This window comes from Paroedura picta, chromosome 8 (assembly GCF_049243985.1).
Source record: "Paroedura picta isolate Pp20150507F chromosome 8, Ppicta_v3.0, whole genome shotgun sequence".
Taxonomy (NCBI): Eukaryota; Metazoa; Chordata; class Lepidosauria; order Squamata; family Gekkonidae; genus Paroedura; species Paroedura picta.
The window spans coordinates 21,565,425-21,709,603 of NC_135376.1; the positions used below are offsets into that span (position 1 = coordinate 21,565,425).

General features: G+C 44.1%; 1 protein-coding gene across 2 annotated transcripts; it reads right to left on the reverse strand.

Annotated features, from left to right (window-relative positions):
- Positions 1 to 442: 442 nt before the first annotated feature.
- On the reverse strand, positions 443 to 80,063 carry MME (membrane metalloendopeptidase). 2 transcript variants are annotated; one of them, XM_077348635.1, is made up of 23 exons: positions 79,934 to 80,063; positions 62,518 to 62,687; positions 57,187 to 57,222; positions 46,845 to 47,006; positions 43,305 to 43,385; positions 41,343 to 41,438; positions 41,115 to 41,233; positions 39,310 to 39,375; positions 35,939 to 36,073; positions 34,578 to 34,679; positions 30,112 to 30,248; positions 29,911 to 30,004; positions 26,192 to 26,320; positions 24,090 to 24,188; positions 22,137 to 22,217; positions 21,037 to 21,140; positions 17,856 to 17,914; positions 12,425 to 12,544; positions 11,300 to 11,433; positions 9,067 to 9,132; positions 4,564 to 4,659; positions 4,059 to 4,135; positions 443 to 2,750 (listed from the first exon to the last, which is right to left on the reverse strand). In XM_077348635.1, exons 2-23 carry the CDS (start codon positions 62,675 to 62,677, stop codon positions 2,651 to 2,653), a joined length of 2,253 nt encoding a protein of 750 aa, XP_077204750.1. In that variant the 5' UTR covers positions 62,678 to 62,687; positions 79,934 to 80,063; the 3' UTR covers positions 443 to 2,650. The 2 variants fall into 2 exon arrangements, with proteins under 2 accessions (XP_077204750.1, XP_077204749.1); XM_077348634.1 differs by lacking the exon at positions 79,934 to 80,063 and adding an exon at positions 62,852 to 63,007.
- Between the last annotated feature and the right edge of the window lie 64,116 nt (positions 80,064 to 144,179).

Sequence of the window (144,179 nt, forward strand, 5' to 3'; positions counted from 1 at the left end):
CTGTCCAGGGACAACTGGTTGGCTGCCACATGAAACAGAATGGACTAAAGAGTGCATTGGTCTGATCCAGCAGGGCTCTTCTTATGTTCTTACTCAAGTTGAGGAGTTTGGGGAGAGGCATGAAGAAGCTCAACTTCTGATAAAGGGAAGAGATTGCATGGCCTGTTCCCAACAAAGAACCAGATGTCACAGGTTCCAAAAACACACAAATGGCTACTGGAAGCCAACAATTCCATATGCAGGCAGCATTGAACAGGCTCAAGGAGTCATCTACATCCCATTTCAGTAAATAGTCATGAATCATATGTGCACCCCTGAAAGGCAAAGACTCATTGCAAGAGTTGTAGTCAGTACAGTGCCTGTGGTGCAAACTTAAATATGAAAACCTCCTACCAGATGACACATGCATAGAAATGCATAGAAACAAAACCACTCAGTCATCTGAGGTATCGGGTATTTATTTTAGACATCTCAGCATTTTGCAATACTAGAAACAATATGTACCTGACCACCTGAGGAAAGGCATTTTGGATCTGTTGTAGCAGATTAAAAAATATTTTATTAGTAACATAAGTTACTGAAATTTTGAAGTTCATGGTTGTTTTAGAGGAATTGTGAACCCTTCTCGTGTTTGGTATCTACATCCCTTTGTAGAGCTGACCTCTAATTTTCATATCTAAAGTAAGTAAAGAAAGTCTGTTCACCCTATTAGAGGTCTCTGTTTTGAGCATAATTGTGTTGAATAGTTTGTACGCTGATACCCCACTGATATGACCCAAACCATGTCCCTTGAAGTTCAGAATTAAATATAAAAAGTGTCATCTTGTATATTATTACAAATCTGCCCAGCTCCCCAAAAGAGCAAGTTTTGAAAGAAAGCAGGAAAATCTTAGGGGAAAAAAATGTGAAGGGGTCTTTCATTAAAACCATTGTGATTACAAGAAATGCTAAAAACAATTATGTACAGTATCATTTGGACTGAAAAGCAGCAAATAGCAAATTTGGTCACCAGATAATCACGGACGTAAATTACAATTTGTCTTTGGATTGCTCTCATGTTAACAATTGCACATAAAATGAAAAGAAACAGAAGAGGCCTTAGAGTGAGTCTGCAGAGTGTGTGCATCTGGTCCAGGCAGAGGTTCCTTATTTCGTGGATCATGAAGACGGAAGAGAGGGATGTTTTGCTCCACTGCCCGTCCCCCATTAAGACAAAAGCCATAGAAGCGACAAGGAAGAAAGGTTACTTCATGTTTTTTCTCTGTTTCAGCAACATGGCAGTGCAAGGAAGGGTAAGTATATAAGGAAAATGAAAGGGGGGGGGGGAGAAGAGAGATCCAGACCCATATATATGCCCCAACCCCATGTAAGCCACAAGCTTGTGTTGCTGTTGTATCTCTAGTGCAAAACACCATCTGCATTGCAATACTACCTTGATCTTGAGGCCAAGGCTAGCCTGATCTCATCAGATATTGGAAGCTAAGCAGGGTCAGCCCTGGTTAGTACTGGGATGGGAGACCACCAAGGAAATCTAAGCTTGCTGTGCAGAGGAAGGCAATGGCAAACCACCTCTGCTAGTCCCTTGCCTAGAAAACTTTACAGGATTACCATTTATCAGCCCTTGGCTTGACAGCACTTTACATACACACATTACAATACTAGTCTGAACTTTGTTGCTGCCTGTATGCATGTTGTGAAGTGAATGGAAATGGACATCAAGGGACACCAGTTGCTATACATGGCTACTTATCTCACAACTGGACTGGGACCATAGGTTGGAAGGGCCACTGGTAGAGCATCTGGCTGCAGGTTCAATCCCCGGCATCTCCAGTTACAAGGGTCAGATCGTAAGTGGTGTGAATGACCTCTGCCTGAGACCCAGCATGAGCCACTGCCGGCCAGAGTACACTGACCTTGATGGACCAAGGGTCTGCTTCAGCATAAGGCAGCTTCATGGATGTGGCACGATGTGCAGATGTCAAGAAGGTTTTGCGTGCACTGAATTAGGAATGCTCGTAAGTGTTGAATGCTTAGGCCCCAATGGATTACTCTTGGTTCATTCAGTTTCTAAGGCCACCTCTGGAAAAAAAGCATTTGGTAAAGCACATGAACCGTGAGAAGAGATGCTAGAGACCCCAACACTCGGATGTAAACTCTTGACTCGTTCTTATGTTTCCACGTCGAAGGTAACGTCTTCCTTGGCGTTCCTTTCTGTCGGATTAGAAATCCCAGGGCACATTCTCAGGGCCGCAGGTGGTTAAGGCTGTGATGTTCGGGACGCTTCCAGGGAAGCAAGTCCCGTGGAGACCTGTGAGACTTGCTTTCAAGCAGCTGTGGTCGAAGAACGGGGTAAGAACAGAAAACAAAGCCTGCAGGCAACATGATTTTCAGAATTAAACTATAACACCGTTAAGTGCAGGAATGTTAGGTATGCAGTGATTTATAGTTTCCCGAGTTTAGTCAAAAGAATAGTTGGCACTGGCTGTCTCAGTAGTCTTTCCTTCCTTCCTTCCCTCTGGAGGCTGTGGTGCTTTGGTGCTCTCAATCTGCCTCTGTTGTCCCTTCCATGGCATAGCCACGCCCACCACTCACAGAATGTTCCAGATTCCTGGGAAGTTTTGTCCTTTGGGTTGCGCTGTTTGTAGTTCTGTCACCAAACACGGCACTTTTTCTTAGGATCCATGTAGTCTGTGTTGGTGCACTGGAAGGCCTCTGAAAACTCTGGAGTGTTCTGCAACGTTCCCAGGACCCTTTAAAAGAAGACAAGCACGCTTGGGTACCACTCGTTGGCTTTCAAATCCGCACTCGATAGAGGAACAACAGTTGGGTTTTATAGCTTGCTTTTCACTGCCTGAAGGAGTCTCAAGGCAACTGACAATCACCTTCCCTTCCTCTCCCCACCGCAGACACCCTGTGACGTAGGTGGGGCTGAGAGAGTTCTTAAGAGAACTGAAATCTGCAGGGGGTTGGCCTAGATGACCCTGAAGGTCCCTCACGACTCTTATGATTCTATGCTTGGTGAGAACAGCCCTAGGAGAACTGCAACTAGCCCAAGGCTAGCTGCATGTGGAGGAGTGAGAGATCAAATCTGGCTCTCCAGATTAGAAGCTGTCGCTCTTAACCACTACACCATGCTGGCTTGCTTGCATGCATTCATTCCCTCCTGCAGCATTCTTTTATAATCTAGAAAAGCAAAGGAGCCCTTTTGTACACTCTTATGTGTACCCTTATGTGATTGATTTATCTCTTTTTATCTCAACGTTTCACCAGGTCCTGGGTGGTGTACACGAGTTTCCTTCCTCCATTTTATCCTCATGTGGAAGCGATCTCTCCCAAAGCTGGTTTAGTGACAATAATAAAGGTGTGTGTAGCATAGGGGAATGCACTGTGGACTTCTCATGCTGAATGGATGCCAGATTGCTTCAAGGAGAAGCAATGTCCATCACCCTGCCTACCCTATTAAGACTCACTTTACGGCTTTGTGAGAGATGTAGGACTTAAGAGTTGCCAACAAGCTGGGGGGGTGGGGGAAATGTTGAACCCCTTTAATAGAGGCTTAATGTGCGGAAATGAGCAGGTGAATCTTTTCATGGCTGGAAGGGAGACCACATCACTTGGTAAACAGCATCCTATTAAACCTCCCATTAAGACGGTAGAATGTTTCCCCCCAGGTTGTTGTAATAGTACTATGAGAATGAGTCTAAAACACACAAGGAAGCATTTTCGGCTCTGTCTTACGTTCTTATTATAGCAGGGTGGTGTGTATACCACTTGTACTACACTAGAACCAAGCCATGTGGGAGAAGCCTATGGCACATGTCCTTTCCACATCAACGTCAGAAACAAAGGAGCACCCGGAAGCCTTTCTACATTAGCCTAGAATGCCCAGTACTACTGAAGGAGTGCTGGATTTGGGGGATTATCAAAATGGGGCATGTTCAGCACTAGTCCCCCGCCCCCCTACAGCTCAGGATATGTCAGACACAGCACGAACTTTTGTAAGTGTTTTCAGTTTCTCTTTAAATTGGCATGACACTCTTTTCCTTTAAAACACTGACCTGAAATTGCCCGGGCTGTGAGAATCTGTTTTGATCGCATTGACAGCGTATTCCGGCCTGAATGTTCCACACCATACCTTAAAACGAAACCCAAAACGATTACTGTACAAAAGGGGTCATTTCAGAGAAGCGCCTGCTCTCCTGTACTGAAGCCTATGCAAAAACTGCAACACAACCCCACTCCCCAAAACTAGGGAAGAGAAAACACATTTCAGTTCCTGTAAGTTATGAAGTCATTTGTTGGGGGTGGGGGGAAATGCACGTGGCCACATGCAGCTCTGCTTCTCAGACTCCCCCCCCAACCGATGCATTCATGCGCTTAGCTGTGATTAACTTCATGTGACAAGCCACTCTCCTCCTCTCGGCTCTGCCACAAAGGCTGCTTGACTTAGCAATTCTGCCAGTTCATATTAAAAGGAGAAAAACCAGCCTGCTGTTTCCAACTTACTGTGAAATTGTAACTCAAAATAATTTCCAAAGCTTTCAATCAACTGGAGCATAATACCTGGGCAAAGTTCAGGAAAAACAGCTGCTTGTGGCTGAAGTCAAGGCCGGGAAGCAGTTTCTCATTCCCATTCTTCTTCACAAAGTTCTCGTAGGCCTGCCAAAGAAGAAGGAGAAGGGTTAGGGCTTCCCAATGTCCACATCGTCAACCTTGACTCTGCGTGAGAATTGCAGGCATGATGGTGTCTAGCTGGTCTGGCATAGGAAAAACGCAGTAGGAGGCGACAGAGCTAGGCTGCACCAAGGAGACTCAAGTTCAAATCCTCCATCTTGACAAAACTCACTTGGGGACCCTGGGAAAGTCAATATCTCACTTTACAGGATTTTTGTGAGGGAGGGATGAAATTCTGGCAGACTGACCGAAATTCCTTGTGTTATGATACAAAACCTTGTAAATAAACTGCAGGAAACTGATAACCCCCTTGAAATCAACCAACAAAGAAACTCTGGGCACGCACACACAGCAGTTGTGGGGAATCATGCGTCAGATGCAGATTGTGCTCCAGGGATAGAATGTAGCACTCTTCCCCTCCTCCAGATGTCACTTCTCTACATCCCAGCTGACTCTACAGCAGCGGTCCCCAACCTTTTTATCACCGTGGACCGGTCAATGCTTGACAATTTTACTGAGGCCCGGGGGGGGGGGGTTGTCTTTTGCTGAGGGACGTCACCGCCGCCGCATGAGCCCGTGCTCCGCTTGCTTTCCCACCTGACTTCCTGCCGCCCACTGGGGGGCGCTGCCAGAAGCAGCTGCGCAGTGCCACGCCGAGGGGGAGCCCCAGCCATGGCAGCCGCTGGAGAGCACCAAAGGTGAGCCGGCGGCAGAGTGGCAGAGCAGCCCCCAAGGCAGCAGCCGGGGAGGAGGGCGAGGAGGAGCTGTGGCCCGGTATTGACTGATTGACAGACCCGTACCAGTCTCCGGACTGGGGGTTGGGGACAGCTGCTGTACAGTGGCTGCACTGGAAGAACATACAGGCATCCATTGGGCACCTGGCAAGTTCTCCCCAACTGTGCAATTAGCAGCTTGGCTTGAGGCTGAGAAAGCAGTTTGGGAGAGAGTCAACACCCTGCCCTCAGTCTAGATTTGGACTGAGGCTCCCCACGATAGCTATTCACTGATTTTAAAAATACATGCTGGAGATCTGATCACAGACACTCCAGTGTCTTTCATGGTTTGATCCTTGGTCTGTGTGAGCACTAATTGTGAGCCCAGAGTTGCAGGACTACCAAGACCTTGGTATGCCCATGTGGTGCTCCAACAATGGGGTTCAAAAGATGCCCTTGGTGAGCCTAAGACCCATCATGCACGGGGGTTTTAGCGCACATTCGGGGTGGAATGGCGGCGACTAAAATCACCGATAACGCATGGTGAAGGCTGCAACCAGCCGCAGCTTCGGTGCATGTCGCGGAAAAAGCCACGTTCGCGAAACGTGGAAGAAAGCGCAGCTTCCGGGTGACCAGGGCGCAACCAGAAGTGGCGCCGGGATCCCCGCGTGCATAATCGGTTACTATAGGTTTTGCTGCCGTCACGCTCCGCCCCGTGCATAACTGGTGTGCGTCGCATCTTCCCCCTCCGCGTTTTCCATGTGACCCGAATTCGCAGTTTCGGCGGCCGTGCATAATGGGCCTAAGAGATCACAGATGCATAGCGGCATCACAACAGATCCAAGTTACACACTAACGTTGCTAGTGGGTGGGTAAACCCACTGTCATAGGAAAATAACCATTGGGCCTGTTTCATTGTAGGTTGTATCTACCATGTAGAGCAGTGGTCCCCAACCTTTCCGAGGCTGGGGACCGGCAGGGCATCGGGCCGCGCCCCCGCGGGCCGCGCCCGTGCGGGCCACGCCCGCGGATCGGGCCGCGCCCGCTGGCCGCGCCCACGGATCGGGCCACGCCCACGCCGCGCCCGTGGGCCGCGCCCACACCGCGCCCTCGGATCGGGCCGCACCCGAGCCGCGCCCGGGCCGCGCCCACGGGCCGCGCCCGCGGATCGGGCCGAGCGGGCGTGGCCCGCACAGGCGCGGCCCGGCCCTGATTCCCTCTCCCCGCCTCCCGCAGTAAGTTTTTTACTGCGGGGGCGGGGCGGGGAGAGGGAGCCGCGGCCCGGTGCCATGGCCTTTGCGGCCCGGGTAAGGGTAAGCTTTGAAGGGTAAGAAGTGGGATTGACCAGCCCCAGCAATGATGAAATAATAGAAAAATGGCTTTGACTTCCTTTGTCTGCCCGCAGGTTGGGGACCACTGATGTAGAGTCTCTAGGAGAATGTCAGGGGATATTTCTACTCAACCCAGTATGGAGGAAAAGCTGCCCTAGTTCAATATCCATTTGGATCCATTGATAAAAAACTGTTTCCTTTACCCATTAGAATCACCTTATGATGATAAGAGAAATCAAAACAGGGTACAAGGGAAAAGGCAATGTGTCGGATATCTCATGCAGTTATAGTTCATCTCAGTTTACTGGACTTTATGCTGGTGGGAAAACTCTTTAAGAAATTTCAGTGGGAGATAAAAGGGCTCTAATCTCTGTATGGGCTGCAAAAACATCATGACCTTCGCTGGAACACACTTTGTCCTGGACCTTCAGCTAACTTGCCTAAGCGTTCTGTACTTTTTAATTAAGATAAAGTGACTATAGCGGGGAAACACCCAGCTTTTTCCATTACCATATCTGAGAAAGATGCCGAGTACTCACGGTTTCATCAAAACTGTATTTAAATGTCAGAACTTCTCTGCCACATTTTTTTGCAGAGCTAAATGCCCCAAGGAAAATTAGGGAAACAAGCTTGCTGTAAAAACTCCCCATAATTCTTCAATCATATCACAAAACCCCACTAGTTTCCTCACAACACCCCCACCCCCAAATGCTAAGCAGTACAGCATTTTGCCTCTCTTGCAGTCTTTGAGTCATGAACTGGGGAACATTTCAAAAGGAACATTAATATATGGGCTGGGTGGGAAGTGGGTGACGAGACTGAGCCCTTATTGTGACATGACCAAGACTGCGTTGTCCTTTTGTACTGTTCAGGATCCTGCAAATACATTCCAAGCTTTGAAGGGTAAGAAGTGGGATTGACCAGCCCCAGCAATGATGAAATAATAGAAAAATGGCTTTGACTTCCTTTGTCTGCCCCACATTTTCCTAAACAAATAAGGTTCTAGAGCAGGGGTAGTCAACCTGTGGTCCTCCAGATGTCCATGGACTACAATTTCCATGAGCCCTTGCCAGTGTTTGCTGGCAGGGGCTCATGGGAACTGTAGTCCATGAACATCTGGAGGACCACAGGTTGACTACCCCTGTTCTAGAGCATCCCAAGATTTTGCATTCCAGGGGTCAATGAATGGTACACAGGTGTTTACAAAAAGGATTACAATTATTCTTTTGCTGCCTCTTCTAATAAGACAATTGATTCCATGTTCACCTATAGCATTCCATCTACGTTGGGAATAACCACCAACAATTTCCACTTTGCAGCGATATCTGTTGTGACACATATTAAAATTTACCATAGGAAGCATGATGTTGTGAAATGTAATTTTTAAATAAACAGACCCAGCTGGGATCGTCAGGATAGTAAAGAGGCTCAAAGTCATAGGACATTAATCCATGGTCATGTGCAACCAATGAGTCATCTTTGTGTACTACCTGTAACTCACTTTTTCCTGACACGGTGGGGGGGGGGCATCAAATTCTGTCTCAGCAGCACTACAGACTTGCCTGAGCTCAATTCATAACTGGTAGTCCTACTCAAATTGTGTGTGTGTGTTATAAAGCATCAGCTAGCCAAAGCTGACAACTCCATGGGGTTTTCAAGGCAAGAGATACACAGGGATGGACTGCCACTGGTCTCCACACAGTGATCCCGGCTTTTCTTGATGGTCTTCCATCTAAGCCCTAACCAGGCCATTCCGGCTTAGCTCAATGAGATCAAGCTAGCTTGGACCACTGGACAATGCACTCTCCGTGTGCTTTTGCAGCTGGATTTTCCACAAGCCTACAGGGGGTGGTGGGAAGTAAATCTAATAATAATACTACTAATAATAATACTACTAATAATACTATTAATAATACTACTACTAATAATACTACTAATAATAATAATTCCCAGTAACACGAACCAATTTACATTCTGTGGTAAAGGAATGTAAATAATACCCCCTTTTCCAAGATGTATATGCTTGTAGGCTTTCTCCTAGATATTATGTATTTACCAGTAACTTAAGCCCTCTCTTGAATTATGAAACAAAAATTGAGAGGTGAATGGTGCTATCCTGAACAAACTGATACTCTTATTTAATTAATTGAAGGGAATGAGCATAGAAGGGTATAATTCTTCTTAGGAGGCCTGCTCTGCTAAGAAACAGATCCTGTGCAAAAACAGGCTTGTAGTCTTTTGTTTGCCTACAAACTATGACCTTTCAAAACAGCATTTTAATGGATACGTTTCAACAACACCAACACCCATCTGAACTGTGAAGACAGAGAAAAATGGACATTTCTCACCTTGTATGCTTGTCTAATGCCACCATTATCTGCAATGTTCTCTCCAAGGGTATTGATTCCATTCAGCTGCAAAAAAAAAAAAAAAAAAAAAACCTCCAAGAAATAAATGACAATGTCGACTAATTTCCCTGGAGAACAGAACTGTTGCTTCTGAGATGCTCCAATTGTATGGTGTTAAAGTCAAACTGGTCTATGGAGATCATTGTGATATGAAGCTTGTGAAACACTTATTGGTGGACCATGACTTCATTCCTTGTGAGGGGGTTAATGGTACCGTGCTAAGCAGAATCATACCCATCTAAACCCAGAAATGGGTTCTAAAACCACAAACGGGTTTTGAAGGGTCAATTTGTGCTTAGAATTGCAAACATTGCAACTGGTACAAAAGAGGGAAGTCATAAGTCTGCTCAGGTGGTGGGGGTGAGTGGGCGCATGTGGTGAGGTATGTGTGGTCGAAGCTGTCAAGGAATAGAAAGGAAATGGCTAGGAGGCGGGGATAAGAGGCTGAGGTAAAATAGCGTGGAGGGAATGGCACCGGAGGCCGAGAACGAGGTGGTGTAGTGGGGGCGGAGCTGAGTGGCCAGCCCTGACACCATCACACTAACTGGCCTTGCCTTTGCCCACGTGGTGATTGTGAGGGGTCTTAGTGAGATCTGGCATGTGGAGTGGTGGTTTGCTGAGAAAGGGCCAGGGCCAGCAGGGGAAGAGAAAGCCTCTGAGAGGAAAAACTTCTGCTGCTCTGAGAGGAAAGACTTCTCAGCCTCATGAGCAAGTGGAGGAGTGAAGGTAAAACGGGGCACCACAGTTGCATGTCTGGACAGCTGCAGAGCCAGGAGGCAGAGTGAGTGTCAGGACAGGTGGGGCAAGTGCCTTCCCTTCTCCTCAGGCTTGTTCACAGCCTGTGAGGAAAAAGGGGTCACAGGAGCCAGGTTCAGACCCACCCACTTGAGCCAGAACCGTGTCATCTAGGTCACCTGGGGCCAGTTGTTCAATATGGGCCATCTCATAGGGTTGCTATTGCTGTTGCAAATGGGATAGAGGTGAGTGTGCCTCCTCAAGACACTCAGAAGTAGGAATCGGGAAGACAAGAAACAAAGAGACAGAGATGGACCGTAGCCTGCTTCTGCGGCCGTGTGTATGGGGGGAGGGCTGCTGAAAACCTACTTTATTTACTTGCAAGGAAGATGACTCATCTCTTAAAAGGGCTATAGATACGAAAGTTAACTAATTTTTATGGAAGGATAAGATGCCCCCTCCTTTTTTTTGGTATCTCTTGAGGGGGAAAAACTAGTTTTGCTTGTGATTAAATAGATTTACTGGGACTTTTGTGGGTTCCCCAGTAAATAAATGGCTTTTGTTTGCATTTCGACTTAAAATAATATTGGGTTTGCCTGTGTCCTTTATAAAGTTTATATTTCCGGGACCTGGCATTACAATTTATGGCACACATGGCATGACCCCACCAAGTGACATTTATGTCAGAGCTGGCCCTCGGAGCGAATGTTTGGCACCTCTGCTGTAGGGTCTAGGGGCTAGGAAGGAAGTTATAGGACAAAACAAATGTCTAGGGAAGGGGAGAACTCACATGAAACTGCCTTGGACTGGATTAGTCCACCAATCCCTCAGAGTCAGTACTGCCTACTCAGACTAGCTGTGGCTCTTCAGGGTCGCAGACTGAGGTCTTTCACATTGTCTTGCTGGGGGTTGAACCTGGGACATCCTGCATGCAAAGCAGAGGCTCTTCCCCTGAGCCAGAATCCCTTCCAGCCACAGCCCCTCCCTTAGGGGATACAGGAACTAAGAAGTGTGGCAAACCACAAATGGAGGGTTCTGTAAAAACTTGGAAGGAAACACAGAACAATGGGGGATTTTAATGCCTTGGTTGCCCTTCAGAAACGAGACCAAGTGACATGGGATTGAAAAATCTGAGGAGAAATTTTGGTAATGGAGATTCTCTGAAGCTTCTCTGTTTATTTCTTCTGTTCTTGCTGTGGATTCTGACACAGGTATGCCTAGATATGAAAAACATCTAAATGGGAGCTTTGGGGTGGGGGGACATATGTCTTAGGCTCTATGTAAGGAAGCATTCTGGAAGACATCTGTGCACATGTTTAGTGTTAACAGTGTTAGGCTTAATCCAACCATCTCACCTTCCACAAAAAGTGTGGAATGAAATAAAAGCATGGATCTATTAAAATAAAAAAACTACTTATGAAGAGAGAAGGGGACATACATGTTGTCCTCCAGCTAGATCCCATGTGAAGTTTCCATACTGGTACACCATGCACTCAGACTGCTCCTTGAACCTTTTCGCTGAGTCTTCTGTCCACCAGTCCACGAGGTCCCCTTTCGCATTAAAATTTCGACCTGAAATAACACATGTGCTTAAGGTTCATGCGTTGATAGTTAAGAATACATGGCAAATATGAAGGCATTTCATACTGACTTAGGCTACTTTCTATCAGGGTTGCTAAGATGAATTTGCTCCTAGCGTGCTTGTGCAACTTAAGTGTCATTTCAACATTGGACATTTCCAATTTTGAATAAACACATTAGTTTAGAGTAACGATACTTCAGCGAATATCCCAGGTGGGTAAAGTAAGTCTTAGCCATTCTCAGCTCCACATTCTGCTATATCACAATAGACCGTGACGTCAGATTACAGGAACCTTTTAAAACAAAAAATAAACTTTATCCCCATCTAGCTGTTTGATGGTTTCAGGGAAAGACACCTTCGGGCCATTCACAGTGAAGTTGCAAGGAGACTTATATCCTTCCAACTTCACTGGAATTTAGAAGGACATGACTCTGCTTAGGATTGTACTGCTAACACACTCCAGGCACTCTCTTCAAGCTTAGAAGTAGGAAGTACGGGCATCTAGTGACTCTCCCCCATCTCTTGATCCAAGCACATAAGTTGGCCAGAACTAAAGTGTGTTGGCATCTTTACCCTCCTTGAAGGATGCAGGAGGAGAGAAAGGTATCTGGCACCACTGATGCTTCAGTCAGCTCCTGCCAGACCAGGAAGCTAGAGCTGGTTTTGCAAGGATATTTTATCTGGCTGATGAAACCACTTCCTGGGTCGTCTCACAGTACCATGACTTCAATTTAACGAGTATTTCCAAAGAGGCAGAGGAGTGGTGACTCACCCTGCATTGGCACTTCCAAGGGAAATGCACCCACTTCCTGTGGTTCCTCAGTCTATAGGGAATTTATTACATCATCATTTCCCCACGGCTTTTATGCACGTACAAAATCGACGCTGAATACAAATGTTAAAAGCAAGAGTCTCTGCGCATGCATGCCCACTCATCGCAGCTACAATAATACCAAGGGTGAAACCTTAGCTCTGCCTTACCGTTGTCATCGAAGCCGTGGGTGATTTCGTGGCCGATGACCATGCCGATGCCGCCGAAATTCAAGGATTTAGACTGTGATGCACTAAAGAAAGGCGGCTGCAAAATACCTGCAGGGAAGACTGCAAAAGAGAGAGGATGGCACGGGAAGTACTTCAGTATTTGGTACGCTTGCCATGCCATAAAACAAATGGTCACAGTAAACATCTTATTTGTTTATTTAACTTCAATACTGCCCTCCCAGTGAGCCGGGTGAGGGCAGTGTGCATCGTTTTGTATATACAACTAAGTAAAGGTAAAGGTATCCCCTGTGCAAGCACTGAGTCATGTCTGACCCTTGGGGTGACGCCCTCTGGTGTTTTCATGGCAGACTCAATACGGGGTGGTTTGCCAGTGCCTTCCCCAGTCATTACCGTTTACCCCCCAGCAAGCTGGGTACTCATTTTACCAACCTCGGAAGGATGGAAGGCTGAGTCGACCTTGAGCCGGCTGCTGGGATTGAACTCCCAACCTCATGGGCAAAGCTTTCAGGCGGCTGCCTTACCACTCTGCGCCACAAGAGGCTCTTAAATACAACTATCAATAGTTAAAATGATTAATTAAAAACTAAGTTTGACATCAGTTTGTCAGCAGTTTAAAATAATATCGACATCAAGAGTCCTGGTTTTGTATGCCTCCAGTTCACCCGGAACTAGATTGCAGTCAGAGGGGGTTTTTTGTAGGAAGGGCCCAATAGATGTTATTTGTCTCACTGGCCCCAACCAAAAGCCTGGCGGAAGAGCTCCCCCTTGCAGGCCCTGTGGAACTGCGTGCACAGCTCAGTTCAGCACGTGAAACCTATGCCTCCATCCTAACCCACTGTCCCAATTTCTCAGGCCTTGTCCAGATACACAGAGCAGTACTGGATGTACTTCAGTGTGGTACAATGGCAAGGTATGGCTGGGTTTGTTGGCCTTGTCTAGATTGCCAGTTTTGTGGGCAAGGCTCATGCAATCAGCCTGGTCCAGATGGTCACAGCATGCGCGCTCACTCCTGCAGCATGGCATGATGCCACACTGTAGCATTCCTATGTTACTCTGTATGTTCGGTCAAGTCAGTTTCCAAAGGTCATTCTCCTGACTTTTCACCTGCACACAGCAACTCCTCATGTCTGTATTTCCTGGGTGAGGCTCTCTTTTTCCTCTTTGGCCATTCTCCTCCACAGTTCCAGGTTTCCTCCATCCTTCTCCTTTGCTTCTGTGTCTTCTACTCATCTGCCCCTCCTCCTCCTGCCTTTCAGCCCTGCTCCTTTCTGGAGCTCCTGTTGCCCTTCAGTTCCCATGAGTCTCTATTAAAGCTTCAGCCTCAAACATCCATGTTTCGGAAAACTGGACCACTGGCACTTCTCCACTTTCAGAGGAGCAGATCTAAATGTTACAATGCTTAGCCAGCCTGACCTATGCTTAAAGTCATGCTGACCATAAGTAGTATTGTGGCCTACCAGAAATTTGGCTATATTCCAATTGGCTGCATATGTTTGTGTTGTGTGTGGGTGTTGTGTAACGCAGCAAACAAAGGCATCCATCTATTAAAATTTCATCTCGTATTAACACTTTCCTTGCACATTTCGCAAACAGTCTGCTGCAATGGGCAAGCCCAGAACAAGCCAGGAAAAGAACAAGACAAGAGAGTTCTGTTCAGGAGTCAAGCTATGGGGGGTTGAGTTTGGTCGCTGACTCCCTCTACTGCACACGGGGTTGGGAAGCACACACAAATAAACCCATGACACCCCAGGCTGAGCCTGCTTTTCAATCTGATGAATTGCTTCACTTGGTTTCAAAGTCCTCACAATGGCAAAACATGGAGATGATAACCACTTTAAATAAATGTGACTCTACAGACTATGGTATTTATTTAAAGCTCTCTCTCTCACACACACACACAAACACACGCATGCACATACACACACAAATGCACATGCACACACTCTGCAATACTTATTTCATTTACCAAAAACTGAGCAATCTCTGGCAATGTGAGACTTCAGAACTATTCCTAAGGGGGAGATCCTTCCTGATCAGCAAAAACATTTGCCTGTATCAATGAAGAAATACAGTTATGGCCAGGGGAATTGTAAGTCTTTTCCTGTCTGCCCATTTAAAGCTTGCCAGGAAAAGAATCCAAATGTCCTAAATTCTTACCATTCAAGCATGACCACAGTAAGCACATGCAATCTTCCTAGCTAGTTTCTTCGTTTAGCCTTGGCTGTGCATCATCCTGTTATTGTTATTGTTATTATAGAATCTGTTGGCTCTGGAAGCGACTTGATGACCCTTGCATACTGTTGGGGACCCCCGTCCACCCAATTTCCTTTCTTTTCATCCTGGTTCTGGTTATTTCAGCAAAGGATCTCTTTCAGCTCATACAGGCAGAGTTGATCCACGGTAGAATGAATAAATGAGTCTGTATGAAGAAGCTAACCTCTGATGGACCATGTCTGTACTACGCTATAGACTTATATTGCTGTAATAATTCCTCCTCTTCCCTGGGGATATTGGGGAAGAAGTTAAGTTCTCTTAGCACCATCTTACCCAACTGTATTTCCTAGGATCTTTCAGGAGAAGCTGTAACAGTTTGAAGCCAGCACAGGTTTGTGCTATTGATACCGCCTTTGCTTCCCCTGCTGCCGCAAAGACAACCATGTCTAATGCTTTGCATTGCTGTTTGGTGGCGTGTCTCCAAACGTTAATACCTTAGGAGGAGAACCACAACAGCAGCCACAACACTATGGAGCAGGGGCAGTCAAACTGCGGCCCTCCAGATGTCCATGGACTACAATTCCCAGGAGCCCCCTGCCAGCGAATGCTGGAAGGGGCTCATGGGAATTGTAGTCCATGAAAATCCGGAGGACCACAGGTTGACTACCCCTGCTCTAGAGAATGGCAGGCAAACTTGCTTTATCTATGAGCGAATGCTGGCAGGGGGCTCCTGGGAATTGTAGTCCATGGACATCTGGAGGGCCGCAGTTTGACTACCCCTGCTATGGAGCAATAGCATCCATCTCAGCCAGAAGAGAGGTGCTTGTTCAGGGTGAACTCTATTTTCAGCGATGTTAATAAATGGCGAAACACCACCCCAGAATACAGTTTCAAGCTGCCACTTTTCTGAAGAGGCCGCTGAAGAGATTACTCATGTAGAAAAGTGACATCATTTTTACGGCAGCATAAATGGGAGTTAAGCAGATGCTACCGCAAACTGGTTCTTACCCAGGTTGACTGAGGGCTTAGCTTAATATCAGAGACAACAATGCAAAAACCAAAATAGTTGAATGCTGAAAAAAAATTGAAAGGGCAATAAGACATTTAATTTTATCACATCACGTTTCAGAGCATAAAATGAAGACTTTTTTTTTTTTTTTGCCAGGGACATAGACTGTAGTTTTGTTTTGTTATGCCCTGCGTTTGGAAATTACTTCTAAGAACGTGGGCGGCTTCTACTTAGCTGGCACTAGTTCTACTACTCATTATTCCTGAGATTGTAAACAAAGATATGCTACCAAGTCTAAACTCCTGGAGAGGATGATAGCAGTGAGATTTGCAACTTTCTGCTTTCAAAGGTTGCCAACGGCTTGTGAGATCTCCTTCTTCTCTTGAGTTTTAGAAGACTGCTTCCAGAAAGAAGTTCTGCTATACATCAGAAAATCTATGCATGTGAACAAACTGGCTCATGGGCTTGTGGCTTATTGCATCTGTAGGCAGTGTTACATTTTCAAATGAAAAATAACAGGTCTACCCAGAAGTCACATGAATGGTTTTCATTCTCTGATGAATGTCTGTCTCTGTGCAGGAGATATAGTTAGTCCAAAGAAAAGAATAACTTTCTGCATGTATTCCTCTATATTTGTTACAACACCTGTTACGACACCTATGTGAAGCTCAAATCACTTGTTGGGTTGGATGCAGCCAGAATTTTCAGTCAATCTCACCTACAGTCTCTGTATCAGAAAGTTTTTTTTCCTTCATGCAAGTCCCATTATTCTTAGCATAGCCTTTCTGTGGGCAAAGGGGACCACTCCTTCTCTTTTGCAGCAGTGGAAAACATGGTAGGATCCAACCAGTTAGACGGAGTTCTGTGATTTTAATTATTATTATTTCTCTATTACAATATTTTATCCTGTCTTCACATGGCTCATGGTGGCTCTTTCTCCCATGCCTTTACTTAACTGGGAGAAGACTGGGGGGAGACTGCAAGGGAGTGAGGGACTTTACTCAAAGAGACTTTTCACTGGCAGTCTTCAAGCAAAGGTTGGATACACACCTTTGTTGGATGCTTTAGGATGCTTTGGGCTGATCCTGCGTTGAGCAGGGGGTTGGACTAGATTATTATTATATTATTATTATATTTATATTTATACCCCGCCTCCCCCCGAAGGCTCGATGGCCTGTATGGCCCCTTCCAACTCTAGGATTCTATGATTCTATGATTCTACTCAGCTTGGGCTGGCTGGGGGTGGAAATTGGAGGTGAAAATGCTCAGCAGACACTTTCTCCTCTGGTCAGATGCTGCTCTTTCAGGATTGCTTTGGGTTAAAAATGAACCTGATTGGAAAGAACCACAGACATTTTCGATAACATGCAGTCTGAACCTGAGCCCCAGCTCAGTCTCTTTTGATTAAGTGAAGAAACGTTCAATGACTGTTCATTGCTAAGCTCACAAGTAATGATACTGCTATGATTCCTCATGCAAAGGATTATTTAAGCTATCATTTTCCCTAAGGAGAGATTAACCGGGACTTTTCTACTCCTCTAGAAAGGCTTCAAAGGATGCACTCCTACAGTTCTTCGATTGCAGTGATTGTGAGAATCCAAACCTGAGATGGTATCTCCTCTAGGTTAGTTAGCCTGACATCAAAGAGCACAAATTGCTTCTAAGTTCCTTTCCCGAATCTCTTTTACACCTTGCCGAATCTGTCAAGTTGAGAGGTTCACAGTATTCAGTGGAAGCCAGAATGATCGGATGTTTACTCTTCACAAGGGGATCAGCATTACACTCTTGTCACAGGAGCAAACACCAAAGAAGCCATATACCAGAAAACTAGTTTGAAGCCTCATACAAGGGCTGCATCATGTTGCAGGCTAAGAGCATGATTCGGCAAAATGAACCGGTCTGGCAGTGCCATGCCAGGGACAGTAGCAAATTGTTAATATGCAGAGCAAGAGCAAAAAGGTAGATAAATCCCTGGAAATTAGGAGGTGGAACTTGAGGAAAGTGGGATTTGGGGAGAGGACCACCCTTGGGAGAGTGCCCTAGAACCCACCCTCCAGCCATTTTCTCCAGAATTGCCTCTGTCATCTGATGGTCAATTGTAGTTCTGAGAGATCACCAGACCCCCACTTTCAAGTTGGTAATCTTACCCTGCTATTTGCCAGTGTTTCTTAAAGGAGCATAGCTTACCAATCTGATTCCTGTTTGCTGAATAAAAGGCATTGACTACAGCTGCTCCGCTTATCCACCTATGGAAAATTCAAGAGACAGGCATTAAGGGTAGTCCGTGGGAGGGGAAAACTCTGATCGGACATATTGTTACTTTTGTGCTCAAGTCCCACTGTAGCAAAGAGGCTCTGGCGGGCGAGCACTCTATGCTCTTTGACAGCTAGATGTCAACTTGATTTAATTGGTGATTTTTCCCTTAAGAAAAAACAACAACAGATAGACAAGGATGGGTAAAAAAAAAATGGAGGAAGGGCAAAGTTAAATTATTGCAAGGGATTCTACAGTCATCTGGACACAATAGTTGCTTGAGCTGCTTGCTTGATTCAACTTAAGCTTCACTGGCCTCTTTCTTCAGTGTGCCTTGTGTAGACTGTGACCTGGATCTCATGTATTGATCTGGGAGGGATTGGCAGGATAGCCCTTTCATGAATGGTTGAATAAGATGGCCTCTGGTCCTTTCCATGTGTTGCTTATTGTGTCATGTCCTAATGTGGTAGGTGAACCTCTGATGAGAACCTTGTTTATTGCGCTGCATGTTCCTACTGGTTTTGCCATTGATTTCTTTAGGGAGTGTAGTGGAATACATGTGAACCAAAGTGGTAGACGTGGGTTATAAAGTTTAGTGGTCAAGCATGTCCTTTGCGTGTATCAGGTGCCAGGTTCAATCTGCACTCCCCCTAATGAACATGGGCTCAGGCTGCACATGCATGAAAGGTCCTCAAGAAGCTACAAAGGTCCTCAAGAAGCTACAGGAAGCTACAAAGACTAGCCAGCCTCAAACTTTAACTCAAAATAAGGATGCTCCTTCCATCAAAGTGTGTAAGGGGGTCCAAGGACATCTAATGACTTTAATATGGAACTGCAGATCTAACCGATAAAAACATGACACACATAAACATATTACGTTGCCTGTCAGATCCATCATGAAGACTCATTTGTTCATTGGTGCCATGTTTTTATATTCCTGTTCCCTTCTTCCTTTGCTGTTTCTGCTGATGGGGAAAGAGACAGTGAGGAAGAGGAAAGTTGCTAAAGACACTCAGCAGAAAAGCATGGTATCACATGGAAGGCTCTCACTGGACCTCCCAGTTAAGGGATGGCTGCTTTGCATGAGGGGTGAAAGAGAAGGCTCTCTACAGATCAGTTTCAATGATCATGAAATTCGCAATTAGTTGCTCTGAGTACAAATCTCTCTAGCTCATGATGTTCACCTGCCTTGTGCCATTAATGTCATTTGCTTGAAAAGTTTTAAATACCGCACTTGCCTAACTTAAGTTGTTAGATAACATCTGTTTTTTGTCTTCCTCTTCAATTCTGGTTGTTCCTCCAGCGGGGCTAAACAAACACTCCAAAGGGTGATATCTGAAGCTCTAGAGCAGGGGTAGTCAACCTGTGGTCCTCCAGATGTCAATGAACTACAGTTCCCATGAGCCTCTGCCAGCAAATGCTGGCAGGGGCTCATGGAAATTGTAGTCCATGAAAATCCGGAGGACCATAGGTTGACTACCCCTGCTCTAGAGAATGGCAGGCAAGCTTGCTTTATCTATGAGCCAATTTCAAAATCTTTATTTTAGAATAAGGGGGTTTTGTAGCATTTGGTGATAGAGCTTGGTTATGATGAGGCATTTAGACAGATTCATGGGAGATAGTTTTATCAGTGGCTACAAGCCATGGCGACTAAAGGGAACTTCTACAGTCAGAGGCAATCGAGCTCTGAATCCCAGGGCCAGGAGGCAACTTCAGGGGAAGGCTTCAGCCTCTAAACGCCTCTTGTTGGCTACAGAGGAATTGGTTGGCCACAGTGTGAGAAAGGATGCTGCACTAGATGGACCAGATGACCCAGCAGGGCTCTTCATATGTTCTTATGGTATGGGGTCTTCCCCCCATTATTGCCCTGGTATCATCTCTTGCAGGCACAGAATCTGCATATTTTTGTGATTCCCGTAAGTTTGCTGTTGTTTCACATTTAGAATACATGCAAAGAGGCGTTGGATGCATTTTATGATGCTGCAATTTATTTCACCAATTATTATTGATAATAATGGTGCTTAGGCTGATAATTCCTATCGCTGAAACTGTAAACATATCTGTTTGTTGGGCATACAATGTGACTCTGACCTGGGTCAGTGCTCTTCCGATCTTTGCACAGACAGCGGCTCAATGGCTAAATTGCTGTTGGCCAAATGATTGCCTAACCCTAGCTCAGTTATCACCTGACCCAGCTTTATATGATAAAAATGTTTCCCTGGTAGTAAGAACAGGCACTCTGAACAGAAGTCATTCTGTTCATGATTATTTGAAGTCAGCCTATGGCACCTAACTCAGTATTCTATCTCCAGTTCAGATTTGTCGGTAAACAGCGTTCACAGATTAGCAGCTGGCCGTCACTTGGTTACCTGGGAATCATGATCAGCATTGACAACAATTAACACTGGCGCCGAAAACATGCTGTCCCTATGTGCTTGTAAGCACGCAATGCTGTACTTAATTGCCAGATGGAGGACCACGGCGGCCAGTTGGAGGAAAGCAGGTATAGAAAGGAAGCAGAAAGGCAGTGCGGAATGACGATACTGTGAAAAACTTCTGGTCATTTAAACCAGGGGTAGTCAACCTGTGGTCCTCCAGATGTCCATGGACTACAATTCCCATGAGCCCCTGCCAGCTGGCAGGGGCTCATGGGAATTGTAGTCCATGGACATCTGGAGGACCACAGGTTGACTACCCCTGGTTTAAACCACTGCAAAGTGTTCATCTTTCTTGGCCCTGATCAACTGGTTCCACTTTTTTTTTAGTGAGAATAGTGGAGAAACACAAGAACATAATGAGGTGTTTCACTTCCTGATCCCTGATTTAGCAAGAAAAGAAGCCAAGACTCCCAAGCCTTCCCCAACACTGTTTTAAAATCAGCAGGCCGGGTGGAGAGCGAAAATTGCTCTTACAGCATGAAGGTGCTGTTGCTATGGGCCAGCAAGCAAGCAACACAGTTCCTAACTGCAAGATGGAAAGGTGTGGCACTCTCCTGTATCCTTACACCACTGAGCACGGCAGGAAAGCTTAATTTGTGGCAGGATGGAAAATATCCAATGGGAGGCATTATAAAAAAGGGAACGAGAGTCACAAATTATGCAGTTGAAGTACATACTCTTCCTTGTCCACCTTCTCTCTGAGCTTCTTCAGCCTTTGCTTCTGGTCAAACACTAAATTTTGAATTATGTTCTCGAAATATTCATTTTCTTTGTAGTTCAGCTTAAAGGGGAAAAAACAGGAAGACGTGTCAATTGGTATAGAAATATAGCATGGCACACTGGACTTAACCTGCAAAGTATCCACTAGAGATCCCCATTAAGCCATGACTATGTTGGGTGATGAGCCTCTTGTGGTGCAGAGTGGTAAGGCAGAAGACATGCAGTCTGAAAGCTCTGCCCATGAGGCTGGGAGTTCAATCCCAGCAGCCGGCTCAAGGTTGACTCAGCCTTCCATCCTTCCGAGGTCGGTAAAATGAGTACCCAGCTTGCTGGGGGGTAAACGGTCATGACTGGGGAAGGCACTGGCAAACCACCCCGTATTGAGTCTGCCATGAAAACGCTAGAGGGCGTCACCCTAAGGGTCAGACATGACTCGGTGCTTGCACAGGGGATACCTTTACCTATACTGGGTGATCCTGGGGAGACTTTTATTTCTTTTATTACATTTACATCCCATCTTTCTTATATAAGATGTAAGGTAGCATCCATCATGTCCCCAGATCTCCCACCCAGCAATGACCAGACCACTACCTACTTAGTTTGGGCAAGAGAGCTGTGCCATGTACCTTTCAACCATATTCTTGGACTTTTTCTAATCCATGTCCTACATTGCTGGGTCACTGCTAGATTTAAATGGGGAAACGCCCTATGCACTGGTATGAGCTCATGGATAAAGTGAAGGTGAAACAGAAAGCCCCGATTTGAACTTGGGAGGAGAGGAGAATGATGAAAGTGGCTTTGGGTCCGCATGATGGAAAAAGTAAAGATATAAATAAATGAAATACACAAATAATAATATAGCTAAAGAGGATGGGCTGCTAAAAAGGTAGCTAGCTGGGTGCCTGCAAAGGAGGGAAGGAAGCAGGGAAAGGTGAAAGTGCTGGGCATAACTTTCCATGCGCATGCACATTTCTTTGTGGATTGTTCCCTGTTTTTTGCTGTCACTTAGGCAAGCTCTTTCCATAAATGGTTTAGAAGACGTCCCATGTGTACTTACATCTTTGTATTCATTATTCAGCTTATTATTGTCTGTCATGATCTCATCGGGGTAGCCAATCCTTTCTGTAATGGCTACAGCCTAAAAATAAATTGTGCAATTGAGCAGAAAGTCAAGACACCCAGTTGGCCATAATTTGCCCTAAACACATGCATTTTCAAACTGCTTGTCCAGATTTCCTAGAATAGATCTTTTCAAAGTGAATACTTCTGTGAAACCGACACTTGGTCCTGGATGCCAATTTCAACAGTTTATTATAGGCAGTGTGACACTGAAGACTCCCCTGACAATGCTGCTTGATACTTCCAATGTAAAAGTGCCACGGCCAATTTATCAGGCATCAGGGCAAGCAGGCCACAGCAGGAGGGCCCTGAGGTTGGTTTGATTGGATGGGGGATGAGGTTTGGAGAGCAGGAGGCAACCAGGGGAGCTCAGACGGCAAGGGGAAATTTGGCACAGCAGTGCAAGCACCGCGGGGAATGAAGAAAGCAACATTTCCCCCCACCCCCATGTCCTTCTCACATGTATTTAATTCTAGCATCTATAGCTGGCAGTCAATCAGGAAAGCTAAGCCCCTTCCCCCTTAAGCAACAGGGCTCTCTGTGTGGCCTTAATAAGGAAAAGGCAAGCTACCTGATAGAAAGTGAAACTGTAGAGTGAGAGAGGGGCAATATTGCAATAACAAGAGAAATACACACAAGCAAAAGGAAATTATTTAGGAGATTCACTATAGGCTCTTTAGATGCAAAATGTGTTTAAGGTTTATATTAATTATGATAATTCCCATAATTATTGTCATTAAAAATAAAAGGAATGCCAAGTTTACTTTCTACAATCTCTAGGACTATTCCTGCAAGCAATGCCTTTGGTTGCTACTTCTACGCACAGATATAAGAAAGCTCTGAGAACCTGATACTTCCCATCTTTGTTCATATGTTTGACCCTGAAGCCATATAAAGTCCCTTCATTTTTTTCATCCTGGAAACGCCAGAAATATCACCTTCAGCTCTGTGAATGGCTTTCATCGTAAGGAACAAGCTGATGCCAGCTGGAATGAGCAGTGCTGGGGCTAGGTGGGCCTGTGGCTGTAAATGCCTCATACAGAACTGGACCATTAATCTGTCTCACTTAGTCATTGTTGTACTGATTGTCAGCAGCTTTCCAAGAGCCCAAAGATTCTCAGCCATCTGAGATATATTTTAAATTAAAACATCGAGGCTTGAATCGGAGGGCTTGTACCTGCAAAATATGGTCCTTCCTCCCAAAACCTTTTAAAGCTACACAACCCAAGACATCATCAAGGAGAAAAATGATGGACTGTCTCCATCCTTTTAAGTCAGAAAATCCTTCCTAGACAACCTACAGCATTTTACAACCCTCCTAGAGGAAAGCAGCCATGCATCAACAAATGTACGCTCAAAACTACTTGTGGTCCTCACTACTTCAGCCAATGAAAAGTCTAAAAAGCTGAACACCACGAACAGTATTGGGTGGATGCTGTACAGGTTTTCTTTACAAAATAACTGTTATGTTAAGATCTGCCATTCTTGGTGGGTTTGGGAGATAGTGTCAGACTTTAATTAAGTCCCTTTTTCAGCTCCATTCAATTGTATTTCTGTTATTAGCCACAAGTTAATACATCGTATTACCTTACAAATAATTTAAAAAGAGATGCCCATCCCCTAGATCAGGGGTAGTCAACCTGTGGTCCTCCAGATGTTCATGGACTACAATTCCCATGAGCCCCTGCCAGCATTTGCTGGCAGGGGCTCATGGGAATTGTAGTCCATGGACATCTGGAGGACCACAGGTTGACTACCCTGCCCTAGATTACAGTGGACAAGAAGCAAGCCCTCCAAATTTACTTGCCATGGCAGCCATTATGACAACAGTTCAGCCTTCATAAAGACTGCCTTCAAAGGCCAAATCCATTCTTAAGGCATTTCTGCTTACCTTCTCTTCTGCTCTCTTTTTGGTTTCCGCATCCATCCAGCTCAAGTCATCCAGTGTTTTTATGAAAACCTCACGGATTTGTGTAATCATATCTTGCACCTGGGCATAGACAGTACAATGTGACTCAGTCATTCGGTTTGGGTCACAGGTCTCATTTTGGTACCTTAGCTTCCAGGTGCCACGGAATGAGATATTTTCATGTAAACGGGAGACTAAAGATGCTGACAAAACTGTTCAGCCATGGCAAAATCATAGTTACCTACCTGAAAGGTTATGAAAATAATTACCATTATTTAAAACATTTCTATACCTTGAAAAAAACTATGCTAAAGCGACAGGTTATCTATGTAAGACCAACAAAGATTTATTCAAGGTGTGAACTTGAAAGTTCACGCCTTGAATAAATCTTTGTGGGTCTTAAAGGTGCTACTGGACTCTGATTTTATTGTGCTAATTCAGACCAACATGGCTACTCATTTGAGGATATCTATGTGACAGAGTTACAATGATTTTACTACCAGTCTCATGGTTTCTACCAAAGAATCCTGGAAAGTGAAGACTGGTGAAGATTCTGAGAACTGGAGGCTTGTGGCTTCACAGAATTAGTTTGCAGGGTTCATTGGCGAAAGGGACTGTGTTCATGTATGCAGCCTTTGCAGCTGGTGTCCTCTTACGCGTATGTGTAAAGGTAAAGATATCCCCTGTGCAAGCACCAAGTCATGTCTGACCCTTGGGGTGATGCCCTCCAGCGTTTTCATGGCAGACTCAATACGGGGTGGTTTGCCAGTGCCTTCCCCAGTCATTACCGTTTACCCCCCAGCAAGCTGGGTACTCATTTTACCGACCTCGGAAGGATGGAAGGCTGAGTCAACCTTGAGCTGGCTGCTGGGATTGAACTCCCAGCCTCATGGGCAAAGCTTTCAGACTGCATGTCTGCTGCCCTACCACTCTGCGCCACAAGAGGCTCTTAAGCGTATGTGTATCCACATACAAATATGAGGCTCTGTCTGCTTTCTGATTAGCTACAGAAATGAGAAAAGATGGCACACCTAAGTCTATGTTGAGATCATTTCAACTATGGGACAGGAATCACACAGAAGATTGTAAACGATTAGGGTTTCCCTCAAAAAACAATAGAACCACCCAGCTAGTGAGTAGATTTCATGCTGCATTTCCAAAAAAACTATCTCCAAGCAATGAGAAGGAATTATTTTGTTAAATTTTATTTCAGCACAGCCAATCCTCTTGAGCTTCCTTCTCCGTAATCTCCCATTCTTTAACACATTTTTCTCCTACAAGAAGCAAAATCTGCTTCTTCTAATCACCATCTCTAGCTATTAGCTTGGTTTACTGTCCTGGAACAGCTATATAATCCCATGATTAATCTAACCACCCCAAAACATGGCATTCTTCTGGCATCCTGAAGCAGAATTATGTCTAGAATCCTGGTACAGATACAAACATTTCAATAGACCATTTGGGGGCATATTTCATTGTACACCTGTTATTATTGTCCACATTCAGCCTTTTCTCCCTGCTCTTTTATGCACTGCAAAGGGCAACAGTAATGCTAGTCTGGGATTGCTTTATGTTATATCTTCCCTGTTTTTAAAAAAATCCATTACCTGCTCCCCTATTTTATAAATGTTAGAGGATGAACCAGGAATTTCTAAACAGACAACAAGCATGTCTATTATGGTCCTAAGTAAAAAGTCATAGAGCCTCTTGTGGCGCAGAGTGGTAAGGCAGCGACATGCTGTCTGAATCTGTCTGCCCATGAGGTTGGGAGTTCAATCCCAGCAGCCGGCTCAAGGTTGACTCAGCCTTCCATCCTTCCGAGGTCGGTAAAATGAGTACCCAGCTTGCTGGGGGGTAAACGGTAATGACTGGGGAAGGCACTGGCAAACCACCCCGTATTGAGTCTGCCATGAAAACGCTAGAGGGCGTCACCCCAAGGGTCAGACATGACTCGGTGCTTGCACAGGGGATACCTTTACCTTTACCTAAAAAGTCATTGGATTATTCTCATCAACAATCTGGAGCTAATCCATAACTATTTAAATATCTGGCAAAGATGACATTTAATGATCTGGCAATGTTACCATGTGTTTACTCTCTCCAGCAAATGCTGCGGCTACGTACAGCCTTCCCACGGCATTCTCCATATTGCCATTGACGTAGTTGGCACAGCGGCGCCACGCAGCCGTGTCTGAGGTTGTGCCATAGAGCACCTGCGAAGGCAAACATTAGAGAAGTTCATCACCCTAGCGTCAAGGACTTCAGCACTTTGGAAGAATTTCAGATTATTAGTATTGGGGTTCCTTCTTTAGTTGCTACGAATTGCAATGGTCAAGACACAGAGTCCAAAGAAGTACACTGGTTAAAATAGGAAATTCTCTCCTCTGTTCCACTTTGCAACCGGAATACTCATTGCTGTAATAACCTGCAAAGAATATCATATCACTCTCTGTGGGGGACAGATTGATTCATTCATTCATTCATTCATTCATTCATTCATTCATTCATTCATTCATTCATTCATTCATTCATTCATTCATTCATTCATTCATATACTGCTGTTCCCAGCAAGCTAGCTTGCGGTGGTTCACAATGAAATATTTCATAAAAACACAGTGTAAACATAAAACATCGTAAAATATAATTCCCCCCATATCCACAAAAACCACAAGCTCCATGGCGATAATAACAATTTCTTAATGATTCCAGTCCTCCATCCAGTATAGGTTCCCATCAAGATTGGGGATGGAATAAACGTTTGTACCCCTCTATTCCAAACACAGCCTCTGGGGGACCTAGAAGCATGTGATCGTCATTTCCTGCCTGATATGGGCAGCAGCCTGTTTTTTCTAAGCCAGGAAGTAATTCAGTACAGATGGAGGGGCTGTGACTCAGTGGCAGAGCATTGGCTTTGCATGAAAAAGGTCCCAAGTTTACTACCCAGCAGCTTGGACTGTTCAAACTACTGGTGCATAGGTGAGCCTGCTTGGTGTCGTGGTTAAGAGCAGTGGCCTCTAATCTGGCAAGCTGGGCTTGATTCCCTGCGAACCCACATGTGGCCAGCTGGGTGACCTTGGGCCAGTCACAGTCCCAATAATGCAGTAATATCAGAGCTCTCTCAGCCTCGCCTACCTCACAGGGGGTTTGTTGTGGGGAGAGGAAGGGAAGGTACACCACTTTGAGACTCTTTTGGGTAGTGAAAAGTGAGGTATAAAAACAAACTCTTCTTCTGTGGGCAGGGAAGTATAACTTGAGCCTTCAGCCTTAGTAAGTATCAGGTTGCTCCTTTAGTAAGCCACCCATTTCAAGATATGCCAACAAGATATGCCAACAAACAAAGCAAAACAAAAAGTCCTACTTTCCTGCTTTTTTGCTTTGTGTTTTGAAAATTATGTTGCTATGGTCAAATATGGGCCCTATGGTGAGAGCAATAGAACAATCTTCCTGTTTGAACTGTTCACTAAAAAAAACATGAATTACAGCTGTCTTGCATGAATGAATTGTGAGACCCAGAGTGAAGATAATAAACAGAGTATTTTGGAAGAAACGGCTCTGGAAGGTAGTGAAAAGTGCTGTTAAGTCATAGCTTGCCAAAAAAAAGCATTCGGTCAGTTTGGGGGTCAGGCCAAATCAACCCAAACCTGATCCAACATTTCCCGAATCACCCAAATTCCAGATTTGGTACTTTAAATGCCTCAGTCCAGAGTCACCAAACAGCTGATCTGCATACTGGCTTCTCTCCATGGATCACCTGTTTGTTGGGCTGTGTGCGTGGATGAACAGACCACCCACAGGCTGACAAACAGCTGATCTGCAGAGAGAAGCCTCTCTCCATGGATACGCTGGGGCATTTAAACACTGTCAACGCACAATGTAGAACCCAACAAACAGCTGAGGATCAGCTGTTTGGCAGGCTCTATGCTGGGAAGTGAGGGCATACTGAGGGGGGAGGCATTTAAACAATCAGGGCACAGGAGGACATTCTTTGAAAAATACTAGGAAGTTGGAGAAGCTCTGGGCTAGGTCAAAACAATGAAGCAAACTGAGATCCAATGGACAGCCTTCCCTCTGGATGGCTATACTGGATTCCCAATGGCCTTTTATCAATTAATACCTTTCTCATGGTTCTTTCCTGGCTTTCTGAGACTTACCGGCTTAACAATCATCTATTAGTAACCTGTACTATCCATGAACAGTGAAGCTCAGTTGATACCAAGCTTTCATTATGCTTCTTTAATTAAGCCTGTGCTGGGAATCCTTGCCTTTGGCTACCTAGGCTGTCCTGTGCAAATAAGCTGGTGATTTAGGATGTCAAAGATCTGGAAGTAATGTAATCCTTTCCCTTAAGTGCCTTCATTTCTGAAGTTGCCGCCCCCCCCCTTTTCCCAAACTTAAACTTCACCTCTAAAGTTCTACAATATTGCTTCTGAATGCCATCCTTCACAAAGAATTAGTGCCCTTGAAGAGAAGCAGGGTTATTTTCAAGCCCTAATGAGCCACATGGAAAATAAGGCAGTGGGGGAAGGACTTTTGGGAATCGTTATCAGCATATGACAGTGTACGACAGCCGGCTGCCAGGCTCACTCTCTTAAAGACGGCATTGTTTTCAGCTCCTTTTATTATGTATCTGTGATTTGGGGCTGTAAAGGAGCAGCCAACAAGAGCAGCACATCTTTCTCCTTCTAATTGGTTTCTGCTTCAATACAAATACAGGCATGTCATGTTCTGAATCAAAAACATCTCACCAAGGCCATACTCTTTTGGTCCTGCTTATTTCAATGGGAGAATTACAGAGTAAACTTAATCAGAGTTTTGCCCGCCGAAGCCCATTGACTTCTGATGAACTTCAATGGGAGCAACTCTATTCAGAATGGCACGAACAATAACCTTTTCTGCTCTCTTCTGTTGAAATCAATGGGACTTAGAAGTACTGGTTTGTATTCTACCACAAGACCATAAGCCAGCGGTGGCCAAACTGTGGCTCTCCAGATGTCCATGGACTACAATTACCATGAGCCCCTGCCAGCACGAGACTAAGTACTAACCAGGCCCGGCCCTGCTTAGCTTCCGAGATAGGGTGTGTTTAGGGTGGTATGGCCGTAGGCCCAGCCAGCATGGTAGTGAACAGCATGATACTGTTCTGCAAGAACACTTTCTCTGTGAGAAAGACTCATCTGAATGATTGTGAGCTGCTAGATTAACTACACTTTAATATGTTTATAGAATTTATTTTATAGAAGTGCGTTTATTTATTTTATGGTTTTATCAGGTGGGCTATAAATATAAATTTAAAAAAATAAATATGGATGGGGACATGCATTTGAATGCTTATCCAATTAGCAGTGTGGGCAATCAGATGTACCTTCTAATGCACATCTGATATACACCCTTAATTCTTGTCTCAGCAACTGATACACTTGTAAACCTGCTTATGGATTTCCTTGGATTTTAGCATTACACATCAGTAGAAGGTTTGGCAAATATCTAGAACTTCTTGCATTACTCAGAAGCAGAAGAAGAGTTGGTTTTTATACCCCATGTTTCCCTCCCCACAACAGGCCCCTTGTGAAGTAGGTGGAGCTGACAGAATTCTGAGAGGATTGTGACTGGCCCAATGTCATCCAGCAGGCTTCATGAGGAAGAGGACTGGAGAATCAAACCTGGTTCTCCAGATTACCATCCGCTGATCTTAATCACTACACCACACGAGCTCTGTCATTTGCTACATATCACTGAGATGGTGCATGGACTCTGTATTACAAATCTCAACTGTTAAATACAAAAAGAAAATTCATGTATGCACCTTACGGTAAGTATTCCTTGTATCCTTGTAGTTTTGGCTTAGTGTGTTTACCAGATCCATTATGTATCGCCAGCTCATGTAGTTTTGAAGCTCTCTGAAAAAATAAAATGATAGAAATAAGGTGGCTTTTTCCCTAGGATTGTGGGAGATACTAGCAATTTAGAAACAAAAACTGTTTAAAAATATAATTGGCATAGTTACCTGGGAGTGTATTTAGTAAGAATAGGCTTTAGTTTGATTAGATATTCTGGAGCATAAACAATCACATCTTCTGTATCTTGAATACGAATGTCCACAGTGGCCATGATATAATTTACGAATGTTAACCAGTCAAATTGCTAGGAAGAAAAAAAAAGAGAGGTTAAAATATTTAGAGGTACCTAGAAGGTCTAGAGGTACCTAGAGAAGACCAAGATCAGTTCCTCTGGGGAAAAGGACTGTTTTGGAGAGTGGCATTGTACTTTCCCTTCCCAACTTCTGACCTTCTCAGATTCCAGGTATTTGTCAACCTGGCAGCCTTAGTTAATGATACATTAACTGTGTATTTTAGTAGTTCTGAAGATAGCTCTAATGATGAGCTTCCTATTCTGATGCCCTTTTTGAGAGGACAGAATGAATACAGGAAGAGCTCTGCAATATTTTCCTCTTTGAACATTGTCACCTGCCCATTAGGAAACAATGTTTCCCAAACAGAGTTCTCTTTCTATTATGACAAGTGCACGGGGTACAAAGCAAGCCCAGAGAGATACTGATTGGGTCTTGTGCTTGTTTGTTTACAGAAAGTGCTGGTCCAAAGAAGCATATTTATATGACCCCTGCTGACAATCTGATGACCACTCCTGATAACCTGAAAAAAAATATTTTCCTCAGTACAAAAATATGTTCTTCGGAAGAAAAATATCCCAAGTTAGGCATTATTGGCATTGGAGGTCTTATTTCATACCTCCTGAAAATGTACATTAGGGAAAATTGGTATAAGATGTTTTATAGGTGGTACATTACCCCAAAGGTCATTGCAAAAATCTCAGATAGGTTTGATAATACTCTACTGGAAATGTAATAAAGCATTTTATCATATGTGGTGGAATTGTGAGAAGGCAAAAAAGTATTGGGCCAAAATACATATGGTGTTACAGGAAATATTTAAAATGCGATACCCAATGAAGCCTGAATCTATGTTGCTAAGTTTTCATCCAAATGCTTTACCGAGTTCTTCTAGAATCCTCTTATTCCATGCAACTACGGCAGCACGGTTGGTGTGGGCGAAGCACTGGAAGGTGACTGAGACCCCAACTATTACTACATGGCTAGACAAATTAGCGGACTTAGCAAAAATGGTAAGATTCACTAACATGGCTAATAAGAAACCACCGGAAGAATATGATGAACAGTGGAGCAATTACCTGGACTTTCTTAAGAAAGACAGCAGTAACTGTTAGGTTAGGGTTAATATGCAATGGGAACTGACTACATATTTCCTGAGATAATTTTAGACTATACTATAATATGTATTAATAATTTAAAAAAAATGCACATTAGTTTTCTAATAGTTTCAAAACATAGGTTTAGTTATTTCAAACTGGAAAAAATGCTTTATAAAAGAACAGTACTGGTGTGAATTATTCCATGTGTAACATGCTTAAACTCTATCATTATTCACATCTGGAAATTCAATGCTGCCTTAAAGTTCACTACCTTGATTCTGTACATACACTGTAGAGATAAGCATATGCTCACCATTCCGCCATGTATATGGTGTGATGGGTGATATGAACAGAAACCACACATACATGTACACAGGATCCTTTACTTTTAAATTAGGGCAGAAAGACTGGGCACGTCACTACATTGTATACTGCATGAAGCACACACCAGTCTTCCAATGGCTGCATACAACTCCCAGGTCTTGTCAGATCTCAGAAGTTAAGCCGGGTCAGCCCTGGTGAGCACTTGGAGGGGAGACCTCCAAGGAAATCCATGGTGTCTATGCAGAGGCAGGCAATGGCAAACCACCTCTGAACATCTCTTGCCTTGAAAACCCTAGGAGGCTGCCATGTCAGGTGCAACTTAAGGACAAAAAAAATCTACTAATGTGAATGCAAACCAGGGTTGGGCGCTTCAGCCGCTTCCTTGATTGCCGAAGTGGCCGAAGCACGCCGAAGCGCCCAACCCTAATACAAATTACTTCAGTGAAACGTTTCGGTAAATTTGAGTAACACAACAATATCTTCACAGTCACTGCCATGCTTCATAATAACAAATGCTTCAGGGAGGGGGAGGAACTCACATACACATATACACATAGATGCATACAGCCAACCTATCAGTGCAATCCTGAATAGAGCTATTCCCTTCTAAGTCCATGGATATCACTGGATTCAAAAGCATGTAACTACTTAAGAGTGCAATGTATGGAAGCAATCTCAAGTAGACTGACATAAAAATAAGTCCCATTTAACCCAATCGGACCTCATTTCATGCAAGTGTTTTTAGGACTGCATTTTGTTTTATTTGGGTTGCCAGCTGTGGGTTGGGAAATACCTGGAGACTTTGGGAGTGGAGCTGGGAGTAGGCAGAATTTGGGGTGGGGAGAGACCCCAGTGGAGTAGAATGCTATGGAGTGCACCCTCCAAAGCCTCCAATTTCTCCAGGGGGACTGATCTCTTTAGTCTGCTCTAGTTCCAGGGGATCCCCAGGTCCTACCTGAGGGCTGACATCTCTATGTAATTGCATGTAAAAGTGCCATGCAGTTTTGCATTCTTGCTTTTGGCATTCCACAGCCAGACTGCTACTGTAAACAAATTCCTCATAAGCAACAAAGAAAATATTGCTCAGTTCATAAACAATAAACCTCTGTTCACAAATTTTCCATGAGCGTGGGAAATATCTGGCCAGTAAGCAATAATATAAGCTGAATTTGATCAATTTTTAGCCTTGTAAGTTGTAAAACAATTTAAAACTGATAAAAAAACAACACTTCTGGGTTCCTTAATTAAAGACATTTTTGAAAATTCATATTTTATCATTTTGCTACTGAAATTACATATCAAATATGGTCAATTTAAGAATCAAAACCTGGCATAAAAATTTGAAATGTGACTGTTTGGATTTAAAAAAAACAACAACAACAGCAACAATAGAATGGAATGTTTCCCAAATTCCAGGAGATAAATTTTCATTACTCCCCAAATCTGAAATTCTTTTGGGTCATTTCAGGTATCCTGGGGCCAACTTGAAAGAGTTAATTTCTGGCTTATTTTTATTTTGGGTGCATACATCTAGAGGTTCTTGGTCTTCTTTGGCCAGCATTGTGAAAGTATCTATATATAGCAAGAACAAAGGGGAAGCAAGATTGAATCGAGCTGTGTGAGAATGCACAGATCTAAAAAACACACTGCTCCGTGCTGCATGGGAAGAAAGGAAGACAGTGAAGCAACCTGCTAAAAAGCCAAGAATGCACAGATAAACATTTGAACCAATCATCAGAAAATCAGCTCCCTGCTTGTGACCAATGAACAGGAAGTGAACCAAATAGGCTAGTGTTTGAGCATCCCTAATTAAATTGTGAATTATGAAACCCTTGTTCCAGTATCTCAGGGATGCTTTTATATTGAGGTCTTAGTCATAAGTAAATAGATTGAATTGCAAACAATCAATTAAATGGCTAGAATCTAGGCTTTGTGTGTAATGTCCTGTCAAGTTGCAACCAACGTATGGGGATTTCCCCTGAAGGGGATTTCAAAGCAAGTGAGAAGGAGAGGTGGTTTGTCATTGCCTTCATCTGCAGAGCTTTTCTGGTGGTCTCCCATCCAAATATTGACCCTAAATTAAGCCACGTTAAACAAAACTGGGTAAGATACTGAGTGGGATTGGTTAGGCTGTTTCCTGAATCACTTGAAAAAGCTGTAAGTAGACTGTGTGTGCCAAAGAACTCAGCCTTTGCACCATAAGTCTTTAAATGTGAGACATTAACTTTTCCCCTGAATATGCATGAGATAAATGTTTGTGATAAAAAATACACCGTTGCTATTTATGATGAAGAAACTGCTTATGTATTTACAATCATGAACAATAAGTGGATCAATATCTTTGACATGATGGAATGGAGAGATAGTTTACATGCAGAAAAAAGTGACTTTAGTGCACATGTGGTTATAAGGAATAAGGAACTGCATGGGCAAGCAATGTTCTATGCATGGTTTTTCTCTGATTTAGCTACTGAACACGTCTGCACAAATAAAACAAATAAAAACTGGTGAGCAGCTATTTGGGAGGAAAAAAAAACAAGGACAGGGGTTAAGACTTCCTACAATCTCCTCTTCCAGTCATCTCATTTTCCTGCCATAGTTTCGGCAAATAACACCCCCCAAAAATATCACACACACACATAATCCAAAATGTTCCACTCATGTTCAGGAATAAGGTTGGATTCTCTTCCACCAAGTGTTACTCTAACAGACAGAGACTTCCTTCAGCAAATCAAGGGACTTTCTCTCTTGAAGGAAAACGGATGAGACTCTCAAGATCCAACCTTAAGTTGTTTAAAACATTGTACGATTCCATAGATGCTGGTCAACGACCATAAGTAAATGAAATGAATGAATGGAAATGTGCTATTCCATTGATCAGTGTTGGTAGAAGCTGAAAATAATGTATTGATTTTTTACCTGGTGATTGTTCTCCAAAGTGAAGTTCTTTTGGACATCAGCAAATGTCATTTTGTGGTATAGCAGAAGCGGGTCAACTCTGTCATCAGATTTGGTTGTAGCCTTAACACAAAAGAGATTTAAAAATAAATAAAACAAAAACACACAGACGTCTCCATAAAAAGAAGCTCAATTTCTGAAATCATACGAGCTGCTGATGTTTATGAGTTAGTAGACAGGATAATATTATCTAAGAATATCTGAGCCAGTTGCTACAAAGCAGGAAAATTTATTGGACACCAGCATTTAAATTTACCGTTAATATTACAAACAGGACAATGTTCAAATCTGATCACTCTATAATTGTTATATTGTACTCATTAACTCACCTTGAATGTGCCGTTTTGTAAAACAAATTAAACTTACTGATAATTACAGTATTGCAAAATACATTTGAAAGGTTTATAACACTGCACATTAATGTTTTTAAACGAAGGTCTTTCACATACCTGGAGAAAACATAAATGTTATTCCTGGTCTATTTTCCTACCACTTAGGGAGAGAAAGGGAAGGCCAACGTAAGCCAGAGTGAGGCTCTTTGGGTAGTGAAAAGCAGAGTTTAAAACTCAACTCTTCCTCTGCTACTACTTTACCAAACCAAGAACACAAGAAGATTTTTTTTACCAGGCCCTGAGAGAAGATGTGAGACAACCTCAACAAGACAGGGATTTCCTTCCCTTCACTTGCATATGTGGCAATCTGTTCCATATTTTAAAAAATCAGCCACCCCGGGTTGGCTCTCAGGGCCAATATGTGCACAGGGATAGATCCTTCCCATTTTCTCCTTCGGAAACTCCTTGTGACCCCCTTCCCCCACAGAAGGGCCTTCCTAAACAAAAAGCACAACAGCTGTGATTCAGAGAAGGGACAGCCAAAACCACCCTCACAACATCTCCTACTTCCTGACGAGAATTAGCAGAGTTGTGATTTCACAGGAGTCCTCCTCATTTATGGTAGCCCTACAGCTTTGTCTAGGAGGCTACAGATGCATAGTTCTGCCATTTTGGGGCTCACAAAGGAATTCTGGGAGAAATGGAAGGCAGTGAGGACCCACCTCTGTAAGCTACTATTTTACTATTTTATGGCACCTTAAGTAAGAGCACATAATTGGCATGAATATTAGTATATAGCAACTCCTGAATCCAGAGGTGATAGATAGAACACATCAGATGGGTCCCACCAGATGCACAAGTTATCCCGTGAATTGTTTTACATCTTTTTTTGCCTGGGGTTTCATTGACCCCTCAAGAAGAGAGTCAAACATCATTCAGAATACGGATAGGAATCAAACTACTCTATACATAGAGGACAGAGTGACTTACATTTGCAATCTCTTTTTCCAAATCCATTACTCTTCTCATTTCCACAGAAATTTCGGTCTCATTGATGGTGAGATTTCTTTCACTACGGATCAGTTTTGCTACAGAAATCATGAAATCAACATAGGCTGAACATGCCTGCGAGGAGGAAAAACAGCAACAGATTATTTGCCCAAATGCATTCTGGATGTTATGCAGAACAGTCAAGGGAATGCATGCACTACTTTTTCTCCCACTTCCTCACCCATAAGAGTGGCCACCACTGCTTTGGAATAGGGAAGTGGGCACTTGGGGAAATGTGGAATATGACGATGTCACAGCACAAGGTAAAATCTTCCAACATGTGACATCAGAGTGAGCAGGAACTTGAACCAGAACTTGGCACATGAATGCAGCTTTCAGTGGGAGCCCCAAGCTGAGCATGGTGTTATTCTGCCCTTAGTTATGGATCTATGTATTACTTAAAAACTTTGCCGGATTATTGTGGTTGAAGGAGAACATGAATGGTTAGCTATATATGGCTAGGAAAAAAAATACAGACCATCTGGAAATCATTTGAACAACAATAAACAACAACAAAAATGCTTTTTATGTATTCCCTTGTGGCAAATTGCTACATGCCTAATACAACCAACCACAACATTCCATCAGGCCTTTATTATGTGTAATTAGATGTTTACTGGTCTGTATTTAAAACCTACCACTTAAATGGCACATTTCCTGACCAAATTGCCTAATTAGAGTTTCCGTAACCTAGTCTGCACCCAGACTATGGCATTAAACAGATGATTTGGAACCGGATTAGATTCATGTTCCTGGAACAATGGTCCCAGCAGTGAAGTCCAGTAATCTCTGTATATGTTTGGAATGTCTGCAACAGCTTTGGTGATGAGTTTGCTTCCTATCCGAAATTTCATTTCATTTAAGGTCAGATGTATTATAAATGTATATGTGTGTGTGTGTGTGCATGCATGCGTGTGCGCGCATAAGGCCAGATCCTGAAGATGAAACTCAAATACTTTGGCTACCTCATGAGAAGGAAGGACTCCCTGGAGAAGAGCCTAATGCTGGGAGCGATCGAGGGCAAAAGAAGAAGGGGACGACAGAGAATGAGGTGGCTGGATGGAGTCACTGAAGCAGTTGGTGCAAACTTAAATGGACTCTGGGGAATGGTAGAGGACAGGAAGACTTGGAGGATCATTGTCCATGGGGTCACGATGGGTTGGACATGACTTCGCACCTAACAACAACAATGCATGCATACACGCACACATATACACTATTAATATACATACATACATACATACATACATACATACATACATACATACATACATACATACATACATACATACATACATAATTTTTGAAAGAGCCCTGAACAATTTTATAGAGAATACAGAAGTATGATTGATCTGGGGTCTGGGGACCACGCCTTATGAGGAAAGGCTGAGGGACTTGGGAATGTTCAGTCTGGAGAACAGGAGGTTGAGAGGGGAGCAGCTGCTCAGTGCCACGCTGAGGGGGAGCCCCAGCCATGGCGGCCACTGGAGAGCACCAAAGGTGAGCCGGCGGCAGAGTGGCAGGGCAGCCCCCGAGGCAGCGGTTGGGGAAGACAAGGAGGAGCTGAGGCCTGGTACTGACTGATCTACGGACTGGTACCGGTCCCTGGACCGGGGGTTGGGGACCACTGGTTTAAACTACATATAGAACAATATCAGCTAGATATCAGGACAAAAATTTCACAGTCAGAATAGTTCAGCACTGGAATCAGGTGCCTAAGGAGGTGGTGAGCTCCCCCTCACTGGCAGTCTTCAAGCAGCAGCTGGACAGATACTTATCCTAGAATCATAGAATCATAGAGTTGGAAGGGGCCATACAGGCCATCTAGTCCAACCCCCTGCTCAACGCAGGATCAGCCCTAAGCATCCTAAAGCATCCAAGAAAAGTGTGTATCCAACCTTTGCTTGAAGACTGCCAGTGAGGGGGAGATCACCACCTCCTTAGGCAGCCTATTCCACTGCTGAACTACTCTGACTGTGAAATTTTTTTTCCTGATATCTAGCCTATATTGTTGTACTTGAAGTTTAAACCCATTACTGCGTGTCCTCTCCTGTGCAGCCAACAGAAACAGCATCCTGCCCTCCTCCAAGTGACAACCTTTCAAATACTTAAAGAGGGCTATCATGTCCCCTCTCAACCTCCTTTTCTCCAGGCTGAACATTCCCAAGTCCTTCAACCTATCTTCATAGGTCTTGGTCCCTTGGATGCTTTAGGCCAGTGGTCCCCAACCTTTTTATCACCGGGGACCAGTCAATGCTTGGCAATTTTACTGAGGCTCGGGGGGGGGTAGTCTTTTGCCGAGGGACGTTGCTGCCACCGCCTGAGCCCCTGCTCCACTTGCTTTCCTGCTGGCGCCCTTGATTTTCCGCCGCCCACTGGGGGATGCTGCCAGCAGCAGAGCATGAAAGGTGAGCCAGCATCAGAGTGGCAGGGCAACCGGGGAGGAGGATGAGGAGGAGCTGCGGCCTGGTACTGACTGATCTACGGACCGGTCCCGGTCCCCAGACTGGGGGTTGGAGACCAATGCTTTAGGCTGATCCCACATTGAGAAGGGGATTGGACTAGATGGCCTGTATGGCCCCTCCCTACTCTATGCTTCTGTGATTTCTCAGCCTCCTGCCATGTTCATTTGGTATTGTTCCTTGTAAGGTATCAACCTTGGTGTCAACTGTCAATGTTTGTAATGAGCAGGTGGCTGGGTAGTAGGAAGCTGGTCTGAGAAAGTGTAACTGCTTGTAACCCTTTTTAATGTTTTGCTTCCTGTGATGTAGTCTAATTTGTAAGTTCTTTCCCAGAGGATGGACTCCTGGGAGAGGGGGAGTTGGAATGTTATCAAGGAGCCTGACCTTGGGCCTGGCACGAATAAAGTAATGTGCAAGATGAATTCATGAGCTTTCCATGAGAGCAGAGGAAATCCAGTCTTCCTTAATTGAGCTGTGTTTACGTCTGTTGGTGGTGGGAATCTTGGGATTATAATAATCAATTATAATAATCAATTTCAGCAACAATTATCATTAGTTCAATAAACTAATATGCCTAGTGCATTAATTGCAGAAGTTGCCGGCGATCTGACACAAGGTGACATGCATAAAAACACAATACAAAACTTTTTAAAGCATTTGAACAGTGTAAAAATATTTGGGTGGGGGTACCACTCCTTCTTGAGTATCTTCCTGATACCCAAATGCATGCCTACTCTCCTCAGTGAGGTTTCTGAACAGGTCAGGCAGCCGGCAACTTGGCCACAGGAGTTACGTTTATTAAAAAGACATGTGGGAAGTTTCTTTTTTGACCTGTCGGGTAATACTTACTTCCTTATATAATCCAGTGCATTCATAGTAGTCACGGGAAGGGAGTCCAAGTCCAGGCTGATCAATCTATAAAACCAATTTCAAAAGACAATTGTCAAAATTCTTTTGAACGCAGAGTTGACAAAACATAATCGTACTGTTTTCTAGTGCATCCCTAAGGAGAGTTGGGGTCTACTTCAATGTAACTTTAAATGAGCATGGAGTTATGGCCATTTCCTGCCTTTACTGAATTCACTTCTACAGAGAGAAAAGGACCTTGGGAGGGCGGGTGGTTTGTGTCCGCGGACATTCTGAAGCCTTCAGCATGGAACAGACTTGGATCCTGAACTCTTGGTTAGAGTTTTGCCAATTCTCAGGGCTAACCAATCAGCAGACAGCCTTATGAACCTATCATGGGCCTCCATTAAGGGCCAATTGCATGTCTTGGCAGGAGTCTCAAACATGTATATACGTTCCCCAGTTTTGCTTGTTGGTGTTCAGTGTTTCTGGGTGTTTGGAATTGAAGTGTCCATGTCTTCACTGAACCCACAGATTTGATAGGGGGGACGGGCTATTGATCTTACAGCCCCATGTCTGCCCAGAAGATATGTGGAATTGACAATAAGGCAAACAGCCCACCCTCCATGACCCTTTTCTGTCTGCAAATGTGTGCTGAGCAGAAGGCAGGGAATGAAGAAGCCTAATTGCAAGCTGGGTTAGATATCTCCCCAATCCAGCTCCCATTTAACATCTCCTTTTATCAGAACCTTATACCCATTTAAGATCACTGAAGTCCACAGGCTTAAAAGGGGCACTGCATGGTAAATAGTGTCTAGGGTTCAATAACTGGAAGACAGAATGTAAAAGATGAACACTTCCAGACCAGCCCAAATAAGAAGAGAGGGAATCAACCTGAATTCATGATAAAAGGAAAGAATAATGTCATTTATTACAAATTCTGCTACGTCCAAAGAAAACAGCTGGCCACTGAGGGCACAAAGATCTTGCTGCCACTGAATGTGACAGAGGAGAAAGAGAGCATATGATCTCTTGAGGGGTGGCTGTGAAGGACATCAGAAGCATAATGGGTGACTCAGAACTGCTCAGATCTCTAATTGTTAACAGGCTAGCAGCACACTGCATGGACTATCCTCACAGGAATCTCTTGGCCAGTATGCAACCACAAATTTACACATCATGGTCCCTCACTGACTGCCAGTGGTAGTGCAGAAGAACAAAACAAGGGGGAAATGGAACACAACCACAGGGTAGGGGACATGGATTCAAGGCATTACCTATAGCAGGGGTAGTCAATCTGTGGTCCTCCAGATGTTCATGGACTACAATTCCCATGAGCCCCTGCCAGCAAACGCTTGACTACCCCTGACGTACAGTATCTATATACCCCAAGCACCCTCCGTAGCCAATCAACCCCGAGCTTCCCGTTATTCCTGAACATTGGTCATAAAAGACAGCCTGTGAAGTCACAGTGTAATTATTGGTCTGTTACATAAATGCAACTTCAGGGAGGGAGTTTCTACCATAGAAGCTTTCCTACAACCTTGGCTTAGGCTGACCAGAACAATGGGATCGAAGATATGGGTATCCAAGAAAATTCACAGACTGGAATACGAAATAAGGTGGGATACATAGGCAGTGGCTACCACATAGTTGCCTGTGGGTATATGCCAAGCTACGATCATCCTCACTGTTCAGTCTGCATGGCTGGGGAGTATAGCTTGCGTGAACCAGCATCTTTGCATGAATCAAGGATCCAAGGCAGTTTTGAAAAAGTTTGAGGACTTTTCTAAGAGTGGTAAACTTACGTGAAGTATGTGTTGTGTGGAGTTCTTGTCATCTGTGCCAACAAACAGGTTAATGATGACCTTTTTCCCATACTGGGAGTTTAGTTGTGCAATAGACTTCTCAACTGTCCAATTGTTACCTAAGGACGATCAAAAACATACGCTCAGCATGATGGCTCTTTTCACAGTTCTATGGGGGAGGGGGAAGGGAAACAATGGATTGTGGGGAAATCAGCACAGCTTCCCTACCGTATGTTTGGTCCCAGTTGTCGGTTGCTACAGGCCAGTCATTAATAGTTCTCAGTATGTTAATGAGAGGTGCCCCTCCTCTGAGATCAATAGCAGCTTGTGAAAACAAAGAAAGATGAATCTTATAACACTGACAGATGAAAACGGTCCTTTTACATATCACACGAACAATTCTTCCCTGCAAAAATTTGCTCCAGGGTCCAAGCATCCTTGGGAAAATGTATGCAATCTGAAGAGAAACCAGAGAATGAGCATCCTTGGGATAGAACACACTTTCCCCCTAAGAAAAACTAAAACGTTGGCTTGGATACCTAGGATCCTTTCTCCTGCTGGCAAGCAGCCTTCCCAAGGATGCAGGAGAACATTCTTCCAGCCACAGGAAAGTGTCCCCAGAAGCAAAATGTTGGCTGAAAGTGGCCTCAAGTTGCAGCTGACGTATGGTGACCCCATAGGGTTTTCAAGGTGAGAGAGGTGGCTTGTCACTGCCTAGCTCCGCATCACAACCCTGGTCTTCCTTGAGGGTCCCCCATCCAAATGCTACCCAGGGCTGCCCCTGCTTAGCTCCTGAGTTTGTGCTAGCTGGACCTATCAAGGTCAGGGCAACATTAGCTTTTGTTCATAAATAACTGCTCCGTAAGCCAAAGTCAATGAAGGAGAAGCTATTTACGCAGGGAGATTGACACTACTGGAAAGCTTTGTGTTTCTAATTGCCTGGCTGACCAGAAGAGGGAAGTGTGGATAAGTGGCAAGCCAGCCAGCCTGAGCAATGTATTCTGAGGACAAGCATGGAAGCAACTTTTAGAAGAGCTGAAGAAGAAGAGCTTTTCATACCCCGTTTTTCACTACCCAAATGAATCCCAAACATCTTTCCATCCCTCTCCCCACATCAGACACCCTGTAAGGTAGGTGGGACTGAGAGACCTCAAAGAGAACTGTGACTGGCTATAGGTGGAGGAGGAGGGAATCAAGATTAGAGTCCACTGCTCTTAATACCTATGCCACCATTAGTAGAATAATGAAAGATAGCACCCATCACCCTATCTGACTAGTTTTGGGGTGCCACCTTGGTGTCCTTTGCAGTGGCCTTTTCTCTTGTATGCTTACAGTTGCATCTTCTAAAAATGGATCCATGTGAAAGATCTGAAATCCCTCCTCCCAAGTTTTATTGATTGGTGGGGGGGGGCAATAAAATATATATAACACTGTCATTAGCATCCTGAGTCCACTTTAAGTTGATATAGCCAGATCTTCTGTGATGATTTCCATATCAGGTAAACCACTGTTTGTCTGCTCCTGTTTTATTTGTATTTGTTTACATTCAACCCAGAAAGCCATTTTGGACAAGGACGCCATCTGCCCCTCTCTCTTCTCTGCTGGGATCTGCCAGTGCGGAGGATAATTTAGACTGGATTCCAGCACGAATAGCTTGCCGGAGTGCACAAGTCAGTACTAAAAGCTTCTGCTTTTCGGTCCAGGGAACACTTACTAATTTGCTAACAAGTGACCTGAGAGAGACCCTCTTAGTGAGTAATAATAGGCATAGACGGGACATGAAGAGATTCTTGGGCAGGTGAAACCACCTTTGGGGTAAACATTCAGAAACATGTAACCCCGAGGGGGGTGCATGACCACTTCATGTGTGCCTCCCCACAACCCACCAGCTTTCCACCTATTTTCTTTACTGATGTCCTAATGGAAAACTACTCTTTAGACATCTGGATGTCTTTCCTGTGATCATCTAAATATGCAGACTTGCTGCTAAATAAGCTCTGCCAGCACACAGAAAAAATATTACAAATAAACCAAAAAGACAATAATATATATGCTGATCTCAATATGGGCATTACAATAATGTAGGGTTTGCTGTGTTTTGCTAGAGTGGGGTATATTTGTGCACCTCCACAACATAGAAAAGATTAACATTCAATACGTTTACATGCATCAATTTTCAAAAAAGCTTACTTTCATTTACACAGGATCTGTAGAGAGTTTTTGCTTTTTGAATAGCTGGTATGTCGCTGCTGTTTTCCTTACTGAGGACATCTGGAAACAAGAGGAATATGATCAGATATATGGAAATTACAACATCAATGAAATGAAAGAATTAAGGACAACAAGTAAAACCAATCAGTTTCACACCTGCATTGCTGGGAACTTACGGAAATAAGTTTGCTCCGATATTAAGTCCTACTGAGTTCCATGAGATTGTGGCACAGTTGGTTTGGGTTTTTGTTTTGCCACCAAGTCACAGCTGACTTAGGGTGACCCCATAAGATTTTCAGAAAGAGATGTTCACAGGTGGCTTTCCATTCCCTGCCTTTGTGTCATGACCCTGGTCTTCCTTTGAGGTCTCTCTTCCAAGTGCTGTCCAGGGACAACGCTGCTTAGCTTCCAAAGTCTGATGAGATCAGGCTGACCTGGGTTTTCATTTCAAAGCTAGGCTCAGGTACATACATGGAATATGTTCAGACTGGGATGCAGGAATGGCTCTATGGTTACAGGGTGAGGTATGTGAGTAGAATGGACTACATTTAGTGGGAGACATGACTCACTCTTGCACCTCACCACGTGTACAGAAGCTACACTTTACTAGGCGCCATCAAGTTTGCTAGTTTTTAAAAGGCTCCCTGTAGTAGCCCCTTTTATATCAGTTTGATCTTCAGCAAATGTCAGATCACATTATTCACCTGCCTGCCATGAAAAACTTCCACTGCTTCTTTCTACACATTCCATCCATCCATAAGTACGATCAAGTTGCAATCAACTTAAGGAGATCCCAGCAAGGGGCTTTCAAGGCATGTGAGAAGCAGAGGCAGCTTGCCACTGCCTTCCTCCGCAGTCTTCCCTGGTGTTCTCCAAGTCCTGACTGTAACTTCTATCATCTAGACTGAGGTTTACCATGTCACCTTCCCTCCGTCCTTCTCTCCCTCCATCGCAGCCTCTGTTACAAGGACAAGATTTTTTTCTGGGCCAGTTGGCAACCCTAGATGCTGCTAACGGCAAGACCTTGATGCAGACTTTTTTTTTTTGGGGGGGTCCTATCTCCAGGAGCTCAGCAGACAGCCATCAGATGACAACAAACCCCCATGTGACAACTAACTAGTACTGGCAAAGTATAGCCAGCTGTAGCCCCTTATCAGAGCCTCTAGCCAGCAGGTGGAGCCACAGTGTCTGGCCAGGTCTTTCAGGCACATGAAATATACTCCTTGTTTCTCACGCTGTTTCCTCTAAAGCAGTGGTCCCCAACCTTTTTATCACCAGGGACCGGTCAACACTTGACAATTTTACTGAGGCCTGAGGGGGGGTAGTCTTTTGCTGAGGGACGTCACCGCTGCTGCCTAAGCCCCTGCACCACTTGCTTTCCCACCGGTGCCCCTAATTTCCTGCCACCCACTGGGGGGTGCTGCCAGCAGCCACTGCGCAGTGCCATGCTGAGGGGGAGCCCCAGCCATTGCGGCTGCCGGAGAGCACCAAAGGTGAGCCAGCTGCAGAGTGGAAGGACATTCCCCAAGGCAGCAGCCAAGGAGGAGGACGAGGAGGAGCCGCGGCCCGGTACTGACTGATCCACGGACCGGTACTGGTCCCTGGCCCGGGGGGTTGGGGACCACTGCTCTAAAGTATCAGCATAGTAGGGCTTGCTTCCTCCATGCTGTTGCTGTCATTGCTCCCCAGTTCTATCTGCTCCCCTGTCAGGAGCAGGACAAACTGACTGGACAAAAAGTGACCATAGGGAATCTTTCATGAACAGATTTCATGTTGGTCTGAAGCAGCAGAAGAAGTTTGAGTCCAGTGGTGCCTTTAAGACCAACAAAGTTTACCTCGAGTAAAACTTTATTGGTCTTTAAAGTGCCACTGGACTCATATTTATTTTTGGGGAGTCACAAGCAGGTAGGTTCTCAGGCATCGTCCTAGAAGTTAGTTTCAGAGGGCAGCTGAAGTGGCTTGTAGTAGAACAGCAAGATTCAAGTCCACTAGCGCCTTCAAGAGCAATGAGATTTGGGGGGAAATAGGTTTTGGAGAATCAAAGCTCTCTTTGTCAGAAAGTATCTGCCAACGGGAGCTTTGACTCTCAAAAGCTTGTATCCCCCAAATCATGTTGCTCTCTAAGAAGTTACTGGACTCAAACCAAGGTATTGTCATGACCCTGGGATCACACGCTTCTAGAGACACCAAAGCAGACCCATCACAGAGATGAGTAAAAGGAGCTTTAATGGAAATCTTGAAGGAGCACCTACAGTAAGTTGCCATCACAGGATGTACATTGTTGAAGGCATCTCCTGGGGTTTTCCAGTACCACTCACAGGAGATAACAGGAACAGCTTCAGATCACAAGGGGGGCAAAGACTGGGGGAAGGGAGGCTGTAAGAGCCACCGGGAGAGGAAGGCATGTAATCCAGTGATGGATACATGACAAGTGGCCTATGAGAAAGTTGCTGTGGTCTAAGTTGGGAATGTTTAGTTCAATGGGAACTAAATTTTGAAATGCTGATTTTATGAACTTATGCGGATTGTGAGTGGGTGGGCAGGAAGGGATGTGCCAGGGTTTGTCCCTTGTGGCCGTTCCTTGCATACCCAGGGAATTGCTGATTGCCACTGTGGGATGGTAGGTGAATTTACTCCAGGCCAGGCTGCATTCTGGAGATTTTTGGTGGGAAGATCATTTGGGCATTAAATTGGGATCACTGTGGGTAAACAGGTAGTTGTGAGTTCCTGCATTGTGCAGGGGGTTGAACTAGATGACACTGGAGGTCCCTTCAGATCCTATGATCTTGTAGGCGTTGCGGGATATTTTGCATAAATAATGTTTCCTTCTGCTCTCAGGGAGGCCACTGCCAAGCAAACGGGCACCTAAAGAAAAGGCCATGAGTGAATTAAAGCTATCTTGATGCATGAGAGAATGGAGAGGGCACTGCTGTAAAGCACGAGGGCTCACAGAACTGTGACAGGCCTGTGTTTAGAAAGTGATTACAGACTGAATCTAAATACAAGATAGAAAGTTGGCCACTATTGGCTGTTCCTAAGCTGAGTTGGCCTGAAGGGGAAAGGCCTCTTTTTTATCACCTAGGACAGGGGTAGTCAGCCTGTGGTCCTCCGGATGTCTATGGACTGCAATTCCCATGAGCCCCTGCCAGCATTTGCTGGCAGGGGCTCATGAGAATTGTAGTCCATGGACATCTGGAGGACCACAGGTTGACTACCCCTGACTTAGGACACCTGCCCACCCTGGTTTCAGCTGTTATGATTGCCAGGAGTTCATTCCTCGGAGTGGGTTGAGATGCTTCCAAGCTTTTGCTTTTCGTCAGGTGCAACAGACTCATCCCCATATGTGCATTCAAATAACTAAGGAAATACTTCCTGCTGATTTGGGGCAGAGTAGAAGACAGAAGCACATATACACACATAGACAACCATTGTTTGCCCTCTCAACACAAAATGTGGGTGAACAGAAGAGAAGACTGAAAGGCCCTAAATATTTAGTCCATAAATTTTGTACTTACTGACCTTTCAAAACAACCTCTAGTTCGTCTCTTAAAATGTCAAAGTTACTGTAACGGGAACTTGTCTCTGGGATGATGTTCTTCTTTAACCATCCTCCACAAGCATACTGGTAAAAATCTTTGCAAGGTTCTGATGTAAGATCCATGTTTTCTAGGATTCGGGCAGCTGTTATGGGAGGCAAACGAAGAAATGTTTAGGAAATGTATATATTTGGGGAAGCTCATCAATCGGAATTACTGGTTCAAAGTGAAAGGCAAAATGTGGTCCATAGCACTGCATAATGACCGACCAGGAGCGCATAATGCACATTTTGCAAGACTCTTAAAGCAGCAGTCTTATCTACATTACCTGAGAGTAGGACAACTGAAATCAATGGAACTTACTGCCAAGTGGGTAGGAGTCAATGCACTTTTTGTAGTTGGCATTTAGTACAAGTAGGAGCTGTGCCAATAGACAGCTACAGAATTTCTTCCACCATTAAATTGCTCCCCTAAGGACAAGACGTCCATGTACAAAGACTCACTCAGCATGTAGATTACAATAGTCCTGTGAACCACCCACACAGGAGATGTGATAGAATACATGAAACAAATACCGCTCTGAGCCTTGGGGGGGGGGGCATAAAAATCAAACAAACAAACAAACAAATAAAAGAGTTGGTTCTTATATGCTGCTTTTTTGTCCCCGGAGTAGTCTCAAAATGGCTTACAATTCCCTTCCCTTTCCTCTCCCCACAACACACACCCTGTGAGGGAGGTGAGGCTGAGAGAGCGCTGATATCACTGCCCGGTCAGAACAGGCGAGCCCAAGGTCACCCAGCTGGCTGCATGTGGGGGAGCGCAAAATCAAACCTGACTCGCCAGATTAGAAGTCCACACTCGGAACCACTATACCAAACTGGTGTAAATAAATGGGAAGGATCACTTGTGCTTGCTACCTGCATGTTTGAGTGGTTTTTACCAAGTGGGGCATATGCATCAACTGATGCATGAATGCAGATGAGTTTTCAATATCCTCTGAAACTAGGCACCGCTGGAAGATCATACATGTTTTTATACTCCAGTTAAAGGTAATAAATATCCATGCTGCAAGTTAATATCAGTCCTCCCCCAACCCCCAAACTCAGTTGGATTTATGCTTCTGCCATGCAGAAAAGAGGACTCGTCTCAGACTTTCAGGACAAAATCCACCCCCTCCCCAATGCCGTCATTATGAACACAGAACAGTTGTGGGAAGATAAGAGCACTGCCCTGCAGAAATGCAAACAGGCAACATTAGCATACGAAAGAGCACGAGTGAGCGGCAGTTCCACTTAAATGGAAGAAAGAGGAAATTCTCTATGGAAGACAGACACCTGAGTTACACATACAGAGATAAATCATACAGCTCCCCATGTGGGAGGTGTGGATGAGCAAGTTCCCCTTCTGCTCATAGCAATGAAGCACACTTCCTTTTTTGCCTCTTGAGTTGACTATGCCAAAGATTCGTAAATCTCTGTTAATAGGAGGCACATGAAAGATGGCTCGTTTCTCTTTGAAAATGAATAGTGACAATTCCCGTCTGGTGGAATGAGCTCCCAGGGGAAGTCAGGGCTCCGTCGGGGCTCGCTGAGTTCTGCAGGACCTCCACAATGGAGCTCTTCCCCCATGGGATTTGATTGAGGCCAGTTTACATATAATCTGCCCGCTCCACTTCCCTCCCCCTCCTAAACTATGTATTCGTGGGAGGGGTCCTGAAGCTGACAATATGTGACTGCTGGCTGCAGAGATTTGTGGTTCTCGAAGGGTCCTGTTGTTTGAACTGTGGATGTTATTGTTAGTTGATGAATTTCACTGTGCTGATTGCTGGTCATGTTGCCCACAGTCCCAAGATGGCAACCTCTGAGAGGGGCAGTATCAAATCAATCAATCAATCAATCAGGATAAGGGTTCAGGCCCTGACCTGGATGCCCAATCGTGCCAGATCTCAGGTTGGCTTTGCTTTGTGCTTGGGTGGGAGACCACCAAGGGAAACCGCCTCTGTTCATCTTTTGCACTGAAAACCCTGTAGGAACTCCATAAGTCAGCTGTGACTTGACAGCACTGTTCACCACCACAAGACCTTTCTAACTTCAATTAAGGCTGATAAGAACCTGAAGAAACAATCCAGAATAGCTTTAAGGTAGATTAGGCGAAGAGAGACTGCAGATCATCTGGCATGCTTTGTGGGTGAGTGGGAGTTTGAACCTTGATCTTCCTGGTCCCAGTCGAACATCCTTATAGCTACACTGTTTTTCCTGAAAGGCATATCCATAGAAAATAATCACATACCATTCAAAACAAGAATGAGTGTTCAAAATGGGGGATTTAATTTTTTAAATCAGTTTTTATTTATTTAAAGCTTTCATTGAAAGCAAACACAAGTAAAACAATTTGCACCATAATCAAATATTACCAATGAGCAATATAAAGCAAACGCCCTGACAGAGTATCTTATGGAGATGAATCATTGCCAAGCAACTGGGACAGTTTTTCTTCTGCATTTAGATGTTTGACTAATAGACAGGGCCACTTCTCTCTTATTAAGACCTTATATAGTGTTCTGCACAAAATATCTTCTATTTCATCCAATTCACTATAACATTTCCTATCTTAAAAAGAAACTCCAAGATGAAGTTAAAGAATAGACTGCTCTAGACAAACAGATGGCTTATGAGGATAATGGCCAAAGCTGCCAAGACTTATTGTTCTGCAAAACCACCACAGACATGTTGTGGCTGGCATTTCAAGGCAAACTTGAGATATTTTTAGCTTCCGTGACAAACATGGAGACTCCCCAAATATATTATTTTCCAACCAACAGGGAGTAAGTCAAAGAGGACAGTACAATTTAGCAGTGCCAAAGGTGACCGACAGGTCAAAAAGGAAGAAGCCTGAGAAATGGGCTTCAGGTTTAATGAGGGAACTGGAGTTTTAGAAGACTGTGCCATTATGGAGGGTCAAGACAGAAGGCTGGATCCAGACAGCTTTTCTGCTGATAATAAAGGAATGACGGGTTCTCTTTGACTACCAAAAAGGGCTATGGCTGGGGATCGTGGGGCCAGTATGTAAAAAAGCCATGTGGCTTTTAATAGGGAGAGGAATTGTGTGAGATTCAGTGAAAAAGCTGGGTGGGGTTATCACAATAGCTGAAGTTCAGCAAGAGAACCTACATGTACAGATTTTTGTTTTCATGAATGGGAAAGTAAAGGAAGTGAGGTATGTCGGGTGATAATATTGCTGAAGTTTTTTGCAAGGGCTTTGCACCGTGGTCTTGTTTTTCCATAATCATAACGAAGATAATCAGATGCTCTTCCATAAAAAATTATATTCCACCATAAAAATATTACACTTCCATAAATTACACTTTTGTTTCCTTAATTGTTTCTCCTGTTTGCTCCTCCACCCTGCACAAAACTGTCAGATCTACTACAGCCCAATCAGGGGCATTTCTGGCCTCAGTACTCATCTCTTTGGAATACTACGGCTATCACAGCAGCGGACTAAGCACTGCAAAAGCAATGTCCTTAAGAAAAATCTTTGAGGACTCTCCTGGCAGAACTGTATGACACTATGGTTATTTCTAAGGCTCGGTGACTGTGGCTGTTCAGTGGTCCCAGTCTAGCAGTTAGCAATTGTGGTTATTCTGGTTGCTGAGATATTATTGCTCAGTTTTTGGTTTGTTTGTTTGGCTTAGAAAATCCGTGGAGGTTTGGGGGGCAAAGCCTGGGGAGGGCAGACTTTGGGGAGGTTAGGAAGCTCAACAGGGATATGAAGCTATAAGACCACTCTGGTTCAACATTGATTGGGTTCCCTCTACATAGCTCCACCACTCCAAACTGAGAACGGAATGCTCTTACATGAACTAATTGGCCAAGCAGCTGGCACCATTATTTTCGAACATTTTATGGTTTTAAAGTTTTAATAAGTTACATTAGTGATGGATTATATTTATTCTGCATGTTTTATAGACTTGAACATTGAAGCTTGCCCTGAGCCTGCATGCTGGGAGGGGTGGGCTATAAATAATAATTAAAAATGAAGTCTATTCTGGGAAACTGCTGTTTCTTTGGGTGTCTCAGCAGCCTAGGGATCAACTGTAGTTCCAAGAGAACTCCTGGCCCCACCTGGATGTTGGCAACCCTCCTCTTCCCAGATATGACCTCTCCCCACTGGAATGGGGCATTCCATACCTTTGGTTTGGAGTAGTGGCAAAAATCGGCATGGGCCAACAGCGTGACGTCGCTTCTGGAGAAAACCTGAAAATGATGTCATCCCTATCTCCAATTCCTATTTGTACATCTCTGGCCTCATTGTGAATGTCCCTGAAGAAGATTTTCCTTCCTCAGATAGTATAATGGGGAAATGTGCTGGGAAATAATATCCTATCTGCCATTGTTCCCTGCTGGCTGCCATTGCAGTAAAAAAAAAAGAAAGGAAAATGATTATAAAACTATGCAAATGGAGATTGTGAACTGAGATAATTTTCTTACTGCCAGAGCCTATGAATCCAGGGTCCCTGGTCTTATTGCGCATGGAACGCTCCCCATTCTCTTTTTATCAAAGCCCCCCATTTTACTTACCATCACATAAGAGCTTCCTTTTGGGGGGTGAATCAAACCGCAAAATGCCTCCCACGGGGCCATTTACAAAATGCTGGATGTTTACCTCTGATGGAGGCAACTGTTGCTGACTGGGGTGTGTGTGGGTTTACAAAGGCGCATAAAGGCAATGCCTCCTCAATTCTTTTGGGGCAATTTCTGTTCCAATGAAGTGGCAGAAAGCTAGCTCAAGTTATTTCCTTTGGGGGATGAGCATCAAGAAACCCATTTCTGAGGGCTGTGGGGCCCACGGGTACCACACTGTAGATTACTGCTATGAATTTTCCTTCAGATGTAAATCCCCCCTCCAAGTACAATAGGCTTTTCCTCAAAGTAAATGAACACACAATTCTGGCCTCAGTAGAACAACAGTGCCATTTGAAGCAGGTTTCCTCAAAATCTTACACTTGTCTATTCAATAGAGCAGGTTTTCTCAACCAGGGTTTCATGAAACTCTGGGGTTTTCCCCAATGGCTGAGAGTTAAAATTTTTTAAATAAATTTGTTAAATTTGTTAAATATTTATCAGGGGACATGACCATATATGGGCATGTTGACTTTTCCTCCCCTCCAAAAATGGCCAATGATGGCCTGGAGGTGGGTGGGAAGGGAGGGGCTTGTGATGGGTGTGTACCCAGCTATGCTTCCCAGCCGTATTCCACACAATTGTGTCACATCTGGGGTTTCTTGAAGCCTGAAGAATATTCCATGGGTTTCTCAATGGTAAAAAAGTTGAGAAAAGCTGAAATAGAGTTTGCTCCAAGGAAAGTGTTAAAAGAATTGTACTGTAAATTGCCTCTATTTGTGCTACAGCCTCCATTTTAATGACACCTTTTGGGTGAGGAAAGTGGCCAAGTTGGGTAACTGTCAAGCTACATGAAAGTTGACAAGAGTTGGCAGATATAATTCAGCAGGGAGGGGAGAAAAATAAGTGCCAAAATCCCCATTGATAACTAGAGAAGAGGCAGCTGAAATGTTTGCATAACAGGGAACATTTAATCTGGCTAGATTTGCTCTCTGAATTGGGCTCCTTCATTTGGTTTTATAGCCAACATTGTTCAGACTTTATATGCTAGGGAAAAAAATAACGTAATAATCCATTTCAGAAATGCTTCTAAAAGCCTGGAATTAACCTATTTTTACTCCTCCCCTACCCACTAGTTGGGCAATACTATCATACAGGGCTGTTTTCTACCACTGCTCTGGAGCAGGAGCAAAATTAACAAAAAACTATTGGACCAATGGTGTGATATCACTTCTGCAGAAAATGGTGGTCCTTTCTAGGAATTGCCTGAAACTCTATGCTTTTGACAGGTCCGGTTCCTAGAAGACAACTGACATCAGTTCTGTTTTTCCGCCAGACGTGATGTCATGACATCACTAACAGTGACCACCCCCCCCGTCCTTACTCATCTGCTGTTTGCAAGACCATGTTTGTCAACCCCTGTAACTACAGCTTTTTAGAATAAAACTGTGCTGAACTATTACGTAATGTGGTTGGACCCATAGTCTGAAAAAAATTAATCTGTCAGCCAATGTATTTAAGGTTTATGTGGGATGTTTATGCCTGTCATCACAATATCTTAAAGGGATTAGCTTGTGCTGGGCTAGGGGATGAAGATGGCATATGTGGCTTTAGTCAATCCTTGTTTGAATGAGGACAAGAGCCATGCCACTGTGTCACTATTACTTGGTCTATCAGCCATGCTTGGTGCTGTGGACCTTGGCATCCTTTTGAGGAATCTGGAGGAAGAAGAATGGATTAAGGGTTCTGCTTAAATCACTCCTTATGGACAAGTCTCAGAAGGTTGACGTTGGAGACCATCTGCCATCAGTGTGAGACTTGTCTTTTACGGTTCAGGACAATTATGTCGCACTATGTAAAGCCTTTTGGAGAAATCATTCATGGATCTGGAGTAGGGCACTTCATATACTTTATCCTGGGGTAACAATTATTCCAAAATAACTTCCACTCCCCCACCCCCAAGATTACTGATTATGACAATGACTGTATTGTGTCATCCATGTATTGCAAATAAAGAATGATGAGAGACTCAAAATGATTTGCCACTCAAAGTAATCTTTTCCTGTTCCATCTGCTGCCCTGTCCAACTCTTGGAGCCACTGTGGTGGGAATGGAAGGGGCATACACCAAGTCTTCAGGTCTTGGAGACAAGCGAGGCTACTGGCTGTTCATGCTCAAGAACCCATGTCAGAATCCGTAGCTACAAACCATCTTGTAATATGTAGCTGCTTGCCTAAGGCTCCCCATTAAGCTCATGGCAGACGGGAACTAGACAGAAGAAGAAATGAGCACGCGTCCGGTAGTCTGAGTCCAGGGCATGAGCTTTTGTGAGTCTCTCCTTAAGTTACTTTATCTGAAGAAGTGAGTAGAGCAGGGGTAGTCAAACTGCGGCCCTCCAGATGTCCATGGACTACAATTCCCAGGAGCCCCTGCCAGCATTTGCTGGCAGGGGTTCCTGGGAATTGTAGTCCATGGACATCTGGAGGGCCGCAGTTTGACTACCCCTGGAGTAGAGGGTGAAGAAAGCTCTTACCCTGCCACAAATGCTGCGCTAATGGTCTCTTTTCTACAGCTACAGACAAATATGGCTGCCGATCTTGAACAAGAGACTCCACAATGCATCATTCTCAATGCAGCGCTAAACAGAATTCTTTCCTTCTGATGTCAGTGGGTTTAGAAGGGTGTAACTCAGTTTAGGACTACACTGCTAAATCTCTTAGCCACTATGCTACACCAGTTTCAGTACTAAAATGCTTACCCCCCCTCCCCGAAAGCCAATTTAAATCCACACAGCTGCAGAAGAATGATCATGATCCAAACACCTGCTGTTATTGCTGCAGTAAAAAAATTAAATTAATTACTCAATGAATGCTGTTGTTCTTTGCAATATTTGTTTTAAACCAATTCACTGGAAATGTTCTCAGTTCTGCAGCAGAACAAAACATATCAAAGATGCCCTTTACATTGGATCTTTTCTATATAATTGAGTTTACTGTAAATTGATGTGGTGTGGATGTTTTTCGTTAAGTTTTCACAGTGATACAAATGGTAGCCTTTGTTGAAATTCACAATAAATAACATTTCCCTTTCCTTCTGGGATTAAATTAAGGCATTCCTTTTCTTGCAGCCTCCGAAAGGGGTAGTGTATGTGTTGGTAATATATATATTTATGTGGTATTAATCAGCTAGAAGAAGAAGAAGAAGAAGAAGAAGAAGAAGAAGAGTTGGTTCTCATATGCCACTTTTTTCTACCTGAAGGAGGCTCAAAATGCCTTACAGTCACCTTCCCTTTCCTCTCCCCACCCCTGTGAGTTGGGTGAGGCTGAGAGAGCCCTGATATCACTGCTCAGTCAGAACAGCTTTATCAGGGCCTGTGGCGAGCCCAAGGTCACCCAGCTGGCTGCATGTGGGGGAGTGCAGAATTGAACCTGGCATGCCAGATTAGAAGTCCACACTTCTAACCACTACAGCAAACTGGCTCTCATTTGGTCAGCTAATCATTTGGTCAGGCAAAGCTTGGTATCTGTTAGGTTTGCTCATCAGGGAGCAGCTTAAAGTGGGCTACTGTTCTATATACATAGAGATGTGGACCTTAGACCAAATGATTAGCTAATTAATACCACATAAATAGATATGGTCTATCGAAGAGTAGCTCACTTTATCAACTGAAGCCGTTCTCTGATAAGAAAAGCTGACAGACAACCAAACTTTACATGAACAGCACCAACTGTTTCCCATGAACTTATTGCAACTAGCTAAGTAACCTTTGGACCTTCAAGGCTGAGGACCGCTGCCTTAGTTGGCTCAGACTGGATGCACTATTACTGGTGTTTCTCCTTTGCTCCAGTGGGCCAATTATGGCTTGCAAATTGTTATTCAGGGTAAGTGTGGTAAAAAAGCTGGTCTTCTCCTCAGGAGAGATCCAAAAGTTCTACAAATCTTGCTCCTCCAGGTAGTCGGTATTCGGCCATGCATTTTAACAGTTTGGTATCATTTAATTTTAAACATCGCAGGGAATTGTGCACCGCCCAGGTATACATTTCTACTGCCTGTGTCAATCACTGTCAGTATATGAGTGGAAAGGAAACAAACTGACTGTATATATCACTGCCATGTTGCAGAACGCAATCCAAAGCGTTCTTGCAAATTCAAAAAAGCTCACTGCCGAACGCAGAGAGAGTGACACAGAGCCTGCCTCCTACTGGGGCTGCACTGAATGCTACAAGTTGAAAGAAAGCTCATGTGGGGGAAAGCAAAACTTCCTTGAAAGTTCCATGCCTGAGGATTTATATTTGTGCACCTCTTTGCAGTGGAGATCCAAGCCTTCAGGCAACAGCCAAAGATCCCCTGCTATTACAACCAGAGACCAGTTCCCCTCGAGAAAATGGCTGCTGGGGAAGGTGGACCCTATGGAGTTATACCCATTAAAGCCCATCCCATTCCCAAACCCAGACTGAGGCTCCATTACCAAAATCTCAAGGCCTGGAGTGGGCAAACCTAGTTTGCACCTTCTGCTGCTTCTGTGCAGATCCCAGCCAGTCATATAGGGAATGCAATGACATCATGGTACCACTTGGGTGCATGTGGCTACTTGACGATGTCACTGAGGCAAACAAGATTCCCTCGATTATAACTATCTCAAGACCACGGCCTTCAGGTTCATGTTGTCCGTGTGTGCTGTCAAGTCACAATCAACTTATGACAAACACATCAAGAGGCTTTCAAGACAAGTGAGAAGCAGAGGTGTGTTGCTGTTGCTTTCCTCGGCAGAGTCTTCTTTGGCAGTCTCCCGTCGAAGTACCAACCCTGCTTGGCTTCTGAGATCTGGCAAGATTGGGTTACGCCATGCTCCCCTTCCCTTTGCAGCTTCATTTTTGTTTGTGCAAAATGCCTTCAAGTTGCAGCCAACTTATGAAGACCCCAGCAAGGAACTTTCATGGCAAGTGAGAAGCGGAGGTAGCTTGCCATTGCCTTCCTCTGCAGAGCCTCCCTTGGAGGTCTCCCTTCCAAGTACTGATCCTGGCCAGCTTTAGAGATCTCACAAGACTGGGCTATACTATGCCACATTCCCTCCACAGTTTCATTGTTCATCCTTAAATGTCTTTGCCACTGCATAGCAGAGCAAGCCAGGGACTGTTAGCTTAATTCCTATGTGAACGGACTCATTTTATGCCCTGAATAATCACTACAGAAGCAGGCAGTTTTTACAGCTTGCAAAAACTCTGAGGCTTCCGGGCAGGGAACTCATGTTGCAGCATCTGCAAGAGAGCAACTGCTAGCCCTGCTTAGTGAGTGAAACCATTAATACCTCCAAACAAGGCTCTGTATGTGCAGAAGTCTACCGAGACTGTGAATCATCCAAACACGTGACTGAGAGTTATCCCATCGGACTGCCATCATAAAGCCATAGGTTCCATTTTTAAAAACTCTACATAATTAATTTTTTTGGAAAATCTTTCATTGGATGGTCAAAGCATTTCAGACATCTGTAAGCTGCAATACATTTTCTCCAGTACCCGCAGATGAGTGTGGGTGTACTAATATACTGATATACTCCTCAGTTTAAAAGAAGTTTGTTTTATGGAGTGAGACGGAGAGAGAAAGCTGCTGTTCTAGAAATTCAAGCCCCCTCCGGGCTTCCTTATGTCATTCAGAGAACAATCTTATTTATTGCAATTAGCGGAAAAGCTTAATAAGGCTTACCTGATTGTACACAGTCCGAAGATACACAAACAGAATCTGGAAAGAGATTATAAGAGCATTAGCCACAGCTATAGCATTTGTCATTTCAGTCCATGGCTTGCTACTCCTGGTTTTGTTCCTCACTGTTTGTAGTGAAAAATCACTGAAATCAATGCAACTGAAATGCATAATTACTAAGCCCTCATAAAAGCTGCATTCTGATTATCAGCATGTATAAAACAGGACTCTTGCAAAAGTGGATAAAACGCCAAGAAATATTTAGCCTTTCATCTTAATCAACGAGAACCAAGGAACATCAGTCAATCGGTTTGAGACGCTAAGGGTGAAATCTATGGTACACCAAGGAATGTTCCTGTACGATGCAAAATATTAGCAGTGGTGAGATAATATCTGTGATCTGCTCTTGGAAGATTCTCTAATGCTCGCTTACCCACTCAATAGAACTGAAAATGCATAGCAATGTGCAAACAAGATGTCTTCTGCCAAGAGCCAAGACATTTATTTACAGCCATTTGGACCAGTATAACAATTTGTATCACAGTTCAAAAATGTAAGACAACATCAATTCAACAATATCAAATATATAACACATATACATTTGGAAACTAAAAACGTATTAACAGTTATTTAAAAGATTTAAAATCAATATGTCTTGCAAAAGAATGGGCTTTCAAACTCTTATGTGCTCTTTGTGATTGAACCCCCACCCTATCCAGGGCCTCCTGCTGACCATCCCTTAACCCCGCCACTGCTCAGTAGGTCAGTGGGAGATAACGAAGGAAAAAATGATGCATTGTTAATGGTGTGACATCATTGCCAGGATGAACTTGGAAGTGATGTCACACTGCTTTTGGATCCAGCAGTAAAACCATAAAACCATAGAGTTCACCCCCAGTAGAGTTATTTATTATGCTGTTAATATAATGGTACCCCCCATCTCCACTCTCCCAGACTCCTTCCAGGTGCCAACCATCAGCCAGCAACTGCTCTCTCCGTTCCACCAGCAAATCTCTGAGTTTTACAATGTGGAGATGGACACAACTAATGCAGGTTCTTTCATCAAAGTAATGATGTGACATATATCCAGACTCTTAACAATGTCTTGCTACCACATTTTGGATCCATAGAAGCTTCTGGAGTATTTTCAAAGACAGCCCTGTATATGGCACATTCTAAATCATTATGACCAGCTCATGCTTTTCAAGGAACAGGCATAACTGATGCATTAGCTGAAGTTAAGAAACGATGCTTCATATCAGAGTGGATATCTCAGCCTAGAGTTGCCAGTTGCTCTCCACCACCCATACAGTGGCCAGGAAATGATGATCTTCCAACAGGGCTGTGTCACTTCTGAATAAGTTATTGGAAGCCACATGGGTATGCTGGGGATGCTCTAGGACTAATCCAATTTACCACAGAGCTTCCAATAAATACCGGAACATCCCATGACATGGAAGATTGCTGTTCACTCTCTTGCCCTACTCTAGCCAGAGGCCAGGTCCCAATAGAATAAGGAGAAGGAGGAGGGAAGTTGGTTTTTACTACAAAAAGTAAGGTGACCAGATTTTAACATTGGTAAAGCAGGACACCATTGACCGGGGGGGGGGGGTTCTTGATTAAAAATTTGGTCTATATGGAGCAACAAAAAGTTACATAGAATGCATAGAACGCAAAAAAGTATTGTAATATATATATATTTAATTTCAACAATTTGGCAGGTACCCCCAGATGTCCCTCCAAAACTGGGACAATCTGGTCACCTTAACCAAAAGGAGTCTCAAAGTGCCTTTCAATCTTGAACTCAGTATTCAGGATTTGGTGGGCCAGAGGATGATCTATTTAGCCACTAGTGCTGTTCGTCCATCCAGGCCACCTGTGACTTGTTTAAAGCCTGAATTACTGGAATGTAGCCAGCAATTAAGCGGACAAACAGAAACACAGTTGGTAGTAGTCAGCTGAAGTGCTGCTTGGCTTGAGTCCAGATGTGATGCACAACTTGGGCACTGCCAATTTATTTAGGTGAGAGCAGCATACTCTGTCTCCAACAATCATATTATTAACATAATTATTCCACTGGTCTTGGATGCCAGTATGCGTTTAATAATAGTTTTTGTTTCATTTTAAATCATGGGTTGAAAGTACTATCGAATTAAGGGCCTATTTCCACTAGCTTGATGACTAATTCTGGTTCATTCACTATTTCATACCAAATGTTATTTTTAATTGAGTAGGCCAAACACTTGGCAAACAACTGTGTGCAAGATGATTTTTAATTCTATCCATCTAGGTAGTTTTTTTTCTTGGTATTTCTCTCCGAGAGGCTGTAGAGAATAAAATGCCAAGTTTTCTCTCTTTCTATTAGAAACAGCAAATAGCTGAATTATTTGTATGACAGTAGCTTGGTGAAGGTAAAAGGAAGGAAGCTCTATGAAACATACAATGTGAAGTAATACATTTAATTTAAATTTATCTTCATTGTATATTCAGTATAAAGCAGTGGTCCCCAACCTGTGGACCGCGGCCCGCTGCCGGGCCGCGAAGGCCATGGCGCTGGGCCGCGGCTCCCTCTCCCCGCCCCCCCCGCAGTAAAAAGCTTCTTACTGCGGGAGGGCGGGGAGAAGGAATCGGGGCCGGGCCGCGCCCATGTGGGCGCGGCCCGATGTGCGGGCGTGGCTCGCGGCCGCGCCCCAATGTCCTGCCGGTCCCCAACCTCAGAAAGGTTGGGGACCACTGGTATAAAGGATGTATGCCAATAGTTGATAGAGCCTCTTGTGGTGCAGGGTAGTAAGGCAGCCAACATGCTGTCTGAAGCTCTGACCATGAGACTGGGAGTTCGATCCCAGCAGCCGACTCAAGTATTTGATTATCTATCCGTCCGTCCGTCCGTCCGTCCGTCCGTCCGTCCGTCCATCCATCCATCCATCCATCCATCCATCTATCTATCTATTATCTGATTTTCTAGTATTCCTGTCTCTATGCAGACTCCTTGTGTTCTGCATCCAAAACTAGCCCCGAAGCTCCAAGCTGTTTATTATTGTTAGGAGGCAAGTGACTACGTAGAGACCAAGATCTTCTTCTAAGGGATTAACTGTTCCATGTTGTAATGTGCAGTCGCCTGTTAGGCCTAACCTGCTGATTGAGAAGGAGCCATTTCTTCTAGAGTGCACCCACATGTACAAGGAGCAGCATTAGCAGTGCCATCTCTATACGCATCCTTGGGGTTTAATTTGTTCCCCCTGATTGGCAGAAGGTCCATTCGCCATGGTGCTGATCCACAAGCACACTGACATGCACCCAACGACACATCCTTCCAACAGAATGGCATTCCGGTTTGCGCAAAGAGGAGGTTGCAATTTCCGCCAATGCCCCTTCCCACTGCATCCCAGCACTTGACCCCTAGGAATGAAATGTTGGGGAATTCAGCAGGCTGCAACATAAAGGACACGTGGGAAGGTCCTGTTTCAAAAAGTCCATGGATGGTTCATTAAATGCCAGTCCCTAGTCTCCTGTCAGGGCTTCAAGAGTATTAATTTAATAGTTCTATTTATATGCATCTGTCTTCCAACAAGCTGGAACAAATAGCTTAGCTTCACTTCAGTCCGGTAGGGATTTACTTTGTGGATGAGATTTCCTGTGCTCAAGCCAAACCTCCAAACCCTGACAACGTGCTAGTTCTCAAGCTTCATTAGGAGATGTATTTCATTCTCATGCAACTTGTGACTGCATATCTGGTTGTCTTTGACACTCCTTGGCTACGGTAAGCGCTGAGCCTAATACTTCCTAGAGCAGGGGTAGTCAAACTGCGGCCCTCCAGATGTCCATGGACTACAATTCCCAGGAGCCCCCTGCCAGCATTTGCTGGCAGGGGGCTCCTGGGAATTGTAGTCCATGGACATCTGGAGGGCCGCAGTTTGACTACCCCTGTCCTAGAGGCTGGGAGCCTTACGTCTTCAGCTCCTAACTGCTCAGATCTCAAAAGGGTTGCCACTAGAATTCTGTAAGAAGAGGGTGTCAGGGGAGCACTTGGAAGGGTAAAAATCACATCTGCCTTCCATACACTCGCCAAAGGCCCAGCTTCCCTCTCACACAATGGAACTGGCAATTTGAATGCTCACATTCTGAGAAAGTATATTATTTTGATTTGTTGCCTTCCCAATTACCTCTTGCACACAGATTTGTTGCAGTGAGCAACAACGGTAGATGCCTGAATTTTGAATATGCGGGGAGATTTGGGAGCTAGTCATAACACTGGAGATGAGGAACAACTGTTTAAAATGTTTGCATAGAAGCAATTTAAGAAAAAAAAAATCTCTGGACATAGTCCAGTCAAAGCTAAATAGTTTAAAGTCCTGTTGAGTTTAGTGACACTTTGTCCTTCATTCTGGCTGGGTTGTACTTTAGTAACAGAGCTTAACTGATTTTAGGTTGCCAAATTATTTTGATAGCCTGGTGGAACGCTAATAAGAGCAGTTATTGCCCACCCACCCCCAAATCCACCGCGATGCACAATCTATACATATTAATTGCTGTCTTTGACTGTTTTAACTAAGGTACTGAATTTGAATTACTGCCATTACATAGAGATACGATGCAGCTTTGCTAGTTCAGTGGTTCTCAACTTTCCCAATGCCACGAGCCTTTAATACAGTTCCTCATGTTATGGTGACCCCCAGCCATAACATTATGCAAGTGTTCTTTCACAGAAATTAAACCAAAACTGACCAATGGTATGAAGATCCATTGTTCATGATTGTATATAAATTGTTTTTTCCCCCAGGGTTTCTCAGTTCAGTTCTGCCTCTTGTCCCACCATGCTGATCTCGCTCTTTTCCGCTGCTCCAGACAGACAAATGCTCTCTCTCGATCTACCCCACAAGGCTGTTGTGTAGATGGTGCCCCCCCCCACCGGCCAAACTGCTGGGCCTGCTGTGACCTCTGTGAAAGGTTTGTTTGACCCCCTAAAGGGGCCCCGACCCCCAGGTTGAGAACCACTGGGCTAGTTCAACATCCAAAGACTTGGCAATGGACCTATAAACAAATTCACAGTTCTAAAAAGTTTTACCCCATGATTCTAGTAATCACCCTTCTGTGTAATAATACTTTGCCTGAGCCTCCTCCCTGTTCCCTTCAACAGGTTCTAAAACAGGGGTAGTCAAACTGCGGCCCTCCAGATGTCCATGGACTACAATTCCCAGAACCCCCTGTCAGCATTCGCTGGCAGGGGCTTCTGGGAATTGTAGTCCATGGACATCTGGAGGGCCGCAGTTTGACTACCCCTGTTCTAAAAGAACGTTTGCCGCTGAAATGACCATTCAGTCCTCTTCTACTTACCAGTCCGGGTGGCGTAGAGAATGATCATGGTGATGCCCACAATAGCAAGAAGGATCACAACAACCACAAGTCCAATTTCTGTCGCGCTCCATCGCGTTTTCTTCTTCTGTTTGGGAGAATTCATTTCCGTTATATCCATCTGGCTTTCTGACTTGCCCATAACCCAGAGTCTTGAAAAGAGAGGTAGACAAAAAAAGCAGTTATTCATAGGCCATAAGGATGGAAACTCTCAGTTCCTCCTACCTAGCTGGGATCTTTTTTTTTTTTTTCCTTTTGAGGGAGAGGAAACAGTGATTGTTTCAAAACCAGAAACCAGTCATGACAGTTAACTCACGGTTTTGCTGCTTATGATTTGCAGGACAGGGATGTTATTAGACACATGCAGAGCGGATTTAAGAAAAGGGAACAAAAACAAACCAACACTTCGATTTATAGCTAACGTATCTAATTTAATTGCCCTCCCTGGTACAAGAGTTCACGAGCAAGGAAAAGACTGCCCTTAATGTTTGAATAAAAATTAACTTAACCTTTCAATCTCTGATGTTTTGCCAGTGCTGAAAATATCCTATTTTGCCTGTCTGGCATTTTTCAAACCCTTCCAGCAATTAATAATGACTAAAGTCTGGGGTTTAGGGCTTCGAGCACTTAAAGAGAAAATGTTCCAGGCTGAACCCACAGGGCCAATATTAGAGGAACCTGGATGAGAATTTTTAAACCCAGCCGGTGCCAAAGACTGCTAAAGGACAGCAGTGCTATTCTAGAATGGTCTGTTTAGTTGGACTCACTGCAAGAATGACTGCTGAGATGCATACGTTATCTTGGTGTTACCAAGCTCCAGGAGGAACCTGGAGTTCTTCTGGAATTCTAACTGATCTCCAGACTTCAGAGATCAGTTCCTCTGGCAGAAATGACCGCTTGAAAAGGTAGATTCTCTAATGTAATTAGATTGATTTGTATATGGCCATAGGCCTTTACAAGATTCACTAATGTGCCATGAAGATACCATACCTGCTAAACTCCCTACCCTCTTCGAACCCCATGCTCTCTAGGCACTGACCCCAAATTTCTAGGAATGTCCTAATCCAGAGATGGCAGCCCTATAATTTTTGAAAGGAAAAAGCAGTGCAACAAACTGTATTAAAACAAGAGAACAAAATAAAAGAGCAAAAGTAAACCAGTAAAACGGCATCACAAATGGCTATTTTAAATCAGTATGAACTGAAATGCAAACCTACTGATGGAACTGAATCATAGAATCATACAATCCTAGAGTTGGAAGGGACCTCATGGGTCATCTAGTCCAACCCCCTACACTATGCAGGGTACTCACAAACCTATCGCTCATCCAGTGCAACCTACCACCCCTGTGAGCCTTCACAGAATCAGCCTCTCCGACAGATGGCTATCTAGCTTCTGTTTAAAAATTTCCAAAGATGGAGAACCCAACACCTCCCGAGGAAGCCTGTTCCACTGAGAAACCGCTGTCAGGAACTCTAACTGTCAGAATCGGAAGCAAAACAACAGTCAGCTTCTCCCTGAAAAGTTTTTAATCCCCCCACCCCCTAATACTTGGGTGAAAGGGCTAGGAGAATAAAGCATTCCATACCCATCATTAGGAATACATGAGGGACCAAGCACCACCTGGCTCTTGTGGGCATGCCTATTTGGGGAGATTTCCCCATTTGCCCATCTCCAGGTGCTGGTTCTTCTCCAGGCTACAGCGATTGGTCCCCCCTGGAGAAAATGACTGCTTTGGAGGGCATATCCCACTAAAGTCCTTCCCCCCCCCCATCCTCCCCAAGCTCAACCCCCAAAATCTCCAGGTATTTCACAACCAAGAGCTGGCAACCTTAACTGGGAGCAATATTCAGGGGTAGACTTCCTTTACCTGGTTACAAAATTGTGGGGGAGGAATAAATAATACACTGTTAGGGCGAGACAAGCTGCAGCAGTACCATGCCCCCCAAGGATGTTAAGTTACTGAGAGTGATTTGCAAGAAGTTGAACTTTTGTTTTAAAAGGTGACCAACTATTTTGACAACTTAAGAGTGGGAAAGCAGCAAATAAATCCTCGTGGGAGAGCCCGTTTCTTGGTGGCAGAGTATATGCTTTGCATTTATGATCCTCATCATCATCATCAACAACAACAATAATTTATTTACAAATAATAGTAATAATAATCTTTATGCTGCTATCCCATCCTTCCTGTGAGGCTCAAGGCGGGTAACATCAAGTGATAAAACACCATGGTGATAACATTAAAACACATGCTAAACGAAGACAAACATTTTACAGCTGTCCCCATACATCAGCCAGTTGAGGTTGCCACACAACATTTGTATGCCAACCTCTCTGTCCGTTCAAGGGCCATCAAGGCAGCTAACCATTTAAACTTACACAATAAACCCACATTATAACAGCACTAGAATCAACACCCCCCAAGGTACATCAAAACCATTTTAGAATGAATTTAAAACACATACAAAACATCAAAAACAGCAATTAAATGATCAGTTAGGAAGAAGAAGAGGGATCATTGAAAGCCCAAGTTGATCTCTGGCACCTTCCAGATAAAGAAGCAGGTAACAGATGAGGGGAAAGGTCTTCTGTCTGAGGACTAGAGATAGCTGCTGCAGGTCAGAGTAGGCAATCTTGATCTAAATATACGAATGACAGCCCAGCGTGGGGCAGCGGTTTGGCTTTCAGCCTGGGCTCTGCAAGACTCCTGTTCAAACTGTCATTTTACCAGGAAGCTTACTGTGTGACCTTGGCCAGTCACTCTCCCTCTGACTAACCTACCACAGGAAAGTTGTGAGGATAAAATTGGGGGGCGAGGACTGCCCTGAGCCCCTTAAAGGAGGGGTGGGCTAAAATATTATACTGAGCCTTTCACAGTATAATGACATTTCATGTGTTCATAAATCTAATAAATAAAGCATAAAGCTCAGAGCAGACATAACCATCCTCTATAAATTTCTTTTAAAAGCAGCTAGTGGAGGCAGAAGAAGAGCTGGGTTTCTTTTTTTCATACCCTGATTTTTACTACCCGAAGGAGTCTCAAAGTGGCTTACAATCATCGCCTTGATTTCCTCTCCCCCCAACAGACACTCTGTGAGATAGGTGAGGCTGAGAGAGCTCTGAAAGAACTGTCCCTGGCCCACTGGACTCATTCAGCAGGGCATTTCTTATATTTTTAACATAGCAATGTGGAGAAGAAGAGCTGGGCTTTTTTGTATCCCAATTTTTGCTACCCGAGAGTCTCAAAGCGGCTTACAATTGCCTTCCCTTCTTCTCCTCACAACAGACACCATGTGAGATAGGTGAGGCCGAGGGAGCTCTGAGAGAACTGAGACTGGCCCAAGGTCACCCAGCTGGCTGCTTGTGGAGGAGGAGTGGAGAATCAAACCCGGTTCTCCAGATTAGAGGCCACTGCGCTTAACCACTACACCCAGCTCTCAACTTAGTGCGCTACAAAACTGATGGTGGGAGGGGGGACCTTACTGAAGATATCACATGGAGAAATCTCATTGGAGGAGGGGAACATTCTCTCAACAATTGGATTCTAAGAATGGGAGGCAGAGAAACAGCTGAGGAGAAGCTGAAAGTGGCCGACTACAGATATTTGAGTTATCTCAGAAAGACACCTGGAACGGTTTGAAGTGAGATACCACCAGACCAGGACATTAACAATGTAATTTGATTTTGGGTGTGCTGCATCCTTTGGGTGCAACTCCCTTATTTTAAATCCAAGTGCCGTACTTATAAAGTAGCTCTGAGACTGAATTTCAAAATGTGGCTGGTACAGTCTGAATATTATTGTTTTGATCCGGGCAGTTGTCCCTTCTGAGAAACGAAATGCCAGGTCTTCATTTTATTATCAGTTCTTTTGCTTCCAGGCAAAGATGACTAAATGTTAAATGTGATTCTTGCATCAAATGTATATAAGCGGTTTATAAATAGTACATAACATATATCTGGTGTTAAAATGTGGTAGGAACGCTGAGTATGTAAAAGCAGAATTAAAAAGAGGAAAGAGCCATCTGTGGCAGGGACAGAAATAAGGAGGTTGAAAACCGATGACAATAACGTGTAATATCAAAAAAGTAAGAAGCTACTTATTCCTATTATAAAGTTTTTACTGGCTTGACCCTATAATACCTTGAAAGTGGCTTATTGGTGGGTCTGTCGAAAACACGCCTGCTTAGATACAGCTACCAGATTTAAGTCTGGTCTGGTTTAGGTATACTGAAGAATGAGGTGGCAGGGTGCTGAGGTGATAAAATGGCCACACCACTAAATACTGCAGGTAGAATCATCCCAGTTTCAGATGACCACAGGTAGGGGAATCAGAGGTTATCCTAAGTTAAAAACTCACTGCAAGCAGAAAACCAGTTCCAAAGGGTTCTATCCCAGTTCTTTGCCTTTCCCCCTTGTGGGCAACTTTTCTATTTCTGTTCGATGGAAGAGCATTCCAAACCCCAATCCACCACAATTTCCAGCCTGAAGTGGCACAGCCTATATGACCACTTCAGTATTCTACTACCTCACTCCCTCTTCACTCACAGGAATAGGCAGTCTGGGTCTCAGCTCTCATTTAAACCAGATGTTAGTACTGTTGCCAACCTCCAGGTGGCACCTGGAGATTTCCCACTATTACAGCTGATCTCCGGGTGACCAAGTTCAGTTCCCTTGGAGAAAAAGGCGGCTTTAGCCTCTATGGCATCAGCTGACATGCCTCCTCGTCTGAATTCCACTTTTCCCAGTCTCCTTCCCCTAATTCTCCTGGTATTTCCCAAACCAGAGTTGGCAACCCTAAACATTAGTGAGCTGGAAGAGCACTGCACTTCACCCATGCCAGTTGCATATGCAATACACCAGAGATCCACTGCGCAGGCAGACATTCTGCTAAGATTTCACACAGAGCAAGTACGTAGGCTACTTTGCAGGGACTTAAGTCAGGTTGTGATCAGAGGAGCAAGCCGAAGAAGAGCTCAAGTGTTCTTGGCTCTTGGATTGCAGCCTGTGGCTCACAGCCTGAAGACTGTGGCTGGCAGCTCAGTGGACCAAGGCCAGCCCAAATAAGCCTGTGTTTTCTTTCTGTGCCTTTGTTTTGTTAAATGGTTTTATTTGAAATTGTCTGCAAGCCGCATTGGCTTCCTTTGGGGAGGAGAGCCACACAGAAAGGATTGAATAAATAAATAGCATTGCCTGTGATTTAGTAAGCCGGTGTGAAAGGTAGTTTAGACCTGCCTACCAAATGTCACTTTCAAACTGGGTTTAAGTGACGGCCACTGAAGCGATAAGTCCCTGTCTTTGTATCATTTTGTTTTAGGTATGCTAGTATAAATGTAGCCTAGGAAGATATAAGGAAGCCCCACTGGAGGCAAGCAAGCTGAGCAAGGTGGTGGCAACATGGCAGCATACACACATAATGTATCAAGTGGGAATGGCCGTATGCCTTCATGCTCCCTGTGCCATTTTTCTGGTGCCCGCCCAGAACACGTCTGTTAAAAGGCCGAAGGGAGATGAGCAAACTGGCCCTACTCGCTGTTCAAATCTAGGTGACCTCTGAACAAAGAGCGCCCTCTACATGTCGAATGGAAGCGATGCCAGTCGTGATTCTTTGGAACATTTGCAGATAGATCCATAAGCAAATATTTTGATCATATGCAACGGTCACTCCATACTTCAAGAGAGGACTCCCATATTTACAGAAGCGTATTGTGATTTATTTTTCCACCTATCAAATTTAGGAAAAGAGATGGGGTAACTAATGTGGGGTAAACTTGTTCAAGTCAATTTACAGACTCCTTAGAAGTATTGTGTAGAAGTGATAGTAAGGTCATCTTGCCTTATCGTAGATAATTCTGCTGGATCTCCCATACAGTATTTCAGAGAATGCTTTCTTCCTTGTATGCCCAGGCCTAAGCTCCCTCAATTGCACTTTGTTCTCTGTTTATAGTTTATATACATACACTGATGGTTTAGTTTTAAAGTTGCATTACAATAGTTAAGAGTAGTGGCTTTGTTTTCCTGTCCTGTGAATTAGGTACACATTCTTCAGTAGTGTAAGATCTTTTGGCCTTATCTTATAAGACATAAAAGTGCATCTCTTGGGTACACTTGTTATGATAGGTTACATGCTACTTTATTTAGAAAAGGTTTATGCCACCTGTCCAGAGGCTTGTTTGAGACGGCATGTCATTGATGGATTGACTGTCTGATCGACTGATTGATAGGCTGAAGAGTATCCTATCAGACGACAGCATTTCTGTGTAGAGAAGCAGTCCTGTTTAAACGTCAGTTTCTGCTTGGTTTATTATATCCTCTTAAAAGATGCCTCTCGATTGCTGCCTCATTGGTAAGGGAGAAATCATGCTTCCATGGGGGTCGTGTTTGAACAGAATGCCCATACAGGAAGCAAGCTGTGCATAGAATCATAGGGCTAGAAGGTACCTCCTGGGTCCTCTAGTTCAGGGGTAGTCAACCTGTGGTCCTCCAGATGTTCATGGACTACAATCCCCATGAGCCCCTGCCAGCAAATGCTGGCAGGGGCTCATGGGGATTGTAGTCCATGAACGTCTGGAGGACCACAGGCTGACTACCCCTGCTCTAGTCCAACCCCTTGCACTATGCAGGACACTCACATCCCTATCACTCATCTACTGTAACCTGCCACCCCCTTGAATCTTCACAGAATCGGCCTCTCAGTCAGATGGCTATCCAGTCTCTGTTTATATCTGCACCAGTCTTTCTCAACCTTTTAGCGTTGAGAATGCCCTGAAACATTCTTCAGGCTTTGAGAAACCCCAGAAGTGGCATAATTGTTCAGAATATGGTTGGGATGCATAGCTGTGTACATGCCTACCTGGAGCCCCTCCCCTTCCTACTCCCTCCAGGCCCATCATTGGCCATTTTGGCAGCGGGGTCAACATGACCATCATAACACCTGAAAAATGTTTAACAAATTTAAAAATATATTAAAAATAACTAACTCCTACCCATTCGGGAAACCCTTCAGGGCCATCAAGAAGGGCTGATCTGAACAGCACAAACCACATCTCAGATACCGTTCAGCCTATTCTGAATTTGAGCCTATGCATTTGATTTTATGTATCTGTACCCCGTTCAAACATTACACCGATACGTAGCCACTTGTAAATGCTGGCAGTTGGGTAGGCGTGCCCTAAGAGCAGGTTAATGTTGTTTGACCCATCACATTCCATGCATTGGTAGAAAATTCTGTTGACGGTGTTCAGATCTCTTTTCATTTAAGTAGTCAGGCTATGAACTAGTTTGAGATAGTTCTGGCAACCACCAATCATTCCATTTCATGGCCTGCCGGTCATTTGACAATGGCCGGCTATTTATTTCTGACAGATTCTGTGAAACATCGTCACAACTTGAGCTGTGGTGGTCCTGAGCTGGATCTGACCGGACAGCATCACCATCACCCAGCTCTTGTCACTGGTGAATTCCAGGCCAAGTAACCAGTTCGCCCCCAGAGTCTTCTGCTGGACTGCTTGCACCCTATGCAAACTTCTTGGCCAGTCATACTCACTAGTTTCAACAACAAAGGAATGCAGCTGTTCCTTTGCTTCTAACTTTCTTCCTTTTTCAGAATGGTATAGTGGTTAAAATGTCAGACTAGGATTTGGGAAATCCAGGTTCAAATCCCCTCTTGTGCCATGAGGGCGTCCTGGTTAACCTCGGGTCAGTCATGCATTTTCAGCCTAGCCTATCTTAGAGGAGTGTTGTGAGGATAAAGTGGGAGAGAGAAGAATGATGTAAGCCACTTTGAACCCCCACTGTAGTATAAAGTAGGATATAAGTGACAAATAAAATGGCTCTTCTGCAATCTGTCTTCAACTTTCTGCTCCCTGAACATGATAGGATTGAAGTTGACTCCAAGAACTCTCCTTCAATCAGTTTGTTCATGACTAGCCTACTGCGTTTTACAGAATGCTTTACCCTTATTGCGGGCAGCACTTCCTGAAATCTGATGTTAAATCTCCATTTACAGGCGGTCATGCCCTCAAGAAAGGTTTTGACTATTTTCTCACTACCTGAAGAGAAAACTTAAAAATGGGGGAGAGGGGAAAATACTTCAAAAGCATCAGGGCACTCTCCAGATAAGCCAAGCATAAAAATGTGTGTTTGTGTGTTGTTGCATGGGGAACTTTGGAAACACAAAGACCCCAAGGCATAATTTTGTTACAAATTCCATATAACCAGAATTCTCTATCATGTCCCATATGGGTATGAGTCACCTTCTGTCCACTTATTCCTGAACAATTTTGCAGGCTCTGGGTGGTGGTGGTGGTGGTGCTTGGGAGCTGAGCTTAGGGGAACAAGCTGATGGGTTTGTGAAACATGTAACATTCTACTTAACAGAGAGTCAAGAGACCCCCTTCATTGTTTTTCCCCCGCTACAAAACCCATATTGTGGCTTATCAGAGCCCCTGGTTGTCAGCAGCCATCCCAGGGATCTCTAGCCTCCTCAGACTTATTTGCAGGCCTGGCAGCCAGGACATCTATGATACGGTTACAAAGACTGTTCTGCTGAAATGAAGGTAAGTTCATCACAGGCTACTGGGATATTAGTTCTAGGAGGCAACATCAGAGGAATATGCCAGCTTGTTGGCCCTCCAGTGTAACTGGTTGGCCACAAGGTTGCCAAATTCCAGGTGGGACCTGGAGACCGCCTGGAATTACAGCAGATCTCCAGACAAGAAACAACAGGAAATGCCTGTTTTGGAACTTGGACTCTGTCTGTAGGGTGTAATACCCTGCTGAGGTCCCCCTCCCCATGCTCCACCCCCAAATCTTCGGGAATTTCCCAACCTGGAGTTGGCAACCCTAGATGGTTACTGTATGGACCAGAACACTGAACTATTTTTAACATAACAGTGTAGAGAAGAGCTGGGGGGTTTTGCATCCCACTTTTTATCACCCAAGAGTTGCAAAATGGCTTATGATCGCCTACCCTTCCTCTCCCCACAACAGATATCCTGTGAGGTAGACCTCTGAGATCTGTGTCTGGTTGTCCAGCTGGCTGTTTGTAGAGGAGTAGGGAAGCAAAGCCAGTTCTCCAGATGAGAGGTCACTACTCTTAACCACTACACAAGGCTGGCAGTGTGACATAGCAATGCAGAGTTGAATCTTCTGTTTAACTGGTCCTTGTAATGTTACAGCTATTTCATCATAGAATCAGCGCCACTATAGCCTATTTCTAATTTCCACCCCCTATAAATCAGCTATAAAGCCCTAATTTGGTATGGCTTATTCCCAGCCACTTAGACAACTTTCCCCAACTGAAAAAAAGTCTTGAACTTCTGCAGGCTGATGAAGGTATGGCAAATTCCCATGAAAGGGAGCTTCATTGCAATGGGACAGCTACCAAAAGCCAATTACTGTTTCAATGTTTTATTGTGTTTTTAAAAAAAATGTTATCACTTTATCCTGGATATATTGTGACTGAATACATGGGAGTTTCAGGCTCACCCACATGAATTCTTTGGAGGCACCAAGTGCCTTCTCCATTTACAAGGAGGGAATTCTGCACAATTAGAACAATTACGTCCTTTATTCTTCTAACGCTCTTCTAGAAACAACCGATGGGGTTCTACCTCTCTGCTAGCATTAAAAACTTAACTAAATCCATGAGTTGCTCATGTGCAGGAACCTACATCCAAGTGAAAAGTGTATACTTTGTGTGGAGAGTGGTCGGTCTATATTTTCGGCTGGATTCATACAGAAGGTGATCTGGCAATGCCATATTGGGAATGTGAACGAGTCAGGCTTCCTTCCGAGTTCTGAGCTTGAATTGTGTTAATGGCATTCATTTTATGATAAGGTTACAGCATCCATTTCCCTCCCTGAGGGTAGAGGGGGTGGCAACCCAAGAAACGGCTTTCTTGGTCACGGCACCAAAACTTTGGGACTCCCTTCCAGGGAGACTCACTGGGATTCGTCAGTCATTCTGCCAGCAGAGAAAGACCTTTTCGTTTCATTTGATAATGCTTCCTGGCCCTTCTCCCTGATTCTGGTGTAGTTTGTTTATGTCAGAAGTGTCAAACGCATTTGTTAGGAGGGCTGGATCTGACATAAATCACTTTGTCAGGTTGGGCCATGTGTGCCATAAAGTGCAGTGCCAGGTACCTGTAACGAACTCAGCCAAATCCATTTAAATCTGTAAACTACACTGAATTCAGAGGATTGATTGGCTGTTTTGACAAAGGATTGTCATTGGCTGTATTTGTAACAGAATTGATTTTTGCTATATATTCCCTGTCATGTAAGGAGATCATAGTCTGACGAAGAGTGCTTGCACTCGAAAGCTCACACCCTGAATAAATCTCTGTTGGTCTTAAAGGTGCTACTGGACTCTGATTATACAGGCAAATCCAGTTAGCAATATTATTTTCCACTCAAAATACAAAGTTTTAGTCCAGTGGCGCCAGAGTTCAGATGCATAAGTCGATGGGCCATTATAGCTGAGATAGGATAGGATTATATCTTAAGAAGTTTTCTTGCACCCAAAAGCATATATATCTTGAATAAAACTTGAATAAAAAAGATGCCACTGAACTCACTTAGTTCTGCTGCTTCAAACCAACACAGCTACCCATGTGAATCCTTAAAACATTAACACTCTTGCAGTATCTCCCGCCACCCACTGTGCATTAGCACTGGGACAGTATACTGGCACATAATGCTCAGCCTGTGTAATTTGGCAATAAAGGTAATTTGCTTGCAGGCTGGATAAGAGCCCTGGGTGGGTCAGTTCTGGCTAAAGTGACCAGAGTTGGAGGGAGATAAGGCGGGATGCTGCAGTGGCGGACGCCACGGGGCATTCTGCCAATGTTTCGGGACGTGGGACATTTGACGAAAAGTTGGGACCGTCCCGCTGTTTTCGTGACACATGGGCACTGTAGTTCTGGCCCACAGGCCATATATTTGACACCCCTGGTTTATATGTTTTATCATTTATTTTATCACCTGAGGACTGGCATCCCCTTATCAATAATAATAAATAATAATTTGTATACTACCCTCCCAGGAATGGTTGCAGCCTTATTGGTCAGGATATGCCTTGCCCTCTTGCATTTCCCCTTCTGTGATTAAGCAGTTGAAAACTGGAGTTGATTAAGCTACCAGTTCAAGCAAGCATCATGGGAGTGGGGGTGCGGGGAGGGAAGACAGTTGTGCAAAGCCGTTCGAGGAAATCTAAATTACTAGATGGAAAATAATCATGCCTGTCCCAATCACACACCTGGCAAGCTAAAAGGTGGCTCTTTTTATATGCAGCTAAAAAGAACCAATCTTCAAGCCTGATGAAAACCTCAAGTGAAAAAACAACAACAGAAAATGGTTCCATTTCTAAACTTGGATGGTGCTTTACAGCCTCTGAATTGCAATTTATTCACATAACAAGACTTACCCTCTTTGGCATGCAAATGTGTTTTGTGCAGTCAGCATAACTTTGTCCCCCCCCAAGGGAATTAATCTTTGTTTGGGGAGAGATTTGCTGCCAGAGAGTTCCTATTATGTAAAGTTATCCCACTGATTCGTTCTTACCTATAGCTTTTAAGAAAACCAGTGGAGCCTTGCATTACAGACCACCTAGCTAAGGTTTCTTTATTTGTTAATTGCAGACACACAAAAACCTGGGAATAACAAAAGCAGGTGTGAATTCAGCTATTACACCTTCAGTCTAGTTTTTGCAGTGACCCCCTGGGACCCTCTAAAAGTAGGGTTGTCAGCTCACGGTTGGGAAAGACTTAGGGGATGGAGTTGGGAGTGGGTGGGATTTGGGACGGGAAAGAATCTCAGTGGAGTATAATGCTACAGACACCAAAAGAAATGCCTATGCAAAAAATGGTATAATTTCAGCCAACGCTGTTGTCCAAAGCTTGACAGTCGCAGACGCCTGAGGCTGAGGGCGAATGAAACTTTTCATGTACTTTGGAAAGCTCTTTTTGGAGTGTATGAAAAAACTCTGATTGATATGAATTATCAATTGAGAAAAGCCATGTTGACAGAAACGATCGTCTTGATTTTCCTTCAAGCAATACATTGAAATAAAAGACTTTGGATGACAGCATTTGTAGAAATTATTATACCTCAAGCCACGATTTGCGTAGGCATTTCTTTTGGTGTCCTTACATCTCTAGGCAAACCCTTATTCTACTTGTATAATGCTATGGAGTCCATGCTCCAAAGCAGCCGTTGTCTCTGGGGAAACTGATCTCTTTAGTCTGGAGATGAGCTGTAACTCCAGGAGTTCCCTAGGTCCCACCTGGGAACTGGCATCCCTATCTAAAAGCACAGACAAAACATGCCACTAGAATGATTCAGGCCAACTATGAATGAAGGGGACAAATGGAATTAACACACTTGCATGCTTGTTTTCATTTCTGGGTCCCTGTTGGCTCCCGATTTCCTTTTTCTTTTGTAAGGTCATGTATCAGTCATGGAGTCCCCGTGTTCAGGTCCTGTCTCTGCCAACATTCCCTGGAGGACTTTAAGCAACCTCATCCCCCTCAGCCCTGCAACTGGAACCATGTCTCAGTGATAACATTTTGGTTCCTAAATTGCAACTATTTTCTTCTTGCATGCAGTGCTGCAACATTTTTTTTGGCCATGCCAGAGGCTAGACAATAAGCACAACTTTACCCCCACTCCCCCATGTTGCAGAGAGAAAGTTAAGATCTTCTTCTGAAGCTCTGCTCTCTGTAGATTTTTTTCAGAGATGAAACTTTGCCTTGGGAATGCCTTCCACTTTGGGGCTCACCTGGTACCTTTAAAAAAAGCAACCCTAAAACCAAAATCTAGCAACGCCTCACAGAATAACATTTATTTCCATATGAGCTTTCATTAAGGTGCCACTCAATTTTTTGTTTTGTTTGGATAAAAGAGAACAACTTGCTATTCCCTGTGGCCTGTGCTTACCTTACTTTCCTTTCGGTGACAGGTCAAAGCATTTCTTTTCACTCAGGCTTTACAGATGTTTAATGGTTGGCACTTAGCCTGGACAATAGCTTGATTTTTATGCCCTGGCTTGTTTTTATTGACTGTGGTTTAATGATTTCGTTTTATTGTGTTGGAATCTGCCTGGGTAAGACCTTTGGAGAGGTGCAGCAGCATATAAATTCTCCAGAGAAATAAAATAAATATACATGTATATGGTTAGAAACTGGCAGCTTGAAATGTTGCATTGGTAGTGCCGGAAAGTGCAGTCAAATCACATCATTCTGGCCTTTCCAACAGGCATTTCTGCAACTCCAATGTCCTCCTGATTTAGTGAGAAAGATGATTGGGAAGGCCAGAATGAGACCCAGGGACACATTGCCATAGGACAAGAAAACAACTGCAGAACACCATTGGTGGTCACCTGCAACTTACAACTCAAGCCAGTTCAATGCATTATTAATAACCAACAACCCATGTTGGGTAGTAACATATCCCAGGCACAGGCACTTGCTTAGAGTCCGTCTGCTAACTTACAATAACTTCTGGCCGGCAATCATAAATTACTTAAGAGTACCATGGGCTCTGGTACCAAGGTGTGCGAAAACCCAAGATGCCAATTTTGGTCTCCTATAGCAACCCTGTCAGTGGAGCCCACATTAGCCATATCATCTCAGGTTTATACTCCTGCTCATCATAGAATGTGATTTATGCCATTCTGCATCAGTAGTGGCCTTCCACCCTTGACATTGGACAAACAGGGCAGTCCCTTCAACAAACAACGCATGGACATTAAGTCTGACGTTGGAAAATACAACATTCAAAAACCAGTGAGGTCCTTCCAGGACATTCATTTGCTGACCTAAGAGTAGCAGTCCTCTCACACGGGAATTTCAAGGGGAGATTAGAAAGAGAGACTGCTGAATTGCATCTGATAAAAGCAGCTCAAGACAGTGCATCCTCCTGGACTGAATTGAGACATAGGTTTCCTGTCTCATTACCAAAGCTGATTTCTCCACACCCACTCCCTCTCTGCCTCTCATCATTTCCTTGCTAATGTCACTTGGCATCTGAAATCACTTCACCTTCCAATGTATAGGCTAGGAAAACTCTGATTCTAGCTGTATCTAAAGAAGTGAGTAGTGACTCATGAGAGCTCATACCCTACCAACAAATTTTGTTAAGACTTTAAGGCGCTATTGCACTCTTTTCTACTGCAGTGGGGAAAGGAAGGGAAGGAGATTGTAAGCTGCTATGAGACTCTTCAGGGTAGAAGAAAGTGAGGTATAAAAGCAAATTCTTCTTCTCCTTCTTCAGCTTGAATAAGGCACTGAAGTTTGCACATGGCTGTCCCTCAAAATACCCAGGGGTAGTCAACCTGTGGTCCTCCAGATGCCCATGGACTACAATTCCCATGAGCAACTGCCAGCAACCGCTGGCAGGGGCTCATGGGAATTGTAGTCCATGGATATCTGGAGGACCACAGGTTGATTACCCCTGCTTTAGACTACAACACTAAACCAAAATAATCTATCCCCTCTACTAATGTGCTCCCTCCTACAGCATGTTCCAATATCATATCAGACAAAGAACTAGGAAACAACTTCATTTTTTTTTGAGGGGGGGGAGCAAAGAATGCTAACCATCACCTACCTAATTGGTCAGAGCCAAATCCACTGATAGTTTAACATAGAGTTATGCACAGGCTGCACATACAGAACTAACAAGCCAAACGGAAGAGAAAAGAACAAAACAAGACCTTCATAATTCAGATTCAGGTAAATATTTCCATTTAACTCCCATTTCTCTGAACGATTCCTGTGGGGCATGCTCAAATGTGTCTGGTGGTTTTCAAGTTACAACGATGGGTACTTGGTTCTTTTTGGACATAGGCTGGAGAGAAAACACAATATGTATCCTTCAGTAGCACTGGACAGACATGTGCCAATTTCTCTGCTGAGATCAAGGTTTGGCCCAGGTAGCTTGTTGAACTGGGGTCTCCAGAGGGAAATTAGACAAAGTTGATATGCAGACTGATGTGAACATTCAAAGGCAAAAATCACTGGCCTTAGTATACAGTTTTTAAAACCGCCTTAAAACAAACACACAGAAAGCCTTAGAAGCAAGCCTTCAAGGAGGAGTGTGATCAGAGCAAGCTGGAGCTTAAAAGATTTGGGCTATCATTGATGGCTGTTTATTGATTTGTCACACAGGAATCTAGAGCACTCTCAGGCTACTTTTCACCTTCCCACTGAATTGCACGAGAACCCATCTGGGGTCTGAAATACAAACACCGTCTGCCTATAACAAGCGTTGCAACTAGTTCTTTGAGAGGTGAAACCCTAGAAGAAAAAGCTAGTTTGGAGTGTACTTCTTCAGGAAACAAGATAGTATCATTGTAAGGACAATCCGGTTGTGAGGCTGATACAAAAGGGCGGGGGGGGGGGGGGGCGACCTGTTTCACATTCAGAAGGATTGGGGATCTTCTAAAGGAGAATAATAATAGTTGGTCCTTATATGCCGCTTTTCTCTACCAGATGGAGTCTCAAAGCAGCTTACAGTCACCTTCCCTTTCCTCTCCCCACAACAGACACCCTGTGAGGTGGGTGAGGCTGAGAGAGCCCTGAGATTACTGCTCAGTCAGAACAGCTTTATCAGTGCTGTGGCGAGTCCAAGGTCACCCAGTATGTGAAAGAATGGGGAATCAGAAGCCACCACTCTTAACCACTACACCAAGCTGTTGCGGGTGTCTTGAGAATAACCCTTGACATTCAGGTCACCTTTCAAAGAAGCCAAGATCACTCTGGGAGCCCAGTTCCATGGAGTTTGTTATAGTATGGGTTGAACTCATTTCACAAATGACAGCAGAGATGGAAACAGCTATTCAGCCCGTATTTTTATTTCAGGCTGTGCCCAGAATGGGCACGAACTGAAAGAAGGCTCTCAGTCTTCCCGTGGCTACTGTTCAGTAAGGAGCATTCTTGCATTCATACTTATGGGACATACTGGAGATCTAATGCAAAGTGGCACGAGAATAGTCCATTACGGTTTGATTTTTTTTTTTTTAAAGGATGAAACAATTACTTAGCTTCAGTCCAAAGTAATTTGAACACTTTGGGGTTCTCAAGAATATGCAAGAGTTATGAGGAGGTACTGCTACCAAGAGCCAAGGGTGAGAATCCAGTAGCACCTTCAAGACTAACCAAATTTGTGGCAGGGGAGGGGCTCTTCTGAGTCACGTTCAGTTCTTCAGGTATTCTTCACTTTTCTGAAGAAGCGAGCAGTGACTCACGAAAGCTCCTCTCCTGCCACAAATCTGTTCAGTTTTGAAGGTGATACTGGATTCTTGCTCTTTTCTGCTGCCATAGGCAGGCCAACACCACCACCCATCATGTACTACCAAGAGTAACTACCACCTCTTCAGTCTACGTTTGCCATCACTCCTGCAGCACCGGAAATCTTGCTCCTCCAGTAAATAAGATTCCAATGCAGCGTGTGGTCTGGGGGAGGAGGGATGGCCACCACCTTGTTTTTACCAGCATGATTTTGTACACACAGGCAAGTTGAGCAGCGTAACTGATCTATGCAAAGAGATCTTGAGCATGGACCTTCTACTCTTTCTGGCTAGCTACTGAAACACAGGCTGTGATCATCAACTTAGATGTACTCTCTGGGACAAGGAGAGCAGAGATGCGTTCTTCCCGAAACACCACTTGCCGGCCACCGGGACTCAAATAGACAACCGCTGAACGTTCACATAAAATCATGTATGAAGCCAACATCACTGTAATATGCTGCATAATTCATTGTGCCAGCCACAGAGGGAACACGGCTTAATACAAGCACACCTTTCCATGCTGCCAACGATGGACTCAGAGCAGAGAAACAGTAAAAAAAAAAACCCCAAAAAACCCTTTAGATGTTTTTTTTTTCATTTCTAGAAAGCGAATTGAGTTGGATTTGTTCACTTCACGATCAAAAGATAAATGATTTAAAAAGAAGAAGAAGACGAAGAAGCCAGATTTCAGCTCAGTCAAGGCGCTCTTCCTATTTCGCAGCTCCCACGGAGCCAAGGGCGAGCTGAGAAAAGTGCACAAGGAGGCGACTGACACGAACAGCCCCCGAGGAAGAAGCCCCTGCCGGGCGACGCTGCAGAAGTTTCAGCGCGCCGGGGCGGCGCTCGACGGCGGGATGCCCGAGGGAAGCGGCCCCAGCGACAGCCGCTTGTCCCGCAGGGCCTGCCCCTGAGCATGTGCAGAGTGGCATCTCCCTCCCAAGCCCCCCACCCCCACCTCCCGCTTGCTGGGCATCTCCAAGCGAGACTCCTGGCCGGCCCGGCTCGATTCCCGTCGCCTCGCCTCGCTGGCCCCTGGCTGCCCGCCCGCCCGCCTCCCTGGCCGTCGCCGTCGCCCCGCAGCGCCTGCCGAGCCGCCCCTGCACTTACCGCGCCGGAGAAGTTGGGCGCCGCCGGCCACAGCAGGCACATGCCCAGCCAATGGGGCTCGGGGCGCGCGCACCACCACCACCAGCAGCAGCAGCAGCGCTCGGGTCCGGCCGCGGGGGCGGGGCGGGGCGGGGGGCGGGCGAGAGGGGCGCTCCCAGGTGCCGGGCGGGGCGGGGCGGGGTGAGGGGGTGGGGGGAGCTGCTCCTCCCGGAGCGCCGTCCACCAGCCCTCCCTCGCGGGGCTCTTCTCCGCGCTTCCCAGAGGCGCCCCAGCCAGGCGGGGGGCGAGCAACCAGGGCGCCTCCTCGGCCCCCGCCCCGCCCCCCGGGAAAGCCCCTGCAGGCCTCCCCACGAGAGCGCCCGCCACTCCCGGCCACGGATGCCTCGCTTCGGAGGGCGCCTTCTCGGCAGGACTTTTCCTCTTCGCTCCAGCCAGGCGAACAAAGAGCAGGCGCGCCGGGCGGGAGGGCCGAAAGCAGCGGCGCCGAAGTGCCGCCCAAGTCGCCCAGAGCGGCCGGACCCCGCGCCCAGGCCCCTGGAGAGCTCCCCCGCCGGGACCGTCCCCCAGGAGGACCCCTGGCCACCCCGGCCTGCGGCTGCTCAGCGCCTGGGAGCCCTGGGCCACGGAGCCCGCCCGGCCGTCGGGGGCGCCTTCCTCATCCCCATGACTGGCCTTCCCAGGCTGTCCAGGTGGAAGAAGGCGGCTCTGAGGGCGAGGAAACTTCGTTCCCCGGCAAAATGAATATTCAGGATTTCAATCTTGTGGAATCCACTGGGGCTCCGGTTGGAATATGTGCCCCTGAGGGAGGCATGTTGGCTGGACCCGGATGCCCCAGGCCTCCTCAGCTGTCAGGAGCTAAGCAGGGAGACCATCAAGGGAATCCAGGTTTGCTGTGCTGAGGCGGGCATTGGCAAACCACCTCTGAACATCTCTTCCCTTGAAAAGCCTATGGCAAGGGTGGTGGAACTGGGGCTCTCCAGATGTCCATGGGATACAGTGATCATGAACCCCTACCGTGGATCTCTGCAGAGCCCCAGTTTGGCCAGCCCTGCACTTACCAGAAGAAGAAGAAGAAGAAGAAGAGTTGGTTCTTATATGCCTCTTTTCTCTACCCAAAGGAGTCTCATAGAGGCTTACAGTCGCCATCCCTTCCCTCTCCCCACAACAGACACCCTGTGAGGGAGGAGAGGCTGAGAGAGCGCTGATATCACTGCACAGTCAGAACAGCTTTATCAGGGCTGTGGCAAGCCCATCCAGCTCTTTGCATGTGGGGGAGTGCAGAATCAAACCCGGCATGCCAGATTAGAAGTCAGCACTCCTAACCACTACCCCAAGCTGGCTTGACGGCACTTTCTACTACCTAAGGCTGATGTCCAGTATCTCATTCCACCTTTTCTCCAAAGGGCCATCATTCATGGTTTCCTCTTCCTTATCCTCAACCATGTTCATCTGAAAGAGGGAGTGGATGGACCCAAAGTACCCAGTGGGAGTCCATGGATTTAAACTCCTTTCCCAGATCCTGATCGAACACATTGCTCTTACCTGGGTAGCCCAGAGCAGCCTGATCTCAGTAGTTCTCAGAAGCTAAGTAAGTTCAGCTCTGCTTGTGCTTGGATGGGCATCACCAAGGAACACCACAAGGGTCATTATGTGGAGGCAGGCAATGGCCAAACAGCTCTGAACGTCTCTTTCCTTAAAAACCCTACAGGGGTTGCCATAAATCGGCTGCAACTTGACACCGTTTTCCACGTTTTAATCAGTATGCCACACAACCAGGCTAGATTGATGCCAACCCAAAGCACAGTTCCTAACAAGCATGTCCAACTGAGCTAATTTCAACTGAACTTTTTTCAAGTTAACATGGTTTTAGAATTGGGTTCTATGCTGGCCGGTACGAGTACCAGCATGCCATTTTTCATTTTTGCATCACTGCAGCACTACAACACTGCAGCCTCTAGTCATGCCCTGAAGATGACACCTTTGGAAGACTTTGCTCAGATGACTGAAATTGTCTCAGTGGAGCATGTCGAGAGAGTCATGTAGATAAATGGGTCCTAGGCCATTAAGAAACTATTTATGTAATAACTAGAACCCTGAATTGAGCAAGATGCAGTAACCGTAGAACAGGTGACCCATGCAGTCTGCCTAATTCCCAATACTGAATGAGTTGCTGTGTTCTGTACCATCTGGAATTCCTGAGCTGCCTTCAATGGCAGCCCCATGTAGAGTGTTTCACAACAATCTAACCTTGATACAAGCGTGGCATAAGTCCACATTGCTGGATTGGCTAGATCTTCTAAGCTACATGAAAACAGAAGAAAACCTCTCCAGCAAATCATTCCAGGGCTAGGATCATGCCCAGAGACAGTGAGGGGTAAAGGTAAAGGTAAAGGTATCCCCTGTGCAAGCATTGAATCATGTCTGACCCTTGGGGTGACGCCCTCTAGCGATTTCATGGCAGACTTAATACAGGGTGGTTTGCCAGTGCCTTCCCCAGTCATTACCATTTACTCCCCAGCAAGCTGGGTACTCATTTTACCGACCTCGGAAGGATGGAAAGCTGAGTCAACCTTGAGCCGGCTGCTGGGATTGAACTCCCAGCCTCATAGGCAAAGCTTTCAGACGGCTGCCTTACCACTCTGCGCCACAAGAGGTTCTTCAGTGAGGGTTACATGCAGCCTATCCAATGCGGGGAGGGAAAAGACAGGACAGCTGCAGCCGCACAAGACTTTTGCACACAGCAAGTAAGCAGTGATGAGGTGAGATTTGGAAGGACACAGGAAGGGCAAGTCCCATCAGAATTTTCTCCAGCATTCCTCAGTCAAGAACCTACACTATTGTTGTGTTTCACAATGATCGGGGTCAAAGAGCATATACATGCTCCATTACATTTCTCTTTCTCTTACACACATACAAAAAGACACCCACACCACAATCCCAGAAGACACTTCTCAAGAGCCTCCCCCAATGCGCCTCTAATACCCAGGCACTCACAACAATTTCTAGAGCGAGGGAGAGGAAGAGAAATAATAATTCTTAGTTCTCTCTGGCAGCACCAAATCCCTCTCTGGTCCCTGATACTCATCTGGTAGGGGAAAAAAAGAACGCTGGGCTAGGTTTTGGGGGGATTGGCATAGCAGAAGAAAAAAGAATATGAGGAAATGAATGGACTACAGATGGATAGACAGTTATTAAGTAGAAAAGGCTAGATATGGCCCACGTGCCTGAGAGAGAGGACGAAAAAGCAGGCAATGTTTTCATATATTGACCTGTAAAGAGGAAAACCATCTAATGATTTCTCAAAACATATTCATTGAGGAAATGATGCAAACTTCATCATCATCATCATCATCATCATCATCATCCTTTTCTTCTTCTGTTACTGCTGCTGCTAGCCAGTTTGGTGTAATGGTGAGGAGTGCGGACTTCTAATCTGGCAAGCCAGGTTCAATTCTGCACTCCCCCACATGTAGCCAGCTGGGCGACCTTGGGCTCGCCGCAGCACTGATAAAGCTGTTCTGACCAAGCAGTGATATCAGGGCTCTCTCGGACTCATGTACCTCACAGGGTGCTTGTGGTGGGGAGAGGAAAGAGAAGGTGACTGTAAGCCGCTTTGAGACTCCTTCGGGTAGAGAAAAGAGCCATATAAGAACCAACTCTTCTCCTCCTCCTTCTCCTTCTCCTTCTCCTTCTCCTACTACTACCACTGCCACTACCACTACCACTACTACTACTGCTACTGCTACTGCTGCTACTACTGCTACTGCTACTATATCATTTCACAACAATGAAGACACCAGTTTTATTTTTGGAAATAGCCTCCATCTAATGAAGACGCCTGAATTCCAACTCCTCCTCTGCATAATGTGTTGAAGCCCTGCCATTTCGGTTATTAGAACAACCTGGACCGTCCTAATGCCTTTTTTATCTGCTTTGAAATCAGCTCCAAGCCTCCTTACCCATTATCTGTGCTGACATTCTAAATTGCACCTCGCCTCAAAATGTTGATGGCAAGAAGAAACATTTTGATCTATTTATATGTCACAAAGTTTTCCATTATAATGTCTTTGATTTTAAGCATAGGAAAGCCCAAGACTAAGAGGGGAAAAATTGGGAATAATAGCACAAAAAGTCACTTCTTCGCTGACAGGGTCACTGTACTTTTAACAGTGGCACAACAGGCAAAAAATTGAAGAAATACAGTTTGCCTTTCCGGGAGTTAAGGCTTCTCCAGCCAGAAAAATAGTGATTGAGAGGCAGGGTAGTGTAGTGGGAAGAGTAGGCTTTCTCAACTAGGGTTTCTTGACAGCCCTAGAAGGGTTTCCCAAATGAGTTGGAAATAATTTATATATATATATATATTTTAACTTGTTAAAAATTTACTGGGTGATATGACCATATATGGCAGTGGTTCTCAACCTTTCTAATGCCGCGACCCTTTAATACAGTTCCTCATGTTGTGGTGACCCCAAACCATAAAATTATGCAGGTGTTCTTTCACAGAAATTAAACCAAAACTGACCCATGGAATGAAGATCCATTGTTCGTGATTGGATATAAATTGTTTTTTTCCCCCCGGGGTTTCTCAATTCAGTTCTGCCTCTTGTCCCACCATGCCGATCTCGCTCTTTTCCACTGCTCCAGACAGACAAACACTCAATGTACCCCACAAGACTGTTATGTAGATGGTGCCCCCCCACCCAGCCGAGCTGCTTGCCCTGCCATGACCCCTGTGAAAGTGTTGTTCGACCCCCAAATGGGTTCCGACCCCCACGTTGAGAACCACTGATATAAGGTCACGTTAACCTGCTCCTCCCCTCCCAAAATAGCCTATGCTGGGTCTGGAGGGGGTGGGAAGGGGAGGAGCCCTGAGTGGGCATGTACACAGCTATGCTTCCCAAGCATATTCCATGCAATTACGCCACTTTTGGGGTTTCTCGAAGCCTGAAGAATGTTTCAGGGGTTTCTTAATGACACAAAGTTGAGAAAGGCTGGATTATAGCGCTAGACTAGAATCTGGAAGACTCCAGCTTCAAACACCCACTCTGCCATTAAAGCTAGCTGGGTAACTGTGGGCCAGTCACACACAGGTTATTCTACCTTAGAAGGTTGTTGTGAGTATAAAATGGAGGAGACGAGAATCGTATAAGAAACTTTATACTGGGCACTGAGCAGCAATGAGGTTAAGAATAAATAAATTTGAAGACTTGTGAGGAGACACAAGAAAGTAGACTGGCGAGCAGGAAGGAGAGAAGGAATCAGGGATAAGAGTGACGATGTGGGGGGCTCCTAGGAGGAGAAAGAAAACAAATAGTTTGGAGAAGGGTACAGGGGGAAATGAAGTGACGCCTGCCCTTGCGCAAGTCTTTGTGGGGTTTGCTGCTTGTTAAGCGAACAAAACAACAGTAAAGCAGCCTCTCTTTCCCCTCTTGGTTGGAAACTACAGGCAGACTGAATTTATTGAGGGGAGGCAGCATTTGGTCCAGAGGACTGGGACTGCTGACACCTCAGTCAGTCAAGCCACCCTGCTGTATCTTGTGCTAGATCCCCTTTAAGGAGGGGCAGGGGCCCTGTAGATGTTGTTGGTTATGCCTGGTCTCAACCAAATGCCTGGTGGAAGAGCTCCCTTTTGCAGGCCCTGTGGAACTATTTTAGCTCCGTCAGGGCCCTGATCTCCTCTGGGAGCTCATTCCACCCTGATTGAGGCCAGGCGAACTTCTTTGGGGCCAGGGATCATTAGCCTCTTGGTAGTGGCAAAGCATAAAGCTCTTTGGGGGGTGTAAGCAGGGAGGCGGTCCCTCAGGTACACTGGGCCCTGACCGCATATGGCCTTGAAGATAATTACCAGAACCTTTAGCCTGATCGGGAATTCAACTGGCAACCACTGTAGTTGGTGGAGAATGGGCCGGATATGGGCCCTCCATGGTGTTGCTGTGATGATACTGGCCGTCGTGTTTTGGACTAGTTGTAGTTTCTGGGTCAAAGCTAAAGGTAGACCTGCGTAGAGTGAGTTACAGAAATCCCGTCTAGAGGTGGCCGTCACATGGATCACTGTGGCTAGGTGTTCTGGGGCCAGGTAGGGCACTAGTAGCTTGGCTTGGCGGAGATGGTAAAATGCCAGCCGTGCTACCTTCATGACCTGGGCTTCCATTGTGAGGGAAGGATTCAGGATGTTGCCCAGATTCCTGGTGGAGTGAGCTGTAAAGAGCTGAACACCATCCAGGGTGGGCAGGCACATTTCCTCACATGGCCCCTTCCTATTCAGCCACAGGACCTTTGTCTTTGAAGGATTGAGCTTCAGATGACTCCACTTGAGCCATCTCGTGACTTCTTCCAGGCAGCTGGCTAATGCTTCTGGGAGAGAGTCAGGACGGCCATCCATCAGGAGGAAGAGCTGGGTGTCATCTACTTATTGAAGACAACCCAGCCCAAACTTCTGTACCAGTTGTGCAAGAGGGCACATGAAGATGTTGAATAGAATAGGAGAGAGGACCGCCCCTTGTGGGACTCAACAAGTAAGTTGTCTGTGGTTTGATGTTTTCTCACCTATTGCAACCTCTAGAGCCTTCAATTGGGGAAAAAACAGCATGTTTCACAATGTTATGACTGGAGACCATTGTACTCAATCAATGTGATGTCCCAGTGATACTGAGGATCTATGAAATAGTTCCTTTTATCATGAAGTCAACATCGCTAAAAGATCATCCTGATTTAGGGCATCTAATAATTTCTCCGTTGTTGCACACAGAAGGAGTGACAGCATTATATATTTATTTGCTTTCCAGTGTCCTGTCCCAGAATCTCAGGAGGGAATTACATGGGTCATGAACAGTATTACCAACTCTGGTTTAGGACATTATTGGAAATACATGTATTGTGATTGGGGAAGTTGGAAATGGGGAGGGAGGGATCTCCGTAGGGTACAATCCCATAGAGTTATGGTTGTCAGCTCAGGGTCAGGAAATGCCAGGAGATTTTTGGGGTGGAGCATGAGAAGGGGGAGGTTTGGGGAGGGGGAGGAGGAACTTCAGTGCAGTATAATGCCATAGAGCACCCTTCCTCAACTTTTACCAATGAGAAACCTCGGAAACATTCTTCAGGCTTCAAGAAACCCCAGAAACCCCAGAAGTGGCACAATCATGCAGAAAATGGTTGGGAAGCTTAGCTGTGCACACACCCACCAAGGGCCCCTCCCCTTCCCAGGCTCATCATTGGTCATTTCAGGAGGGGTAGATGGGTCAACATGACCATATATGATCATATCATCCAATATAGACAGACAGACAGACAGACAGACAATTAATTAATTAACTCCCACCCATTTGGTTTCATGAAACCCTGGTCAAGAAAGCCTGCCATAGAAAGTGCCTTCACTTGTAAATCATTTGTGATAGTGGGAGATCCATAACCATCACCTGGACATTGAGAAACCTACCTAGAGTCTATCCTTCAATGCTGTCATTTTCTTCCAGGGAAGTGATCTGTCTAGTCTGGAGTCTGGTTGTAATTCCAGGAGAATTGCAGGTCCCACCTGGAAATGAGCGGCCCCATTCATAAAACAACAGCTGGATAAATGGTGTGGGGGGAAGTGCTATCAAGTCACAGATGGGATTGTAGCACTCCTGTAGGGGTTTCAAGGCAAAAGATGAACAGAGACAGATATTTTCCATTGCCTGCCTCTGAATAGCAACCCTAGAGTATTTTGTTGGTCTGTTTTAGTTGTCGCCCAACTGAGTACCAACCAGGGGCAACTCAGGTCTGATACGGAATCTGATAAGATCAGGACAGTTTGGACCTCCCAGGTTAGGGCATTAAATAAATAATCCTGTTGATTCACTTGACTCTGTGTCAACCTGGTCCCCAGGCCTGAGCTAGCCTGCCCAGGCAGGTCTTCCAGGATTCCAAATAAAGCTCAGGTTTTAACAAGCCTCAAGAGGTGGAACCACTTTAGAGTCAAAACTTTGGTTATGGGGAATGATTTGTTTCAACCTAGTTTTCAAATCTGATATCATCAGTGAGTCAGACTGCAATAAATTTGGTGTCCATCTCCCCTCCAACTTTTTAGTTCACCTGCAGTGGTGCCATCAGCTCTGAAATGGTTTAGTAAGTGATTTTGAACTGAGTAATACATTTCATACAAATCAGTCTGAGATTCCTGGACAATTAATTGCCCACAATTCTGGAAGCATGACTCCAGCCAGGAGGACATAGTACTCTCTTCTGTGCTTCAGATCCCTTGTTGTTTTTGACATCTCGCACCAATAGCAAAATCATGAGATTTCAAGTATGGTTGCTGGTCTGCATCGATCTTGTCAGAACAAGACCAAAAGTATTTCTAAATCCTCTTCACATTGTCAGGTTGTGCTTGTAAAGGACTAAGGTAACCACTTAGCTTGAGAAAAACATGTTTTATGTTAATGCCACATCCTGAAGAACTGTCAGTCATCTGACAGGATGAGTTTCTTTCTTACATTCATCTGCAAAGAAGAAACAAAGGGAGGAGAAAAACAATTTTAGCTGATCTCTATTTTTTTCTTCTTAGTAATAGGTTTGCTATCTACCTTCTTCCAGGCAGAAGAAGAAGAGTTAGTTTTTATACTGTGCTTTTCACTACCTGAAAGAGTTTCAAAGCAGTTTACAGTCGCCTTCCCTTCCTCTCTCCACAGCAGATATTATGTATGACCAGTTACGCACTGGAGGTTTCATGCCAGGCTGCAGGCTGGAGTTTTAGTTGTGGCAGATTGCCCCACCTCTTCCTGCACCCACACGGGGGAACATTTGGCCCGGTGCACCTCATCCGCCCCTGATTTATGCTCCTGCACAGGAGCTGGAGCAGTGAAGTTCCCAGTGCATAAACGGTCCATGTGAGGTAGTTGGAGTGTTTTCAATATATTCTACAATCAGTTTCATCTTGAAAAATAACCCCTTCATTGACAAAAAAAAAGATTCAGTCAATGATTATTTGCCTTACTTTGTATTGTACTTAACACAGTATATTTTCTTTTTTACATGAGCTGCCTACACTGTGTATTCCTACTTCTTTTGTTATTGGATTAAACAAGCAGACACAACACACAGGTCTGTTAAGGAAAATAAGTTGCATAAGAGATCAGTTCATGCTTGCAGGCTGGCAATGGAGGAGAGCAGCTGAGCAAGTCAGGCATGGATTGGTACAGTAGGAACAAAGAACATTGGTCTCAGTGACCCTGGATGATAACAACCCCAAACAATGGGGGATGTCTTAATTCAATGATTGCTGAGTTAAACCCATCATTTACCCTTTCCTTTTAATGTGTTCATTCATTTCAACATAGCAGTCTTCCCAAGAACTTGGCTTGCTGCTGCTGCTGCTGCAGTGTAGAAGAGGAGACAGAATACAAGTGAACTGAAGCTAAATCCAGGCAATGTTTAAGGAAGCATGTCCCTTAGGGCAGGAAGGGCAACTTGGTTAGGTAGATACAATTTGCCCCTCCTTGATAGAGATGAAGTACAAGTGGGGACTTGCAAAAATCATAGAGTAGCAGCCATCCCATCCCCTCCACTTTAGATTCCTCCCCTTTCTCTCCAGTTCTCTGTTTCTGCACTGGGAACTTTGCAGTCCCCGCTCCCATGTAGGAGCACAAATCCAGGGCAGATGAGGTGCACTGAGCCAAATGATCCCCCACACAGGAACAGGAAGAGGTGGGGCAATCTGCCCCGGCTCAAACTCCAGCCTGCAGCCTGGTGCAAAGCCTCCAGTGCAGAAATAGTTCTCTCCACATCCCCCCTCTTCTAATTTATTGCTCATCTGCCTATATGTGCAGACTTGTAATTTCTCATTGAATTGTTTCTGCAGAGATCTGCATGGACAAGAAAGCTTAACCCTGAATAAAATGGTGTTGGTTTTCAAGGACTCAGACTTGGTTCTGCTGCTTCAGACCAACTCGCCTACCGACCTGAATCTCTCCAAATCCACCACTCTTTCTCCACCACCACATCACTTTTCCTTTCTCTCACTTTCTGACCCAACATAAGGGCCTCCCCTACTGCAATTAGCTAGCTTTCACTGTCTTCCCCCAATAGAAGAACACCAATGAGGGCACCACCGATTGTTTGGCTACTTTTAACTGTTAATGCTTTAAAATTTTATTGTATTGCATTTCTTCATGTTGTGAACTGCCCTGAGATGGCAGGCCCTATTGGGGTGGTCCATATATGTGTTGAATCAGTCAGTCAACCACTCAATCCTCTTGCAGTAAAGGTCATTAAAAGCAAACTCCAAAGCAGTGGTCCCCAACCCCCGGTCAGATAACCGGTACCGGTCCGTAGATCATTTGGTACCGGGCCGCGGCTCCTCCTCGTCCTCCTCCCCAGCTGCACCTTTGGTGCTCTCCAGCAGCTGCCATGGCTGGGGCTCCCCCTCGGCCTGGCACTGTGCAGCAGCTGCTGGCAGTGCCCCCCAGTGGGTGGTAGGAAGTCAAGGATGCCAGCAGGAAAGCAAGTGGAGCAGGGGCTCAGGCGGCAGTGACGTCCCTCAGCAAATGACTACCCCCCCCAGGCCTCAGTAAAATTGTCAAGCGTTGACCGGTCTCCGGTGATAAAAAGGTTGGGGACTACTGCTCCAAAGCACTGATTGGATTATTTGTCAAACTCTGACACCTCAAGCCCTGTTCTTCCCAGACTCCATCCCCAAATCTCCAGGAATTTCTAACTCAGAGTTGGCACCCTTAAATCTGAACCTATAAAGAAGAGAGCTGAATGCCTCCATCCCAACTTTGGAATTTGATGAATTCACACACTCCAAAAACAAGGGTGACTACAAATGCCTTTTCAAGTCAGTTCACATGTTCTGTTTGATATGTTTGTAAAACATTATGTACACATTCAACTTTTTCAGCTCCAGGATGTGGCCTCCCATACCTTTAGAAACAACTCCCCCCCCAGTTCAAATACTGGATATTTTGCTTATCTATAGATCTTTAGTACCTTCTTATGTGGCCAACCATAACAGCATTTGTGATCTGCACACAATGGATTTCTGGGGTCCAAACCAGTGAGAACAAAGTTGTCTCGAGGAATCCACTTCTCTTGTACAGAGCCCCGGAGCAAATACATTGCAAAGCAAAGAAAAAGCCATACTAAAGTCACTGGAATTAAAGTGCACAGTCTGAGGTTTGTAGTTTACCTTCGTTCAGTGCCTGAAATCCAGGTATCTGAGTTACCTGTTCTTTCACTGCTGTCTATTCACTGATTTGGATGTCATTCTTTCTTGATGTATCACTTACATCCCCGAGTCTAGACTTACACCAGTTGCATGAGACAACTGCTGGTGCACCCCAGTAAATAATCAAATCACAAAAGTCTCCTTTTATTCCTTTGAAACATGACCCTGAAACACTGGAACACAAGTTTTCGGTTGCTCTCAGTTGTAAGAACAAAGAGTGCCTCCCAGTTTTAGTTTGTGAAATAAGACTCGATTATCAAAAGTTGGTGGAACACTGGCCTTAGGGCTAAGGTAGATAAGAACATTTTAGAAGAGACTGTGCCTGGGAACAGATCCAAGGATGCAAATACTTAGAACACTGGAAGGCAGGGAAAAAAATTCCCCCTGGGATGACTTTTTATGAGAAACACAAAATACTCACTCCTAGCAGGCCTCTGATTATGGTTACTGACCCGGCTGGCCCAAGATAGCCTGATCTCGGATCTAAGAAGCTTGGCAGAGTCAGCCCTGATAAGTATTTGGATGGGAGCCCACAAGGAATTCCAGAGTCACTACAAAGGGGCAGGCAACAGCAAACCACCTCTGAACGTCTCTTGCCTTGGAAATCCTGTGGGGTTGCTATGAGCTGGCTGTGACTCAACACAGTCATTCTTACCCAGTTTGGTCACTGCCTTGTTGTCTAAGCCAGGGGTAGTCAACCTGTGGTCCTCCAGATGTTCATGGACTACAATTCCCATGAGCCCCTGCCAGCAAATGCTGGCAGGGGCTCATGGGGATTGTAGTCCATGAACATCTGGAGGACCACAGGTTGACTACCCTTGGTCTAAGCCAGCCATTCTCAACTGTTATTTGATCAGGGCCATTTCAAGAGCTCTTATCAGTTTCCAGGATTCCTTATCAAACAAGGATACAACAAAACACGAGCAGATAGAAAACAATTTATTGTTGAGTACCAAGAAAACGTTGAACATTCTATCTTATTGTAAAGCTTTTTAAAAGACTGTTTGAATTTAAAGCTTAAACATCTATCAGGCCGAATGCGAGCCTTGAGTTTGATGCTTGCACAATGAGCTAGGCGAAGAAAGGCCTAAGCTAAGAGTGAAATAGCTATACTTGACATATCTTGCCTTATATATATGCTAGATTTCCTTGCATACATTAATTCAAGCACACACAAAGCAACAGATTAGATGATTTCTTTTTCTGTCCCTTCATGAAATTTGAACTTTCTAGCAATTATTGGCATCCTTCATGACAAAATGGATATTTTATCGGTTCAGTTGCCAGGGACTCCCATAAGCCCTTTGGGCTCCCTGCAAATGTGCCAGGGTCCCCCTATTTATTTATTTGATTGTTTGTTTGTTTATTCGACTTGTAGCCTGCCACTCCCACAAGGCTCGTGGCAGGTCACAATGATAAAACCCCCATAAAACCCCCCTAATACAATAAAATCTCCTAAAAAGCCCAACAACCCAAACCAACCAATCCAAACCAAGCGGTGGCGGCATTATACCACACAGCTCATAACCCAAGGGAAGGAAATGACCCCAATGAGAATGTCTGGTGTAGACAATAATACCTAAAATATACTGGGAGCAAAAACTGAGGTCCATGTACTCCATAGGCTCTATCCTCACATCTCCCGGAGGTCCCAACGTAGAGCTTATTATCCTCCTCCTCCCTCCAGTGGCCAGGAGGAACCTAGCATCCCTAGCTTGTTGCAGTATAAGGAAGTACCTGAGAAAAAGATCAATCTTCAAAGCCATATAGCCATATATATCAGCACACTTATAAAGAAAGCATTTGCACAAACCTGTAAATACTTACAGTTATGAGAACATTTATTTAAATGAAAGCTGCATGATATAGCTCAATCTTGTCAGTTCTCAGAAACTATGTGGGGATGGCCACCAAGGAAGACTGCATAGGAACGCAATGGTAAACTATCTTTGTTTCTCACTTGCATTGAATGCACTTTGCAGGGAATGGCTTAAATTGGCTGCAACTTGATGGTACCTTACCCACGCAAACATAAAGGGATGTGCACAAACCAGCTGACAAACTAAAAAGGTTCATGAATTTTAGCCCATTAGTGGTTTGCAAAGTGAATATTTGTGAACTAAAAAAACACCATGAACGGCCACAAATTGTGATGCAGTTTGTGGAGGTTCGTAGTAGTTCATGTTTTTCTGTTCTTCATTAAAACCGCTCTGAGCCATTTAAACTAAATAGCTGCATGGTGGTCCTCATTGCTCAACTATTTGGAAACTCCTGCTTTCTGCTCCCTGAGAAAAGCTGTGGGGAGCAGAAAGCAGGATTTTAAACTTTAAATGACTCATGAACCAATATGAACTGGGTCAGTTCACAAATCAGCCTCTTGATTCATATGAGTTTGTGGTTCAACCACAAACCAAACCAAATCACAAAAATGCAGTTCCTGCCCATGATCACACATAGCAGAGTGGGGATTTGAAACTGGTCTCTCAGATCCTAGTCTGATATTCTAACCACTACGCAGCCCTAGTTTCTCTTTATGACAGTCTTGTGAGGTAGGTTAAGGCTGAGAGAGTGCAAGTAGCCCCAGGTCTGTACACCAAGTGATTTTTGCTCACAACAGCCTTGCAAGGTAGCCCAAGGCTGAGCAAGACCAAGGAGCCCTAGACTGCCCAGTGACCTTCATGGGCAACTGCAGATTTGCACCAAGGTCTCTCTAAACCATCATCTAACACTCACCACACTTGGTTGATAACAGTATATAAATGTAGATGTTTGCTCTAAAATATCTTGGGCTATGCATCAATGCTTCAAAATGCTCCTTCGGATAAATTTTGCACACCAATCTACCTTGATTCTTTTCCACCACTTGCTTTTCAGCTATGATCTCTCCCAATAGGTGACCCTGTATTTCTCCTCCCTGGAATTTTGGTGCCTATGTAAGGACATCTCTCAAAAAATGCCTTGACATAACTGGAAAGGGGGCATAGCTACTGAGTTTGTTTCGCTGATCTGCTCTCTGCTGCTGTATCACATCTTTGGTCTCTTAAAAATGTTTGTATAGATGTGATGTGCTTATTAGCTGTTAGGATATGTGTTTCATGTGAGCCAGTATGCTCACCCCCATCTGGGATCTGCTATTTTCACTTGTGACTTGTTCACCCCCAAGACTTCCATGCGCCCTGCCATGCTTCTTAATAGCTCGTTTTAATATTGATAATTTATGATGATTTTATGATACTCTTATTACTTGTAAGCCTTGAGCAAGCCTCTGGAGAGGCAGCATATAAATTCCTTACATAAATAGAGAAAACAAATAAACATGGCTTCAAGCTGTTGGTTTTCTGTGTTTCTAGTGTCTGTGTTTATTTATTTAAAATATTTATCCTGCCTTTTCGGTTTCTTCTCCCAAGGTAACTTGGAGTCTATGGACTGAAACCTTAATTTAGTCAGGTGCATTTTGTTTTCCATTTTGCTTCTCCAAATCAAAAGTTCAGGGAGGATCACAGCACACTCCTGGTTCATTTTACCTGTCCTGTAATGCACATTAGGCTGAGAGACAATGGCTTGCTTAAAGCTAGTTAGGGACATATCAAAGAAACAATGGCAACAGATTTGCAGCTCTCCATAAAGAAAGCAATTCTATTTTTTTTTGGAATCTTCAATCCTCCCTTGTTAGAATTGTCATAATTTGCCTGTCTGCCCAAATGCATTCCAGAAATAATATCATGACAACTCTAGTGCATATTTTAACATCGAGCAATGTGCCACATGGGCCACACAAGAGCCACAGGGATAATTCCATGTGTCTTAGAGGTATATGAATTGTTTAGCTTCGAATTCATAGTCAGAAAGATTTCTGCCCAGGGAATATGACTCTCATGTTTCCCACCTCCTTTGGCTGCCTAAAATTTCAATCCTCTGCCTGATGGTTCTCTGTCCTCCAGGAACTGGATTTCAGGGGATATTTTGGACTGCCATGGGATAGGGTAAGTGATAATGATAAAGTTTATTGTCTATGGCAAAAGGCTATCACAATCTGACACATATAGCAATAAATCTTCCGACATGGATTCTCGCCCCTTACGTGGCAGTATGGCACCTGCTGTGTTGTGTTGCCCACCAACATTATTCAGGGCAGCTGCCAACTGTTTCTTGGAAGTGTATGGGGCCCTGCAGGAACTCTGGGTGGGCACTGGAGATCTTTAGAAAGCTAATAGTGGCCATTGGGTGTAATTAGGTTGCCAGTCTCCAGGTGGAACCTGGAGATCCCCTGGAACCACAAAGATCTGTCTCCCTGGAGAAAATGCCAGTTTCAGAAGGCAAATTATACTGTATACCATTTCTTGGTGAAATCCTTCCCTAAACTTCCCCCTCTATAAGCACTGCCTCCAAACCTCCCAGGAATTTCTCAGGCCAGAGTTGGCAAAGCTCTTGTGTGATGGACACATGCAGATCAAGAGTTAGGAAAAGGAGAGTTAATCGGTACCATTTTGATTGTACCGCCATACAGAATTAATTAGTACCATTTGTACCATTGACACTGAACCACTTTCATGGTATAACCTGCCCCCCACAGAGTTGCCATTTGCTCTACATCGAGGGCATCAAATGAAGAGGCTCTAGTCCCAAAAGCAAAAGCTTCAATAAATCGATCGGTTTTTCAAGGCACCAAAGGCTGTTGGCAGAGTTTAAATATGCAATGGGGAAGAGCACCAGACTGCTTAAAGAATAAAATAGTTTTTATTATGAAGAGAAAAAAACTTTGTGTAGCAAGGAGAGAGAGAGCTGACTAATTGTTCTAACTGTTGTCTGTAATCATTCTGTTGACTGAACAGCTGTTCTGGAGGCGAGCAGGGAAGAAGTGTGCTCAAAGGAACTGAAAGTCTCCCGTTTAGCCAATCAGGACACTGGAGGAATTTATTTGAAAGTCATCAAGAAGTTCCTATCCTAACTATGCTAAATACACATTTCCTCCAATGCCCCCTGCAGGACACTCTTCATATTCTATCCAATCATGCACCTTGATGATCTTTCATAGTCCAACAAAGTCTTCACTAAGTTTCTGCTGCAACAGACTTGACATGCCATAATCAGTCACAAAATGTAAAATATATTAATCCTTACTTGTGTACTAATCCCATAAAAAAAGTGTTTTTTTTAAGTAGCAGCTACAGTACACATAGAAAATAAGATTAATGGCTCATACACCCCCGTCCCCCCGCAACTCATTCTTCTTTACATAACAAGCATAACTTCATGAAATGCATATTGTGTGGCCTCCATTTGCCTCAGGGCCATAAACCTTTCAACATCCCTTTGGTTTTTATGTTTGATTCACTTTGGCTCAGCTTCCAGTACTTCAAAGGGAAAAAAAGACTTCCACGTGGGTAGCCTGGAGAGTAGGGTTGCCAGATCCAGGTTGAATAACTCCTGGAGATTTGGGGATGGAGCCTGGGGAGGGCAGGGAACTCAGTAGAGTATAATTCCAATGAGTCTATCCTCTAAAGCAGGGGTAGTCAAACTGGGGCCCTCCAGATGTCCAGCGTTCGCTGGCAGGGGCTCATGGGAATTGTAGTCCATGGACATCTGGAGGACCACAGGTTGACTACCCCTGCTCTAAGAAGAAGCATCCATCTTATCCAGGACAAATCATTTCTGTAGTCTGGCGATGAGCTGTAATTCGAGGGGATCCCCAGATCACATCTGGAGGCTGGCCTCCCTAGTAGCCATGCTGGTCTTCAGTAGCTCCTTAAAGCCCAACAAGAGTTCCAGGGTATGTGCTGAGATTCAGAATCCCCTTCACCAGATAAAGGTGAAAGTGTGGTTAAATCCCTTCCCTGTGTGGCTTGCATGATTCTGCAGTTTACATTTTACAAAGGACCAAGATACATGATTTTCACTTTGTCCATATGGGTAAAATCTGGAACACATGAGGAAAAGCAAGTGAAACTAGTCATTCCTAAAATGACATTAATAGATCTGCAATTCTACTGGTCCAGGGAATACCTCAGCAGAAATCTCATCACTTGGTAAAGACCTTCCATTTATCATTCATAATGTAATGTCTTTTGCATGTTGTTGCCCATGTGCGTAACAAACAAGAACGAACAAGAACAACAGGCCGCGTCTTTTCATCCTCTGTGTTTAAGTTTCATTGCAAGGTTGAATAACCTGAAATCAGTTTATGTCACTGAACTTAAGGTGACCTAAAGAACAATAGTGCACCCTCCTAGACAAAGTCTGTAGTTTAAAACTGGCATTGTTTAACATGGCAAATTATGGACAGTCCAGCCATTCATTACCTTTGTGGGACAAAGTTAAGCCTAACATCAAGAGGGCCCTATTGCAACCACAGTATAATAATAGAAACATGATTAACAGTAAAAACAGCCAAGAGGTTCGTGGCTTCTTCAAGACCCATATAATTACTGTAGTGGTACATTTTGTTAGCTACAGACCGACCAAAAAATGAAGCGATTTATTGGCAAATATGTGGATTTAGTGGATGACACAGATATGTGCATTTAGTGGATGATATACAAAAAAGCATTATACATGAAATATTAACCAATGCATAAAATGGAATTACGGAAGCAGAAAATTATGCAGTAAAAGCAGGGCAACATCAATGATACATACATAACATATACCATGCATATATGTGTGGCTTTTGTCCAGGGGTGGTGAACAAGCTTCTGCCCCAGTCTCAGGGATGGGGAGCTATACCATAACATTGCTTTTGGTTTGTACCTAGAAGTGATATCATGATGAGCCCACAAAGATGTGATTCCATTGCTCTCAGACCCCCAAATACCCCTGCTTCTTGCCAGTGTTTGGCTGCCAACCATAATGAGTCTCTCTCTCTCTCTCTCTCTCTCTCTCTCTCTCTCTCTCTCTCTCTCTCTCTCTCTCTCTCTCTCTCTCTCTGTGTGTGTGTGTGTGTGTGTGTGTTTGAAAGGCACATGCTCCTAAGACAGAACAATGTGCAAGTAATGAGTCCAAAATAATAGGAACAAATTGGTTTGTATACTTTACTTTTCTCCGTCCTAAGGAGTCTCAAAATGAATTACAATGGCCTTCCCTTCCGTTCTCTACAGCAGGCACCTTGTGAAGTAGGTGGAGCTGAGAGACTCCCAAGAGAACTGTGACTGGCTCAAGACCATGGTTTACAAAAGCTACCTCGAGTTCTGAACCATTTCTGTGTGGAGATGTGTACAGGATAACAATGATCAGGTGGGTGCAAGGCAAAAAGAGAGATTCTAAAACAGATGCAACATTCTGTTTTAATTCATAATGACTTTGGGGGAAACAGCCCAGCAATGCTTACCAATTTCAGCACAGAGACAATGAATAAAATAGCTACTTTGCCTACTATATTCCTGCAAAACAAACTGGTTATTTACAGCTCTGCCTGAATCTAGCTCCTGCTGAGACTGACTCCCTCCAGCCTCCAACAACCATTGATAGGGCTGTCAGCGGGAATCCAGGAGGTATTTTGCACGGAGCCAAATAAAACAGTTTAAAAAACAACCAGTTTAGATCACTTTATTATACTACAATCGTTGTTCTGCATTAAATATAGTCTGTTGAAAAACAATGTTGCAATGCTTTCTGCATGGAACAATTCATAGCCCTGCCCCCTGGAGTTTTGCCAACTCCGCTTTGTTCTCTAATGCAGTCACTAATATGCATAACCAAAGGAGCTTCTCTGCATGACTAATAGTGCGTCTGAGACAGGCAGGAGAGAAATGAATCGGTGAAAAACCTCTTTCAGGGCCTCTTCTGCATGATGGATAAGCTGATGAAAACTCACTAAATACATTGTTGTTTTTCTGATCTCTGCACAGAAGAGTGAATTTACTCCGCAAAACTGATTTTGCTCTGCATGGTGAACTGCCTCTTCAGTGCTTTAAGTGTCTTTTAAGCATTTTTTCTGAAAGATGCTTTTCACCGATTCATTTCTCTCCTCCCTGCCTGAGACGGTCTATTAGATTTCAGGACGGGATGACATCTGGGAAGGACAGGGATCTCAGTGGAGTATAATGCCATGGAGTCTACTCTCCAAAGCCTCCAGTTTCTCCAGACCTCTGTAGTCTAAAGATAAGCTGTAATTCCAGGAGGTCCCCATGTCTTACCTGGAGGCTGACATCTCTACCTACAGGCTTGTTTGTGGTGATGAAATGGAGGAGAGGAAAACAATTTAAGTCATTTTGGGGTCCCACTGGGTAAAAAGGCATAGAAGAAATTATATAAAATAGTATTTTGAGTCCTTTGTGAAAAAAGTGTGTCCCCCCTTAAATAAATAAACACAAGACTCCATACAAGGTAGCTAACAGACAAAGCTCAGATCACGAATCAGCACTGAAGTAAAGGAATTCAAGGTAGAGATATTACAGGGTCCAAATCAGAGTAAATCCAGGGAGAAAAAGCATTTTAAAAAACCCACTCAAAATAACAATCAATAAAGGGTTAGTAGGAAAGACATATCTTGACCAGCAATGCCACAAATATGCACAAAGGGCTATTCTGAAAGAAAATTTAAAGGTTAGCCAATTGCAGGTGGCTAAGAACTTTATAACAGCAAGTACATTTTTAGTATATTTTGATCCAGTTGTTGAGCCTGATAAGTTTTGAGAGGAAAAGAAACAGTATACATTCGAACTATTGAATTGCTCAGATAGGGGTGTTATTATTTTCTTCATTTGTATCCTACCTTCTTCCCCAATAAGAACCCAAAGAAACTTATATTCTTCTTCTCTGTCCTCACAACCACTCTGGGAGATAGGTTAGACTGAGAATATTGGTCTGGCCCAAAGATTCACCCAGCAAGTTTCCATGGCAGAGCAGGGTTACAAGCCTGGGTCTCCCAGATTCCAGTCCTACAGTCTAACCACTACACCGTGCTGGTCTTGAACTATGAGTCTCCCATAATAATGACTAATAGATGACAATCTTCAAAGCAGCATTTCATAGTCTCTGCTTAGCACTGGTTAGGCCAGTCCCCGGGTAGAGTTATCTGCTTAGCACTTGTTAGAGTTGCCAGTCCTCTGGTTTTACAGCCCCTCAGGTGACAGAGATCAGTTCCCCTGGAGAAAATGGCTGCTTTGCAGGATGGACTCCATAGTATTATACTTGGCTGAGATCCTCCCTGCCCCAATTCTGGCCTATTCTCAGTTCTCCAGGTATTTCCCACTCCAGAGCTGGCAACTTTAATGCTGTTCCATTAAAACATGACAATTACCTTTCCTCATGTTTCCAGGCCAGGAAGCCGGATATGCACACCGTATGAGAGGTACTGATCAATGCTCCCTTTCTGTATCCAACATTGGCTGCTGGTTTGGCCGGGAAATCCTTGGGTATCAGAGTTCATTGAACTGGCTGGTAAGGATCTCTAGTTTGGGGGCATGTTGCATTCCTCATTTGAACTACAGGATGTGTTAAAAGAGAAAGACTGGTCAACCAAAGACAAACAGGAGTCTTGTGGTCTCTCGAGCACTGATTTCCGCGTGGCGCAATGTTTTATGCCTTATTCCACAAATCAGTCCGTTCGCTTTCAAAAGGGGCACAAGATTTCTTTTTGTTTCTGCTGTAACTGACTTGGTCGAACAGGTCTATGGCACGCAGAAGGCTCATCATGAGAAATATCATACGACTTCTCTTAAGAAATGTGCAAACTGTTGCCACTTCCTGAAATGCATGCCAACATCAAATCCAGGCAGACGCTAATTGTGTTTCATGGGGAAGAACAACATTTCAAAGACAAGAGAGATGTTGTCGTCAACAGACTGCACCGTTCTGAAAAAAGACGTCTGTATTGTTCTGCATGATATATTTTACAATGGGCCTGGTCTTCAGTGACACACTGTTCTGCACTTGTACATCCCAGGCAAAACTGATCAAAACGCCTGGGACGTAACTGAGGTCAACGCACTCGGGTTTTTGTCGATAGGTAATAACAATTCCCATTTTTGGACACCTTTTTCGCAATTGTGAAAGGGATCCAAAATAAATGGAACACTTTTAAAATGACATCTAAGCCAAGAGCAAATGAAATTGATGCCTTCAAGGAGAAGGCATCTAAATACCCTATAACTAAAAAAAAAAATTATACATGGTGAAACTAATCTCCAGTGAGACATACAACTCCTCTCTTGAGGGAATAAGCTTATCAGAGAAGCAGCAGCAGGTGGGGCCTGGGGATCCCCCAGAATTATATGTTATCTCCAGACTAAAGAGATCAGTTCCCCTGGAGAAAAGGGCAGCTTTGGAGGGTGGATTCCATAACATTATGCAACCCTGTCCCTCCCCATCCCAAATCTTGCTCACTCCTGGCTCCATCTCCAAAGTCCCCAGGTATTTTCCAATCCAGAGCTGGCAATCCTAGGTCAACTGGAACACTTGAAGTCCAGTTTCAGTCACATCGTATATTAAACAGCAACAGTCTATTTGGCCGTTTTTCTGGTGTACCTTTTGCCCTTCGCCTATGTATTTGTGGAGAACCTGCTGTTGAAGACCTCTATCATTATGTTTTGGATTGTCCACTATACTTGGAGCCAAGAACCAAATATATTGAGAGATTTTTGAGTGGCCAGAACTTCCCTGCAAATTTGGACAAAATGGTCTTTTTATTATCAGATACTAACACTAATTAGTTATAATGTTTCACTATTTGCATTAGCAGCAAGGAAAATTCGAGCCAAATTTATGCCACCAGAGAGCTAGAAACCTGAATTCTTATTGTCTTTTATTTTCTATGGACTACCGCATGATTGTTCCAATTCTTTTACTGTTTTTATATCAACTGATATGATATTGATTGCATTGTAATGGCCTATGGCTGGAAACAATAAAGTCTACTATACTATACCAGCCTATTCAGTAGCATTTATAATTTAAGAAAAGCTTTGCTGGATCACCTAGCCGTGGTCCACCTAGTCCAGCTTCCTGTCTCACACAGTGGCCGATCAGTTCCTCTGGAGGGCCAACCACAGGCAATAGAACACTCCTGATTCTGGGATTCAGAGGATCAGAGCCTCTGTATGTGGAGTTTCCCTTTAGTCACTGTGGCTAATAGCCACTGAAAAGGCCCTGCTGGTGTGAGTAGGTGGGAGGGCTGCTGCTGGGGACTAGGGCAGGCAAAATACAGAGAATTCAGCCATGTGGAAGTTGCATGGCTGCTGTACTGTATTGGCAACCATAACGGGCAACCACACAAGCCCATACCCCTGTGGAAAATACCACTCATTCTGAAACTCTCTGGTTCTCATGTAGCCAATTATCCCATCCTATACTCTCACCTTGAAGATGATAAGAGACCCATGGGCAGCTAGAACCAACAAGAAACACCGGTTTGACATAGCACATGTTAATCCTTGGAAGGAGGGATTGGGGTTGCTTTGACAGGGAGGTATACAACGAATCAGCTCTTTGTGTAGAAAGTGTACTTTAATCTGAAGAGGTTGGATAATATTTGTTGATTGTGATGCTGAGGGCTTTATGACTTACATAATATATGCTCTACATTAGGTCAGGGTTTCTAGCATTATAAAAAGGTAAAGGTAAAGCTATCACCTGTGCAAGCACTGGGTCATGTCTGACCCTTGGGGTGACGCCCTCGAGCGTTTTCATGGCAGACTCAATTCAGGGTGGTTTGCCAGTGCCTTCCCCAGTCATTTTACTGACCTCGGAAGGATGGAAGGCTGAGTTGACCTTGAGCCGGCTGCTGGGATTGAATGCCCAGCCACATGGTCAGAGCTTTCAGGCTGCATATCTGCTGCCTTACCACTCTGCGCCACAAGAGGCTCTTTTCGAGCATTATACATGTGATCATTTATATTTCTTTTACCTGGCACTTGTTGGTACACATGTGCACATTGTCTGGAAACGCTCATAAATACTATGACTCTGCACCAGACCTGAGCTACAAAAAGATTATTTATAGTTTGTGATTCATGCTGTAAAATATACAGCCCGTAGTAAAAACGATCAACTTTCCCATTCTTCCATCTGCTCCAGTTTTAAACTCTCCCCTTAAAAACATCAAGCTCATAACTGAAATTTGTTTGCATATAATAAACACAATCCTTTCCCCCACAATGTGTTATCTTTTATGGAGCCCGTTTTGTATTCATGAAAATTTTATATTAATGTATTAATGTATTTTGTATTAATTGCAACAAAGAGTTATATGGCGATATAAAGGTGCCAGTCGGCCCAATCCTGGCATTTTATTGTGTTTGGCGTGCGAGGAAATCATTCTCTCCTCATTACAGTGTAATGGTGGATTCCGTTCTATATTAATACTTTCTCTTGTGGCCCACAAAGCGGAGACAAATCTTCTCTAAGTACTCTAAGACATACTCCATTTAGATTACTAACAGAAGGGGTTGACAAAATTTGTGTGTGGAAAGGGGTAGTCAAACTGCAGCCCTCCAGATGCCCATGCACTACAATTCCCATGAGCCCCTGCCAGCAAATGCTGGCAGGGGCTCATGGGAATTGTAGTGCATGGGCATCTGGAGGGCCGCTGTTTGGTCATCTTCCATCTGAAAGTTCACATTGTCACACTTTGATGTTCCTTGAAGTGGAAAGTTCACACTGTCCCCACCTTGAAGTTCCTTGAAGTGGAAAGTGTGGTCAAGCTGCAGCCGACGTATGGTAGTCTGGTATTGTTTCCAAGGCAAGAGATGTTTGGAGGTGCTTAGCCATTGCCTGCCTCCACGCAGCAAGACTGGACTTCCTTGCTGGTCTCCCATCCACGTACTACCCAGGGTGCATCCTGCTTAGCTTCCCAGATCGGATGAGCTCAGTTCCCCCAGGTCAGGGCAGCGTTCCATAAGTGCTTCCTCATTCATTTTGATTCCTATGTTTAGAAAGTCAGTACAGAGTCACCCTTATTGTTGAAGGGACCGGGGAAGATTTTGTACGTGTTAAATATCTGACATAAGCATTAGTCTATGTATACAAGGGCATCAATGTTTTATTTCCTTTCGCATAAGCCATGGATTGTTTGTTCCGTCTTCCTGGTGAGCGGTCACTGCTTGCAATGAACCTGCCACGAAGATCTTACTGCTTATTACCTGTTCATAACATCGTGGTTTCCCACCCTACCTTATCACACGGATTCCATTCAAGCTCTAAAGTTCGCTTGAAGTTTGCACATTACATTTGAGCAAGTGTGCTTCTCTTGGACCATTTATGCACTGGAGGTTTCATGCCAGGCTGCAGGCTGGAGTTTTAGTCGTGGCATGTTGCCCCACCTCTTCCTGCACCCACACGGGGCAGCATTTGGCCCAGTGCACGTCATCCACCCCTAATCTGTGCTCCTGCATGAGAGCTGGGGCAGTGAAGTTCCCAGTGCATAAACGGTCTTGGACCTTACATCCTTGTGGCCCCCCTCCCACAATGCTGATTATCATGAGAGATGGGCATAACACACAAAAGTGAGACAGAAGAGACCAAAAATGTCCCATGCTAACAAACAGACAGCTATTTAAAAGAAACATTAGAAGCTTTGACAGCCCCATCCTAAGCAGAGCTATGTTTTTCTAAGCTCCTTGAAGTCAGTGGGTAAAGAAGGGTATAAAACTGCTTGGAAATTATACTTCTTTGTCTTCCCTGTTTTCCTAGAAGAAGATTTTTAGAGGTTAGAAGTTTGGGGAAAGAAGTCTCCAACCTTTTCAGGTACTAGAATGGAGTAGTTAAAGACATTTTGACTCTTCAGGCTAAAAGGCATTCTGCTTCTCAGTTGCTAGGTCGTCCTACTCTCAGAATTTATTTTGGAAACCTTCCAAAGCTCTTTTAATCCGCTGGAGCCTATCAAGAATGGCAGAATAGCAAAGGGCTCGATTCCATAGTAAATATATTGCAAAGATAAATGAGCACCCGCCCCTGCCAATTCTTTTATCGTCATCAAGATTATAAAAAGAGATATTGAGACAAAGAAGATTTGTATTTGTTTTTCTTTTCCGGCCGTCTTTAAATTGCTGTAAGAGTTTAAAATGTACAAATGCCAGTCCGAACCCTTGTGCTGCTTGTGAATTTCATCATAAACATCAGTAAGCGTTGGGCAACATCAGTATCTGCCTAGCTAGATTTGTGGGTTAACTGGAATGACACTCCAGTTTGTGACTTGTTTCCTCTGAGTTCTCAGTTAGTACTGCATTTCCAGTGATAAGCCAGCTGAGCTCTTCTCCAGCTAAATAGTGTTAGAAGCGATGGAATCAAGGGAGTATTTAAAACAGAGGCAAGAGGGTCCAGTAGAAGCAGTTTGGGACTGAGAACTAGCATATTTCAATAGTGTTTTTCCTAAGCATTAAAAAAAAAGTTTCATATATGGAATCTTTATTCTTACACTTATGTAGACTTTACATGGCTGTGATGAGAGATGCCAGCCTCCAGGCAGGGCTGTGAGATTCTTTGGAATTATAGCTATGGAGATCAGTTCTTCTGAAGAACATAGATGCTTTGGAGGGTGAATTCTATTGCATTGTGCCCACTGTATTGCATTCTCAGACAGAGAGGCCAATGATTCATATGTCACATCAGCACATCAGAGATATCAGGGGTGACATGCTAGTTTTTGGGCAAAACTCTATGGTATAATTTGCTTCACACCACAGAGCTTTGCCCCCAAACCAGAACATCATTCCTCCCTGACAACCATGGTGTGCTGACATCACTTCCGGTTGACATTAGGTTTGGGTGAGTTGGGGGGGATAAGGTGTGTTCAGAAAGCACAGGATCCTAACAGGACCAGTAGACCTGGCAACCCTAAGGTGAATGAAGGTACAGCTCCGCTAGGGAACCTAAGGGTTCCAATCTCCAAGCGGGACCTGAAATTCACCTCTAGACTAATAAAATCAGAGTCCAGTAGCACCTTTAAGACCAACAAAGATTTAATCAAGGTGTGAGCTTTCGAGTGCAAGCACCCTTCATCAGACTATGATCTTCTTAAGTTATATTTCCTGTCATGTAAGAAGATCATAGGGTGGGTGCTTGCAAGAAGGGTGCTTGCACTCGAAAGCTCACGCCTTGATTAAATCTTTGTTGGTCTTAAAGGTGCTACTGGACTCTGATTTTATTGTGCTACTTCAGACCAACACGGCCACTCACTTGAATCTCACCTCTAGACTACATGTCTCTGTAACATCCTTTCCCCATTGACTGTTCTCCCCTCCCCAGACTCCACCCTTCCCATATGCTGCCCCCAAATTTTCAGGAATTTCACAAACCAGAATTTGGTACCACTACCACTACCCAGATATAAGTCAATTCACCTGGCTGGCCATCCAGTCCAGTGGTGATGCTACAGCCAAGGTGAGCTCTTCATCTGGCTTGTCTGGACTAGGTCTCTCTCTCTCTGTCAAGGATGAGAGGAAGTGAACAAGGCAGGAATGGGGCCCTTTCTGGTGCTCTTTTGGTCTCCAAGAACACACCCATGTGGAAGCTTAATATGCTGAAGTTCTACCTGTTCCTCATTTTTTAATTTCAGAACTACTTACAGAAAACAATGCACCGCAACTTCAAAAACAGCTCTAGTTTAATGTAATAGAAGAACAAGAAGAGCTGGTTTTATACCCTGCTTTTTACTACCCGAAAGGGCCCCAAAACAGTTTACAAACACCTTCCCTTTCCTCTCCCCACCACAGGCACTCTGTTAGGTAGGTGGGGCTGAGAGAACTCTGAGAGAACTGCTCTGGAAGAACAACTCTAAACAAGCTCTGACTAGCCCAAGATCACCCAGCTGGCTGCCTGTGGAGGAGAAGCAGGGAATCAAACCTGGTTCTCCAGATTAGAGGCTGCTGCTCTTTAAGCAGGATAGCATATCAAAAAGCACCCTCAGTATGATGACAGACAAAACACACCCTTTTCTTCTGTGTCACTATGAACTCTTTATTTTGGAGCTCTTCAAGTAGCAACCCTGTTAGTACTTTCTTTTTGCTAGCCTGTTCTTGCTGTGGTATACTGCCAGATGTGGATTCAAGTTCCACCACAGCAACTGTGGCTGCAAGGCAAGTGAATTTCTTACAAGAGTGGCTGGGGGTTAGCCTACGCTGCCATTGAAGAGGTGGCAGGTGAGCAGAAGGAGGAGGCACGGGCTGGAAGGGAAGGGCACGTGGCCAGCTGCGCCTATACAGGCAGGAGGGTGCATCACCGGGGCCTCTTCCCTCCCAGCAGCAGCAGAGCGAGGACGCTCCCACCCACCGGCCCACCCACCGACCCTATGATTTGGTGTTGGTTCCATTGTGCAGTTTTCATTATTGTTCATGTTCAAATTCACTTCTGTCACAGCTTTTGGGGTTTGGCGGGTCAGGCAGGGTTAAGGAACCTTATATGGAGCTTAGTCAAGGGGATTGAGCTCACTGAATGCAGGGTCTCCTTTCAGGAGACGGCCCGGGGCAAGTCTGTCCAACCTGGAGGGGGAGCTCAGGCTTGCATGGCCTGGTGGCCTGGCATGGGCCAGGTTATGTCTGCGTCTAGAATGGCATGCCGGGTGGGAAGACTTCTTGGTGGGCCCAGCAGTTGGGAACTCATGTCCTCAGGGGCAGAGGCAAGTAACCTGAGACTGCGGTGGGCGTGAGTCGCGGCAGCTGCCACAGGCAGAAGTTCCTTTAAACCGTGCCAGGCTTTGGGGCCAACATCTGTTAAAGTTAATAAAGTTGTGGCCAATTTTCACCCACCTTTATGTGTCAGTGTCTTCCTTCCTGCCCCAGAAACCTGCCTGCAAGTCAATGTGAGACATTTGTAATTTGGAAAATCAACATAATAGAACACAGAGAGAGAGAAAAGGAGAGGGTATTTTTTTTAAAGCAAAGGGTGGGGGGAAAGGAAGTGGATGGTAAAATCAAGTATATGCTAACTGGAAGATAATGTATTTTACAACATCTCTTATTGTTAGAATGACCTGGATTGCAGCAACAAGCATATTTCAAATAGAGGCAGAAATCAAAGAATATAGATATCAAAAGACAAAGAGGTAGAATTGCTTGGCTTAAATAGCAGAAAGGGACTTGAGGAACAAAGCATTTGTGGAATGGAATACAGAAAAAGCAAAGCTAGAGAGGTCTAAAGGTTAATAACAAAATAATAAAACATTGAACTAGCTGTGAAAAGGGTAAAGGGGCCAGTGAAGAGATGCCACCAAGAAATGTCATGATCACATTTGCAGACTGAAAAATGAGCAGAAGAATGAAAAAGAGAAACAAGGCCTCAAGTGAGATAAGAGAAATCAACATGCAAAGGATTATGATAATCTGGCTGAAATAAAATCAAAGAAGGAGCTAAAGAAGGAGGAGCGTCAACAGGAAGAAAACAGGTCCTAAGAAGCAGAAAGCAAGTGACATTAACCATGGAAGAAATGGGAAATGAAGAGATGATAGATGATAAATGCATAAATGGATAGATAGATATATAGAATTAATATATCAAGAGGAGGACTCTTTTGAAAGTGCTTTAGCTCAAATCTTCCTGGTGGCCAGAAATAGATATTGATATAGCACACTGAGCAACACAATGAAATTCAAGGAACAGAAAAGGTCGAGGAGGAAACTCAAGTTCCCTTCCCCATGACAGGCATCCCAACTGCTTTGAAGACAGTGGGCAGATAGAAGTAGAAGGTCAGTGGGCAGATAGAAGAGAGTACAGGCACCATCTCTGGTTAGGTGGCATGCTTGCCATGCAGGAGATGACTGAGGAGATACTGCAGGAGACTCTGAAATGGTCACTGGCTTGCATATCAATTAGTTCCATCTGAAAAAAAGTTAAAGGGACAGGATGAACAGCAGAAGATGGCACCTCTTGAGGCAGGAAGACCAGTATGGGTCTGAGGGAAAATGCCCTGAGGGTGATAGCAGCAGACAAACAGGTTGGAGGGCTGCACAGAAAGAGGCCAGGGGCCAGATGTGGCCCACAGGCCTCAGGTTGGGGACTCCTGATTTTAGTGCTTCAGTTGTCAGCTATTCATATGCTTGCGCTTTCTCATGTGACATTTTACTGCTGTGATCTACCTTGAAAACCCAGTGAAGGCTGGGAGGTGCAATTGAATGAAATTAATATGCAAAGCATGAGCAGGCTGGTTAACCACTACTTCCTGTGGAAAACTAGCTTGGGGCTAGTCCCAAAGGAGGACAGAAGCATGACATTCCAGCCCCAGCAAAACATGCTATCAATATTATGAGATTTAATGGGCAACACAGCTGCTGAATACTTCAGTTAGGGCCAGCATGTCTGCTGAAGGGGAATATTTGTTACCTTTCTTCTGGTTCTGGCTCTGGATGAAGTAATAAGAGAAAAACAAGGAAATTATATTTGAAGCGGCTGAACATTCCTTTTTTTCACAGTTTAAAATTGAGGACAATGGAATCATCGAGCCCTGCAAGAAAATGAACTTCCAAAATACGGACAGATTGAAAAGGCAGCCAAAGGAAAGCTCCATGTCCCATTGATCTGAAAGGGAGGATTAAGTATATATTCAGTTAAGGGAGCAATCCTAAACAAGTCTACTAAGCCAGTCACATTTTATTCAATGGAGCTTACTTCCAGAAAAAAATGATCATAAGGTTACAGTCTAAGGTTTTCATTTCAGACTTTAAAATGCTTATCTTTGGCTGGGTTATGTTCCTTGTTTTTCATGATTCAACAGCTCTGGGAATAACAATTCAGCCCCAAATGTAGAACAAAGACTGATTCCGCATGGAGACATAAAACTTGCACTACCTCCTGTATTTTCCTGCCTCCCCATCAAGGCTTTTTGCCTCCCAATGACCCATTATGCACAGTGGCAGCTACACGGGGTGGCTGCTGCGCCGTTCCCAGTGTACACACAGGGGTGGGGTTCCCCTGGCGTACGTGAATGCCCCAGAGTAGTGCGGGCACACACACTGTGCGCCAGGGCCGGGAGGCCCAGGATACTGCCCGGCAGTGGAAATGGCTGGGGGGAGTGGGGAGGGGCCGGGCCCCCACTGCATGCTGGCAGAGAGTGGCATGCCACCCTCCCACCACGGCAGGGGCAGAGGGATGTTCCCACTGGCACCTCTTTCCCTGTTTATATCCCACCACTAAAAAATGAAAATGGGAATGTTTTTGGCTGCCTGACCCCAAAATGTCTGTGCACAGTGAGGAGAACATAGCTTTGCGGTCCTGCAGCAATGCGGACTGCACCATTAAGAAAATATCACAATCAGGAAATGGAGAGGGGAAGGCGGGTGCAAGGGTGGGTAAACACAGCCATTGTGCGTTTCTCCCTCCAGACTGGCTTGTTCCTGTTTGCTTCCCGTATCCCTTTGTGGCGAGAAGTGGGAAATCGAGTTTTGCAACTTCCCTCATTATGAAGCAAATTTGACTAAAACTCACGCCAGCCACTTGAGAGCTCCGGGTTGCTAAAACTTGACATCATGTGGAAGCAGTGCTAAAACTTGAGAGCAACCAAAGGCTGTCCTGGGGCAAGTTCGTCATGTGGAATTGGTCCAAGTATTGCTTGCCCACCAATCAGAGCTGGGTATTATCTTAAAAAAAAGCTTTGCTTCTCCAGTGAATACAAGACAAGCTGTACCTCCTGCCCAATGTTACCCATCTAATTTTATTTATCCATTTGGGGATTTTTATACTGTCCCTGTCAGTAAAATAGTCTCAGGGAAGTTTGCCCATAGAAAAGAGAGAGTAAAATTTGTCCATGTTATATTTTAATAGCTACCACTGCTGACTGGATCTCATTGAGAATTCTCCTACGTGGTTTTCATCTCTGAATCGGAAGAGTTGCTAAATTCTGTTTGAACATCAAGCACTGCATCTCCCTTCCTCTCTCTTCACTGAATTGACTTTTAAAAGGCCAAGGGCTGCTGCAGAGATAACAAGGACTAAAGAATCTTCAGCAGGTGGTACCAACTGTGCAACATTAACTCCTAGCCAAAATAATCGGATGTCCCACTGTGGGGAAGGTAAAGAATGAGAAGAGTGAGTAATTCAGGACTGGAAGGCCTGTCTTTCCAGAAGCATTGCATTCCGTGGTTTTCATGACAAATCCAACTGGCAAACTATGTTGAACGATTTTTAAATCCTTTGGGCTCAGCAGAACAGATACTACAGAATACCATGGCTGCTCTTTAGCTTCACTTTGCAAATGTGAGGCAAACTTCAACCAAAGTTTATCGGTTAGTTAAGAACAGGAGAGGAACACCTTGATCCCATGCAGAACAAAGGAGGCCTAACTGTGAGTCTGGATTAGGTGTCGCTCATGAACTTGAAGGGAGTTCTCTCTAAGGATAGCTTCAAATTTCTCATCCCTGTGCTTTGAGCTAGGAACGCCTATTTGATTTTCCTTCTATGTGATTTTCATTTTTTGCAGGAGAAAAAAAACAAAGAGGAGCCAGATGCAAAGGAGAGTAGTTTATTTCCCTTGTATCTTGCTACTTCATTTTCCCTCCAATTTTACATGAATTTCTTCCCAATTCTGATTACTGTGCCATGTTGTTTGCATAGACGTTTTCCTGTAAAATGTCCTTATTTTTTCAAACTAGTTAATTAATTTATTTAATCCATTTTATACCACCTTTCCATCCAATTAGGGTCAACAAGGTGGGGAACTGTAAATAGGACATAAACTTTAAAAAAATTAAAACTCCTCAGCAATTAAAAATACAGTAAGAAATATTTAATTAGAAAGGTAATATTAATACATGATGAATGGCGTATAATGCTATGAAGTCCACCCTGCAAGCTAGTCATAGAATCATAGAATCATAGGTTCTAGTCATTTTGTCCAGGGGAATTGATCTCTGTTGCTTGGAGATGAACTATAATCAGGGAAACTGCGACCCTCCAGATGTCCATGGACTACAATTCCCATGAGTCCCTGCCAGCATTCACTCATGGGAATTGTAGTCCATGGACATCTGGAGGGCCGCAGTTTGACTACCCATGACTATAATTCCAGGGGACCCTCAGGTTCCACCTGGAGACTGGCATCATCTAATTGGCTTGTAGAAGGTCCTAGGTTCAATAGTCAGCATCTTCAGGACAAAGGATCAAGTGATATGAAAGACCGCTGCCTAATATACAATAGTGACTTTGATGGACCATGACAATTTTATATATTCAAATGCAAGGCAGTTTCATGTTTTCATGGCATAAACCAGAAGTCTGTAGGTATATGTTTGTATGTATCCTTAACTTGAAAACTGATTACAATTGTGGGTATTAATATTTGTATGGATATGAGTTATTTTAACATCCAATGTTTACTGCCTGTGGTTCAGAGGTTCACATTATAGGAAACCTTCAAGGAGACTTTCAGACCTGCAAATATCTTAGCAATGAAAACATTCCACTAACAGTCCTTATATAGTTATTGTAGGAAGTGTTCCCTAGTCACCCCACATTCCTTTTCTATGACTGATGGGGGAAAGGAGTGTAGCACAGGAAAAAAGGGGTAAAGGATCAATAAGTGTGTGATTGCACTTTGCAATACTTTACTACCCAAAGAAGTCACAGTTCACAATAAACTTTGCATCACAGTTTGTTTAGAATGCCATAAAGGGAGCGGACTGTTCTCATAGGCCTTTTGTTTTTGCAATCTACAGCCAAACGTTGGACTTTCAGAAGACCAAGACCAAGTCCCTCTGGTCCGGAGGGACGTACCAGAACCAATGAGATGAAATTAATTCAGAATTCTGTCTAAACATCAGAAAGAAGTTCCTGACAGTTAGAGCAGTTTCTCAGTGGGACAGGCTTCCTTGGGAGGTGGTGGGAGGTACTTTCGAAATTTTAAAACAGACACTGGATCGCCATCTGACAGAGAGGCTGATTCTGTGAAGGTTCAATGGGGTGGCAGGTTACAGTTGATGAGCAATAGGGTTGTGAGTGTCTTGCATAGTGCAGGGGGTTGGACTAGATGACCCAGGAAGTCCCTTCCAACTCTATTATTCTATGATTCTAAGTTTATATCCTAAAACACTAGTTGATCTCTTCCACCTCTGCTTCGCACGAGTCTTGAAAGCCCCTTGCTGGATTGCCATAAATCAGCTGTGACAACCCTGGAATTGCCCCCATGTGAAGGGGGAAAAGCTGGAGAAATAAGTAAAAGAAAGATAACAGCAACATATCCACTGAAAGGAGCCCTATTGGTCAAGCATTTTTAGGATACCATCCAAACTACGTTTACTTCTGAGCAAATAGAAAAGCTGTTCTGAACTCTTTGGTGATCTTAGACCAGTCACTCTGTAGAATCATAGAATCATAGAGTTGGAAGGGGCCATACAGGCCATCTAGTCCAACCCCCTGCTCAACGCAGGATCAGCCCTAAGCATCCTAAAGCATCCAAGAAAAGTGTGCATCCAACCTTTGCTTGAAGACTGCCAGTGAGGGGGAGCTCACCTCCTCCTTAGGCAGCCTATTCCACTGCTGAACTACTCTGACTGTGAAATTTTTCACCCTGATATCTAGCCTATATCGTTGTACTTGAAGTTTAAACCCATTACTGCATGTCCTCTCCTCTGCAGCCAACTGAAACAGCATCCTGCCCTCCTCCAAGTGACAACCTTTCAAATACTTAAAGAGGGCTATCATGTCCCCTCTCAACCTCCTTTTCTCCAGGCTGAACATTCCCAAGTCCCTCAACCTATCTTCATAGGGCTTGGTCCCTTGGCCCCAGATCATCTTCGTCGCTCTCCTCTGTCTCCATTTGACCTGTGTCGCAGGTAGCATAACATTTTGGGGAGAAAAAAATGTTAACCCTTTTTGTATCCCCACAGAGGGGGGAAGTAAAGTATCCATCCATAATTCAATGAAGCTAAGTAAATCTCAGTAGAAAAATGTACATAATGGATAGATTGTTTAAATGTGTTTTTTTTTTTTAAGAAACCAAATGACTCCCCCCTTCATTCCTCTCAGAGAATACAACAGACAAGTGATTCTGGTCCAACAAATAGCTGTGGGATGCCTTTCAAGGACACATATTTCTCACCTCTTTCTTATTATTTGTGGCCAGTAACTGTGAGCATATCTGGTATTATTGAAACAGTTTTCGGAAAACAGCTACTGTTAAACATTCAGAGTTGCAAAAAAAAAGACAGACCGACAGACAGACAGGCAAACAGACAGACAGACAGATGTCTAGAAAATTCTGTCTAAAAATGATATGATAAAAACTTACCTCAGAAGAGCCAGCCGCTTTATATCCTAAGACTTATTGGTCAAAAACTACGTAAAAAGAAATGTGAACATGAAAGTGATTGGGGCATCAGTAACCAATATAAGGGGAACAATTAATGCCATTGTACCCCAAAATGGCATTCTTTATAACCTTTATTTCAGTCTTCGAGCTTGCTGATGCAGGCCATTGACATTCTTGTTTCATAAAGGGGTACTGCAAATTGAGAGGGGGAATGATTTGCCTAAGGCTATCCTGCTAGTTTTAACAGAGATCTGGACCCAAATATTTGTACCCAAGGCCAGGATCCAGTTCACTAGAACACATTTGATACATAAGAGTTTTAGCTGTAAACTGCTGAAATGAGGCATGAAATGTATTTTGATCAGCAGAAGCTTGACAGTCAAGGAATGTAGTATTATTTATGCCATGTTAGCAACAGGCTATGTGAAATGCCAGCCCTTCCACCGGACATTTGTATCGGCCCCCCTTAGGAAGGGGGTGGATCAAGGAGTCAGCTATTGAAAACCCTCATTAATGTCTGTATATCCCAGTGATCTTAGATGGCTGTAACTTGGTATAGGATTGTGTTGGCAGTAACATATTGTGTGTGTGAAGTGCTTTCAAGTTGCTTCTGAGTTTCAGCTACACAAAGAATTAATTTCCAAGCATCTTATTGTTAACAGACTTGCTCAGGTCTTGCAAATTTGACTATGTCCATCCATTGCATGTCCATCCTCCTGCCTTCAATTTCTCCTAGTAGTAGTTCCATAATTTAGTTGTAGTAAAACCATCAGATCTGAAACATCATCCTCCCCAAAGTCATTTGTTTAATATATGAATGTTTTACATATCATAAACAAGAATAGTTCCTATATAAGGTACACGGTGCCATCAAATTACAACTGATTTATGGTGATCCTGTCATTGGGTATTTAAGGCAAGAGATGAACAGAAGTGGCTTGCCATTGCCTTCCTCTTTGAGGCCACCCTGTATCTCCCTGGTGGTGTCCCATCCAAGTACTAACCATGGCTGGCTCTACTTACCTTCTGAGCTCTGATGAGGGCCAGGACCTTCTCTGTCCTGGCCCCCACTTGGTGGAACGGGCTCCGAGATGAGATCAGGGCCCTGATGGAGCCAAAGCAGTTCCACAGGGCCTGCAAAAGGGAGCTCCTCCACCAGACTGGCTGAGGCCAGGCACAATCAATCAACATCATCAGCAGGGCCCCTGCCCCGCCTCCCCCCCAGAAATCCACCAAGACTCCTGGACCTGTTGGTGTAGTGGTTAGGAGTGCGGACTTCTAATCTGGCATGCTGGGTTCGATTCTGCACTCCCCCACATGCAACCAGCTGGGTGACCTTGGCCTCGCCACGGCACTGATAAAACTGTTCTGACCAAGCAGTGATATCAGCGCTCTCTCAGCCTCACCCATCCCACAGGGTGTCTGTTGTGGGGAGAGGAATGGGAAGGCGACTGTAAGCCGCTTTGAGCCTCCTTCGGGTAGGGAAAAGTGGCATATAAGAACCAACTCTTCTTCTTCTTCTTATTGTTTTATTATTATTGTTAAATGTTATACAGTTTCTTGTTATTATCAGTTAATAATATTAAAATGAGTTATATGTACTGTTCTCTGTATAGTTTCCTTCAGTTCCATGTAAACTGTCCTGAGCCTTCGAGGAGGGTGGTATATAAATGTGAAAATTAAAGAAATAAAGAAATAAACAAACAAACAAATAAATAAATAAATGCAGGCTAAGTCTGGCCTATTTAGGCTGCTCATTCTTGCATAGCTTACCTGAAACAGGAAACAGGGCCAAGCAGCCATTTGGGAAATGAAGCAAATGCCCCGTTACATGTGCTTCTTTTTATATATATACCAAAAGAGAAAAAAGTTGCTGTCTAAGGGGAGCAGCTAAAGGTTTTTTTTTTTTAAAGATTGCCAAGAGACGAGATGTGCCTTAAGAAGCAAAGTGCCACATATATCAAACCGAGCAAAACTGATCTAATATGACCTTTTGCAGCATGTGGTCTGCATGAGTCATTCTTGTTTCACCCACAAAAGCTTTGGTTTAGGTCAGTAAGAGATCATTGTTTCCCTCACTCCCACCATGAATTTAGCATCCGCAGCAGCCAAGCTAAACAACTAATTAACTTAAAAGGGATAGGTTGAGTACCAAACAATTATCACTTGCATTCAGACCATCATTATGCAAAGCCCCCAAAAGATGATTAAGCCATGGGAGGTACAGCAAAGGGCTCACGAGACTCATGAGACTTAAAGATAAGACGGAGCAAGTAGTCCTCGAGATTACTCGTGTCTCATTTCAGTCAGACTCTGCCATATTTGGCAGCATTAAGTTTTAATCAGTGCTCACAAAAGATAACGTCACTGTGTGACCAATCATATTATATTATTCAATCTGTTATCCGGAAAATACGGTTTGGCTTCACTGTTCTAGCGTCCAGAGAACGGACTGAAAATGAGATCTGTATATCCGCTGATGGTGATGTAACCATTACTGAGAAAGTGTTTTATGTATTGTTCATGACTCCGTTGACTGAAATGTATCCAGTAAGCTGCTTTATGCATAAATATCAAAAGCAAAACAGGCCCAGATGTTGCCCTTTTTATTGTTTTCATTTTGGAAACTGCATGTTTGTTCTGAATATAAGTATTTTTGAAGTATTTATTCTAGTGATTTGCTTATCGGTTTGCCCATATTTTCATGGTATGAATCAATTGTAACTGGCAAAATATGTTGTAATGCTAGGGTTTTTCTTTACACTGTGGTGTTTCTTTCTCTTCTGAGGGTAACAGAACAACTACATGGTGTGTATTTTCAGCTTCCATTTCTGCAGTCCTGTCTCCTTCCTCCCATTGCTGCTCAAAACCAAGGCTGATTCTGCACTTACTTTGTTTATCCCGTTGTGGATCCTGCTGAATTCAGAGAGATTTGAACTCTGGTATTCCTCTATCCCCCCCCCCCCAAACAGAAAGTGTTCTGCACATGATTAGGGAAGCTCAGTAAGGGGGGGGGCAAGTGCAGCAGGAGCCTCTTTCTTTTCTTGAATGGGGGTGGGGAGGTGGAGAGAGGACTAGAGACAGCAAAGGAGATGGCATAAATCCAAGAGGAAAATTGCTGCTGAGAAAAGTTAGGGCTTCTGGAGCTTCTGCTGAAAGAAGTTAGGGCTTCCCCTTCCCACCTTGCAACCTGAGAATGAGGAACCTATGCCCTGGCCAATCAGGGCTTTTCTACAGCATTGAAAGCTCAGCAGCAAGTTATTTCCAAGAAAGCAGAAAGTTACATGCTTTCTCATGCTGATTTTTCAAATATCGAGGGTTGTATCTACTCCAGGATATCGCGGGGGGGGGGGGGGAAGTAGGGTCACTCTGGACCAATCACGTTTGTTGCAGATGAAAAATTTAAATCTCCCAAAATCAAAATGGAAATCGCATTCAGTGTAGACGGCAGGGACTGAATCGACCTGGGATTGGAATAAAAGCTCTGTGCAGATTCAGCCCTACTTAAGGTATTTGTGGGATTTGATTCCCTGAAAACTTGCATAAAAGAACTTGGTGACTATAGTGCTTATGGAAGAGGAAGACAAGCAAGCATATATCTTTGATGGCCTGCATCTTCATAGGCAAGAACTCCTCACATTAAATATAGTTTCAAGAAACTTTCTTGGTATATTTCAGTGTTCCAATAGCTGCCATTTTTTCCCTTTTGCTTTTGAAGGATGCGTTTGGCATGTCAAGATAAAATTAACTAGCAATCAATTACAGCCATGTCATTTTAATGAGACCATTCGCATCTCTGGATTACATGTAAGCCGCACCTTTGTTCTACTCTGAAATGTGTCAGCAGCTGTCATCTAGACCCAAGTTGACCTCACCTTGTCTACTTGAGCTGATCATGGCCTGCCTTACCAATGGGAGGAAAGCCAGGAGAGGACAGTGACTGGGCCCAATTCAGATCACTCTGACACCACGGAGAGTGAGGCTGGGAGCCAGGCAGCTGCAGGGAGGGGTACGGTCAGAAGGCAAAGCCAAGTTTGAACTTGGGGGAGGGCTAAGAGGCAGCCCTGAACAGCAAGGGATAGAGATACCAGTCCCCAGGTGTGAGACATGAATGAATAGGCCACATGGTATAGGTGAAAAATTTGAAGGCACAATATTGAAAATATTTAATGCTCTACTTTTCCAGAAAAATGAACTGCAGAATCATAAATAACGATTAGACATAGAACTAGCACAAACCACATAAGAGTATCATTCCTGTTCCAGAACAGGATAATTGATAATTTAAGTGCTTGTTCTCAAAAGTTAGATAATTGAAGTGCTTGTTCTCAAAAGTAAATTTTCACAATTAGAATCATAGAATTATAGACTCATAGAGTTGGAAGCGACCTCTTGGGTCATCTAATCCAACTCCCTGAATTATGCAGGACACTCACAACCGTATCGTTAATCCACTGTAACCTGCTGCCCCCTTGAATCTTCACAGAATCAGCCTCCCCATCAAATGGCTATCCACAGCCTTTGTTTAAACATTTCCAAAGATGGAGAACCCACCACCTCCTGAGGAAGCCTGTTCCACCGAGAAACCACTCTTGAATAGCACCTGGTATAAAACTGTTGTCAAATTAATTCTTCATCAGAATCTATTCCAATATCAGCTTGAGAAACATCCTTCTTCAAATATCAAATTAATTCTTCATCAGAATCAATTGTAATATCAGTTTATTGAGAAACATCGTTCTTTAGATGTCTGAGAAGGATGTTTCTCAATAAGCTCTTTGATGCTGATATTTAATAGATTCTGACGAAGAATTCATTTGAAAACAGTTGTATTCTGGATTTTATTCACCTGTGAAAATTTAATTTTGAGAATGATTGCTTTAGAATTTTACATTCTGTAACAGAAATGATACTCTTATATAGTCTGTGTTAGTCCCCAGGTGGGACCTGGGGAGCTCCTGGTTTTACAACTCATCTCCAGGTGAAAGAAATCACTTCCCCTGAAGAAAATGACAGCTCTGGAGGGGGGGGGGGCTCCATAACATTATACTCCATTGAGGTCCCTTCCCGTCCCAATTCCAACCACTCCCAATTCACCCCCAGCTCGTCCCAACCCAGAACTAGCAACCCGAAAGAGGAAGCAGCAGGGTAAGGGCACAGGCAGCAGTAGAAAGAGGCAGGAAAGGCTTCCCTTTCGCAGGTTGATGGGGATTGGATCCAGGCCAGAATGGGTAGTGGGGCCACGGAATCCCATAAAAGGGAAGGCACCACACATGGCTAGGGAGGAAGGAAAGAAGACCAGGGTGAGCTAGTTCAGGAAAGGAAGAGAACCAGGGTTCAACCCCCTTCTTTCAAATTCTGAAGCCAGAGTGAGGGCCTCTTCATTACCCCAACTCCCTTCATCTGGGGGGAAGCAATGGAGAGCTAGGTGCCTGCTCTGAGAACAGGGAAGCTCACCAACTCAATGCAGCTTTCATGGAGTTTCCAGGATGTTTCAAATCAGGCGGAGGAAAGCCAAAAGGGGCTTTATTAAGAAAGCAAATGGATGGTGGGGAACCCATTTCCCAATGTGGCTCATGAATGCCACATAGGTGATCACAAAGTCATCTAGTTGTTTCAAAGCAGAAACAAGGTTTAAAATTTGTGTGTGTGAGCTGGCTTAAGTCTCAAGCTCACTGGGGCTAGCATGATCCCTGTGTAGCTGCCAATATTGTAGACTTTCTCAGTGAGGAAATGTAAAAAAAAAAGAATTACTCTCAAGGGGATGATGACACAGAAATTAAATTGGGGTCTTTAGGGAGACCACCCATAGCATCCAGTCATGGAGTGGGATGCCAGTGCTCCACACTTGCTTAGTGCCTTCTCATGTGCCCCCTCACTGGCAGTCTTCAAGCAAAGGTTGGATACACACTTTTCTTGGATGCTTTAGGATGCTTTGGGCTGATCCTGCATTGAGCAGGGGGTTGGACTAGATGGCCTGCATGGCCCCTTCCAACTCTATGATTCTATGATTCTATGTAGCTAACCCTTTTCTGAATTCATGAGATTCTTTACTGCTACCTGATGTTATTTACCCTAGATATTCTTGCTCCGCCTCCCATTCCGATCATGTAGGTTATCACACAGACAGCAACAGCAGCCAGGGATATTGCAGACTTGTTCTTTCCTCTTGCTAGAACACAAATCTATAAACATTGGAGGACCCTTTCAGCATACTCCCAGTGTGAGTGCCATGCAGAAGAAGGTTAAGGCTAGTAACTTGCAGGGAAAAGCTTATGTAACAGACTAATGAATCAAAAGTTTTGGAGTTCTGAAAGGAGTTCGGAATGCAGGTCAGGTGAAGTGGTCTTCCAGACTCCTGGGGCTCTGAAAGATGCATTGACGGACAGCAGAAGTACAGACAAAGATGTCCCTAACCCTACGTGCTTATGGTAAGTACAGCTGTGCTGAGTAAATAAGTGCATGTTTAGCAGCTGGGCATGTCTCACAAGTACACATAGGATCCATCTGTTGTGTACTGATCTGCATAAGTCATTTAAAGAAATGAGCTCTCTTAATGGATATCACCATCACCAGCAAATATAATTTTCAAAGTTACCGTAAACTAGTACTAGCTAGTCAGGCAGTTCACCAGTCTCAGAAGTACCAACTGCCACTGCAGAAAGATTAAGGAGGGGAGGAAAATTCCAGCACTTATCTACAAGTGAGATGGTGGGTTGGCAGTGAAGGCTGGAGACACCTCAGTGAAAGCTTAGTTGGCATCTGTAGTCTGTTCCTATACCAGGAGAAACTCTCCATTTACCTCCATGTGCTTGCTTGGTTCTGAGAGACAATGAAAGCCAGTTTGGTGTAATGGTTAAGAACAGTGGTTTCCAATCTTGAGAGCCAGGTTTCATTCCTTGCTTCTCTATATGCAGCCAGCTGGGTGACCTTGGGCTAGTCACAGTCCTGCTAGAAACTGTTCTCGCAGAGTGTGTTGGGGGGAGAGGAAGGAAAGGTGATTGTAAGCCGCTTTGAGACTCTCTTGGTCAGGGAAAGGCGAGGTATAAAAACCAACTCTTCTTCTTCTGAGTGATATAATGGTTAAGCCTGGATAAGAACAGTCGACTCTAATCTGGAAAACTGTGTTTGATTCCCTGCTCCTCCACATGAGGCCTGTTGGGTGACCTTGGGCCAGACACAGCTCTCTCAAAACTCTCAGCCCCAACTACCCCCAGAGCTCCTGTTATAGGGATAAGAAGAGAATGTGATTGTATGTCACTCTGAGACTCCTTAAGGTAGAGAAAAAAGGGGCATAAAAACCTCTTCTTCCCCTTGTCTCCAGTGCCTCTTCCAGTGAGGGACGTGAATTCCAGTTCCACTGCCACATAGAGATGCCTGGTGCTTCAAAACAATGAATCACCTCAATATTCACTGCTGGCAAATCAGATCTTAATCATGACACCTGTTTACAATGGAATGTCTTTGTCAGTGAAGCCTCTTGATCATTGTGCTCCACTGGTTAGAACTGTGATGAGCTTGTGCACCAAAAACCTGATGTTGGTAGCTAGCATGCCCTTGAACATGATAAAATGCATTCAGACTTCTTGAATATTTCCCCCCATTATGCTCCTCCCTCTCTCTACATTCAGACCCTTCTGTCAGCGGGGATCCTCAAGTAAAAAGGAATCCAGTTGGACATTTGGTGTTCAATTTAAAACCATTCCACTGTGCTCATCATGAAGTTTTGTCTTGCAGTGACCCCATGACTGTTTAAGTGTAGATGCCTGAAAGTGAGGGTAGAAATAAAATACAACTCCTTCCTTTCCTTTCTTCGTCTTTCACAAGACCACAGGAACTGATAATAAAGGTGTAGAAAAAGGACCATTTCTCAGATTTAAAACTGTGCTTTGGGAAAGAGAAGGAAGTGGCTGACGTTAAATTCTGAATCTACAGTCTCTTGAACCCAAGGAGCATCTATGTTATACACCAGGGGTAGTCAACCTGTGGTCCTCCAGATGTTCATGGACTACAATTCCCATGAGCCCCTGCCAGCATTTATTTATGTATTGAAAGTTCAAAGGAAATCAAAAAGGGTTTTCCATGGAAGTTTTAAGTAATTATGCCACAAAATGAATTTCATTCATCCCTTTTCTAAATGAACATCTGTGATGTATAATAATAATAATAATAATAATAATAATAATAATAATAATAATAATAATAATGATAATAATAATTATGATGATGATGGTAACAATAACAATAATAATCCCCCTTTTCCTGAAAGCTCAGGGTGTGTAACAGCATACATAAAGCAATAAAATAACAATAACCATCATATTAAAATATATATTAACATCCTAACAAACCACAGAGACACACAGAACACAACAAATGTGTGGTTGGACTCCTACTGAAAGTCGCTTCACCCACGTTCTCATAAAGTTTGAGATTCAGAACTGACTAGTCACAAAGACAATGGTGAGACAGCATCTATTTGTAATGCAGGAAATGATGGATGTGCAATCAGGTAAGGATATGGGCGCCACTAATTAAAGCAATCTTTTTGGCAGTGAAGCCTAGAATATTTCATGAGCACTACAAATAGAAGGGAACTATTGTGTTCCAGACTTAGGAATCCCAACACTTCCTCATTAAACTGAGCCTGCCCCTCTTGGTCCAGTCATCTTGGGTGAGTTACATCATGTAAAAACACAATACTTATATAACATATAATAAATGACAGTTAAAATTCAATAAAACATTCATAGTATCAGTTAGTTGAATGAATGATTCACACTCTTGTGCTTATTATAGATATGCTGAGCTGGTTTCCTAAAGCTTCCTCCCCTGAGGAGAGGCACTGAGGCGGATAGTGTGTAGGCAGGGGAGGCCCACATGGTGTTTGATGTTCCTAGGAACCTGGAATAAGACCTCCAATTTTCAGGCCCTATGGTATTATGTTCGTTCTATCAGGGCCCTGATGTTTTCTGGGAGCTCATTCCACCAGGCAGGGGATTTGGCAGTGTAGGGTGGCCTAGTCTCCTTCTAGAGTGGGAGACCTCCCATTAGGCAATGAACACACACACACACCTGATTGGGCGGTGAGGAAGAAACCATGGGAAAATGCATATTGTGGCAATGCTGTGAGGACCTTTCTGGGATGAAATTAGAAGTGCCATAATCACATCCACATGATGTTCCATAGTTTTACCATAGAGTTTTGGGTGAATTTTAGAGTATCACACTGCTATGATGGCACTTGCAGTTTTGTTCCAGGAACTACACCGTGGTATGGCTGCAATGCCATCTTCCATGTCCTTCACCCAAGTCTACAGCCAGATACTAGTGGATTGTTGTCAATGATAGAGTGGTACTTGGGGAGGGTGGAGTTTGGGGGATGATGTGATTTCACTTCTGGATGATGATCTAGGCTTGCCCCTCATAGGGACTTGGATGGTCTATTCAAACTACATGTGTTAGAGTTACTAGATGGAAAGTTAAAGACCAGGACCTCAAAGGAAACATTCTCAGAAATGCTGCTGGTTCCACATGCAGGGATATCAATGCGTGGATGAGAAAATATGTAGTATCAAGAGGATGGGTTTAGGCACTGGGGAACTTTCTGGGACAAGCTGAACAGGTACAAAAGATATGGGATTCAGTTGAACCAGAAAGGAATCAGGCTGCTGGTAGTTACTATTTAAAAAGTAACAGACCAGTTTTTAAACTCATCCTGGGAAGGAAGATAACAGGAGCTGGGGAGCTTCCAGTCCTCAGGACAAATCCAAAGGGATAATTGCATAAACATTCAGAGTAATATTAACAAGAGTGTAATAGGAGTGAGGGCATGGTGACAACTGAAGGCCATGTATGGCAACTAAGGGGCCAAGGAAGTTGAAGGTTACTGGAGAGGGAAACACATTATAGGTGTCTATATGTCAGTGCTAAAAGTCTCCGGACTAAGACGAGGCAGCTGGAATGCTTGGTATTCAATGACAATTTATAGGAGGTAGAATGTGGGAATTCTATGGCATACAGTCATTCCTGGTTTAAGCTCTATAGGCAGGACAGGGAGGGGTGGATTGCTGCTGGTGGTCTTTAGGACAAGGAATTTTGTAACTTTATTTGGTTACTATAAATATTAGACTATACTGTGGTATTTTGACTGAATATGTTCTCACTTAATTTATAGGGTGACCAAAGCTCTCAGTGCTAGCCAAGTTCTACTACTTTATCAAGTTAAAAAATAGCATGTATCTGGCAAGAATCCATGATAAGTGTTTGGCTAGCTTGTAGGACACGTCTCCATGGAATTTTCTCTGTTCCATAGTGCTGAAGTGCTTCCGTTTGTCTAACTTCTTAAGGAGATGTTTTCAAAGCTGTTGGGCAAAAACTAGTGAGCTAAAGCTGGACATTTGTTCTATTGGTTGAAGAGCTCCATATATTCAGGAATGGGGTGAGGAATTCCTGAGCATTCAAACATATCAGTAGCCAGGGATTCTGGGGTCTGGTTGTAGGAACAAAACTCCAGGCCTGGGAATTACATCAGCAGAGCAGACCAAGGAAGAACATGAGAAGTTGGAGCTTTGGTGAAGATGAGGGTTGAAAAAAGGGGGAAATTGCATTATACTCTGTGGGTACACATGGTTTTGTTGGTGATGGGAAGAAATCAAAATGTTGGGAACAAAGTGGTCACTTTTATACTTCAAACTGGGGAAACTTCGGGCAGTAGGAGGAAGTTGAAACTCTGGGTACTGGAGCTATTTTGAGGAGGATGATAATGGGCATGGAGACAACATTATCCTGCCATTAAAGACTTCATTCAATTTCCAGGCAGGTTGTTAATGTGAGGGAGTCTCCTGAGTGGAAAGGAAAGGGGTGAAATTTTCACCGAATATATGCTGGTTGTTCATCATGGTCAAGGTGTATTCTATAATTTCAGAATGAGTTTTTGATTAGGAAGTGTGATCCCTAGAAGTATTCCTGTTTCCCAGAAACTGGAGCCCCACTGATGAGCCTTGTATGGCAAAAGGAAGAGATGCTGAGAGCCAGCAAGAATTGGGCTGTGCTGGAATTGCTAGATGATCCATGCTCTGTTCTTTTACCTTTGACAGCTGATCAAGAACATCTCCTTGAGTGTAAGTGTGTAGCATCAAATTATACTTCAGAAGAATGCGGTCCTATAAGCTATCTGAACAAACCTGCCTAGTCTCCGAGGTCATCATTTGAGTTGCTGTCTTGCTTTGGTTTAAAAGTGTTGCTTGGCTGAAGAAAGGGCTGTTATTTTTTGTGGTAGTAACCTCATTGTGGAATAATCTCCCCTCAAGACATTTATAAGGCTCCAAATCTGTTTTATTTTAGCTGCTGCGTTACAGAGTCTTTATTCTCACAGGTTTTTGATGGTTGATTTGGCTTTTGTTTGTTTTACTGGTTTCAATTAGTGTTGTAATCTCCTTCAGAAATTTTGTTCCGACTGGGGCCATGATATGTTGTGGAAGAGGAGGTTTAACAATCCCGTGTTCTTCCATTGAACTAAATGGACCTCTCCTAAGTTATTATTTTTTAAAAGATGAGTATCATCTCTTGGCTTGTCCTATTCAAATTCAGGACTCTATTATCAGCACAGAAAGTTTGGTTTTGGCAAAATCACATGAGGGCAGGAACAATCACATGAAGGCAGGAACACAAGATGTCATAGTCCCATTGTATATGGCACTGGTCAGACCACACCTGGAGTACTGTGTGCAGTTCTGGAGGCCTCACTTCAAGAAGGACGTAGATAAAATTGAAAGGGTACCGAGGAGAGCAACGAGGATGATCTGGGGCCAAGGGACCAAGCCCTATGAAGATAGGTTGAGGGACTTGGGAATGTTCAGCCTGGAGAAAAGGAGGTTGAGAGAGGACATGATAGCCCTCTTTAAGTATTTGAAAGGTTGCATTTGGAGGAGGGCAGGATGCTGTTCCCATTGGCTGCAGAGGAAAGGACACGCAGTAATGGGTTTAAACTACAAGTACAACGATATAGGCTAGATATCAGGAAAAAAATTTTCACAGTCAGAGTAGTTCAGCAGTGGAATAGGCTGCCTTAGGAGGTGGTGAACTCCCCCTCACTGGCAGTCTTCAAGCAAAGGTTGGATGCACACTTTTCTTGGATGCTTTAGGATGCTTAGGGCTGATCCTGCGTTGAGCAGGGGGTTGGACTAGATGGCCTGTATGGCCCCTTACAACTCTATGATTCTATGATTCTATGATTCTATGAATCTCCCTCCAGTACCAACTCTCAGCACCATATTGAGATCATTCATGCCTACTGTTTTCCTTTAAAAATTCTGAGCCAGGGCATTCACAAATCTCCAATATATCATTTAGCATTCGGCATGCATATTTTATTATGATTTTTTGTGTGTGCGTAGACCTTTCATTCTCTCCATTATTGGTTGACTGGTGTTATTTTTGGAAGTCATTTGAGTAAAAATGTGCACCGGAACTGCTGTTAATAAATTAATAAACATGTAACTAATGCATTTGGAAAATGCTGACATAAAAATAATATTCTTTCTTAGGTGCTATTATTATTTCCTTCTTTTCTTGATAATGTGATATTTTTTATTTCAGGCAATATAAAAAAAATTCTTATTCCTTGTGCATGATGTTCATGATACTATTGAACATGCACATATTATGCTGCTTACATCTTACAAAAACTGAATTTACATTTCCCTCCCCCCCATTATGCAGCCTCATAAATTTGCAAGGAATTTTAACGTCAATTACTAACTAACTCCATTCCAAAATTCCATGTAGAAGAAGAGTTGGTTCTTATATGCCACTTTTATCTACCGATGAAGTCTCAAAGCGGCTTACAATCACCTTCACTTTCCTCTCCCCACAACAGACACCCTGTGAGGTGGGTGAGCCTGAGAGAGCCCTGATATCACTACCCGATCAGAACAGTTTCATCAGTGCCGTGGCGAGCCCAAGGTCATCCAGCTGGCTGCGTATGGGGGAGTGCAGAGTCGAACCTGGCATGCCAGATTAGAAGGCCGCATTCCTAACCACTACACCATACTGTGCCCTTGAATTCCATATACCAATGTATGAGAGCCAGATCTTGTGAACAGTTTATGTAATGCAATTGCAGAATTCTATGGTGTGAATCTCACTGTTCATATATTACACAACAAACTGAAATAATGTTGTTCCTGGTGAAAATGATTGGTGGGGATAATTCTCATTGCAACCTGTTTGATGGGCAAAAGGCTTGTGGTAGACTTTCAGGGCATAAAGTGTGCCATGAGAGATTCCTTGAAGATGAAACAACAACACAGAAGATAGAGCCCTTCTTGGGGAGAGTGTGTGGAACCAAATATATTGTTACTGGAAAAGACTGAAGGCTTATTAACATGTGAATTGGTTCCCAGATGATTGCTTCAAGAATACATTATTTTCCTTCCGGACCACTGCATAAATGTCGACACTGTATATATACTATTTACATGCAGATGGCAATTTGGAAAAACTGAGAAAGGGCCATGGCTCAGTGGTAGAACACATGACTGGCATTCAGAAGGACCCAGGTCAATCCCCAGCATAACAAACTAAAATTTGGAAAAACTGAGAAAGGGCCATGGCTCAGTGGTAGAACACATGACTGGCATTCAGAAGGACCCAGGTCAATCCCCAGCATAACAAACTAAAAGGATCAGGTACTAGGTGATGAGAGGGAAGGTGGCATTGTATAGCCTGCTCATCAGAAGCTAAGCAGGACTGGAACGTAGATGGGAGACCACCCAGGAAAACTCTATAGAAGAAAGCAATGTCATACTTCCTCTGCTTCTCACTTGCTTTGAAAGCCCCTTGATGGAGTTGCCATAAGTTGGTTGAGACTTGACAACAATTATGTACATAGCAGGTGATGTGAAAGATTGCTATCTTAGACCATGCCAGTCAGAGTCAATGATACTGCCTCTGATAGATCACAGGGCAGACTCAGCATAAGACAGGCTCATGAGATGGGCCTCCAGAATAGTGTTTCCCATTGGAATTGACTCCTCTGTGGACCAGCCTGGAGTCAATAACTGAAAGGTTATTGACAAGAACACATAACTTTGATTCAATAGGTCATCTCACTCCTCAGTTTTCTTCTAGTGCAACTCTTCTGCATGAAATGAATTAAATCAATCTGTTGGATTAAATGGTCCCTTGCATCATGGCCCCTTGTTCCAGATTGGACTCTGACATCAGGACAATGTAGGTCACTAGTGTGGAACAAACATTAGTTATAATGTTGAAGGGATAATTGTGATGTTCTTTAGGTCTCATACGACATACTATAAGTCATCATTAGATGTAATAAATTACTGTTCCTCAGTGATACCTTGGGATAGATTTGAGTCCTTTTTAGGAGAAAAAAGGGGATACAAATGTTTGACACAATATTTAAGGCAAACATGTTGACAGCTAAATCCCTGTAACTGTTGGATGACACCAAACTCTTTCCCTCATTTAATCTTAAATTAGTTGTTTAAAGGATTACGCACTTGTACTGTGATGATAAAATCCAGTATCCGTGTAGGGGAGTACATGGATTTATGTTCTTCCATGTTTGTTTAAGAAAAACAGCTTGATAAGTGTATGTAAAGGTTGGACCTAATTGATAATCTGCCTTTTCTCTCCCCAAAGCTTGCATTGTACAATCTAAGTTGCTTTTTTCAACACCACAGCTGGATTTTTCAAATAAGCTCTTATCTCCTTTCCAAAGTTCTGTGCGGCCTTGAGTTGCTATTCTGATTTGTGAGAACTTAACCCCTCTTCCTCCCCCATTGGTAACAGCAGTCTTTTAATTATTCCATTAGCCTTGGGTAAAAGGAATGAACCAATGCTCATCTTGCATCTCTGCATAATGACAAATATTGCATGGTGCACATGTCTGTTGCATAACTATGTCAGGGGTTGCATTCTTATTTGGTCATGTACTCTGCCCAACACTGATTCCAAAGTCAACTTTTCACTATTGTTGTTTCCTTAAATCATTCTGTGTTGATAGATCTCCGAAGTTCTCAATGTTATGGATGCCAGCCAATATTTTAGTTGGAACTAGACTAATCGGCCCGGAGAATTCCAGCAGCATAATTAATGTGGTTTGGGAAAGCAATTGTACTTTTTCAAAACTTTTGGATTGCTCTGCGGCTTGCATTTAAGTATGTTGTGCTGTACACACAAGATTTAATGAATAACTATATAAATACCCTGCTCCAAAAGGTATAATTATCATTGGATTAGCCAAATGAACAAAAGAGAAATTCCACAAAACAGTGATTTACTGATGTCATTTTCATGGAAATACAACAACTCTTTCCTCATGAAAGCTAAGTTTCCAAATCAGAAGTAAATATAGTGTTCAGCTTTCCAAATATAATTTATTTTTCCCCTGTTCTCTGTTGTATAATCATTCTTCATTCAGGATAAATCTGAAGGTCTAACTTTACATTACAGTCAACTACAATTAACAAAACCATAGTTTCAAGAGGGGATGATTTGGACCCCCAAAGCAGTGTGTATGTGAAGATGCCTAGCCCAGACCTGGATAGTCCAGACTAGCCTGATCTCTTCAGATCTTGGATACTAAACAGGGTCAGCCCCGCTTAGTACTTGGGCAGCTATGGCAAACCACCTCTGAAGATTCCTTGCCTTGAAAACCCTACAGCAGGGGTAGTCAACCTGTGGTCCTCCAGATGTTCATGGACTACAATTCCCATGAGCCCCTGCCAGCAAATGCTGGCAGGGGCTCATGGGAATTGTAGACCATGGACATCTGGAGGACCACAGGTTGACTACCCTGCCCTACAGGATTGTCTTAAGTCAGCCTCAACTTGGAGACATTTTATACCACCAGTCTTTTTTCTGTCTGCCACATTCCATAAATTCCTTCCCTCATATTTCTCTTGTCCCCAGTGGGTGTTACAAACACAGACTTACCCTCCCACACCTGCCTTCAAGGATGGCTATAGCTCAATGGCAGAGCACCTATTTGGCATGCAGAAGACTGGCGGTTCATTCTCCATTTCCAGGTAAATTCCTCTCTACGGAAACATATAAAATAGTAAAATAGACCAAATGAGGTCAAATATCCTGGATATGAACTGTATGGAGTGCCTCCTTGTTCTGTTTAAAAGACAGATGTTTTATTAATATGAAAGAAGATTTTGTATCATCTGGACTGAATTTGTTTCTCCCCTGTGTCAGGTATTTAGCTTGAGTGGGGCCAAAGGCATGAACCAAAGGGCGAAAGAAAAGCTACGTCTGGCTGTGGCCAAGCAATTTTGGGGTGTGTTTCTGTAAACATGTAAATGAGGTCACAGAGTCCTTTTTGTACCTTCTCATCAGGAATAGAAAGAATGGTAATAGACAAGACCCACCCAGTGCTCCTCTGCTAATAATAGTAACTAAACATAGGATTGCATTTTAGCAGATGTAGTCCTCATGGGCTTGCTCAGTTTTTTCCTTAATATCTTATTCCTTTTTTGAAGCCAAATATCTCTCTCCCGCTTAGAGTTCCCTCATATTTTGCTGGCATTGCTTTCGATTCACCCTTTCTTCAAAACCCTGGTAATTATATTTGCAAGTGTTGCTCTGATTTTTTTATGTTGCATGTTGCGTATTTTAATGTTGCAAGCTGCTCTGAGCCGTAGGGAAGCGTAGTGTAAGTGAAATGACAATGCTAATACTAATAGCTCAGTTTATCAACTTATGATGATATAGCCCTTCTTTGAAAAAGATGACTTGACCTTGGTGAGCCGTTCTCTATTCACATCTGTCGAACTATTATAAGTGCATTTTGTGTGGAGCCACCTTTGGAAACTGTTCAGAAACTTCACTGGGTCCAGAATGTGGGAGTGCAATTCTTGCCAGGGACTGGACACAGGGATCATACTACCCAGGTGTCTAAGGATCGACATGTGATTTAGGGGAACAATTCAAAGTGATGGTTCTTAACTATAAGATCCTAAAGCAGGGATAGTCAACCTGTGGTCCTCCAGATGTCCATGAACTACAATTTCCATGAGCCCCTGCCAGCGTTTGCTGGCAGGGGCTCATGGGAATTGTAGTTCATGGACATCTGGAGGACTACAGGTTGACTACCCCTATCCTAAAGGACTTGAGGTTGGGATATGTTAAGGATTGTCCAGCCTGCCAGTTAAGATCCACTTTCCAAGCCCAGAGCTCTTTGACCTTGTCTACAGAGGTCAGCTGGGTACAGACCAGAGATTTTTTAGAGGAAGGAGGGTGATGGTGCTTCATTCTAGAATGCCTTCATCTCTAAGACATGCCTGGCATTTACCTTACATTTACCAGCATGGTGTAGGGGTTTAGCGTGCGGCCTCTAATCTGGAGAGCTGGGTTTGATTCCCTGCTCCTCCTCATGCAGCCAGCTGGCTGACCTTGGGCTTTTCACAGTTTTTCTGAGCTCTCTGAAAGTCACCAACCTCACAGGGTGTCTGTTGTGGGGAGAGGGAGGGAAGGTGATTGTAAGCTGCTTCAGGACGTCTTTGGGTAGTGAAAAACAGGGTATATAAATCAACTCTTCTTCTACTGCTCCTGCTCCCCTTTAAGTGCCAGGCCAAATGACATCTCTTTTGGGGGGCCTTTCAGCCCCTCTTCCCCTGCTTTGCCATGTTATTGTATCTTTTTAATGTTGCCACTTTCTAAATCAGCTATACTTCCTGGTTAGTACTAATGCTTTACCACTCACAGAGTTGTCAGGTTGCTGTGGGGGGAATTGGCCACCCCAGAGACTCTGCCCCTGTGGCAGAGCAGTAACCGAAACTTGAGTTCATTTTCTATTTAGCTGCCATCTGTACTCTGCTATAAGATCCAATGTCACATTCCCTTTATTGAGCAGGTTTCCCTGCTGCTCATACAATTTCCATCTGCCATGTCTTTCAGCTGGCAATGGTAGAAATGTAACTTTGGCCATAGCAAAGTTTATATTCCATGCCCTTAGAATCAGGTGGGCAAACATTAAAAAACAATAAAGTTGGGCTGAAGTGTGAGTAGGACTATAGACTCTATTTGTTCTGCCAAAATGCTTCAGGGCATGTAAGGTAAAGGTAAAGGTATCCCCTGTGCAAGCACCAAGTCATTTCTGACCTTTGGGGTGACGCCCTCTAGCGTTTTCATGGCAGACTCAATTCAGGGTGGTTTGCCAGTGCCTTCCCCAGTCATTACCATTTACCCCCCAGCAAGCTGGGTACTCATTTTACCCACCTTGGAAGGATGGAAGGCTGAGTCAACCTTGAGCCGGCTGCTGGGATTGAACTCCCAACCTCATGGGCTGAGCTTCAGACTGCATGCCTGCTGCCTTACCACTCTGTGCCACAAGAGGCTCTTCAGGGCATGTAGGAGTTCTCATTTTGGTACAGGGACAGTAACAGAATAATACAACATTTTCCCAGGTACATTCAGCTTCCTTTCACTCTGATTTTCCAGTGTTCTGATCCAAAAGTATGGAAGCTGCCCATGCAGGGGAAATCTATGCACTGTCCAATTTATATTATCTGGGCCCCAAATGCCCTTAGTGTGTATGGCTGGCAAACTCCTCGTGCTTGTGATTGGACTGTAATCTCATGTCCATAGAGGGTTTGTATGATGGTGTGCTTCGACGAGCACCGATGTCTGAGGCAGCCAGCACCATGCTGCGGAGGGGTGGTGGCGGCACGTGAGCCAGGACCCTCAGGCAGGCGCAGAGCTCTTGTGATTTCTGGACTAAATCTGGCATGTCATTCAGTTATTCATTTATTTGTGACTAGCTTCAGCACAGAAGTATTTTGGCCTGCCAGAGACTCTTGAAATCTCTTATTTTTGCTTCTTTGCAGGGGACATCACAATGTCCTCCAAGCCTGAGATTATCCAATTAACCAAGTAATGCAGTAAGAATGCCAGCCTCCAGGTGGGACCTGGGGATTCCTGGAATTACAGCTCATCTGCAGACTACAGAATTCAGTTCCCCTGGAGAAAATGGAAGCTTTTTTTTTGGGGGGGGGGGCGTTGTGGCATTGTACTCCACTGAGCTTCCTGTCCTCCCAAGTCTCCATCCCCAAATCTCCAAGAGTTTGCCAATCTGGCTTTGGCAAGACCCCCCTCCCCTGCATATCTAGGAGAGACCTGGCAACCCTAAAAGTAACTGATGGTGTTTGCTCAAGTGTCTCACACCTTTTTGAGGCCTGCTCATTGTTCCTGCTGTGGCAGTGATAGGATTTGTGAACTGTTGGAGATAAAGTCACAGGAGGGCAAGAGGAAACCAGAAAGGCCTCCTTGGGATTACTAATTTACAGTTTATGTTCAGCCAGCAGGAGACAGATATGTAAGTTCTCTGGCTGCATTCCTTTCACACAAGCACAAGGGGAGGGGGGATCCTGCGAATGAGAAAAACAGAGTATTTCTAGCTCATTCAGCACTCTGTGCTCTGACTTTTATTTTGCAAACATCACAATAATAAATACAATTTTGCCTTTTGGGGTATGACTATTACCAATCTTTGTCCCCCCCCCCCCGCCCCAAGGCAATCTTCTTGATATTCAGTTCAAAACTTCTTGGTTAATGCCCATTCCTGCTCATTTGGGTCCTATGTATTGCCATAGCACAATTTTAATTTCAGGACAGAATTGGGCAAAAAAGAACTTGTGTGCATCACACTTTCTGCTTCCGCACACAGTAGGTTGGGAAATACCTGTGGCCATTCCGCACATCGGAAAAAAATAGCATTACACCAGTGCAAAGGTGTAATGCTATAAAAAATTGCACCTCCGGCCTTTCCACACTTCCTGGCTCTCTCACTCTCCTCTGCCGCCTTCTTGGGCTTCTTGGCACCCTGCCTATCTGCTTGAAATGGCGGAGGAGAGGAATGTGCTATACACGCGACTCTCCTCTGCCTGTCAATTAAGCTAGGCAGCCAATCACCTTTCTCCCTGGTTTAAAGGGACCATGATGCAAGCTAATTTTTTAAAAATAATACTTCTCCATTGCGATGCCTATGCATCTAATCATAGATGCATAGTGCTTTCTTTACTGCCACCCGTTTTGAAATTATGAGCCCTGAAGCTTTAAAAAAATAACCTTGCTCCGATTTTTTGGGGAAAGGGGGGTTAGAGAAGCATGCCTTGTGTGTTAACTGTTGGGAATTTATTTTTTGTTCTTCATGGAAGATTTAACAACTATTCATTGCTCCAGGCATTTTGCTTCAAAAAAAGAAAAACTCGTCCCCAGGAAAAAGGAGGCATGTGCAAGGGTGGGTGCTGGAGGCGGAGATAGTGCTACTTTGCCTCCACAATGTTCCTTAGCATGTGTTTGCTGGTTGCTCTCCTCTCACTCATGCTACATGGCTGGGGGAATCCACATTTGTGGATTCCCCACTAGAGCTTTAAAATGGAGGATGCAGCTGCTGGTTCGCTGGTGGGATGCTGGATGCTGACAACATTGTGTAAAATGCCCCCCCCCCCAAAAAAATAGCACCAGCAAGAGGTAAGCCATTTACTATATTTTCCAGGTGTGGAGCCTAGGAATGGTAGGGTTTGAGGAGGACCCTTAACAGTATATACTGCCCACCTTCCAAAATGGCCATTTTCACCAGATAAGCTGATCTCGGTCGGCAATTCCAACAGACCTTGACTCACAGGGATATCCTGTGCAGAAGTGGAATTTGTTTGGGTGAAGGGATATTGGCCATAAATAGGGATGGACATGAACTAGGAAATGCAGTTTGTCTCAGTTCATAGTTGGTGGCATGCCTGTTCATGAGCCACAATCCATTGCAAACTTTTAGTTGCAAAACAAACTAGTTCAGTTTGTGACATTTATGATCAAATAGTCTAAGAGATGGTTCCCTGGTGTGCTAGAGACACCAAAGACACGGTATATCTTTGATTGACTCTTCTGTATCAGCACTTCAAGTTTGATAAGGATTGGATTTACAAGGTCTAAGTTAAACCCCCCCAAAGAAAGTGCCCTCAGGGAAGTGCTTTTTGAGGAAATGACAGACACAGGTTTAGCAGCTTCAGGATCGTGTGTAAGCTAGAGGCATCAGATTTGCAGGGGACCTCCCCCTGATGCTCCTCTACATTCATTACAAATGATGTGCAGATTAGATTTAGAGTTTTTTAGTTATGCCCCCCTCCCAAGTAGATGCCCCCAGGAAAGTGCTTTTGGAAAACATGTCAGGTGCAGGTTCAAAAGTGTATAGAATGGACCCCCTGCAAGAATTCTGTCTCCCATTCCTTTCAAGTTTGGTAAACATTTTGATTGGGCAGACACAACCTGGAACTACCACAAACTGCCATGAACCACTTGCAAGTTTATGAAACATCCATGCTTGTTGACTTGCCATGAACTTCAGTTTACGAGCCATTTCAGTGGCATCTTAGAGCATCGCTCTAACTGGATGATGCCATGTTCAGGTTTTCTCCAGAAGTGATGCTGCACCACCAGAGCACTTCCCAGTCTCCTGGATTTTCTGCTGGCTTTCAGACTCTACCTGCAACTCTAGTGCAGAAAGAAATCTTTTGCTGAAGTGGTAGCCTCAGAACTTCTGGTTTTCCAGCTTGAGTTGACCTTCTCATCCACACATCTTCCTGGGATACCACTACAGATCTTGTTACATGAACACATTATAATTCTGTCAGCAATTAGACAAACCTGCTTTTTCTCTCTACCACTCCTATCCTATTTCACCTCGAAATAACTGATATTTTAAAAGGAAAAACTAGGCTTTTTGTTTAGGAAGTGGCTTGTCCATGAGAAATCCTTGCCTGTAAAATGGAAATTATTCACTGTAGCTCAGTTTCTAGACAGCGGGAATTAGCTTGGACAGATTTTAGTCTGGATGTATAGTATCACTCACTCCAACAGTAAATCAATCTACAAGCTTCATCTGTTTCAGTACCATGTGCACTTTAAAAACTAGAGTCTGCTCCTAAATTAAAGTTTCATATTATGTTAAAATATAGAAGACAGGATGTTAAACTCTGATGATGAGCCAAAATAGCAAAACTAACTAGTCGGGTTATAGTCGGAAGAAATACATTCTTTATAAATAGGATTCTGGACAAAGTAGCCTTGCTTGTTTACATAAATTATTCATTCTTCTGTTTCTTAAACCTTGGCCTCTGTAATATGACTTTGATTTTGAAGATTATTTGTTTAAATCTCTATTAGCTCCATGAAGCAGCAGCATGCAGCAGCAACCCTGGCTATAGGGTTGGCGAAAACTAGAGGATTCCTGGCCAAAGGTATCAATAACTTGTGTAAAGCACATGATCTATTCAAACTTCTAGGCCAGACTTTTTCAACATTTTGATCATGAAGAAGCTCCTGAAATAACTTGAAAGGCTTTGAGGAGCCCCAGAAGTAATGTCAACAGGACACACCTTCCTGCCACACCCCTGGAAGTGATAGGTCACTGGAAGTGCCATCACCACCTGCATTAACAGGCAGGATCAAGGAGGACTGAGGAGGGAAGACAGGTGGTTTAAGAAAGGAACAGGCATGCAGGCTCTACCTCCTCGCAGGTGCAGAAACTGCAAAAGAACTCCCTCATGCATGGGAGAAGGGGAGCAATGGAAATGGTCAGTTCTTTAGCTTGTGGCTAAATCAATTATGGCAGGAGGGGAAAGGCCACGTACTCCCACCAGAGCCACTGCGAACCCCCAGCAGCCCACAGACCTCTGGTTGGAAATCCCTGGTCTAGACCAAGAGCGATGTAGTGGAATGATCAGTGCTAGGAAAAAAGAAGTCTTTGGTTCAGATCCTCTTTTAGTTAACCAGTTCTACCACACTATTAGACCGATTCTGCATGAGGAATTTGCCCCTAGACAGCCTCTCATCACTTGTGGGTTTTAGTGCTGCTTCAACATGATGTCGACAGCAACCTGGAGCTCTCAAGTGGCTGGCATGAGTTTTCCCAAGATTTGCTTTGAGATGTGGGAAATTGGAAAATCACAATTTGCCACATCTTGCTGCGCTGCGATCCAGGGAGCAAACAAGGGCAAGTCTGTGTGGAGGGAGAAATGCATGACAGTCTCTGTAGTGTTTTGCCCACCCTTGTAACCACCCTCCCCTCTCTTCCGGATTATTTTTTAAAAATGGTGCGGTCTGTGCTGCTGCAGGACCGCAAAGCTATGTGCCCTCCATAAAAATAAAATGTTCTTCTCCTTGTGCTTGATAATTTTGTGACCGGGCAGCCAAAACAACTTCATGTGTGTGTTTTCTGGTGGTGGGGTATGAATGAGGAAAGGGTGCGTGTGCATGTGATGAAGCTGCCCTCTCTCTGTTCGTTTAGTGTCTGTGCTCCGTGTTTTAAATCGCTACTGTGAACAGTTACTATGGCTAGCCTATCAGAAATGTACCTGAAAATAGAGATCATTATGAGAATTCCAAAAAGAGATCCTAGGGGGTGTGATTTCATTGTTGTGGTGTGATTCTGCGGCAAGGCAGAAGTGTTAGGTTTTGATTTTTAAAAATGTTTTGGTGTTGTAGCATTTTCCCTATAGCAATGTGGAAGTGCACTTAAAAAAAAAAAATATTAATTTCAGGGCTCGGGGGGGGGGGGAAAGGAAGTTTGAGTCCCCCAAACAACTACTGTGATGGGATTGGTGGCTTGCCGTGATTGACAAGCCAAGGAGCAGGGGGAGAAGTGTGGGTTGTTTTCCCTTGCCGCCTCACTGGGAGATAAAAAACCATGACAAGGTGGTGGGAAAATGTGGGAGAGGTCTCCCATCAGGAAGCTTGCAAACGTGCAGCTTCCAACTAAGCATTTGCAAGAAGGAGGCGACACAAATTTTATGCCTCCGTGCAGAGTCGGTCTTAGTCTAGAGGGAAAATCTGTAATGATTTCTATGGCTGGTTAAAAATATAATACAAAAGTAATCCAACAACTGATCTAGTGCTTATATGATAAACATATCCATGTGTGCATATGTGTGTGTACAGGGGAACCAAAGACTATACTAACTAAAAATACTTTAAATTTGCTAACAAGTAACTTCATATTTTCATTTGGAATCCTTTAACAGAAAGAATGTACAATCTTGAGGAAATGATGTGCAAAGTTTGGAAAGTAACAATAGATAGCATAACTAAGGAAAAAGAAGAGGTATGCCAAGTGTTGGATTTCATAGGTTACCATTCATTAACTTTCGAACATGGTGGTGTAATCCTAATATTTTAGTAGCAAAGTCGGCTAAATCTTTGAATACTTAAATCGAGTGCCTGGAACTGTGAATGGACAATACAGATCATTCTAAAAACTGAAAAAGGTCCCCAGGCTTACAGAAAAATGTGATATTTATTTTATTTATTTATTTATCATATTTCTATACCGCCCTCCCCGGAGGCTCAGAATATTTCCCAACCTGCAACTGGGAACCCTAAAGAACAAATTGATCTCTGGTCTCTTGGTGTAGTGGTTAAGACAGGCAGCTTCTAATCTGGAGAGCTGGATTTGATTCCCCAATCTTCCACATGTAGCCAACTGGGTGACTTTGGGCTAATCACAGTCCTATTAGAACTGTTCTCATAGAGCAGTTCTGTCAGAACTGTCTCAGCCCCCACTTACCTCATAGAGCATCTGTTGTGAGGAGAGGAAAAGAAGGTGATTGTAAGCTGCTTTGAGGATCCTTTTAGTAGTGAAAAGCAGGGTATAAAAACCATCTCATCTTTATCTTCTAGTTGGGAGATCTCTTATAATTCTAGTTCTCCAGGCCCCATCTGGAGGCTGATAGTGCTAGAAGAAAGGAGAAGGAGAGGGGCTATGGGGGCTTTCAGGAAAGGGAAAGAAAAAACTGGAGGATGGGGAAATGAGATACCTCCTATAAGTCCTTGCATGTTTCTGCTTATAGTAACATAAATTCCCTGTAACTTCTCTTTTTTTGAGCCCAGTACAACCTAGAAACAACTTATATTACAGAGCTGAATTAATTTTTGAATGACATCCATCCGTATTATATATTCATACATTCTGTTTAATTTATTCCTTTAAATATTCAAAATGTGCCTTTCTGTCCTCTTCGGAGGCTCTGTTCCATAGGTACCGTCTCAGAACTGAGGTGGATGGCCAGTAGAGGCAGGACAATTTCTGTGGAGTTTTGTTTCATTATGGAGCAATATGAAGTAGCTGTGCACATGGAGTAGCAAAATCAGAGACCCCCCCCCCCACATGGTTTTTGCATGGAAAAATGTCTGGGTGAGAGGCAGGAGCCTTGCCCTGCCCCCCTCCCACCCAGCATCTTTCAATCCTGTTTCAGATCTCTTTCAGATGAATGGGAAGGCGACTGTAAGCCGTTTTGAGCCTCCTTCGGGTAGGGAAAAGCGGCATATAAGAACCAACTCTTCTTCTTCTTCTTCTCTTTCTCTCTCTCTCTCACACACACACAACTTCCCGGACACAGCTTTTTTAAACCAGTAACATTTAGATTGACCAGGAATGCACCATTCTTCCTAAGGCGAATACTGATGCTTATGACCTATCTGTGTACTATAAAACCAATGCAACTGCCCGGATTTGTGTTCTTATTCTCCTGAATCTCTGGGGCGGGGGATCAGTGAGTAATAAGCAGCAGTAATAAAATTTTGGAAAGATTTTTAAAAAGCTAGCTAACTGTGCTAAATTATATTCCATATCATCTAAGCAGAACTTTTTGTCCTGGCTATCAGAGCAGATTGAGCCCTTTTAAGAGACAAGGACCACACTGTTGCTTTACAGAAATAACCACACATGTGATTCTTAGAATGATAAATTTTCTGGCAAAACCCCCTTCGCAGCACTTTTGCTTTCATCCACGTATTCATCTCTAGCAGTGGACTGCTGGAACGTAGCTGTGGATTTCTTTCCAATGTAATCATAATTTTCCACAGCCAATTTATTTTCAGCATGTATGTTTGGATGACGGAGTGCTCATACAGTAGGCTCTGAAAAGAAATGTAGCCGCGTTGACAGCAGAAACAGAGGAAACCGATTCAGGTAATACTCCCCCTTTAACGGCTGCTGACATTGTTTTTCCAATTTAGAACATATAACAAATATCTATTACTTTGGGTGATTTGTAAGCTACTTTTCCAAACATTGGGTTGGATCCAGACTAAATCTGCAGTTTCACTGATTCCCCCTCCCCACCAACCCCCCCCCCCTCAAGTCATTCCTTGGGGTCCCCTACCTTTCCTCCGGGGGGCTGCAGTGGGAGTGGAGTAAACCGAAAAGTTCTGTTCTGCCATGATATTTGCAGAGGCTTACAATAGAATCAGTAAAACTTTACAGTGCATTAAAACAACATTGTTAAGAACAGAAGCCAGCAGGTATAACACAGAATAAGGGTATGATTAATATATCCATAACATAAATGACAAAAAACCCTGGCAATGTTTTTACTTAGTCCCTAAATGTTAAATGTGTTTGTACATAGTGCCTGAATGCCCATAGAATGCCTAGAGAATGGAGAACTTCTATGAGGTGGGCATTCTCAGAGCCTAGAAGCCACTACTGAGAATGCCTTGTGTGTGACCATAATCCATTCACAAAATCACGGCATACAGAACTTGGAGAAAGGTACTTTTCATGGTAGGCAAGCTGTTACAAGATACACTAAGGTTAACTTCCAGGTAGAACCAGAATATCTCCCAAAACTACACCTGATCTTCAGATGACAGAGATCAGTTCCCCAAGAGAAAATGGCATCTTTGGACTGTTTTGTATTATTGTATTATTGTATTATCATCATCATCATCATCCATCACTCTCGGCCAGCTGGCTCGTGGTGGGTTACAGCATAAAAACCCCATGACAATAAAATCCCATTAAAACCCCCATTAAAAATACATAACATTAAGAACAACCTGGCAGGAAAAAAGCTCAGTCCATCTCATACGGTATGCCTGCCTGTGGGGGAGCAGGGGGCTATGTCAACCAGACATCACCCATGGTATTCTAATAAGTGATGTAGCTTCCTAAGGAGGGGCCCAACCAGATCTTCCTCCTGCACCAGCCTCAACCATAGACCTTCCCTTCTTTAAACCTTGCCAGGCATGAGCAGGTTGTCTAGGAATTTCCCAACCTGGAGTTGGCAATCTTAGGATAAACATCAAGAAACTTGGTGCCAGGTCATTTAGAGCTGTAATGGGTAGAACGTTCTCTTGGAATCAGATTCAGAACCTTCTCTTGGAATCAGATTCAGAAACCTTGAGAGCCAGTGCTATGCATCTGAAATTGTTGCAAAGTGTTCTCTATAAATTTTTGCAAAGGGTTCTCTATAAGTTGGTTTATGAACCTCTGCAAGTGAAGAAAAAAACTCCTTATATATGGTAAGAAAGATATTCAGTGTGTTGGCTGCAAATCAACAAATAGTTCACATCTGAGGAGCAGCCATCATTGATCACATGCTACTGACCAAACTGGCTTGTCAAGACATCTAGATACCCAGCATTCCCCACCAGTGGAAACCATTCCAAGTTTGTAATTGATAACATCTTTGATTTCCCTCAGCCAAGTGGTCAGGTTTCCAGAATGGAAGAAGATCTGGTTCTTGCATCTCGCTTTTCTCTACCCAAAGGAGTCTCAAAGTGGCTTACAATCACGTTGCCTTCCTCTCCCCACAACAGACACCTTGTGAGGTAGGTGGGGCTGACAGAGCTCAGAGAGAATTGTGACCAGCTCAAGGTCACCCAGCTGGTTACATGTAGCAAAGAAGTGGGAAATCAAACTCAGTTCTCTAGATTAGAAGCCACTAATCTATCACTATACTAAGGTAGAACCATTGAATTGGGAATAGTTCATTGTTTTGATTGAAATTCCCAATTTTTAGAAGAGAACTGTGATGTCTAATCTACCACAACATTTAAATCCCTTCCTTTTGTTTGCAGCTTTTCTCCTTACCAATACATTGATAAAACACTGCAAAATAGCAATCCTAATGTGCTCAGTTTGGTGTAGTGCTTAGAGCCAGTTTGGTTTAGTGGTTAGGAGTGCGGACTTCTAATCTGGCATGCCAAGTTCGATTCTGTCCTCCCCCACATGCAGCCAGCTGGGTGACCTTGGGCTCACCACGGCACTGATAAAACTGTTCTGACTGGGCAGTGATATCAGGGCTCTCTCAGCCTCACCCATCCCACAGGGTGTCTGTTGTGGGGAGAGGAATGGGAAGGCGACTGTAAGCCGCTTTGAGCCTCCTTCGGGTAGGGAAAAGCGGCATATAAGAACCAACTCTTCTTTTTCTCATATGTACTATCAGCTTTATATTGTGTGGTATTATAGGATTATCTCAGAATGTTTGTGTTCATCAGTGAAATACCACCCCCAAAGAATTTTATGTGCTATATGTGATCATATAAAAATAGCTTTGGTTCTGGAATTAATTGTACAAAACAACTGAAGGCAAAACTTTGGACCGGGAGCAAAACTACCAAACAATTGAAGGCACAGGATAGGAAAGAAATATGTATATCAAGTGTATCAGAATCAAATCCATGTGAAAATCTATTGACTTGGATCCACTAGAGTTTTTCCATGGGCAGAAAGATTTCCATCTGTCTGGTTTCCATCATAACTTTCTTGTTTCCCTCTTCTAATGGCAACCTTCTCCCCCAAATCCTGTTACTGAAGGCCCTTCATCTCACATCTCACAGGAAGAATATTTCTAGGGAGCATTTTTGGGTTGCTGCAGGAGTGAGAAGGAGGATTCTTCATGCTCACAGAGAAACGGCAGTGGCTCCAAGCCATCTAGCGCTGCTTGACTGTCCCAATTCAGATTGCTGCTGGGGCGATGGTTGCACATGTCTGAAAATGAACATGAGAGGAAGATACCACTCTTGCTTAGCCTTCTCTCTTCCAGAGCCAAACTACATATTACATTTTCCCCCTGGATCTTCCCTGAGTCCATCAAATTTACATGTATTTGGGAATTCTTGCATGGGAATTCAATTCCAAGGCATATGGAGACATTATTTGGTTTTGGAGCATGAAATGCAAGGGAAAAGGAATTCATTCTCCCTCTCATCATTTTCTGGTGCCCACCATTTGTCTTGGTGGAGGTTCTACATGTACTGATGATGAACATGAAGGTTTACCCTAATAGAAGAAGAAGAAGAAGAAGAGTTGGTTCTTATATGCCGCTTTTCCCTACCTGGGAATAGGACAAATAGGTCTCCTTGGGACCGTTTTGTGTAAGTAAAATGGTGCAGAGGAAATACATAAGTCAATGGTGGTGTTTTAGGAATTTCCACAGTCTCTATGGTACAGAGTATAGAGATTCCTACAAAACTCCACCCACCCCAGGCACCCTTCCACCAGTTTTTCCAGCACTTGCTAGCTCAGGGCTGGCAACATTTTGTCTGACTGTTATTCCTTGTGGTATATCCAGACCCTTGAGTACTGGGTTCTATGTAGTTCGGCCCAGACATTCTATTATTCATATGCATAAGGAGTTTTTGTATGGGGAAGGCATCCTAACTCTTGCCCACCTACCTGCATTCTGAAATGCTGTAGTGTAACAAACGTGTGAGGTTGTTGACCATATGCCTTGGTCTTCAGACACACAATAAAATTATAACATGGAATAAGAGTATCCCCTTGCTTGAGACTGGTATATTCGTCGGTAATTGAATGTTCTAAGTGAGCATTCTTGAAGAACCCAAGATAGATGGGGAGATTTCTCCTGTAACAGAAGAGATGCAGTTTACGGTTCATATAGCTCCCTTTCCCAGAATCTTATTTCATGAGCTAAGGGCCATGGATCGAGAAAGCAGCCTATATGATATTTAGGGTTGTCAGAGAGTGTCTGGCAACCAGTGGGTGAGTGGAAGGACTAGTATCACAGGTGAATAAAAAAGCAGTTTCATGAGTTTATTGGAAG

Bases quoted from the DNA above. Each gene is read 5' to 3' on its own strand.
- MME (XM_077348635.1), bottom strand. From the start codon at position 62,677: ATGGGCAAGTCAGAAAGCCAGATGGATATAACGGAAATGAATTCTCCC. The intron at 12,545-17,855 runs GTAAGCTATGCT...TCTCTTTTGCAG, and splicing joins AGCAAACAGGAATCAGATTG to TCTTCCCTGCAGGTATTTTG. The intron at 9,133-11,299 runs GTATGTCCCCTT...TTTTTTTTGCAG, and splicing joins ATCTAGCTGGAGGACAACAT to CTGAATGGAATCAATACCCT.